Raw genomic sequence first — 108,330 nt, 5'->3', positions numbered from 1 at the left:
GTCTTAGACCTCTTGCAATAACCACACCACAACCTTGACACAACACAATTGCAAGCAAATACTGTCTTTGGGAAAATGCATGTTTTTTCTGAAAATTATAGCACTTCTCTGTTTCCCTCCTTTTGGGTGACCTGCAACTTCTCTCAAATTCTTCTCTCTCACATCTAGAAAACAAAGTGCATACTCTGTTAATCATGTTCATGTAATAGGGTCCACGTTGCGTTGCCTTGCCATCCACTCCATAGGCAAACATAGTGAGGCCCTGGCCTTGGTGAGGATCCTCAAACCCATGATGGCCTCCACCATGCAGGCCACCAGGGGAACAGGGATGTCTGACACCTCACCAGAGAGCAAGGTGGCCGCCCAGACCAGGGTCTTCAAGGCTTCCCTCTTCTGGGGGACCAGGACTGGGGAGAGTAAAATTTGAATGGGTAAGGCCAGGAGGAGGGCGTGGGCCTGGATCTCTGGGAGGTCCCTCCATCTCCTCCAGGAGGCCTGGGAAGTCAAGTTTCTTCAGACAGGAGGGCCTCACTGGGAACACCTTAAGCCGGATACGGCTAATCAGGAGGTTTTCCACAGCATCCTTGATGTCCGACAGTTTTTACCTAACACTTAGAATAAAAGTATTCTAAGTGTTAGGTAAACAAACACACAATCTTAGATCCAACTAACTGTCTGGTCTACAGTACTAATGCATACTTCCTCCTATGCCTTACGTTTGACCTGGATGAAAAACCTGAGGACAGACCTTAGTAGGGAAATACATCTTCATTATTAAGCAGATACTGTATATCCTCAATACACGTGAAGTATGCTGACTGTGTCTGTTAGATCTATATACAGGCTCTGTACTGTGAGTGGAAAATTCTAACATTTTTAATACAGTATGAGTCCATGATGCTCACACTGACAAGTGGCAGGTGATGTAATATGTAAATTAACAGTTTATTTTTATTTTAGTGCACACAATACCGTGCGACTGTGTAATAACCGTTGATCTTAGCGCCACCCATTGAATTGTATTGATGACTATGATGGTATCAATTCAAACATATAAAAACATGACTAGAGCTTTCATTGTCTGTGAGTACGTAGTACAACCATTGAACATTAGGAAAACACAAACTATTACAAAAACAAATTCCCTCTCTGGACATTAATATTTGACTCCTGAGCAAGGAGGATGTAAACGAGTAGGCAACATTATTGCCTCTAAAACAATCAGCAAAATTTGTAATTCCTTTCCCAGTAAGTTATATTTATGTATTTGAATTTCTGTTTGACTTCCATGATAATGCCTTCATTTACTCTATTGATACTTAGTCTGAGGTGAGTTTTCAAACAGGGCCTCATGCCCGATATCTGCAAAAGTATCACTTCTCTAAAACATGGGTTCTCAACTGGTTTTGCCTGGGACGCAAATGGAGTCACGACCCAACATTGTATACTGTTGACGACTCCATTTTGTAATGTTGTATTGCAGCTGCCTTCTTGGGCAGGCTTCACTTGCAAAATAGACTCTATCTCACGGTCTACTCTTATGGCATTAAATAAAGTCATTACACCGCCATATTAACTGAGAAAACATTTATTATAAATTCAAGAGAATAAGCCATTTCAATTAGGCGACCAGTTCAGGAGTGGGGTGTAATAAATTATCACACAGAACATGACATCATAAACAGTCTAATAATGTTAATGAACAGTAACACATAACCTCTTTTAAAATGTATTGAACTGGTTAAAAACTTACACCTTTAAAAAAAAAAAACTTTAAAGTTGTGAAACTATTCACATTGTAATTGGTGATGAAGCATTCCTAATGATTGCTGTTTTTTCAAATGTAATGTGAATATCAGTATTAATTAATAATAACAATTAACATAGTGAACAATAACTCATGAATCTGTTTATTTATTGTGTGTGTCTTTGCATACGCAAATAGTTTGATAAGTTTATTGAAGTCTGGTGTGCTGGTTGACAGGGCAACTCGGAGGTCATGCTGGCTGTCCAGTTTGTTTCTGCTTTTAGTTTTCAGCACGGCCATAGCAGAGAAGCTACTTTCACACAGATAGGTAGTGCTGAACGGCAGCATGATTCTGATTGCATGACAGGCGAGAGCAGGATATTCTCCCACTACGCTGCACCAGAACTGTGGCAGTGTCATTTCCAGGAAGCACATGCTCAGTCTGTGATCAACTGACAGCTCCACTTTGTTGCTTGGCAACGTGACGCCTCCCATCTCCACTCGAAAGGGGTCCCGTATCCAGTCGTCTTGTCCCCTGTTCTCCTCCGGGAAGTAGTCACAAAAATTTCCCTGCAGCTTGACAAGATGCTGTTTAATGTTGTTTTTTTTTCAGTTTGGCACCGTGTGCTTTGTTGATCAGATTATGAATCTCGAAATCAGCATTGGGAAACATGTCAATACTCCCGTTAGAAACATGATTTGCCCAAACGGTAAGCTTCATCTTGAAGGCATCCATTTTATCCCTCTGTACAAATCGATTGTGCCCCCTTCATTGCATTGCCACATTGAGAGAATTCAGATGATCAAAAATATCCACCAGGTAGGCAACCTGTGTGAGCCATTCCTCACAATCTAAATGTTTGGCCAGAGTTGACTTCTTTTCCGAAGGAAACGCAGCAATCTCCGCTCGAAGCTCATAAAAGCGACCCAACACTTTACCCCTGGAAAGCCAGCGGACCTCTGCATGATAAAGCACCTGCTGGTACTCGCTCCTCATATCCCCACAGAAGGCCTGGAAACACCTGCTGGTACTCGCTCCTCATATCCCCACAGAAGGCCTGGAAACACCTGCTGGTACTCGCTCCTCATATCCCCACAGAAGGCCTGGAAACACCTGCTGGTACTCGCTCCTCATGTCCCCACAGAAGGCCTGGAAACACCTGCTGGTACTCGCTCCTCATATCCCCACAGAAGGCCTGGAAACACCTGCTGGTACTCGCTCCTCATATCCCCACAGAAGGCCTGGAAACACCTGCTGGTACTCGCTCCTCATATCCCCACAGAAGGCCTGGAAACACCTGCTGGCACTCGCTCCTCATATCCCCACAGAATGTAGTTGACACACTTGATTACATCCTGAAGAGTGGCGTGGAGCTCAGGCACCATGTCCTTCGCTGCCAATGCCTCCCTGTGTAGGAAGCAGTGGTTCCACGTCGCACTTTGTGCTCTCTCCAGGATCCGCTTTACTGCCCTGGAGTGCTTTCCCATCATGGCTGCTGCCCCATCAGCAGCAGTGGTCACACCGACACACCCATCGCAGGCCAGTCCCACGGAGCCCATGTGCATGTCCATTGTGTTAAAGATAGCCCCTGCGGTGGAAGTGGTGGGCAAATCAGCACTAAAAAGGGACTGCTCCTCGAAGTTATTATCCCACACGTGTCTGACATAGACCATTAGAATTTATGGTGAGCCACATCTGTGGATTCATCAAGCTGCAGTGAGTAATGGCGATTTTCACTGGTGCGCTCTGATGAGCACGTTATGTCCTCAGACATGTCCTGGATTCTCCTCATGGTGTCATTGGATAGGGGTATAGTTTTAAGTTTGTTGGCGGCTGACTCTCCCAAGATTTCAGTGCACATATCAATTGCAGAAGGGAGTATGAGATCCTCTGCGCTGGCGTGGGCTTTTTGCATTTAGAAATGCGGTGGGCCACAAAAATGCCCAAAGTACCTTTTCTTGTACTGTGCATACGATCTTCAATTCATCTCGTGAGGCCTCTAGATATTGACACCTCAAGAACGTTATTGTATTGGTCAGTGAGTGTGTGCAGTGCGAAAACCCACCAAGTCCGAACGCAGCTTGTCATTTCACCACTGCGACTCGCTTTCACTTCTGGGACGCGCTCCAAGTCAGCAACAATAAGAGGCCGTATCCTTTCAAAATAAACGTTTTGGTGTGGAGGTTACCTTTCGAAATATGTTTTTATTTAAATGTGTATATTCTTGCACAAGTCCCACGACCCCTAAAATCCTCCCCTGGCGACCCCCAGTTGAGAATCCCTGCACTAAAACACAACAACTTCAAAAGAAACAACCACCACAAGAACACAACCAGACTTTCAGTGTGAAAGGGACTTGAATAGTGTCCGTTTCCTGCTCCTGTAACCCACACCACACACTTGGGTTTTATGTTCTGTGTCAAAACAAATCACATTTTATTGGTCACATACACATGGTTAGCAGATGTCATTGTGAGTGTAATGAAATGCTTGTGCTTCTAGTTCCAACAGTGCTGCAGTATCTAACAAGTAATATCTAACAATTCCACAACAGATACACAAAAATCTAAGTAAAGGAATGGAATAAGAATATATACATATAAATATATGGATGAGCAATAAGAGAGTGGCATAGGCTAAGATGCACCAGATAGTATAGAATACAGTATATACTGTAATGAAACAGGCAGGGAGCAGGTCTTGAACCCTTGACCTTCTAGCCCGAAGTTCAGCGCGCTATTGACTGTGCCCCAAAAGCATGCTCGAGTGGCAGAGTCGATATCCGCGCTTATAAACCCAGGGTCGTTACAATACATATGAGATGGGTAGTGCAAGATATGTAAACATTATTAAAGTGGCATTATTAAAGTGACTAGTGTTCCATTTGTGCTATGTTCCATAGCAGCTTGTCGGTGCTAGTGCTGGCTGTTTAACAGTCTGATGCCCTTGAGATAGAAACTGTTTTTCAGTCTCTCGGTTCCAGCTTTGATGCACCTGCCCTGACCTCACCTTCTGGATCATAGCGGGGTGAACAGGCAGTTGCTCGGTTGGTTGTTGTCCTTGATGATCATTTTGACCTTCCTGTGACAACAGGTGCTGTAGGTGTCCTGGGGGCAGGTAGTATGCCCCGGTGATGCGTTGTCAAAACCGCACCACCCTCTGGAGAGTCCTGCGGTTGTGGGCAGTGCAGTTGCTGTATCAAGCGGTTATACAGCCCGACAGGACGCTCTCAATTGTAAAAGTTTGTGAGGGTTTTAGGCCAAAATGTTCAGCGGAAACAAAGGAAACCATGCGAGAAACCTCTGCGGACATCTGAGAGTTTAGGGTTAATTGTAAACATCTGCGTTCCAATCAGAACCTGTTCTGTCTTCACTTACACCAGCAGATGGTTGAGATCACCTTAAATCAGTTTCCTTTTCTGATTAATGAGTATTATGATAAAAACTCAAACTGAGAAAGGGTTAAGAAGTATGAAGGCTTGTAAGTAATGTGGCTTTGCAGTTGTCATGTTTAATGGATTGTCTCCATCTAGTGGGGTTGTTGGTAGGATATGATCTCGAACCATAGAGATAGATGGAGGACTCTAGCGCCCAAAATCCGGTTTTAGCATGGGCAGAGCCGTTGAGGACTTTCACCATTTGAAAATGTCAACTGGGTGGGACTTCCTATGGGTTAAAGAAGGATCACATGATTCCATCTGGGTCATCAGGAGGGATCAGCCAATGAATTATACCTGTGAGCAAACATTCCCTACCTGTTACGTCTGTCGTTAGAAGAATGAGACCAAAGCTCAGCGTGGAAAGAGTTCATGATTTTTAATAATGAACTCCGACAAATAACAAAATACAAAAACAAACATAAAGTTCGGCAGGCTCCACAGCAACAATGCAAAATCATGATCCCACAAACTAGGGTGGAAAACAGGCTGCCTAAGTATGATTCCCAATCACAGACAACGATAGACAGCTGCCTCTGATTGTGAACCATACCCGGCAAACAAAGACATAGAAAACTAGAATGCCCACCCAAATCACACCCTGACCTAACCCTGACCTAACCAAATAGAGAAATAAAAAGGCTCTGTCTAAGGTCAGGGCGTGACAGTACTCCCCCCCTGCCGACCGTCGCTGGAGGCTCTGGACTGCCGACCGTCGCTGGAGGCTCTGGACTGCAGACCGTTGCTGGAGGCTCTGGACGACAGACCGTCGCTGGAGTCTCTGGACTGCGGACCGTCGCTGGAGACACTGGACTGCAGACCGGAGGCTTGGAGGCTGGAGGCTTCGTGCCATGGATCATCACTGGAGGCTTCGTGCCATGGATTATCACTGCTAGCTTCGTGCCATGGATCATCACTGGAGGCTTCGAGCCATGGATGATCACTGGAGGCTTCTTCTTCAGCAGGGAGTAGTTGATACTGGCGTAGTCCACATTATTTGGTTCTTCCCTTGTGTCAGATTTTCCCGTGGCTCCACTGGTCTGCGGCCCTCTGATTTCTGCTCCCTCCCTCAGCACCACCTGCAGAGGGGTCTATTCACACGCCACAGCCTGTCCTTCATCTGTCTATGGAGTACATTACAAAAATAACTGTGTTAGGAGTCTTTTGTTAGCTTGGTGGTCCCAGATCTGTTTATGCTGTCTTATCAATTCCTATTGGCATGTTAATGCTAACTAAATGTTTGCAGAGCTGAATAAAGAAAGAAACTGGTACCTCACCTGTTGGTCTTCAAATGCCACCATCTCCAGGTTCATGAAAGGGCTTTTGGAGTCTGAGTCCTTTGGGATCCTCTCTTTTTCTCTTAGGAAAATATTCTGAATTAAATTTCACAATAACTATATTTTGGAGGGGTTAGCTGGGACGTCCATTACAATATGGTGCAAGGCTTCGCGCTTTTGACATTATATCTGATTCTCATGATAGTTAATATGAATTTCTAAAGACAATCTGAAATAGATTTTAAAACAACACTCAGTTAACACTACAGTTAACACTGTATGTCAGTAAGAGAATGCATGTACCTGTAATGCCCGGGGTGTAGTGGAGGAAGGAGTCAGACGCAGGAGACAGAGAGTTCAAAGTAGGCTACTTCTTTATACACCGACCAGGTGAAAACAGACGGCACTCAAAATAAATGCCCCAAAACACAGGGGAACTAAACAGTCCCAAAAAACAGCTCACGTACACGAACAACCGTGACATACATGAGTGTACAAAGAGTACACATAAAACAATCCCGCACACCCAGCAGGCGGGGCGGCTGGCTAATAGAGAAGCCTAATTAACAACAGGTGTAACTAATAAACAGACAAGGAGGGGGAGGAAAAGATCAGTGGCAGCTAGTAGGCCGGTGACGACGAGCACCACCCGAACGGGAAGGGGAGCCACCTTCGGTAGGAGTCGTGACAGTACCCCCCCCCGATGCGCGGCTCCCGCAGCGCGTCAAACACCGGCCCCGAGGGCGACCCGGAGGGCGAGGCTCAGGGTGATCCGGATGGAGGCGATGGAAATCCCTCAACATTGACGGATCTAAAATGTCCCCCACCGGTACCCAGCTCCTCTCCTCTGGACCGTACCCCTCCCAGTCCACGAGGTACTGCAGGCCCCTCACCCCTCAGGAGTGGCGTAGTGAGTTCTGGGCCATTTCAGCCCAGGGGATGTATCTGGCAATACAACCGCAGAAACCTACCCACCTCCTGGTTCACTCTCTCCACCTGCCCATTACTCTCGGGGTGATAACCGGAGGTCTGGCTGACCGAGACCCCCAGACGCTCCATGAACGCCCTCCATGCTCAGGATGTGAACTGGGGACCCCGATCAGAGACGATGTCCTCCGGCACTGCGTAGTGCCGGGAGATGTGGGTGAATAATGCCTCCGCAGTCTGTAGGGCTGTAGGGAGACCGGGCAACGGGAGGAGACGGCAGGATTTAGAGAACCGATCCACAATCACCAAAACCATAGTGTTCCCTTGAGACGGGGGAGATCGGTCAGGAAATCTACGGATAGGTGAGACCATGGCCGTTGTGGAACGGGGAGGGGTTGTAACTTCCTTCTAGGAAGGTGCCTAGGAGCCTTACTCTGGGAGCACACCGAACAGGAAGAGACATAAACCCTAACGTCCCTAGCCAAGGTGGGCCACCAATACTTCTCCCGGAGGCCCCCCACTGTCCTCGCCACCCCAGGGTGACCCGAGGAGGGTAGGGTGTGAGCCCACCAAATCAGTTGGTCCCGGACACCAAGCGGCACGTACTTCCGCCCAGCCGGAGTCCACCTCCCATACCACTGGTGCCATCAGCCTCGAGGCGGGAAGGATGGGAGTAGGCTTAGTGGACCGATCCTCCGTGTCGTAAAGGCGGGACAGTGCGTCAGCCTTTACTTTCTCTGAGCCCGGTCTATATGACAGAGTAAACCAGAATCGGGTGAAGAACATGGTCCACCTTGCCTGACGTGGGTTCAGTCTCCTAGCTGCCCGAATATACTCCAGATTCTGGTGGTCGGTCCAGATGAGAAAGGGGTGCTTAGCCCCCTCAAGCCAGTGTCTCCACACTTTCAGAGCCCTGACCACCGCTAACAACTCCCGGTCCTCCACATCATAGTTACGCTCCGCTGGACTGAGCTTCCTCAAAGAAAGTGCATGGGCGGAGTTTTGGTGGTGTACCCGAGCGCTGTGATAGCACGGCACCCACCCCAGCCTCGGACGCGTCCACCTCCAATCTGAATGCTAGAGAGGGGTCCGGGTGCGCCAACACGGGTGCATCCATGAACAGTGTCTTCAACCTATTGAAGGCTATGTCCGCCTCTGCTGATCACCGCAAACGCACCAGGCACCCCTTCAGCAGTGAGGTAATGGGAGCCGCTACCTGACCAAAACCCCGGATAAACATCCGGTAGTAATTGGCAAAACCCAAAACCGTTGCACCTCCTTTACCGTGGTCGGAGTCGGCCAATTACGCACGGCCTTAATGCGGTCACACTCCATCCCCACCCCGAGGTGGAAACAACCCAGGAAGGAGACGGCTCGTTTGGAGAACACACACTTCTCAGCCTTGACGTATAGGTCATGCTCCAGCAGTCTACCAAAGCACCTTGTGTAACAGAGACACATGTGCGGCGTGGGTGGCAGAATAGATCAGAATGTCATCGAAATAAACAACCACGCCCTGCCCGTGCAGGTCCCTGAGAATCTCGTCTACAAAGGATTGAAAGACGGCTGGAGCATTCTTTAACCCATACGGCATGACGAGGTACTCAAAATGGCCCGATGTGGTACTAAACCTGGTTGTCCACTCATCTCCATCCCGAATACGCACCAGACTATACGAGCTCCTGAGATCCACTTTTGTGAAGAACTGTGCTCCGTGAAATGATTCCACCGCTGTAGCGATGAGAGGTAGTGGATAAACCCCACTGTGATGGCGTTTAGACCTCTATAATCAATACACGGACGCAAACCTCCCTCCTTTTTCTTCACAAAAAAGAAACTCGAGGAGACAGGTGAGAAGGAGGGCCGAATGTACCCCTGTCTCAGAGACTCCGTGACATATGTCTCCATAGCCAACGTCTCCTCCTGGGACAATGGGTACACGTGACTCTTGGGAAGCGCAGCGTTTACCTGGAGGTCTATCGCACAATCCCCTCCCGGTCGATGAGGTGGTGATTTATTCGCTTTCTTTTTACTGAAAGCGATTGCCAAATCGGTATATTCAGGGGGATGCGCACCGTGGAACCCTGGTCTGGACTCTCCACCGACGTGGCACCGATGGAAACTCCCAGACACCTTCCAGAACACTCCTCTGATCACCACATCTATACAACTATTAAATAATGATAATAATGATAATATCTACACATCCCAATGCCAGCTGTGTAAGGAGAATACATAGTCATTCATAACATCTGACATGAACGTTTCATGACACGTTTCTGATGGTTTCAACCTTCTTAGCACATTTTTTTCACTTTAATTTAATGCATGGAGATAAGATGTCAAAGTCCTAGTAATGCTTTTTTTTACCCTAGTTGTCTGGAATTGATTTAGAAACCACATGATAACAGAGTAGTTACATACTTTTTAATTAAGTCATGGAGATTCATTGTACCAAACAAGAAACTACCAATTGTTTATACCAAGGATCAAGGAGTTACTGGTTTTGTTATATAATTTCAAGTAATGTCCAGAGAGTTGCCAATTTTTCCATAGTACTTTAACAGTTTTTTGAGCCATGCAGAGAATTAGACTGAATCAGTACATTACCTCTCTTTCAGTGTTTTCTTTCTTGCTGTTGACTGTGAGCCCTGTGTGTCTCTCTGATGTGTGTGAACTGTCACTTCCTGTCCCCAGTCTGTTACTCCCCCTCTAATTTGGTATTGATGAATTTCAGTGTCATTTTGTGTAGTTAGTTGTAATGGAAATGCATACAGTCATAGATCAACATAACTTACCACTACTGTAAACACAGAGAACTAACTGAAATGTATCTAAAAAAATACAATATTACTGTAATAGCCATTATGCCTTCTTGGTCTTCAGCTCAGTTTCCCATGACGTGTTTAACCAGATCTAATAAACTCCTCAAAAAAGAAACATCATCTCACTGTCAACTGCATTTATTTTCAGCAAACTATATTTGTATGAATATGACAAGATTCAACAACTGAGAAATAAACTGAACAAGTTCCACAGACATGTGACTAACAGAAATTGAATAATGTGTCCCTGAACAAAAAGGGGGTCCAAATCAAAAGTAACAGTCAGCATCTGGTGTGGCCACCAGCTGCATTAAGTACTGCAGTGCATCTCCTCCTCATGGACTGCACCAGATTAGCCAGATCTTGCTGTGAGATGTTACCCCACTCTTCCCCCAAGGCACCTGCAAGTTCCCAAACATTTCTGGGGGAATGGCCCTATCCCTCACCCTCCGATCCAACAGGTCCCATACGTGCTCAATGGGATAGAGATCCGGGCTCTTTGCTGGCCATGGCAGATCACTGACATTCCTGTCTTGCAGGAAATCACGCACAGAACGAGCAGTATGGCTGGTGGCATTGTCATGCTGGAGGGTCATGTCAGGATGAGCCTGCAGGAAGGGTACCACATGAGGGAGGAGGATGTCTTCCCTGTAACGCACAGGGTTGAGATTGCCTGCAATGACAACCAGCTCAGTCTGATGACGCTGTGACGCACCACCCCAGACCATGACGGACCCTCCACCTCCAAATCGATCCCACTCCAGAGAACAGGCCTCGGTGTAACGCTCATTCCTTCGACAATAAATGCGAATCCAACCATCACCCCTGGTGAGATAAAACCGCGACTCGTCAGTGAAGAGCACTTTTTGCCAGTCTTGTCTGGCCCAGCGACGGTGGGTTTGTGCCCATAGGCGACTTTGTTGCCGGTGATGTCTGGTGAGGACCTGCTATACAACATGCCAACAAGCCCTCAGTCCAGCCTCTCTCAGCCTATTGCGGACAGTCTGAGCACTGCTGAAGGGATTGTGCGTTCCTGGTGTAATTCGGGCAGTTGTTGTTGCCATCTTGTACTTGTCCCGCAGGTGTGATGTTCGGATGTACCGATCCTGTGCAGGTGTTGTTACACGTGGTCTGCCACTACGAGGACAATCAGCTGTCCATCCTGTCTCCCTGTAGCGCTGTCTTAGGCGTCTCACAGTACGGACATCGCAATTTATTGCCCTGTCCACATCTGCAGTCCTCATGCCTCCTTGCAGCATGCCTATGGCACGTTCACGCAGATGAGCAGGGACCCTGGGCATCTTTCTTTTGGTGTTTTTCAGAGTCAGTAGAAAGGCCTCTTTAGTGTCCTAAGTTTTCATAACTGTGACCTTAATTGTCTACTGTCTGTAAGCTGTTAGTGTCTTAACGACCGGTCCACAGGTGCATGTTCTTTAATTGTTTATGGTTCATTGAACAAGCATGGGAAACAGTGTTTAAACCCTTTACAATGAAGATCTGTGAAGTTATTTGGATTTTTTCGAATTGTCATTGAAAGACAGGGTCCTGAAAAGGGGACTTTTCTTTTTTGCTGAGTTTAGCCTCACTGAGTTGACCACAGCTTTTACAATACTGTGGGCCACAGTTAAATTCCTCTTCACACTTTAAGACTGTGTTTAAGTGGCCCCATCCTTACTATATTTGTATAGGTGGGTTTTTATTTATCCTAAATACTTACATTTGAATGATAATCCCTAAAATATGTGTTGCTGCTGTTAGAAAAATAGTATTGTATGTTCTGATCAGAACAGGCCTCATACCTCAACGTGGACATTTATTGTGGTAAATGTGGCGAAGTTAACTGGATATTCCTTGTCATTGGATGTTCTAAATGTCTGATGGACTGGTGACTAAATCTTTAAATGTCTTCCAACCAGTGGCTGCAAACCCAAATTTATCCCATCTGAAGAAAATACAGCTTTCTTAGATTCCAAGCAAAAATAAATGAAGAGTACAACAGTAAATGTGGCAAGATTGTAATCTGTATTCTCAACACATCTCCAAAACAGTAATACTAATATTAGGGCAAAAAAGTATTTAGTCAGCCACCAATTGTGCAAGTTCTCCCACTTAAAAATATGAGAGAGGCCTGTAATTTTCATCATAGGTACACTTCAACTATGACAGACAAAATGAGAAAGAAAATCCAGAAAATCACATTGTAGGATTTTTAATGAATTTATTTGCAAATTATGGTGGAAAATAAGTATTTGGTCATCTACAAACAAGCAAGATTTCTGGCTCTCACAGACCTGTAACTTCTTCTTTAAGAGGCTCCTCTGTCATCCACTCGTTACCTGTATTAATGGCACCTGTTTGAACTTGTTATCAGTATAAAAGACACCTGTCCACAACCTCAAACAGTCACACTCAAAACTCCACTATGGCCAAGACCAAAGAGCTGTCAAAGGACACCAGAAACAAAATTGTAGACCTGCACCAGGCTGGGAAGACTGATTCTGCAATAGGTAAGAAGCTTGGTTTGAAGAAATCAACTGTGGGAGCAATTATTAGGAAATGGAAGACATACAAGACCACTGATAATCTCCTTCGATCTGGGGCTCCACGCAAGATCTCACCCCGTGGGGTCAAAATGATCACAAGAACAGTGAGCAAAAATCCCAGAACCACACGGGGAGACCTAGTGAATGACCTGCAGAGAGCTGGGACCAAAGTAACAAAGCCTACCATCAGTAACACACTATGCCGCCAGGGACTCAAATCCTGCAGTGCCAGACGTGTCCCCCTGCTTAAGCCAGTACATGTCCAGGCCCGTCTGAAGTTTGCTAGAGAGCATTTGGATGATCCAGAAGAAGATTGGGAGTTTGTCATATGGTCAGATGAAACCAAAATAGAACTTTTTGGTAAAAACTCAACTCGTCATGTTTGGAGGACAAAGAATGCTGAGTTGCATCCAAAGAACACCAAACCTACTGTGAAGCATGGGGGTGGAAACATCATCCTCAGACGGGGCCACAGTGTCTCCTGACCCCTCCTGTCTCAGCCTCCAGTATTTATGCTGCAGTAGTTTATGTGTCGGGGGGCTGGGGTCAGTTTGTTATATCTGGAGTACTTCTCCTGTCCTATTCGGTGTCCTGTGTGAATCTAAGTGTGCGTTCTCTAATTATCTCCTTCTCTCTTTCTTTCTCTCTCTCGGAGGACCTGAGCCCTAGGACCATGCCCCAGGACTACCTGACATGATGACTCCTTGCTGTCCCCAGTCCACCTGGCCATGCTGCTGCTCCAGTTTCAACTTCCACCTGACTGTGCTGCTGCTCCAGTTTCAACTGTTCTGCCTTATTATTATTCGACCATGCTGGTCATTTATGAACATTTGAACATCTTGGCCATGTTCTGTTATAATCTCCACCCGGCACAGCTAGAAGAGGACTGGCCACCCCACATAGCCTGGTTCCTCTCTAGGTTTCTTCCTAGGTTTTGGCCTTTCTAGGGAGTTTTTCCTAGCCACCGTGCTTCTACACCTGCATTGCTTGCTGTTTGGGGTTTTAGGCTGGGTTTCTGTACAGCACTTTGAGATATCAGCTGATGTACGAAGGGCTATATAAATAAATTTGATTTGATTTGATGCTCTGGGGCTGTTTTTCTGCAAAGGGACCAGGACGACTGATCCATGTAAAGGAAAGAATGAATGGGGCCATGTATCGTGAGATTTTGAGTGAAAACCTCCTTCCATTAGCAAGGGCATTGAAGATGAAACGTGGCTGGGTCTTTCAGCATGACAATGATCCCAAACACACCGCCCGGGCAACAAAGGAGTGGCTTCGTAAGAAGCATTTCAAGGTCCTGGAGTGGCCTAGCCAGTCTCCAGATCTCAACCCCATAGAAAATCTTTGGAGGGAGTTGAAAGTCCGTGTTGTCCAGCAACAGCCCCAAAACATCACTGCTCTAGAGGAGATATGCATGGAGGAATGGGCCAGAATACCAGCAACAGTGTGTGAAAACCTTGTGAAGACTTACAGAAAATGTTTGACCTCTGTCATTGCCAACAAAGGGTATACAACAAAGTATTGAGATAAACTTTTGTTATTGACCAAATACTTATTTTCCACCATAATTTGCAAATAAATTCCTTAAAAATCCTACAATGTGATTTTCTGGATTTTTTTCTCATTTTGTCTGTCATAGTTGAAGTGTAGCTATGATGAAAATTACAGGCCTCTCTCATATTTTTAAGTGGGAAAACTTGCACAATTGGTGGCTGACTAAATACTTTTTTGCCCCACTGTATATATATATATATATATATATAGTCATGCCCAAAAATATAGGCACCCTTGCTCTTCTTTCAAATAATGCCCCATTTCTTCCAGAAAAATGTTGAAATTAAAACATATTTTGGTATCCACATATGTATGTCTTCAGTGTGCAGTTGAACAAATCAAAAACATCTATATAATTTACTATGTCTTAGCTCATTCCACAAAGAAATCCTTAAATGGCCCGGACAATATTATTGGTACCTTTTTGAAGTAGTTAGAAATAATTAGATTTCAAGCAGGTGATTCTCATTTACTTTGGAATTGAACTCACCTGTGGTGAGTTGAAGGTGCCTGCAGTATAAAAATCACGTATTCAACCAGTTTGAATAGTGTTATTGTGTGTACCGCAATGAGCATGGACAAAAGAAAGACAACCAAATAATTATCTGAGGAGGTCAGACTCAAGATTATAGCCAACCATGGACAATCTCAAGGCTACAAGTCCATCTCCAGAGACTTTGATGTTCCTGCTTCCACCGTACGTAATGTTATCAAGAAGTTTAAAACTTCTCTAGTCTAGGTGGGACGGTAGCTTAACTTCTTGTTAATCCAGTCGTGGTGTCAGATTTCAAAAAGGCTTTAAGGCGAAAGCAAACCATGTGATTATCTGAGGACAGCGCCCAGCATACAAATGCATAACAATCATTTTCAAATAGGCAGGTGGCGACACAAAAGTCAGAAATAATTATATAACTCATGCCTTACCTTTGAAGATCTTCTTCTGTAGGCACTCCAATATGTCCCAGAAACATCACAAATGGTCATTTTGTTCTATAAACTCCTTTTTATATCCCCAAAATGTCAATTTATTTGGCGCGTTTGATTCAGAAAAACACCGGTTCCAACTCGCCCAATATGACTACAAATTATCTAATAAGTTACCTGTAAACTTTGTCCAAACATTTCATACAACTTTCCTAATCCATCCTTAGGTATCCTAAAACATAAATAATCTATATAATTTAAGTGGAGTGAGCTACAGGTCACTAGCGGATAAAATCAAAGTGGAGTGAGCTACAGCACCTAACAAAAAGAACTTGGCTTGACTCTCATTCTGAATAACCGTACTTCTTCATTTCTCAAAGGAAACACATCAACCAATTTCTAAAGACTGTTGACATCTAGTGGAAGCCATAGGAACTGAAACCAAGTGCCTCATAAATCTAGTTACCCATAGAAAACCAATTGATAACACAGTCTACTCAACAAATAAAAAAATCCTGGATGGTTTGTCCTCGGGGTTTCGCCTGCCAAATAAGTTCTGTTATACTCACAGACATCATTTTAACAGTTTTAGAAACTTTAGAGTGTTTTCTATCCAAATCTATATTTGCGTCTACTATATGCATATCCTAGCTTACTTTGGGCACATTTTTCATTCGGACGTCAAAATACCGCCCCTATCCCAAAGAAGTTTAAGGCCCATGCCACAGCAGCCAACCTCACTGGACGTGGCCACCAAAGAAAAATGGATGTAAGTTTTCAGCGAAGGATTGTGTAGTGTCTTAACACTTAGTACTTATTTATGTAATAAGAAAGACTCTGAATACAAGCAATTGAACTGGAGCTTCACATTTACTCAAACTAGTTAGTACCAGAATAACATAGAACAATACTGCGCATGACCAAGGGTGCTCCATCCTTAAAGGGGACATCAGTAATTAACAGAACATAACAGATTGTTCGATTGGTGGAGAAAGCACCTTGGTCAACTGCCACACACATTCAAACTGACCTTCAGACACAAGGTACGACAGTTTCAACTCGCACCATCCATAGCCAACTCAATGAAACAGGGTTATATGGTAGGAGACCCAGGAAGACCCCACTGCTGAGAGAAAGACATAAGAGAGCCCGACTGCAATTTGCCAAAACACACCTGAACATGCCAAAATCCTTCTGGGATAATGTCCTGTGAACAGATGAGACCAAATTAGAGCTTTTTGGTAAAGCACCCAGGAATGGTTCAAGACAAAACGCTGGACTGTTCTGAAGTGGCCAGCAATGAATCCAGATCTAAATCCCATTGAACACTTGTGGAGAGATCTGAAAACAACAGTGAGGAGAGGGCACCCTTCTAATCTGGGAGAACTGGAGCAGTTTGCACAAGAGGAGTGGGCTAAACTGCCAGTACAGAGGTGCAGTAAGCTCATTGATGGTTATAGGAAGCACTTGATTGCAGTTATTTTGACCAAAGGCTGTGCTACCAAATATCAAGTCGAGGGTGTCAATAATTTTGTTAATGCCATTTGTATATTTTCTGATTTAAATCAATATATTGTGTTCTGAATCAAAAACAAAGGTTCTGTAATATTAACAGTGAAATAAAGAACTGTGGAGACCAAATACTTTATTCAATTTCAACTTATTTTTAGGGAAAATTGTGAGTTACTTGAAAAAGTGAAAGGATGCCAATATTTTGGCCACGACAGTATATATTATTTCATACAGTTTCTCCATTACTTAATTAACAGTTAATCTCATGCCACCTCTTCATTGTTTACAGTAACTACATCACACGTCTTTTTTTTACCACAATATGGAATGGAAATATATATATATTGAAGAAAAGAATTGGCAGGTGAAGGAATCTACAGCAATGCACAAAGTGCAATGAGCAAATGTACAATTTCAGGATGATAGTGCAGAGTGCAAAGAATCATTATATCTCCATGTTTGATTCACATAGTCTATCTAAAGTAAAAATTGAAAAAAGTATGTGATTTTTTAAAAACTTATAATACTTGTGCTTTTCCATGAAATACATAATCATTTTTATTATAACAAATTGTGCTTAATAACTTTTTCATTTTATGCATACAAATCAGAAACTTTACTAAGACAATACGTGTGAATTATTTTACATGAAAATGATCTCAGTCTACTGAAAACTCTCCGCATAAGCTTGGGAGTGGGTGGGTGGGGGGTGGGGGTGCTCAATCATCTCGGACGCCTGGCAATGACCTCATACTCTTCCTGAGACGTGTATTTTTTATCTAACGAGATGTAGGTACTCTCCTCTTCTTTTGGTTTCACATTCTTACCTTGCATCCTTTAAGAACCACAAGAAAAAACCAAGTGGTAGAGTTAAGTTACTTCTAGCACTCAGAGAAAGTAAATCTAGGCCTATAGTAAGCATCTTATCAGACAGTGTCTGGGCTTATAACAGGTACTTAGAGAAATAAAGTTTCCTTTACACGATAAAAAAATACATCTATGAACCAGATGTGAAATACATTGGCAGAAAATAAGAAATATAACTATCCTCATTTTGTCTCTATTGTGCTATAAGTGAAAAGGATCCTACCGTATGTAAGCATTTGTAGACAGGTAGATAAGAAGGGCTACAGTCACACTGAGAGACATACCAGCTATGGTCCAGGGGAGAACTGCATTCCCACATCCTTCAGAAAGATCGACAATTTATGAAGAGAGAAAGAGTGTCATTAGAGCAGTCTTAGACCTATTGCAATAACCACACCATAGGCGGAAATCCCAGGGGGACGGGGAACACCCCCACCCTGGGAAATATTTTTCCCTCCCAATATTTCACTGTAAACATAACTATGTAATTTCAATAATATTAATAATATGCAATGAAAGCACGTGTGCTGATTATAGACAATTAATTGTGCGTTTTTAAGTTTTAAAAAATTGCGACCACCCAGCAGTGGCACATGATGCAGGTCTGTCATTGGTGGCTGACCTCCAGTAAGTAGGTCAAACAAAGGATATGTTAGACATTTCTTTACTACCACTCAATACAAGAAAACACATGCATAACCGTCACCAGTCTTCCTTTTCGCTGCATTAAAGTACAGGTCACTCTTTATGTTGAGCTAGCACCTATTGCATTTATGCATTTATTCCAAGATCAGCATGCAGCTGTAGTGCTTCAAGGCCCTGTGATAAGGTTAGCGATAAACTGAACTCCAAACTGAACAGAACTACACTCTCTTCTACCATTGTCTTAAATATCTTTAATGGTCTCGTTGTAAAAGCTAAAATGTCGTTGGGGACTACGAAGCACCTGTGTGCCAACCTTGGAGTAAACTGACGTGAGCAAAGATTATAGCAAACACCACATAAACGGAATTGGTGCTCGCTAGCTCTGCAAATTCAGCTATTGTGAGAAGCCAGCCAATATAAAACTAAAACATAAACTATGTTAAAATTACAAAAAGTTATGTTGTGTAAATGGTGAACTCATACAGCTGTCAACCCTTGTCACTGCAATCCGTTTTACATTTGCTAGCTGACTAGCAAGCTACCTGGTAGATTGAAGCTCCTTATAGAATGATAGAAGATAGATGATAGAAGCCCATCTCCTACTGTAAATAACCTGCACACTGTACGTGTGTGTGTGTGTAGCCAGCCAGCTATATAGTGACATCAGTAGGAGTCAGTAATAGATCATCAGGAATAGAATGTACCTTTCACATTTCCCTTTCAAACACAGGAAGATACAACAGATGGTGGCTGAGAGGGCTGCACCAACCACAAATGCAGTAATCAGTTTTAGGTCCGACAGCAAAGCTATAATGCCTTCCAATTCCTTCTCTAAAAGAGAACAACAACTCTGAATGAGAAGGGGCTCACATTCCTTCATATCCTCTGGAAAAAAATATATGAATTTCCCTAAGCCTAAATGTACAGAACATCCTCAATATTACAAACATTGGGTGGGATTGGGAAGCTGTGACTCTCTAGCCAAGTAACTTGACATACATATTTACCTCTTTGCTTTTCTTGGCTCTTATTTTGTGTGACCTGCAGCTTCTCTCTCACTACACCCACCACATTTCTGCTGACACACTCCACAGTGGTGTTGTTGTGGTTTCCAACAGGCAGGCTGATGGTGCTGTTCACTGAGGAACCCAACACTGATGTAGTGGGGCTGCACCTCTCTGTGTTGAGCTCCAGCAGTGGCCACACTATGAGGGGTGAGGGAACCCCCTGACTGACACACAGACAGGTCATGACCTCTGCCTGGTCCACACACCCAGAGCCAGGAAGAATCACAGGAAGGTCTGGAAAAAGACAGTGAAGAGAGAGATATCAGTGATAGATTGATGCTAAAAACATGACAGAGTAATTCCAGATCATAAAATATGACATGAGTTTGTATATTACAGTCAGGTTAGTACTTACACATCACAGTGACAACAGTGGAAGCAGTCATAGTCCTGTTGAGGTGTTGAACTGTACACACATAGTCCCCAGCATGTTGTCTTGTCACATTGGAGATGGTGAGAGTGGCATTTTCAGTGTAATTCTGAAGTGGGGTACTTGTCCCGTTCTTACTCCAAGTGATGTCAGATGGAGGGTAACTGTCAACACTGCAGGTCAGATCCAGGGTACCATCCTCCTTCACCATTTCATTTCCAGTTATTTGGGGGTCTTTCACATCTTTAAGTGCAAAGAGTTTCTAATTGTACAGATGTATTTTTAAACATACACTAAATTCAGACTATGTTGGTTGAGGGACTAATAACAATGGATCATGATTAAAAAGGGAGAAAGTCAAAGCCATGACATAACTGCAGGTGGAGTCTTCATACTGTATCATTTGCTTATTATCAAGGTTATTCTTAGGTTTCAAAGATTCTCTGGAACAAGGTGTTTAATGTCAAATGTAGGATAAGCGGTACTCACATGTCACATTCAAAGTTACTGTCTCTTCAATTTGATATTTTTTCTGGAAGGTTACTTGACACGTAACCATCATGTTGTGGTGTTCAGCTGAGGGGGTAAAGGTCAACGTTGAGAAGTGGGTTGTTGTCACAGTGGTCAGGTCCTCTCTCTCCTGTATGGTGATGTTGTCTCTGAGCTCAGTGATGTTGTCTCCTGTTCCTCTCCATGTCCATGTGATGTTAGGAGGAGTTCCAGAGCACATCCCCGGGCGGTGCAGGTCAGAGTAGCTGGTTCTCCCTCTGTCAGAGGAGGAGTCAACACTGAGGGCTTCTGGGTCAGAGCTGGAGGCAGGAAATACAAACACAGAAGTGAGTTTTACATCTGTGTACAAAACAGCAGTGACACATAATCAGCCGTAGGAGAGCAGCATGCATGTGATGACTCTGAATGGGAGTTTCCCCAGTAATGTCTTCTTATGATAGGACTTTATAATAAGGGAGACCTGAGGGGGAACTTGGCAAATGTGTACTGTATACAATTAACTACAATAATAGGTTGTCCCTGTAACTGGGACCGAGAGACTGAAAAACAGCTTCTATCTCAAGGCCATCAGACTGTTAAACAGCCACCACTAACATTGAGTGGCTACTGCCAACACACTGTCAATGACACCGACTCTACTCCAGCCACTTTAATCATGGGAATTGATGGGAAATGATGTAAATATATCACTAGCCACTTTAAACAATGCTACCTTATATAATGTTACTTACCCTACATTATTCATCTCATATGCATACGTTGATACTGTACTCTATATCATCGACTGCATCCTTATGTAATACATGTATCACTAGCCACTTTAACTATGCCACTTGGTTTACATACTCATCTCATATGTATATACTGTACTCGATATCATCTACTGTATCTTGCCTATGCTGCTCTGTACCATCACTCATTCATATATCCTTATGTACATATTCTTTATCCCCTTACACTGTGTATAAGACAGTAGTTTTTTTGGAATTGTTAGTTAGATTACTTGTTCATTATTACTGCATTGTCGGAACTAGAAGCACAACCATTTCGCTACACTCGCATTAACATCGGCTAACCATGTGTATGTGACAAATAAAATTTGATTTGATTTGATTTAATAGTCATAGTACCGCTCACTGTGATTTTCACTTTCTTCGGGTATGTATTTGAATTTGGAAGTCTGAATTGATACTCTCCAGCATCATTCTCTCTGATGTCGTTGATGATCACACTACAGTTCTTCTTTGTCAGATCAGTCTCCAGTAGAGACACTCTCTGTTCATAACCATCATGAGCTTTAGAGGGTTCTTTGAGGTGGAAAATTCTGATTTTATCCTCATCACATTTGCCCTTTGTTGGGCACTTGAACCATACTGCAGCGGTAGGCTTGATGTTATCAGGGTGAGTGAAAGTACATGAAATAACAGCACATAGTCCCTTCTCTGCTGTTATTTCTGCTGGACTGACGGTGATGGTCCAGGGTGATGCTGTTGGTGGTGCTGCCAGTTCTGATGGAGAGAAATGAATAAAGTCATGAGTAATACAGAAAGCACTTGGATACTACTTCACTTGTTCGTAAACATGTTTTATGAGATAGTGTCTACTGAGATATTTGCCATACCACTACTACTACCACATCTACTAATGACTATCACATTAACATTAGTTGTGATAAAAGGGACCTTACTATCGCATGTGGCTCTCTCTGTCGGAGAGAGAAGCAGAGCTGCCGAGATGAGGACCCACATCCTGGTTCCACTGCCTTGATGAATCAATCACAGTACCGGGGTCTCTTTCCTCTTTCTCTTCTTGTCACTGTCTCTGTCTGTGTCTTCTGGTCTGGAGCACAAGTGTGAAATGGAATATGAAATGGTGTTGTGATAATAACAACATATAGCAATACACCTCCGATATTAACGTTTCATTACATCTTTATGAGTGCTACAGTGTCATTCATAACAACCGTCTTAGCATGTTTATTCAACTAAGAGGTATTTTGCTATAATGCCTAGAGAGTATGTCAAAGAAAAATGTACGGTCACAGTTCCTATGAGCGCCTTCTTCATAATGCATTCCAAGCACCTTTATAACTCCTTATGAGTGACTCCCTATAAAACATTCAAATGCCCAACATAAGCTTTAATAACTGCTCAAAAATATCTTTAACTGCATCGATAAATCTTTATGAATAAGCTACAGTTGAAGTCGGAAGTTTACACACACTTAGGTTGGAGTCATTAAAACTCGTTTTTCAACCACTCCACAAATGTATTATTAACAAACTATAGTTTTGGCAAGTCGGTTAGGACATCTACTTTGTGCATGACACAAGTAGTCTTTCCAACAACTGTTTACAGACAGATTATTTCACTTACTTCACCGTATCACAATTCCACCGGGGCAGCGTTTACATACACTAAGTTGACTGGGCCTTTAAACAGCTTGGAAAATTCCAGAAAATGATGTCATGGCTTTAGAAGCTTCTGATAGGCTGATTGATATCATTTGAGTCAATTGGAGGTGTACCTGTGGATGTATTTTCAGGGCTACCTTCAAACTCAGTGCCTCTTTGCTTGACATCATGGGAAAATCAAAAGAAATCAGCCAAGACCTCCAAACGCCTGAAGATACCACCTTCATCTGTACAAACAATAGTACGCAAGTATAAACACCATGGGACCACGCAGCCGTCATACCGCTCAGGAAGGATATACATTTTGTCTCCAAGAGATGAATGTACTTTGATGCAAAAAGTGCAAATCAATCCCAGAACCACAGCAAATGAGCTTGTGAAGATGCTGGAGGAAACAGGTACAAAAGTATCTATATCCACAGTAAAACGAGTCCTATATCGACATAACCTGAAAGGCTGCCGCTGCTCCAAGGAAGAAGCCACTCCTCCAAAACTGCCATAAAAGTTTGCAGTTTGCAACTGCACATGGGGACAAAGATTGTACTTTTGGATAAATGTCTTCTAGTCTAATGAAACAAAAATAGAACTGTTTGGCCATAATGACCATCGTTATGTTTGGAGGGAAAGGTGGAGGCTTGCAAGCTGAAGAACATCATCCCAAGCGTGAAGCACGGGGGTGGCAGCATCATGTTGTGGAGGTGCTTTGCTGCAAGGGGACTGGTGCACTTCACAAAATAGATGGCATCATGAGGTAGGAAAATTATGTGGTTATATTGAAGCAACATCTCAAGACATCAGTCAGGAAGTTAAAGCTAGGTCGCAAATGAGGCTTCTAAACGGACAATGACCCCAAGCATACTTCCAACGTTGTGGCAAAATGGCTTAAGGACAACAAAGTCAAGGTATTGGAGTGGCCATCACAAAGCCCTGACCTCAACCCTATTGAAAACTTGTGGGCAGAACTGAGAAAGCATGTGCGAGCATGGAGGCCTTCAAACCTGACTCAGTTACATCAGCTCAGTCAGGAGAAATGGGCCAAAATTCACCCAACTTATTGTGGGAAGCTTGTGGAAGGCTACCCAAAATGTTTGACCCAAGTTAAACCATTTAAAGGCCATGCTACCAAATACTAATTCAGTGTATGTAAACTTCTTACCCACTGGGAATGTGATGAAAGAAATAAAAGACAAAATAAATCATTCTCTCTGCTATTATTGTGACATTTCAAATTCTTAAAATTAAGTGGTGAACCTAACTGACTTAAGACAGGGAATATTTACTATGATTAAATGTCAGAAATTGTGAAAACTGAGTTTAAATGTATTTTGCTAAGGTGTATGTAAACTTCCGACTCCAACTGTACATAAAAGCCTTATGAAGCAATGTGATGTAATGCCCTAAATGATTAATAGAAAATTACCATTACATTAAGTAGTCATAATCAAGTTTTAACAGTCATTCAATGTAACAAAACAAAAATATATAATGGTTGAATAGCTTGTCTTTCGATCCATGCAGAAAGTTAGACTGAATCAGCACATTACCTCTCTGTGTGCTCTCTCCTCCTGTTGATCAGGAGCCCTGTGTCTCTCTGATGGGTGTGAACTGTCACTTCATGTCCCCATTCTGTTACTCTCTCTAACTTGGTGCTGCAATCCAGGAAGTCCCTTGGTACTGTATACCGCCCAGCCATACTGTATATAGACCATAATCTATCAACCCATCAAACCAACTTGGTTGACATTTAAGTCATTAAGCAGACATTCTTATCCAGAGAAACTTACAGTAGTGAGTCAATGCATTTTTTTAAAACTTTTTCCTGTATTGGTCCCCGTGGGAATCAAACCCACAACCCAGGCTTTGCAAGCACCATACTCAAACAACTGAGTCACAGACTGCGATCCCAACACACACTGCAATACCCATGCCTTTTGTATTTACATGCAGTTTTATTTTACCATAAGAAAGATTTATACAAGAAAATGTGTACATATTTCAAGATTGGCTGTTTGTAACAAGTACATGTGAATAATATTTAAAATGCCTTGCATTGGATAGAGATAAACTTGCAATATGCTCTATCTTTTTTAAACCCCTCTGTGGTCTGATAGATGAAGTCATTTCCCTAATACGCAAGATCTGCTGAGAAAAGGGTACTTACCTTTATATGAGTTAAAAACCCATTCACTGACATATTCTTCATTAAGTCACAAGCATGCTGAATGCATTAATTATGAGTGACAGGTAGCCTACAGTTTAAAAGCGTTGAGACAGTAACTGAAAAGTTGCTGGTTTGATTAACCAAGCAGCCAAAGTGGAAAAATGCGAAATAGGGTTTAATGCAGAAGACAGATTTTGGTTGAATACATTCAGTTCCGCAACTGACTATGTATTCCGTTCATTATTAACATTAGAGGCTACTGGTTTGTACTCAATAGACACTGCATGACCGGTTTGGGCCGTCCCCAAACTGTTTCCACAAAGTTGGATGCACAGAATCATCTAGAATGTCATTGTATGCTGTAGCGTTAAGCTTTCACTTCACTGGAGCTAAGGGGCATGGACCGCACCATGAAAACAGCCCGAGGCCATTATTTGTCCTCCACCAAACTTTACAGTTGGCACAATGCATTGGGGCAGGTAGCATTCTACTGGCATCTGCCAAACCCAGATATGTCTGTCGGACTACCAGATGGTGAAGCATGATTCATCACTCCAAATAAAGCGTTTCCTCTGCTTCAGAGTCCAATGGTGGCGAGCTTTACGCCACTCCAGCCGACTCTTGGCATTGCGCTTGGGGATTTTAGGCTTGTGTGCGGCTGCTTGGCCATGGAAACCCATTTCATGAAGCTCCCGATGAACAGTTCTTGTGCTGACGCTGCATCCAGAGGCAGTTTGGAACTCGGTAGTTAGTGTTGCATCTGAGGACAGACAATTTTTAAGCGCTACACGCCTACCAATTTGCGGCTGAGCCATTGTTGCTCCTAGACATTTCCGCTTCACAATAACAGCACGTATAGTTGACAGGGCAGCTCAAGCAGGGCAGAAATTTGACGAACTGACTTGTTTGAAATATGACACCCTATGATGGTGTCACATTGAAAGTCACTCAGCTCTTCAGTAAGGCCATTCTGCTGCCAATGTTTGTCTATGGAGACAAACATAAACAAACATGACTGTGTGTTCGATTTTCCATTTGTCAGAAACAGGTGTGGCTGAAATAGCTGAATCCACTAATTTGAAGGAGTTTCGACATACTTTTGAAAAAATAGTGTATTTTGTGATGATTTTATAGCTTATTCAAAATCAGCAGCAAATTAGATTGTTTTTCTTCCACAATCATTCACTTATACATTTATATCAGAACCACATTTGAAGAGTGATGATTCCTCTTTCACAGTTGCATTATTTTTTAACCGTTAAAAAAACATTTGACCATTACTGCAATTCTTCTAAAAACAATATTACCGTAAAAGCCATTATGCCTTCTTGGTCTTCAACTCAGTTTCCCATGACATTTTTATTGTATTTTAACCAGACATGTTAGTGCATCTTCACAGAGTTTGACCAACCCTTACAACACTCTGTGGGCCCTAGTTTAGTTCCTCTTCACACTTTGAGACTGAGTTAAAGTGCTAAAGTTTTGCTATATTTGTTAGGTGGGGTTTAACTTCTCCTAAATACTTCCGTTTAAACTCTACACCATGTTCCCTGAAATATATCTGTTTCTGCTGTTGAAAAAGGGCGTAAAGTACAGGTCTCCTGAGCAGGCCTCACGCTGCAGCAGGGACATTATAGCAAACTGTCTTTACAATACCTGCTATTGTGACTTTTATAAGGGATTCTAGATATGGCTTCATTTGGGCTGAATTCTGGTGGCATGAGCCTCAACCTGTTGGCTACTCCTGCAAATGCCTTCCAAAGTCTCTCATCAGTATGCACCAAACTACAGATACTCACACAGTTGGTACCTAAACTAAAAGCCTTGTAGAGTTGTTCTAGCCATTGTAAGTCATAGTCAAACTGAATGGAATTGAAATGAAATTTAGGGTAAACCTAAAGTGGGTTAACAACTAAGTAAAACATACTCAACTGATACATTTGGTACAATCGTTGTGATAAAACGGGGGTTTTCTGCACAAATATAATTGCATAAGCGTTGGAAGCCTGCAGTGGTTGTTTGAACTCATTATTGTATCACAAAAATATCAGCTATCACAACCATGGTGTCAAATGCGTCGTACATCAGTTGTACAACCTAAGTGTGTATGGGGGCCAAAGATATCTGTTGAGTCAGATATTAGTGAACTATTAGTAAAGATCAACCAGCAGCATAAAATATTGAAGTTGTATATGCTCTACAAATTGCTTTTGGTTAGAATTTTGTTGTTTTGTAATACATTGAGATGCACTAAAAATGCATTCCCAGGATAAAACAACTGATCAATGTGAACCATATGCACAGTTATTTTAATCTGAAATATGAACTGCCCTCATGCATAGGTTCAAAGACTAAACAAACAAGTATACCAAGGGCCTGAATGTTAATGCAGTATTTTAGGTTACTATGCTGACTTTAGTATATTCTACAACTGTTCCTAATTGTACTGACATTAACACAGTGTTGTACTGTGCAACAGTTTATATTGTTTCAACACAAAATTAGGTTGTGAAAAGGGTGAACTAAAGATAGATACTGACTCTTGACTCTGGCCTCTACAGATATTTTTACATTTCCCGCAGCCAGAAATGACAGAAAATATTTAGATATCTCCACCGAACAGAGAGAGCTAAGTGAGACAGACAGAGGGCTGGTACACGGTAGGGAGTGGTAAGTTGATTTATAACAATATAAACAAGTCATTAAGTCAGCATATTATGAAGTGATGAATCATTTGTGCATTTGGTTAGCTGTTTAGGGAAATAAATTGTATACTCTCTATTACAGCATAGATTTGTATCTCATAAATCCTGATTTCTTATGTCTTGTGATAAAAGAAGATGCTGGTTGAGATCTGCACCGTGGCTATCTGCTGGGTCATAACAGCAAGCTGTAGTCAGTGCATAGGTACAGTATAATGCTCTACGACTCAACAAAAGAGTATAGTAACATGTTTTGGAATAAGATTACTCTCTTTGTAAGCTTTGGCGAGTCAACTGTTAAATGTATTACTATACTGGACATTTTTAGAGCCTCGTGAGACAGGTACAAACTTCTCCATCACAGTGACCCAAGACGTTACAGGAGAGGCTGGACGGTGCATTCCTATATCATGTAAATTCACATACCCAGGCAACGTTACTGAATACGTACGAAGAGTCTGGTTCAAAGGAGATCCACTTACACCTGTATTTGAAAAAGATGCAGAGGTGTGCGGTGTTGTTTGGCAGTTCCTGAGAGGTCCTGAAAGGTCTTGCAGCTTTTTCCTCGAAGACCAACAAGAAGGAGAACACGAGTATAGATTCAAGTTAACATGGGGAGATGATCAAATGTATGTTTTTCCTGAGAGGGTACAAGTCTCAGTGTCTGGTACGTAAGAAACTATGTCAACAATATACTACTTTCATTCTCTTAAATCGCACTACAGATTATAATGAGTATTACTGTATTGGTCTTTGCCTGATGAAAATATTACCTTTATGTGTCCAAGTGAGAATAAATGTAGCCTACACACTCTGATTTCTAATAATGTTAAATTGCAGCATATTTTGTCACTGATTCAGAACCTCCAAATGATAATAATCATGTTCTTCACATCACAGCATAATCTGAATTAAAATGCTTGAAAAATGAATTGGTCAAAGTGATCAAACTCAGCCAAATTCTGTTTAGCTCTAACCCAGAAGACGCCCACTGTGGAGACACCCCCTCTCACAGAGGGAGAGAGGGCCACACTGACCTGCAAAGTATATTCACTCAAACGAAATGACCTCTGCCCGCAAAGACTAGAAGAAGATTTTGTTGGAATAGTCTGGAGAGGGACAGAGAACTTAGGCATGTATTTTAGGATAATGGAGCCATCAACAGCAGAAAATACTTTCAGTGTGAATAAGTTGTATTTCACTCCTAAATCCGAACATCACAACATCAACCTCACATGTATGGGCATCTACAAGAAGGCCAACATTACTGTGGAGAAAACGGTGACTTTAACAGTAAAATGTACATTCACCTTTCAGAGCATTCCCTCATTATCAAAATACATTACAGTACTTACTCTTCAAGTCTCTGTTAGGTAAACAAGTATTTATTTGTCTTCCCTAGACCGTCCCAAGTTCCTGAATGGCTCGGTGTGTGTGGTCCAGGCAGAGGTCCTGACCTGTGTGTGTGTCAGTCAGGGGGTTCCCTTACCAGTGATTGCTTGGCCAATGTTAGGGGTCTATATTAGTTACAGTGTGATCGTCTCCAGGAGTGCCCAAACCGTGAACAGCAACATCACCATGTCTGCCTCAGAATAAAAGAACAGCAGCGTGGAGTGTGTCAGCAGAAATGTAATTGGCCAGACCGAGATGGAATTCCCCATACTACACCAAGCTGAAGGGAGCCTGACACGTAAGTTCTTCAGTTGAACATTCTATGTATGTATATGACTAGTGTTACATTTTACAATTTGAGTGAAGAAGAATCACCAATTCAAGTCTGCTCAAATTCAGCTCAAATCACAGACATCAGGAACAACATTGTCATAGAACAAAAGTTGTGTCAAGTGCAAAATTCACCATTAATCTCATTATAATCTGGCAATGTCTCAGCTCCTGCTTTTCCTAAATTTCTCTTTTTCTCACCCTCCTGGTATTGACCCTTGCCTGTCCTGACTGAGCCCGCCTGCCTGACCACTCTGCCTGCACCCCTATACCTTTGCCTCTACTCTGGATTTGCCTGCCCCTGTTGCTGTAATAAACATTGTTACTTCAACACAGTCTGCATGTGGGTCTTATCTGAAGCATGACAGTACGAACTGGCCATGACTGACCCAGCAGACTTGGACCAGCTCCGCAACGCCATCTCCTCCCAAGGAGCCCCCATTGGTAGGCACGAGGAGTTGCTTCTGATGGAAGTGTTCCAGGCCGTGGTCGAATGTCATGATCTAGCATTGGACGCATTGCAGGAGCAATTCCGTGGGTTGCCTACTAGGCAGCCTACCATGATGATAACCTCCCAGCCCCAGCTGGTAGCAGCGACGTCACTCCGGTTCCCTGGGACCCTGCTTACCTCCCCCGGAGCGCTACGATGGAGATTCCAGAACCTGCCGGGCCTTTCTCTCCCAGTTCTCCCTCGTTTTCGAGCTGCACCCTTCTTCGTTCTCCTCGGACCGCACGAGGATAGTGTATATCATTATGCTGATTTCCGGGAGGGCACTCGCCTGGGCCACGGTGGTGTGGGAGCAACAATCTGTCGTCTGCCTCAGTCTGAAGGGATTCGTGGCAGAGGTGAAACAAGTTTTTGAGCCCCTGACCCAGACTGCTGTCCTTGTACATTTGCCTCTACTCTGGATTACCGACCTCTGCCTGACCTGACCCTGAGCCTGCCTGCAGTCCTGTACCTTCGTCCCGCTACTCTGGATTACCAACCCCTGCCTGACCTGAGCCTGAGCCTGCCTCCAGACCTGTACCTTCGACCTGCTACTCTGGATTACCGACCTCTGACTGACCTGACCCTGAGCCTGCCTGCAGTCCTGTACCCTTGACCTGCTACTCTGGATTACCGACCTCTGCCTGACCTGACCCTGCCTGCAGTCCTGTACCTTCGTCCCGCTACTCTGGATTACCAACCCCTGCCTGACCTGAGCCTGAGCCTGCCTCCAGTCCTGTACCTTCGACCTGCTACTCTGGATTATCGACCCCTGCCTGCCTTGACCTGTCGTTTGCCTGCCCCTGTTGTAATAAACATTGTTACTTCAACACAGTCTGCATTTGGGTCTTACCTGAAGCGTGACAATTATGAAGTTCATCGTATTTTTTGTACTTATTTTCCACTTTGAAAATGTCACCTGAAGTGTGAAAAGACAATTGATCAAGAAAAAGTATATCAGTAAACACATTTCCATCCAACGTTTTTTACTAGTAAAGCCATAACGTATAAAAAAAATCATGACATCTGTGATGAAAACAGGAAGTTTCGGTACAATTTTATAAAAGGTAAAACTACAATCCCACAGTTTCACACATGGGGAAGTATGGCATAAGGTCGGGGCGGCAGCGTAGCCTAGTGGTTAGAGCTTTGGACTAGTAACCGAAAGGTTGCAAAATCGAATCCCTGAGCTGACAAGGTACATATCTGCTCCTGAACAAGGCAGTTAACCCACTGTTCCTAGGCCATCATTGAAAATAAGAATTTGTTCTTAACTGACTTGCCTAGTTAAATAAAGATCAAATTCTTATCATTGTTATATTTATATATATGTTTTATCTATAAATGATGCAATGTAGGACTGTCTGAGCAAGGTAAATGATACTCAAGGAAATCCTTTTAGCTCCGTTATGTTAAGTGAAATTTGCAACTAGAGACCATAGCCTACCAGTTAGAGAGACGAGCCAGCAACCGGAGGGTTACCAGTTCCAATTCCGGGTCCGATGGGAAAACAGGAGGGTTTCTGGTAGAAAATCCTACATGCCATTGCCAGCCGTTGTTCTCTTGAACAACCCTCCACAACAACAGCTCCCTTGGCACCAAGTCACAGGTTACTGTTTTTTGGCATGAATCTCATTCTGGAGGCAGCTCTGCAGAGTGGTCAATAGCTGACACAGCCCCAAGTCATAACATCTGATGTTAAACCTAATTAACCCTTGCCTTAACCACACAGCTAAACCTAATGCCTAACCTTAAATGAAATGTTCCATTGCTTTAGGTTTTTTGGTGTGTGTGGAAGCGCAGAAACCATTTTTATGTGAATGAATTCAAACTTTTTTCTGAGTTAATGTCTCTGGTTTTATGCAACAACAAAGAAAAAGCAAAATTTTAACCAAATTATGTTGTATTTTAAGTAAAAGCACATAAGGAAGCTACAAGTTTTTGTTATCTTCCTCATGTTCAACTATGTTAATAAAGATGTTATGTAGATAATCACAGTAACACATTTGCACATATTATCAAGTGAAATGGTTTAAAGAAAAGCTTTGTGTGATGTCGCTTCTGCAAACAATGAGGGCTGGTGTGGGAGGAATAACTGGTACATACTGTATTAATAAAGTCATACTAATACATGGAGATATAGAATGTATTTGGGGTGTATTTCCCTTACTGTTTTGAGTATGAGAGAACAGATAACGCACTATATAGATAAACTGAGCGGGTCACATTCTCTGTTGTTTACTTTATTTATTTGTTGTTTGGAACCAAAGAAAGATGGCTTTGCTTGAGGCGGGACAGACTTGTAAAATAAAGAGAGTGATCAAACATCATCATAGAGCTCATATTGTCATTAAGTGAAAAGTGTGGTAATTTGCAGAAGGATTGCAGAATTCTGATCGGAATTATTGTGTCAAAGATATATATAAAAAAATAATCACAATAACAATAATGAATACCACAAAGTAAAGAAAGTACAAATCTGCTTTCCAACACACTATGTGACAAACAAATTAGATAAGACATGAACAGCGCTTCTCCATTTTGTTTCCAGGTTTAGAAAGAACTTAACCCCCCATGAGGTGTTCAAGAGAACTGACGACAGTAAGTGTTACTAAACTGATGTCCATATTGGCATGTCTCAACGTTGGGTAACACATCTTGAGCCCTCTGACATTACTTCTAGTGACTAAACCATGTCAGAACAATTACATAAAATATGTTGTTAACAGTCATGACAGCTGACATAAGCTTGACCACTGACTTGACACTGTCATGGCACAAATCTTTGCTTCAGTCAGCTTATTGGCTTAGGATACAGCTAGCCAACTAATTTACATAAATATCCATTTGTGTCATGACAGTGTAAAGGGTTGTCAGTATTTTGACATCGGTTTTCACGACCGAAAATGACATGTGTTATGTTATGACAGCGTTATGTCACCCTTATGACAGAGAAGTCAGTTAAAGTGTTACCAAACCTGTATCCGACTTGCCTGTGTAAATCATTGTTGTAATACTGAGCATGTACTGTACATACCATAGTATTTTTACACATATGGCTGACAGCATAATAGTCATGCAGGGTATTTATTTACATAATGTATACTGGTATCTTTTTTACCCATCCATATGCAGCTTATTAATATTGTATTAACAGTCATTGTTATCAAGTGATGCCATTAGTGAGCTTGGGGATTACATTACATGAGTTGATCGCGTATATTTGAACAGCACAACCAACTGGTATATCAGCTTTAATGTTGTGCCACTCAAACGCCTCATCTGATACAACCTTATAGGATTAGGCTTCGATTTCACAATTCACAACCATTGAAGAAGACATTTTGGGAGAAGCGGTCTCCGGTAAAGTGATACTTTGAAACAGCCACAGTGATCCGTGTTCGCTGATCTTTCAGCACTGTTTGCACACACACACACACACACACACACACACACACACACACACACACACACACACACACACACACACACACACACACACACACACACACACACACACACACACACACACACACACACACACACACACACACACACACACACACACACACACACACACACACACACACACACACACACACACACACACACACACACACACACACACACACACACACACACACACACACACACACACACACACACACACACACACACACACACACACACACACACACACACACACACACACACACACACACACACACACACACACACCTCACACACACACACACATTGTCTCAGATACATTTTGGCCTGCTGTGCAAGTGCTACAGTGGAGTCATGTATGCCAGATTGATCCAAAAATGTATTCTAACCCATTGGTTCCCGTTTAAGGATAAGTTAACACTTATCCTTAGCAAAACAGAGAAATCGTCCAAAAATACTATAATTAAATCATGGGCAACGGCATAAACAGAACATTCTGTGTTAGCCCGGCACAGTTCCCGAAGAGCAAACCACAACTCAACCAGTGCTTATAATGCATCAGAACTAAAAAATCAGCCCACTTCTTGGACGAACAGAACCTTGTGTTCAAGGCTGGACAAACCTCTAAGAGTATCCATCTTCTGTCTTTATATAAAATCAAATAAATATTAATTTCTCATCATCATCAAAAGCCACTGAGTCACAGCACACATCACTATTGAACTATATGTGGGAACAGAATATGTGAGATGAAGATGACTGGCTTCAGTTGGATATATATCAGGCCTGACGTTTGTTGAACACTGGTCAGTGTTGACAACCACTGGATCAGGAAGAGAGAAGAGATCCTTCATTTCCTCCAGATCCAGGGTCAGAAATAGAGATAAGAAAATAAAAAGCACAAAATACACCCCTTTCCCGGACACTTCGACTGGCAGCGGACACAGTGGAGAAGGACTATAATGGACAGATCTAGATAGTTAGCCTGGTATCCAAGCTGATTGCGTTGCCTTTCACAGGAAAACTGGTGAGCGCAGCGTTCAATCTGGTTTAACCAGGCTAGCTATAAGTATGATATAGGGTGACATACTGAAGGGGAGACCCAGAAAATGTGTTACTGTGTCCCAAGCTTGATAGCAATGCCAACAATTAATGGTATAGAGATGGGAATAGCAACATTGAATCTAGATGATACAGTACAGTAACTAACACATTGTACCTGTTATGAGGACATTTTCTGACTATGACCAGTAGGGTAAGAGCTGGGAGACCGACAGCTGCTGATAATACAAAGATCTTTTTACATTGTCCACTGGGCCGTGTTCCGACCTTGCAAGTAGCTACCAGCAGTCCTGGGTGGCGAGATGTCACTGGGGCTCCCCCTGGAGGCTTGGGGGTCAACTAACGGGGACATCATTTGAGATGAGTCAGGGATGGGGGGAGACGATGGGGGATCTCGGTGTGATGGTGAAGGGTGGTGATGGTGTCCACGGGGGAGGGGGAAGACGTTTGAAGAGGGGGTGAATGACGTGAGGAAGGGGGCGACAACATGGCTGCCACTGTGTCCCGCGGTGACGATGGGTCAGGGAAGGATCGCGATTCATTTGGCCTTGATCTCGGTGTAGTCGCTGCCGTCATCCCCCCTCCCTGAGGCCCCCCATCCCTGGAGCGCCCCCCCAGAAACTCCAGGGCGGCATAGTTCAGCTCTTGCCTCTCCAGTTCTGCCATAGAGCCCACAGGTTGATAATCCCCGTCTTCTCCCTGTTGAAGGTATGGAAAGAGAGAAGGCCCATTCAGACTCACAGGTTATACATGCGCAGTGCCACCAAAGCCATTGACACCTCAGAACATAGAGTGTATAAAGGAATAACATGACAGACATTGAAAGAGGAGAAAGGAGGGTTAGTGGTTATTGGTGAGCAGAGGCGTAAGACAAGGAGATTGAGGCGGTTTAGCATTTCCTGTTAGTATCGAGGCAGCCATGCAACAACAGCCGTGGAAATGAAAGGAGATACAGCGCATTGAAGCGGATCTCAGACAGCAGACGAATATGGGCCAGATCTGGTTGTTTGGTGACACATATAGTATAGCTCAGTTTTGGCACCACAATGCGTCATATGGCCCAGATATGGTCCGAATGTAGGAGCTGCGAACTGGGGGAGGGTTGGCACTTTGCTTATGGGCCATCTCTGGCTTGATTTAAGTGGCCCTAACAACATCCCATAGTTATTGGGCTACTTTTGGTCAGAAGGTGGACCACATCCACCTTGCCGGGCAAGGTCTGGACATTTCATGCTACAGATCCACTTCAGGACCATAACACCAAGTGGTTAACTCGGCCAAACGGTAAATCATAATATTTTAGAAAATGGCCGAATTTGGGCCATCGTATAATTTTGCTGTCTGGGGTGTGTGAGGGATGCTGTCTACCACTGAGACTTGGAGTTGGGGTTGGGGCGGGGTTGTTCAGGAACCTTACCGTGCTCTCCTCTAGAATGGAGTTAAACTTTGAGCCCAGAAGCTCTGTCTTAAGCTGTGCAAGAGTTAGAAAAGAGAAAAAGAGACAGAAGAACGCAGAGAAGCGATGAAGCAGAAAACAGTGGTCTGGAAAGGCTTTGGTCGCAGCTACCCCAGTGGTACTGGGACTGATAGCTATAGTGGTACTGGGATTCTCCGGCTAGGCCAGTAGTTGGCTGGAGAAGTTTACATGTTCTCTTTAACATGAGAAGTTTTATGAGTATTTATGAGTATCTCCACGGAATTAACCTTACTGTACATCAAAAATGGGACATGATTTGAACGAGTATAGTATCAGTATCAGCAACGGGTAAGCTATCATGTTCCCGTCTAAGACAGATCTGAGAATGGTCATTATCTCCATTATTGTCATCATCATCAACATGTCTCACCACTTTCTTCCTCAAACATTGTTTGTCCTTCTTGACTGTGCTGTAGTACAATGCTGGGTTCTCCAGTTTAGAGACCAGGTCCTGCCCAGGGTTTCCATTCTCTCTGGGGGGTGGAGTCACAAGATCAGACTCGGTCTCATGGCCACTAACTAACTCAGGGTGACACTCCAAGCCTGGGCATCCATTTTAAAACAAGGGCCTGTTTCCCCACATAGTTAATGATCTACAGGCCTATGGTTCATGGTTGTGGTCGACGTTCATGGTTGTGGTTATTGTTTCATGGGTTTAGTTGCGGTTGAGCTGACACCCTCTCTTAGAGCGACTTCCTGTAAAAGCTTTTGTCTGAATGTGATGTATAGCTATAATGCTGAAGCACCTTAGTTAAGTAGGCTACCATGGCTGTATTTTTAGCATAGCAGGTCAAGGGTACAAAGCAGTATCAAAGCAGGGAATTGAGCCTGCAAACTATAGGCTACGGTTAGTCTGGCTTGCTAACCCGCTAACTCGCTCTGGCGTTAGCATAATTAATGACCATGATTCTCACGTGCGTCCATCGATCAATCATTCGCTCATGAATACACAGAGGTGTTTTAGAATGGATGGCTAGGCTGAAGTGTTTCCTTATCGTCAATTCAAACAGGAAATGACTACCTGTAACTCGCATCGACCCCTGTCACAGTTAGCGAAGGGTGGATACTCACTTCTTGTTGTTATGGCCCACATATCTCACTGCTGCGATGATGAAGGCGATGACAGCCACTCCACCGATGGTGCCAACGATCACTGCCATCATGTACTTCTCTAACGTCAGACAAGAACATCATATTGAAGACAGTGTAGAAACAGAAAATACTGTTTAACTAGGTCATGGTACTACAACTGATTTACTTCGAGATAATGCCATTTCAATATCAAGCCAATGGGGTAGCCAGTTGGTGGTCTTACTTATACAGTCAATCTACATATCATATAAAGGTGCTACACATCTCATTTCAATTCAATCTCTCATGTATGCTTGGCTATACAATTGTTTGCCTTTTAATGGTATGCAGTTCTGTGTTTAACCATGAACCTGAACTTGTGTACTCACTCTCCTGCTGTAGCTCCAGATGAAAGCTCTCCGACCCGTACATGTTGCTAATGCTGCAGTGCACATTGACAGCACTGTTGCCCAGGCGCTCGCCCTTCTCCCGTAGTTTGATCATGCCCGTGGACGTGTGGCCGTCCGTGTGCGTGTAGTAGTTGTAGCGGCCGTCCGTGTCGTTGACGGTGATGTTCTTGTCGGGGAGGTAGAACTCGATGATTGGCTCAGGATTACCCGTAGCCATGCAAACACACTGGACTCCCTCCCTCACCACTGTGCACTTGGACTCGTCCAGAAGGACTGGGGCGTCTGAAGAGAGGGTGGAGGTAGGGCTATGACTGACATGTAGAGTGGGATGGGATGGTGTAGCGTAGTGTAATGTAGTGTGGTACAATACGGTGTGATATGATACCATATGTTATGATACAACATGGCATGATGACCCACTCACATTCCACAGTGATGTTGAGGGAGCTGCTGGCTCGTCCGTGTTCGTTCTCTGCCAGGCAGCGGTACTGTCCGTCTCCCTGAGGGTTGAGCTTCAGAAGCTCCAGCACAGACACCTCCGCGGCCGTGATGGTGCCCACCAGCTCCCCGTCCTTCAGCCAGGTGAGGGTGGGCGTGGGATTGCCTTGTGTGCTACATTGCAGGGAGATGGAGGAACCTTCCAAAATGGTCAGGGAGCCATTTACCACTGGCTCACTGGGAGGGTCTGCAAGGAGTATAGAGAGGTGATGAAAAGTAGAGTTAAATGAGGAGAAAGAAAGGAGTTTAACAAAGGAGTCAGTTACAGAGGATGAAATGGTGTGCTGTGTATCAACAAGAGCAGGAAGCTATGGGCCAGGTTTATCACATAACTAATACATTGTTATATATATTGCGCGTTACTACTTCACAGAAGACACATTTGAACATTTTTTTATTTTTTTTTATTCATAAAAATAAGTTTTGGGGCAGAAATGCCTTCTGGATTATGTGCACTTTCATGTGCCTTAATATCAAACTTGTATGCCATCTGTAAATGTGAATATAATTGTTAAATTACGAGCCTAGTTGGTTTAGCCACGGAAAAAGAGGGAACCTTCCCACTAGCCATGATTGGCTGAGATAATGGATGGGCTGGACAGGCTGAGATAATGGATGGGCTGGACATGCCGAGAGATGAGTTCGGACTGGTCTGCCATGTATGCTTCTGTCTATAATGAGTTGCTCAGTATGTCTAGGTCATCCTTTCTAACACAGATTTTTCTGAAAGATAGTTCTCCACTTTCTGGAGGACCGAGTTTTGAAATCAGTGGAATTCCCTGTGGAAGCAGAGCATGATAGCTAAGGAGATGGAGAAAATGTAAGCGTTTTATAGCAAATGTGGAGGGAGTCAAAAAGAAAACACGGAAGTCTGCTGTATAAAACACCTGTCTCCGGATTACATCTTCATAATTAAGGGCAACCATGTAATCCGTGACAGAGGGAGAAGCGTTCATCCATGTACTGTAAGAGAGTATAGCTAGCTACATTTTCAGATACTATACATTTCTAATTTTGTCAGAAAGTCATTTTCATTGCAAGTTAAAGCGTACCGTTAGCTAGCTAGTTAACGTTAGCTGGCTGGCTCGCTAGCAAATATTACGTGTAGGATCTGTGTAGTAATATTATTCGTATCGCAGAGCCATTTGCTAGTAAAGCTACCTGTAGATTCATGCAGGGTACTAATGCTATGAGTTGGGATAATGGTTCATTGTTTAGCCAGATAGCTAGTTATCTACATGTCTAAACAAAAGACTCCACTATGCAATTAGCCATTTCACTGTACAGTTTACACCTTCTGTATCCTGTGCATGTGACAAATAAACTTTGATTTTATTTGTTATAGTGTGTGTTTACCAGAGACTGTAATGTGAAGAACAGCATGACCTGCCCCAAAATCAAATTAGGATATAACGTTAGGCCAACGAGACAGTGTCCAAGTTAAAAAATGAAACCATAAGCTATTTTCTGTAATTAGCGAACCATTAACATGTAAATAATAATCTTGTTGTGAGTTTATTTTCCTGTAATAATTAACTGTATACAGACATGTTGATAGAAGTAGTATAAACCAGCCTATAGTCTTAAAATCTTTGGTTGTTTAGTACATGACCATACTCACTGTTTAGCACATGGCCTCACATGTGAATCCTTACAGAGATGGGTGAGGCTATGTCTTAAGAGGGTGTGAACAATGCTGAATGGGTGTAGACAAAGAAGAGCTCTCCAGTAGGTCTACCAAAACATTCAAGTGCCATTTTCTTAAAAGTGGGGTTACAAGTTAATCAACTTTCAAAGCATAATTAGTTTGACATTGTTCCTCAACTTTAATGTTTGATATACCATTTTCTAGTCTCTACTTTTATCCAATGTAAAAAAAACACTGTTTCAAATTTGACTAAATAAGACCGACTCGAACCGGTCGGTCACATATGCAAGTGACAGAAACTAAAATGTCAGCTTGGTTGACATACTGTATAACTACAATGATTAAATGTAACTATTTTTGATTATTCCACAAACACCATGTTGCACAATGACACTCACACAAGACGGCCAGATACATGGACGTGTTCATGACGCCGTAGCCGTTATCCCCCACACAGGTGTAGATACCCTCCTGAGAGGGGGTTAAGTCCTCCAGGGAGAGCGAGGCATTGGAGGCTCTGTCCCACAGCAGCTGCTGGTCCCCAAATAGCCAGGAGATCCTGGGAGGAGGGTTACTGTCCACCTCGCAGTGCAGCGTTACCGAGCTGCCCTCCATCACCTCCGCGGACACGTTCACCCACACTGAGCGAGGGGCATCTGGGGTGAAAGGAAGGGGAAGGTGGGGTTAGACTTGTAAAAGTGACAAGTGTATAACCTGGTTAAACCAGACCCAACACTGCGCTCATCATTGTTTCAAAGAAAAACAAAGATGAAACGTAAAAAAACAGGTTCTGGATGCCAGGCTAACATACCCAATGCGTACCATGTCGCAATCATGCAATACATTGCTAAATCAAGTTGTTATCCTTCTGCTGTAGATGGAGAATAATGGGTGACTGTCGATATTGACAATGGTTCTGCAACGGTCAGTTGGTCACTTACACTTGACGTCCAGAGAGATGAGTCTCTCGTAGACCAGGGTGGTGTTGGGGTAGGAGACCCTGCAGCCCAGCAGCTGACCGTTGTGCATGGGCCTGGGGGTGAAGGTGAGCGTGCTGGACAGCACGGCTGTGTTGCTCTCTGCCACGTAGTCTGAGGTATACTCAGGTTCAGGCAGGTAGTCTGTGTACATCCATTGGATCTCTGGGCTATTCTCTGGACAGTTGTCTGGAGCATAGCAGGTCAACTCCAGATTCTCGTCAGCGACTATCTCCTCGGGGATGTCAATGTTCGGCTGGTCTGGGGGACAGAGAGGACATAAGTGAACAAGTGAAAATTCACCAATTCACAATATTTACCTATTCTCGTTAAAACTACAATAATTATAATCACAGATAGTGCAATCCTAGCCTGGTCCCAGATCTATTTTTGCTTGCCATCTCCTACTGTCAGTGTCCACAGTAGTTGACAAGACAGCACAACATATATGGTACCAGGCTAGGGCAAACCAGCCCATAAATGTGGCACATTCAATTATAAAAATGGCCTCTCAGGGTCTCTCAGCAGGCTTACCCAGCACCTTGAGCTCAGAGAAGTCTGGGTAGGTGTAGATGTTGGCACCGCCCAGGTCGGCACGGAAGTAGTACCTCCCTGAGTGCTCTGTACCAATATTACTGATGAGCAGAGTGCAGTTCCTCTGGTGCAGGTCCCCGATGAGCTTGGTACGCCCTTGGTAACTTTCATGTACGATTTCTGTGCGCGTCTTGAACACCACAGGTGGGAACAGCTGGGGGTAGGGCTGGCCAAAGTACCAGATTCCGTGGATGCCGTAGTGCAGACGGATACCGGACGGGTACATGAATGTGCAGGGGATGACCACGCAGGAGTTGGTCATGGCTGAGATGTCCCTGGGTATCCATACGTTCCACTGGCCACTGACATCTGAGGGAGGGAAGGAGGGATATGGGACTAAGATTGGAAATGGGAATATTGAGAGCGAAACTGTATACTATATTAATGAACAATAACTCTACAATACATCCAGAGTTTCAAATGGAATCACTGAGAAAAGATGAACAGAGAGACAAAGAGAGAGAACAGAGAATGATATCATGATGTTATCCCTGCTTGAGCCGGTAAGAGCAGAGACCCTATGTGGAGGAAGCATATGTCTCACTCTCACCACTGGCACCACTGTTTAAGTGAGAGGGACTAGGTTGAACCAAGATGGACGCCAGCCAGCCATCACAAAGCACTGGAACAGTAGGCTGATTCCCTGCTGCCATGTGTGCCAGTTGGACCCTGTGACAATGCTGTACCCTTTTGTTTTAGTGTTGTTTGCTGTAAGTTTGACACACTCTAAAAAGTCAACTGTCAATCAGTTTCACATTGCAATTGCATATCTAGATTACTGGATTTCTTAGCATTACATCTGTAGTCTTCAAGGGAATTTACAGTCTTAGTTATTGTGATGTAATCGAGTAGTTATTCACACTGACAAGAGGGAATGAGAAACATACAAGTTTTACCTTTGACGATTAGCAACAGCGGCAGAAGCAGCTCCAAACACCACATGGTGTCTATTTAACCCTGAACCAGAGGCCTCTGCAACAGACAACGGACCTCAATTACACATCTGCAACTTCACACTTTACCATTCTGTTCTGGACCAATGGAGCCCAATGCTATGTGATATATATTGAATATAATATTATAGTGACATATAAGTATGTGGTGACATATAGCTGCAATGGTTAAATGTCTTTTTTTGTTTGTTTACATATTCTTACGAGCCTATGTCGCTTTTATCTCAGGTAACAATGACATATGTCAACATAATTGTGTGTAAAAAGACAGTAGACATTACTGACTATTACCTTGAATTGCTTAATGGGCGAAAAGTAGCCAAGACAGAAAATATCTGATTCCTCAGCTTAGTGGTCGCAGTAGTAGTAGTAGTAATGTTCACTAGAGGGTGCCCAATCACACCCAGACACCTCAACAGCCCTCTCCCTTAACTTCTCTGTAAAAAAATTAATTAAAATTAAAACACACAAGTGACATCAGCATCAGGCGATGACATCAGCCCTGCTGCCTTAGATGGACAGCAGGCTCTTCACTGGCACTGGCACATAGACATGGTGACGCACACTCTCTCTCTCAGACGGCACCTGTTTGGCCGCGCCGTAGTGGGAGTGCTAGTAGAGTCACTAATTAGGCTATTCATACGTAAGTCCCAGGTCTTCGACGGACAGTCACTGTTGGGACCTGTTCAGAACCATGACTCACTACCCTAGTCCCTAGGCCCTTATCCGTTACATTACATCATGGCATCAACCATCATCATTTGGTCCGTTGGTTGTTTGGACCCTTTACTCTGTATCTACCAGTCTGTGTCTCCCCCTGCATGTCATCCATGATGCTATGGAGGCAATGACTTGTCTTTGGCCCCCCTCCGAGCAGCCGGTGGCTGCAGATGGTGGGCCTAAGAGTGGATTGTGTTGGAGAGCTTCATGATTAACACATCACTACGTCCCCAGACAGTCTATAGGCTGATAAGCTGTGTTCCTACGGAAAATAAGGGCAAATTCTGTTGGTTTTAGGCAGTTTGGCAACAACCGCGAGAGGTTATTCTGGGCTGAGGCACACGGACATCCCATTCTCAAACATGAGATTGTACGCACACAAACAGCATGCTCGTGCGCATTTCCAAACTGTGTCGTAACACTTATACACACAGACATACACATTTAAAATCCAAAGTAAAAAATACGGTCCACATACAGATCACTTATAAAGTTGACTTGGACCCCTTCAAACCAAACCATGAAGCTCTAGGTCAGGGCAATCATAGCCAATGCCAGTAATATTTCTTAAACATTGCGTCAAGCTGTACCGTCAAGCTGTACCATCTGCATTAGACAAAACCCCAAGAGAAGGGACTGTGTCTGAGCTGAGAGTCAAATGCATCAGCAATGGCGGGATGAACAGAATAGCCCGGAGAGCAGGGCACTGACACCACCAGCAACAACAACGAGAGCCATTGATTGACAGACAAACGGCCAGCACAGAGACCAGCCACAGACCACTTGCCTCATACCAGCTTCAGCACCAGGCTCCGGCTCCCTTTCGGTTCCTCCCCTCGGTTCTGTTGGTTCTACGTTCTCCCCGGGCGTGTAGTTCCCTTGTGTATCTCCGCAGGTTGTAAAATCCTGTCTGCCGGGTTCTATGGATTCTAGGACAGGGGATGGGGAGAGAAAGAGGGACAGAGGCAGAAAGAGAGAGAGAGGGAAAGAGGGAAAGAGAGCGACTGTGTGAGCTGCAGGCTGTGGTGAATGTGTGTGGTGGGTAGTTTGGAATATGAATTCAAACATTTCTCTGCCTTTTCCTAGACCCACTCCACACATTCCTGTCCTCTACCGCCCTCTCTGCTGTGGCCAGTCTGTCTCAGACCATGGACCAGGCCTTTGACTCTCACAACCAGGTCAAAGTAACCCTGCTAGCATTAGATAACTTCCCCGCTAGAACCTATTGTATCCACAACGAGCCAGTGACCTCAGGGTGAAGTTGAGTCATAATATCACTATGACTAGTGACTATGACGAGAGGAGCATGGCTGGGTGTATACCAATACAGATGAGAATATTCTCAATTTCCAAACAGTTCCATTGGAATCATACATCCCCCTCAGCTAGAGGCTTTAGTTATTGTACGGTGCCCTCGTTGACTACCGTTTGCAGCCAAAATGAGTAAAAAAACTTTTTTTAAAACTAAGCCAAAAGATGCTAACCATGGGATTTTGATCTAGAAATGAACAACGACGGTTCTTTTTTTATTACTAAAAAATAAGTATATTGGTGTTGTAAAATGTTTTGGGAATTCCCTTGGACACACGACACACACCAAATATTTTCCCACATAAGGTATGTTTGTGGATGTGGGATGACAACAGGGTCCAGCAAGCAACTAGGAGGACCCCCTACTTTACATATCAACGCAACAAAGAATACTTCTATTTCATAGTGGAGCGGTTGTTACAGTTTAAGTGGCGTGAGTCACTGTATCCAAGAGCCATTAAGCCATAGGCCAAATGATGACATCCACCAAGCCATGGATGTTTTCAAGGGAATCCCAACACAAACACAATTGAGGATGGGCTAAGTAGGCCTGGGTGGGGGAGGTTGGTAGAGTCAGAGTGAATACCTCATTCACAGACTGGAGCCTGTACAGACGAATGTGCAGCATGCCACAGACCCCTACACACACGCGCAGCACATGGCGTGCCAACACACTACGCACAGTGGCCCTTACGGCGCCACGAGAGCTATGTGACCTTCCTCCCTGCCCCCTCCTCTCTCCTCCCCCCATCCTCCTCCACTCTCTGTTGTTCCGTTGGGACAAAGCAGTGTTTCCCTGCGCCATGGTAATTTTTTGTTTGTGCCTGTGCCTGTGCGTGTGCCTGTGTGTGTATGTACGTGTGTGTGTCCACATGGGGAGGGTTCCTCCTAAGAGCTGAGAGTGTATGCATGCTCATCTGCTAATCTGACCACTATCGCACTGTCATTGTTAGCACTGTTGGCACAGCAACATTTCCAAACTACTATACTTTAGTTAATGGTATTGAGACAAAAATAACACGTTGATGAAATCATTTTATAAAGTTTTTTCTTATTCATGATTGTCGGGTTCTGTGTGTTATACAGTTATAACAACATTACACTGCTACAGGTCACAGTTCTATATTGTGATACACACTGTAGTTGAAATGTACAGCGTAAGCAATGACCTTAGTGTGGACTTTCACTCTAGAAACATTCACATTGTATAAATGACTGCAACACAAATTCCCCTTTAGGAGTCTATGGGAGAATCTCAATTGGCTTTGCTCGCCTCCTGCATCCTCTCCTCTGTCCAGGGAATCTGGAAACAAATGTCCTTGTATGAAATGAGACTCTCCTTCTCCACTCAAGCATCAGCAGGCAAATTACGTTTCTAGAGGTGGAATCCCAAAATAAATGTGTAAAGTGATAAAAAACAAACAAATGTAGCTAGTTGTGCAAGACGTTTCAATGGTAAAATAATAAGTAGTGTATCGTTTTTAAATGTGTGCATGATTTTCTCATTCAAGAAAACAACAGCTGATTCAAAGGGGGTGTGGCCTAACGGCGCTAGCCGCCGCTAGGATGCTCTTGTGGACACTCCTTCGTTCGCCAACTAACGAATTGACACTGTCCTCAACCTCTCGACCACTTATCGATTTCCGGGTCACAGAGGAGAGGAGGACGGGGGAGTCGAGGAGAGAACGTACTTTTGCTCAATTGAGAATCTCCCTAGGCGTACACTCGATCACTCCTCCTGTTCTTTATAACGTTTCACATAGCCTGTGGGGGCTGGATTATCCCAGCGCCAACACAGGGAGTTAATAGACAGAATAATCACAGGCATCCTTATACCTATAATTTCATTCTATCAATTATTATTCAAAGATAAAATCACAGTGTACACTGTGCATATGCCCTAGTGTAGGCTATTTCCATGACGAATAGTGCAACAATGAGACTATCGACACAGAATCAGTAAGGGCAGAAACAGGCCATGACACCTTGCCATATTACCATGACTCACATTCCAAATGATCAACCAACAACAAATGGCCCCACTGTCCTCAAGAGAATGAGCCAGCTTAGCCAAGATAATTTGTATTCTTAATATCATATACTTTATGTATGTGAAGCTCGCTGGTGGCTCATAGGAATAAAGGAAACACTGTACGCGGAACACTGCCCATTGTGAGGCAGAAACTGGAGGAATTCTCCGGAACAGGCCAGCTCACAGCTTGCATTGCTGTTTGCCTGTGACGAGCGCTGGTCCACAAGCTCTGGCCCCCACTAAAATACTCCAAGGAGTAGATGGTCTTAAAGCCCTTTCTCCCCTCCCACACACACAGCACTCGGAGCTGCCTGTGAGAAGCCCACCCCTCCACAATCACTCCATATGACACATTCTGTGTGAGGTAGAGTGCTGCTTATAAGGCCACAATTACAAACGGTAAATTGATGACAAAATGCAGGTGTGACATGTACAGTGCCTGTACAGTTCCTACGTGTGCATGTACAGTAACAGTCAAAAGTTTGGACACACCTGCTCATTCAAGGTTTTGCTATTTTCTACTTTGTAGAATAATAGTGAAGAAATCAAAACTATGAAATAACACATATGGAATCATGTAGTAACCAAAAAAGTGTTAAACAAATCTAAATATATTTTGTTTTGAGATTCTTCAAATAGCCACCCTTTGCCTTGATGACAGCTTTGCACACTCTTGGCATTCTCTCAACCAGCTTCATGAATGCATGTCAATTAACATGTGTGCCTTCTTAAAAGTTCATTTGTGGAATTTCTTTCCTTCTTAACGCGTTTGAGACAATCAGTTGTTTTGTGACAAGGTAGAGGTGGTATACAAAAGATATCCCTATTTGGTAAAATACCAAGTCCATATTATGGCAAGAACAGCTCAAATAAGCAAAGAGGTCAGTCATTCTGGAAAATTTCAAGAACTTAAAAAGTTTCTTCAAGTGCAGTCGCAAAAACCATCAAGTGCTATGATGAAACTGGCTCTCATGAGGACCACCACTCAGAAATTGCAGCCCAAATAAATGCTTCACAGAGTTCAAGTACCAGACACATCTCAACATCAACTGTTCAGAGGAGACTGAGTGAATCAGGCCTTCATGGTTGAATTTCTGCAAAGAAACCACTACTAAAGGACACCAACAAGAAGAAGAGACTTGCTTGGGACAAGAAACACTTGCAATGGACATTAGAAAATATGTCCTTTGTTCTGATGAGTCCAAAATTGAGATTTTTGGTTCCAACTTCCGTGCCTTTGTGAGACGCAGAGTAGGTGGGGGTGCTTTGCTGGTGACACTTTCTGTGATTTCTTTAGAATTCAAGGCACACTTAACCAGCATGGCTACCACAGTATTCTGCAGTGATATGCCATCCCATCTGGTTTGCGCTTAGTGGGGCTATCATTTGTTTTTCAACAGGACAATGACCCAAAACACACCTCCAGGCTGTGTAAGGGCTATTTGACCATGGAGAGTAATGGAGTGCTGCATCAGATGACCTGGCCTCCACAATTACCCGACCTCAACCCACTGGAGATGGTTTGGGATTAGTTGGACCGCAGAGTGAAGGAAAAGCAGCCAAGCTGGTTGAGAGAATGCCAAGAGTATGCAAGGCTGTCATCAAGGCAAACGGTGGCTAATTTGAAGAAGAATCTCACATTTGTTTGGTTACTACATGATTCCATATGTGTTATTTCATAGTGTTGATGTCTTCACTATTATTCTACAATGTAGAAAATAGTAAAAAATAGACAAAAACCCTTGAATGAGTAGGTGTGTCCAAACTTTGGACTGGTACTGTATGTGTGATTCCAGGCATTTATTTTCTGAGTACATTTGTGTGTGTGTATGCACTTGCATGCATTCAAGAGTGTATTTGTGTGGGTCTATCCTAATGTGTGTATCCTCTACCTGGCAGCCGTGTGTCTCTGGACCAGTATCCAGTACAGTGCCTCCCAATGCAGTCCCAGCACAGTGGACAGATGGTGAACCACAGGCCTCCTCTCTCTCTCTTCCACCCTGCCTAGTAGGGGGCGGCAAACAGAGCAGTCACCTGCATAGCCCTAAAGGCAGGAGGCCAAGACCTACAGCAGAAAGATTTGTATTGCGATTTTCAATCCTCCCACAAACCTCCTCAATGTCCGAATCCCTTGCCTTCGCATAACCTTCTATGCTGGCATTATTTCCTTTTGTACCACATATAGATTGAAGGTGTGTGTTGGTTTATTCCTCCCTATAAAGTACTTTCGCATCAGTGGTCACGCAGGAGAAGAGCCAGAGAAAGGAACCTATTTCTTAAGACTATTTAGCCACAAAGGTTCACATGAAGAAATACATCTCTTAATATAGTTTCTGTAAAAAGCTTTTGTATGTGTTCAGCACACAAGGACATTATGGCACAATAAGCTCAAAACAGTCCGTCCGAATTTGGATTTGGAATCTTCATTTACTGTAGTATCTGCTTTCAGAATTCTAAATAATTGTGGTGAGACACTGGCAAAAGCAGGAACTGTTCATTTCTCTGTAGTACTCGGAGGAAAATCTGTCCTGTGATTATTGCATGGCTTTCACTAGCCCCCACGCACGCACGCACGCACGCACGCACGCACACACACACACACACACACACACACACAATACTCAATCACAAGATCACTCACTTGCTCATTTGCCACTTCACTTACACACTCACATTAGAATCACGTTGAATGTATTTTATATTTTTGTTTACTGCAAATGAAAATCAAGAAGAGAAGCATTCTCGTTTTACCAATTTCGCGTCATGCCGCTGAGTATTAAATGAAAAACAACTGAAATCCAATACATTTGCTATATCACTGTATTATTGAGGACACATTGAACCCTTATACAGACACTGCTCCTCATACCTTCAATATCACTGTAGAAACAGCAAGAGTCGTTCAGGTGTAACAACTCATCCAAAGTCAACACCTAGACCAGTGGTTCCCAAACGTTTATGAACAGCGGCACACCTTGATGGGATAAACATTTCGGCAGAACACCTAACATTAACCTATTAACGTATAATGTATTAATGCATAGTTCCTTACTCATTATGATTCATTTGAGTGTAGGCTACCCCTTTAAGAGCATCCAGAATTCCACGCCCCCCCCCCAAAAAAAATAACAAATGTGCTCAGGTAGTTTTGAACGGTTTGAGCTAGAGAGGAGCGGTTTTCTGCATTGTAAAGGTTCATCCACGGACACAAAGCCATGATCGGTTTGTTTCTATGGCAGAGGCTGTGGTACAGCTTAGCCTAATCAGACTTGCCTGTGCTAATGGTTCTCGTAGGCAAAGTAAAATTATACAAATGACTTTGCTCTTGATGCCAGCCTGAGCGTATTGGACTTGAAAAACAACGGTACAGATAGAACCATGTGCCAATGTCAATATATTATTAATGTATTGTCAATGTTTTATCTGAGCGCACTGGTGCTCCCAAGTCAAAATTCCATGTGCATTCCACAGGTCAGGTCACCTTTATAAGTAAGGGATCAAAACAATTCAGCACACCGGTTGAAAACCACTGACCTAGACATCTCTAACAAAATGTACGACACACAGAGAGGCCAAAAAGCACTGAGCAACCAAGTCAATAGCCTCCATCAATTGAAGTAAATAATAAATCTTGGCCATAAAACCAACTAACTCCATGGATCAACTGACTCCGACTATCTCCATGGACCAATTAACTCCATGAAAAGGATATTGTCCAGAGCTTTTACTCACCTGTGCAGTCAGGTGAGTGTCGCAGGCGTTTCTCTCCCTCTCTTGGGCTTCTAGCCTCAGCGCCAACAAGCCTGTCCCCAACAACAAGCACACGTACTACTATAAGCTAACCGTCACGCCACCACTCGCGCTGCCATGAAGAGACCTCTCGCTCCTCTCTGTACCATGCCCCATCAAGAGGGGGGGGGGGGGTAAACTGCCCACCCTCCTCCTCTCCCATATGGAAATCAGTCTCCTCAGTGTACCAGCATTGTTCAGTGCCTTTGCCTCGAGGCCCAGCCATTCATAAATGCACACCCCGCACCGCCCTGGCCACAATGACCTCCACTGTTCCCACTCATCCCAACAGACGTGGGTGAGGCTTTGAGCTCCAAGACCCTTTCCATCCAACACGGCCATTCGTTTAACATTGGATGGGTCCGAGCATATTCGTTTGTTTTGGATTGATGGAGTGCCACATCCTTGTTTGAGGTCACTACTACGCCAAAGGGGAATGGGAGAGGGGACGGGGAGAAGGGGGACAAACAGGGTAAAGAGATGGGAATTAAAATAACAATGTCATTGTATGGAAATGTTAGTTGTTGTGTGGTAGAAGACCTCTCAGAGGCTAATACAGTATATGCCACTCATGTCCATATGTAATCTATAGACCGATTTCAACTATAGCTACAGTACCTGTAGCTGCCACCTAACCTGGCCAAAAGAGGGCTTGACCGATACATTTTCCACCACAATCTTCTAAACGGCTGGATATTGAGAATAATGAAAGTCACTAAACTTGACCATACTGAACTGGTGTTTGAGGGCACAATGAGGAGCATGTGACCTCAAATCAAATCACTTCCTGCATGACCAGCTCATAAACCATGGACGCATGGTCAAAAACTCCCTTACAGGTCTCAAGGGGCCCTATCCTTCCCTCCAGCCCAATTTTCTATGACCTTGTCCAAGATTGAAGGTTGACAACTCAAATGTACTATATAAGAAGGAAGGGCAATATATTTACCGAGCAAAAATATAAACGCAACATGTAAAGTGTTGGTCCCATGTTCCATGAGCTGAAATAAAAGATTTGCCAAGACATTCCATCCACCTGACAGGTGTAGCATATCAATAATCTGATTAAACAGCATGATCATTACACAGGTGCACCTTGTGCTGGTGACAATAAAAGGCCACTCTAAAATGTGCGGTTTTGTCAGACAACACAATGCTACAGATGTCTCAAGTTTTGGGGGAGAGTGCAATTGGCATGTTGAATTTAATGTTCATTTCTCTACCATAAGTCACCTCCAACAACGTTTTAGAGAATTTGGAAGTATGTCCAACCGGCCTCACAACCTCAGACCACGTGTAACCTCGCTGGATTGTCTGAGACCAGCCACCCGGACAACTGAAGAAACTCAGCATTTACAGTATGTCTGTAATAAAGCCCTTTTGTGGGGAAAAACACAGGTCCTGGCTCCCCAGTGGGTGTACCTATGCCCTCCCAGGCCCACCCAAGGCTGCGCCCCTGCTAGACCTGTGTATTGTAGTTATTTAAATTGACTGATTTTCTTATATGAACTGTAACTCAGTTTTTTTTAAATGAAATTGTTGTATGTTGCGTTCATATTTTTGTTCAGTATATTTACAAACATTTATTTCATGACACAAACAATTATAACAATAACAATATTATGGATGATATGACCACTTAAATTAAGATATTGAACAAATCTATTGGGGCAAGTTCAGGTGGCACAGCCTCGATCTGAAAATGTTTGCTTCCATTTGGAGCCTTCTGAACATGACCCATTGACTAGTGACTGTAATTGCAGTATGAGAACATTCACATGTGTTTTTAGGGCCAGAGGAAAGGTCTAAATATGGTTAAATGCTGAAAACCAATGATATGCACATGGCATATGTCCATATCCAGATAATAATACTGCAATATTATTATGATATTGCGATATACACTGAGTGTATACAACATTAGGCACACCTTCGTAATATTGAGTTGCACACAGTTTTGCCTTCAGAACAGCCTCAATTTGTCCGGGAATGGACTCTACAAGGTGTCGAAAGCGTTCCACAGGGATGCTGGCCCATGTTGACCCCAATACCTCCCACAGTTGTGTCAAGTTGGCTGATGTCCTTTGGGTGGTGGGACCATTTTTGATACACACAAACTGTTGAGTGTGAAAAACCCAGCAGCGTTTCAGTTCTTGACACAAACCGGTGCGCCCGGCACCCTACTACCATACTCCATTCAAAAACACTGACGTTTTTGTCTTGGCCATTCACACTCTAAATGGCACACATACACAACTCAGTTGTCTCAAGGCTTAAAAATCCTTCTTTAAGGTTAACCTGTCTCCTCCCCTTCATCTATACTGGTTAAAGTGGATCTAACAATTGACATCAATAAGGGATCATAGCTTTCTCCTTGATTCACCTGGTCAGTCTATGTCATGGAGAGAGCAGGTGTTCCTAATGTTTTTCAGACTCAGTACACACTCTGTCCTGCTCAGGCCTTTATTAGAAAATAGAGCATGAAAACACAATGTTGAGGGGAGCTGCTCCCTGTGCCTCTTGACTTAACCTCTCTCCACCCAAGACTCCTCCACCCCCCCTCCTCCTCCGGACACAGTAGCCATTGTCTCCCAGATCCTGCTGGGAGAAAAGAACAGCACAGCTCGAGCCTGACACCGCACAACACTGGGAAGTCGATGTGCACAGATAATTGTCTTTTAATCACAACAATCCCCTTTTCTCTCTGCTCTCACTCCTCTCTCTCTCTCTCTCGTTGGATTTTTCTCTCTTCTGGTGGCATTAGCTAATTCGACCCATTGCCCTTCTTGTTCTACGATTTCTCACATTAGTCTTCCATTGTTTGGTCATGGCAGCATTCAAGTGAATCATGTTTCTTCTTCTGCTTCTTCTAGTTCACTGTCATCACCACCACCATCATCATCCACTACCATCGCCAAATACACACTTACTCACTTACTCTCTCTCTCTCTCACACACTCACACACACACGCACGCACGCACGCACGCACGCACGCACGCACGCACGCACGCACGCACTTACTCTCTCTCTCTCACACTCACACACTCACACACACACACACACACACGCACGCACGCACGCACACACACACACGCACGCACGCACTTACTCTCTCTCTCTCTCACACACACACACACACACACGCACGCACGCACGCGCACGCACGCACGCACACACTTACTCTCTCTCTCTCACACACACACACACACACACACACGCACGCACGCACGCACGCACACACTTACTCTCTCTCTCACGCGCACACACACACACACACACTTACTCTCACATACATGCACACACCATCCCCTATTTTTAGTGTATGATGTAGGCGTGTTTAGGGGATTTTGGGCTCTTGTTGGACAGAGATGGTCAGGCCAGAGTGAGAGGGTGAGAGAGCAGAGCACACACTGAGAAAGGATCCACACCTACCCATCCACCTTTGGTGGACAGGAGAGATGCATGGTTGTCATTTGTGACCTCCCAAGTGGAGCAGCAGTCTAGCGGTGCTCAAGGCGTCACTAAAGACCCGGGTTCGATCCCGGGCTGTATCACAGACGGCCGTGATCGTAAGTCCCATAGGGTGGCACACAATTAGCCCAGCGTCGTCCGGGTTAGGGGAGGGTTTGGCCTTGGGGGGGAGGGGGGGGCTATACAATTAGGCTGTCATTGTAAATAAGAATTGCCTAGTTAAAAAAAGGTTAAATAAAAGAAAATGTGAGTTATTGGTATGCTTAGAAACAGGGTGTCAGTAGAGAGACATCAATCAATCAATCAAATGTATTTATAAAGCCCTTTTTACATCAGCCGATGTCACAAAGTGCTATACAGAAACCCAGCCTAAAACCCCAAACAGCAAGCAATGAAGCACAGTGGCTAGGAAAAACTTCCTAGAAAGGCAGGATCCTAGGAAGAAACGTAGAGAGGAACCAGGCTCTGAAGGGTGGCCAGTCCTCTTCTGGCTGTGCCCGGGTGGAGATTATAACAGTACAACAGTCAAATACCTAAGCTCTTAGGGTACTACTCTCACTGATATATATATATATATATATTTTTTTTTTAAAGAACCGTAAACTCATTATTTTCTCTCTCATTGATTAACATTCATCATCATCATCTGATGATACTAGCTTGCTATCTTGGTTCATTCCAGACCTGGGTTCAAATACTATTTGAAATCAAGTACTTTATCTGGTGCTTTATTGAAGTTGCCTGGCTTAATGGATCAATAGAATAATCAAAACAATATAAACCCCATCTGGCACTTTATGCAGGCTAGAGCAAACTCTCAAAGTATTTGAAAGATTTCAAATAGTATTTAAACCCAGGTCTGGAACCTTCTGCTACATTCTACCATCATTGAAGTCTCATGACATTATGCTGACATAGAATGATAATGTTGTCATTACATCCATCTGTTCCAGCCATTGTTGGGTCCAAAGAAATCGGGCCACTATATTATTGAATGTGTCTGTCACTACTGGCGTGTGTCCCTGTGGAACAGAGGATTTGCTCCCCAAACTGTGCTCCACTTGGCCTCATACCCAATTCTGGCTCTATCTTGGGAACTAAGTCAACTGTACTGAGATATAATGCCAAGATCAACTGAATTGGTTTAAACTGGTTGTCTCTATACTGAGATATAATACCAAGATCATCTGAATTGGTGTAAACTGGTTGTCCCTATACTGAGTTACAATGCCAAGATCAACTGAATTGAATTTGTTTAAACTGGTTGTCCCAATGGACCCTTCTCCCGAGGCACCTCATCTTATTTTCTAAAAGCTCAAACCCTCTCGAATAAGAAGAGAATAAGTGTACAAAACTTTGACGGGATATGAAACAGCACTCTACCCATCAAGCTATCCTAGTTATTCTGTTACAATGCTGCATATAGACCCAAGACAACATACTGTACACCCCTTGGCATTAATGAATTGGTGTGAGTCATGCTGTTGTTTTCAGCCTTAAAAAAAGACCACGGATGAGGAGAGAAACTCTGTTGCTATATCAAGGCTTCTAAAGCCGTACTGGTCCCAAACCTCCACAGCTTTCACATGAAAACAACTCTTCTGTTATAAAAGGTCACCAACTCACTCTCACAATGCCACACTCACCCTGTCACCAAAGCCTGAATGTGGCTGCCAACAACCAGGTGCTAACACATTTGAAAGACGCGAGGCTGAACTCACAAACCACACCTTGTGAACCTGGTTTGTGATAACCAATGAATTGTAATGGTACCCTGATACAGAGCATGCAATACAGTGTGAGGTATTAAAGGCAAACAATGGAATACAATGGAAGCATTTCAGCAGACTATCAAATAAAGTAGTATTACGCAACAAGACCAATCGTGCTCTCAATAGGTATTACAGCCCTGAACAGACTGATGCAATTAAAAATAGTGATCAAAATCAAAAGTCAAGTAACATAATTGCACTAAAATCAAGATCAGTAATCTAAAGCTAAAATGAGAACACATAAGAACACAAGTCCCATACATGTGGTATGGCTCTTACCTCATCAGTTGATATGCACCCAGTGAAGAGCTCTAATGCCCAGCAGATAGGAACCAGCAAGTCCTCCTCTCCTATGGCATCTGCCTTCTCTCCTACTCCCTCCCGCTCTCATTTTCTCCTTCTCTCTCTCTCCATTGTTGAATCAATCAAAGAAAACAAAGGAAAAACACAATTCTGTATCAGTTGTATTACTTTTAATATGTATTCATACCCTTAAGATAAATCTGTCAAACATAAACCACTGTCTTTATATAGGCAACATCATTTAATTGTAGTGTCAGGCAGGTTGTAGTGAATGAATAACATTGATTTAAAGATAGTTGGGCCCTCTTTGTGGAACATTTCAATATATAGCACGGCTTTCAGCCAATCAGCATAAAGGGATCGAACCACACGGTTTGTAATTATCTATATACCTCTTAGTTTGCATATTTGCTTTCATATCATTAGATCTATCCAAAAACAGGGTGACACAGCAAAATCTGGTGTGCTGGCAGAGATGATGTACCAAGCAGGTGGCAGCTGGGCTCTTACCTTATACAGTACCAATCCTCATGACTTGTCATAGCAAAATTTGTTAACAATTAAATTCCTGAACACATTTCAATAACAGGTATAAACAGAGGCCACCATTCAGTCAGACCCAGTGTTACAGCACATCCATCACGTCTACATATTGGCAGACATTGAACATGGAGATTGAACAAGCAACGTGAAAGGCCTTTAGAGTAAAATCTATGGAAATAGGAAAGAAAGTATGGTTATGATGTTCATGTGGTGGAAATAGTAGATACCCATAAAGACAAAAACAAATACTGAAATACTAGTGTGCATTCTGTATGTTATACAGCATTCCCTAAATGATACTCCCTCAGCGAACAGCTCTTCTTCATGCCACAGAAACAAGACAGTGACATCCGGTGGTACCTCCCTAGAACAGCATGTCAGAGCCTATTATAGAATTTTCACCCGGTTTCCAATTGACATCAACGCATGACTAAGTGAATATTTGACTTAAGTAGAAGTTTTCCCCATAGACTGTATTTTTATATAGAAACAAACCCTGAGCATTTTGAAAAAGCTTTATTGTAAATTTACGCGTGTTGTAAATCAGTCAACACAGTACGGACAGTGGGTATGACAAGTAGACTGTACAACAATGCAGTAAGTACATTTTTCATAGCAATAATAAAAAAAATGTTTAAAATGAACAAATATAATCTGCCTATGGCTGACATTATTCATGACAAATATCATTGCTGGACAGACAGTTAAAACTAATCCAAAACTCTAAATACGATGATAAACAATGTAAAAATAACATGGCTATTATTTGATTTTAGTCATTTAGTAGAGGCTCTTATCCAGAGCAATTAGGGTTAAGTGCCTTGCTCAAGGGCACATCGGCAGATTTTTTACTTAGTTGGCTCGGCGATTTGAACCAGCGACCTTTCGGTTAGTGGCCCAACGCTCTTAACCGCAAGGCTACCTCCCGCCCTAATAAAATCTATTCCATTTTAAAATGTACAGCATGATCTAATTTTCATTTTAAAAATCCATGACTTCTCACAGTAAATCATTAAAAGTTCAAATTAATACTTGCTTTACAATCTTAAAGCTCCGGGTTACTCACATTGACTGTAAGATGACTGTAAGGTGAAAATGAATGGTTAAAAAGAGTGAATGAAAACCATTTTTGGTTTACTTTGGCTATTGCAATTCCAGTGTAGGCTACTTTAATTAAGCCTTGGTATGTTCAACCACACACTACACTTAGTGCTTCAGTTAGAGCTATTCTGTACATTAAAAATAATTGAGAGGACATAAGGCTGACAATGTTTTCAGTAAATATGAAGCACACAATTACTAAATTACCCCCAATAAGGTCATTTGTACATAAATATCCAGCATCAAATTTTGATATCTGAGTTTAGATATTGAAAATAAAATCACGGTATCAAGTTTGCAACATTAGTACTATTGACATAGACGACTAGTAATTGTGCTACGGGACAGATCAGTTACGCTGGGGGATACTGAACGTCTCACACCACCAGGCTCTCCCGACTCACGGCTCCATTCTGAAAAGAAAAGAAAGAGAGTTGAAACAAACAGAATGAGTTGGCCTAGTACTGTACTATAAGCATTACTGTCAGTCTAGAGACAACAAGCATACATATGAGAAAAACCTGCTAAAACATGCCACCACAATTCTGGCAAAACTAGGATCTGGATATATATTTTCTTCTGCTAAATATGATTAGACTTTTTTTGGTAACTAGCAATAAAGGGATACTTCGGGATTTTGGAGCCCTTTCTACTTCCCAAGAGTCAGAGGAACTCGCTGTAGCCTCTACGAATCCGAGAGTGGAACTCTTCTCTCGTCTCTAAGATATAGGCTCCCTTTTTGTGAACAGTCCCTTCACAAGTTTTCACTAGCATTAGCGTAATGACTGGAATGCTATGGGGAACAGCATGCTAGCTTTTGCTTCAAGAGAGACGCAGAGACATAAAAACGGCATCCACGAGTTCATCGGACGCTGGGGAAGTAGATAAAGGGCTTCATTGCCAAAATCCTGAAGTATCCCTTTAACTATGTTGATGAAAGTAGTTCTATGAAAGAAACAATCAATAAGGCATTATGGCAATGCAGTAAATAACGCTGTGGCCTTGAGTGGCACCCTGAATGCTCAACGCCCATATGCAGAACCCTGTGATGACTGACTGACCTTGCGTAGGTTGCTCTTCTTGGAGGACGTCAAGCTCTCGTCATCGCTAATGTAGGGAGGCGGGTGAGGGGCTGGGTAGTTGTCGTCGTAGCGACGGTCGGGGTAGTTGGAAGGCGGGGACATGGGTAGTGGAGGGGGTCCGCGGGGGGCCCTGCCTCGGTCCGAGCGTTCGCTGTTGCTGTCCAGGCGCTCGCGGCTCCTCGCCCTCTGCTGCTCACCTAGACGCTTCTTCTCCATGGCTTCCCGCAGAAAGCTATCATCGTAGGCATCCCGCCCACCACCACGGCCGCCACCGCGCTCCCGATCACGTTCGATGTCCATCAGGTCGTCACGGCTACGGCTGCGTCTCCCCTGGAGACCACTGACCGGGCTGCCTCCGCGGCGACGGTCGTCAGGGGAGGGCTCACGCCGTCTGCGGTTGTCAAAGTCACGGCCGCGGTCATAGCCACCGCGGCTGCTAAAGTCATCATCCGAGCTGAGGGGAGAAAAAAACCACTGGGTAAACAACTGGGTCGAATCATTATCTTCTGCAGATTTGACCTTTGAGAAGTAAGGCTCATGCACTAGAAGGAGAAAGAGTGAGAGAGGCGCCAAATAAGAACCTCACCCTCTCCTTTCTCTGGCTCGTCCTCCGTCGTGGCGGTGGGGAGGGTAGTCGTCGCGGGGATCCCGGGGGTCTCTGGGGTAGCGGTCTCGGCGGGCGATGTCATCAAGGTTGTCCATGGAGCGGGCACGCCCGTGGGCCCCCAGGTGGGGGGAGGGCCCACCTCCTCGCCGCGGGTAGTCGTCACGCCCCCGCTGGCCGTGCATGGACACGCTGCTGATGGTGCTCATGGCCTCGTCCTGGTCGTACACGGTGGCGAGGGGCGGGGCCTGGGAGCGTCCACCGCCACGGCCCCGTGGGTCATCGTGTAAGGAGCTCACCTCCTCGCTCATCCCCCATCCACTGAGAGAGAGAGAGAGAGAGAGAGAGAGAGAGAGAGATGGGGGGGAGAAGGAAAAAGGAAGAGGATGGAGAAACGCACAAGAAAGACAGTGAGAGAGATAAAGTGCAAGTCAGAGTTAAAAAAGCCCTATCACATTAACATTACAACACATTAAAGTTGATGAAGCCAGTTGAAGGCTCCATGTGAAATGAACAAACACTTCCCCCTTTCACTTGAACAACACCCACAAAACACAACATTGAACTGATCCTAGAACAGCACTCCTACTCCTACTGAGGCTCTTTGTGATTACAGGCCCCGAACTCTGCAGTACAGTACAGTTGACATGGCTGTGTTTATGTGTAGGTGTAAGACTCACAGCGGTTGTAATTCCCAGCGGCGTCACCAGACCGGGTGGGGTCCAGGTTGGCTAGCTGTCTCTCCATGTAGTAGATGGCCCGCGTTGCATTCCCATCTGGGTCCACCTGGATACGGTAGCCACTCCGAGCTGAGAAGGGAGTAAATCATGAGAGATTGTGACAAGCAGGGTTGGTCTCAATTCCATTTCAAGTAAACAAAAAAAGGTTGTTTGCTTCGTAAACTAAAATTCATTTGAAAAGCAATGTGGAAAATTTGAATGGGAATATCAGTTTAATTTGTGAATTGACTGAACGGAAATGGTAATGAGCCCAACCCTGGTGACACGATGAAATATTCTGACATTTTTCAGCCCCCGAGATGATTCGGGAGCGGAGCTGTAGCTCTGGTTAGACTTTTGTATTATCACAAATAATCAAACAAACAGACTGAGAATTTGTACTAAGCATTTTAACCACTCACTTTGGTCTCCTGCGCCACTGTCCTGGTCATGCAGCAAAGGCACCTGGGAGCCATGTCCAACTACAAGCAGAAAACAAAAACAGAGATTATCAAAAGGTTCCTCACACCAGCATTGAAAACCACATTGCTGCGAAAATGTGCAATACTGGGATTAGCCCACAGAGGGAAAAAAAAGTTGCGCATCAAGTCCTTGCTTTTATCAAGCTAATTGTCATGTTAAAACTGGAGAGGGGCTGTAGTTACCCGAGCTGGCTCCGTCGTAGTCCCGTCCGTAGCCGTTGGGGTGTAGTGGGGGGCCGCCCATTCCCTGGGGTAAGGGCAGCATGGGTATGCCGGGCTGTTGCAGGACCCCTCCGTAGGGTGGCTGGGCGTACATGCTGGGAGCGTAGAGCGTGGGGGCGTAGTTGCTGGGGATGCCTGACTTCACCGCCTTGCCTGCTTCGTACACTGAATTGAGAGGAGTGAGTTCACAGTGTTACGACACATTGACGTTGTAGTTAGGTGGCATACTGTAAATACATATTCTGGAGAACTTACTTCATTTGCCAGTGTGTTGTGCGTGAGCAAAACCTTAAGTCTTTCTATGAATTGTATTTTATTTATTTTGATTTAACCTTTATTTAACTAGGCAAGTTAGTTAAGAACAAATTGTTATTTACAATGGTGGCCTACCCCGGCCAAACCCTAACCCGGACGACACTGGATCAATTGTGCGCCACTCTATGGGACTCCCAATCATGGCTGGTTGTGATACTGCCTGGAATCGAACCAGGGTCTGTAGTGACTCCTCTAGCACTGAGATGCAGTGCCTTAGACCACTGAGCCACTCGGGAGCCCCAAGAAGATAAGAGTAGCAGCACATAGTGTATAAACAATATGTACATGAGAATGGCAAATGAAAGGTAAACAGTGCCAGGGTCACAAATTCACAACGTGAAACTAAATGAGAAAAAGGAGTTTGGTTGAATGGAATGGGCATACTAAAATGAAAGTGGCATCGAAGCAGGATGCTCTGTGCCAAGTGGAAAAGGGACAAGTAGGTGTGGAGGGTGGTACTTACATGCCCGAGGGCAGCAGCATTTCTCTGGGCAGCAGGGGCAGCGGATGTAGCAGCAGCAGGTGTGGGGGCAGCACTGGCACCAACAGATTGCTATGAGGAGCAACAGCAGCAGGAAGCCAAACACTACCAGTACTACCAACAACCAGTCTGTATACAGAGAAAGAGTAGAGGGGGAAGAGAGAAAGAGTAGGGGGGGGGAGATTATAATTATGTATGTATAGGCAAGCTAATGTGTGTGCCATTCAGTCAAAATGAAACATCTCCTCTGCGTTCTCTGGGTAACTATCAGCGTGGTTGAATATTAACGTTTCTGTATTTACATAGCACTTGTTCATGCAGTTCTGGGTTTCCTGTGGCTCTGTTTAAACCAGAGAAGTAGAGGACTTCCATTGTTCAAAAAGCCAACTTGACAAAGCTAACTTCTTCAAAAATGTGGACAAGAAAGTGACAATTTACTAGTCTATCAAGAACACTGGAGAACAGAGCCCTAGTATCGAAAAATAAACATTTGTATTAGAACCTGTAGCTTGGCTAGTCCAATGGTCGGTCTAGTATGCAAGGCTACAGTATGAGTAGTGTGAAAAGTCACAAGGACAAGCAGTAAACAATGGAGCATCTACACGAGAGGTTCATTTCAGACATCAGAGAAACCAGATAACACAGGTTTCGGTTTTCATTTTTTTCAAACAATGGGTTCAGTGAGTCATTCTGTCAGATGAGGGAGCTAGCTGCACGGGAAAGAAAAACAATACATGCCACTATACTGAAAGATATATTCAACCACACATTTCCTATAAATGTCATAGGCTGCAGTCTGACTGAAGAGTTCTTTTGCGGTTTGAGTCAACACAAAACAGACCAGAGCTATGTGCTGAGTGGCCCCATATTACAACAATGTCACAGCTTTTAGGGCTATCATGATGTTCTGCTGAGAGTTTTGTGGTCTCGACCATGAAGGAGAGGAAAAATTTTACAGTTGAATATAACTTTTTAACCAATGCAACCAACTAATTTTATATTTCAAGGGTTAATTATCCATTGTTTGAGTTGTTGTGAGGGGACTTCCCTAAAAAAAAATATTTTAAAGAGGTGTTTTTTGGTAGCTTTTTAGCTGTCTGTCAGTGCACATTTTGAGATGTTAAGCAATGTGGTTCCTCATTCTAAAGTTAGACCTTGAAGGTGCTGTAATGTTTAAAAATAGACAACAAAGGCTTGATTCAGTACAGACAAAATCGTTGCACGAACTACCTTGATAAAAGCACCAACAAGCTTGTTAAAGTCAACCAGGCTTGATCAATCAAACCAGCAAGACCGTAGTTTTGTCGACCTTTCTCAAGGGAGGCTGCTTCTTTGACTCTATATTTTCTAACCACATTGACCACATGTCGTCTCATTCAAAGCTGTGAGGTATTTGCAAGAGGGTTCAGGCCAAATGTCATTCTCCTGAAACTGAACCTAAACAGTGACCTAGTTTACTAAAAAACAGGGCTCTTAGGCTAGGGTTGAGCTCTACTGGTTTTAATGGGCAAACTGGAAAGTACCTTCCATAACCAGTAAGTCAATCTCAGGCAGGAGATCAGTGGTATTTGACTTTCTGTCTGTGAAAGAAAGAAAGCCACAATTATTTTAAAAAGCCCCAACTATCTTTCTAATAAATGACTACACTTTTGCCCTCTTGAGTCTCCCTCACAACAACTTGTCCTTCTTGGAAGTCCCTGCTAAGTGGTTCATGATTCATGAATCACTTCAAAATAGAAGTCATGGATCCTTCCGGAGAAACTTCACTGAGCCTTGATGGGTGCCGTCTCATTTATACAGAATCCGGAGTCAAATAGCAAATTTGGAAATTGTGGAACTGCCTGAAAATTGGATTTGGCTTTTCAAGATCTTTTACATTTGATTGCTACTGCTATTAGATTTTGTGTTGCTCCACATGGTGTCCAGCTAACTCAACAAATAAACCCAAGAGAACTAAGGGGAAACTAGCACAGAGAAAACGAGTGATTGTTCCTCATAGGACAGCAGTTCTGTGAGGAGAGGTAGTATATGACTTGGTGGAAATGGAGGCGGGGTGGTGGTGGACAGGTGGAAGATGACAGCAGGTCAGGGGTGCTCTAAAAAGGGTCTGTGAGGATAGGAGCCACTCACCCAGCACTATGAGCTCAGTGTAGTCCTCGCTGTTCCCTGTCAGGTCCTGAGAAGACACCACAGAGCACACGTACACGCCGCTGTCTCCCCACGCCGTCTGGGCAAGGTTCAGGTCTGCGTCTAAAGAGATAAGTAGGGTGGGTTTGAGGAGGGGACACTGGCAACAGACAAGACTCACTCTGATATAGGAGCCTTGTAATGGAAGTAACACGCAGACAGAGAGAGACAGGCATACATACGCGCACACACCGGTGCGCTTGCCCCCCTCACACACATCACATTTGAAATCACAAAAAGTCAAACTCACTGTTCAAGATGCTGACTTTTCGCCCCTGGTACTCCTCGCCCAGAGTGACAGCACTGCCCTGCTTGGAGGCCACGATGCGCACTGTCCGCATGTTGTCGGCACACTCAATGTTGGCGTTGTAGTTAGGGTTGTTCTGGGACAGGATGTTGTCAGCGCTGCTGGGGTTCAGGGCTGCCTGGATGGGGTCCCTGCAGTAGGACTTGTACCTCCAAGTGATGACGGGCGGCTGCGTGGAAGATGTCTGGAAGTTGCAGGTGAGCGTGACCGGCTGGAACAGGATGACCACGTACCTCTTGACAGGACACTGGACAGAGATGGCCATGGTGGAGCCTGGAGAGAGAATTGGAGTGTTTAAAGAGGATAGTTTATCTCAATGCATGCAGGTAGAGATAGATATCTTCACCACCCATAACAGTGTGCAAGAAAGTGTTTGTTGTTAACTGAAGGCAGTGTACTTTTCTCGTGAGTACATTATTTGCTACATTTTCTAATTTGTAATTCAGCAGCTCTGTGAGAGTGAAGGTACTCTGGGTGTAGCAGGAAGCTGACCAGTCTGCAAGTGACAGTCACAACGATATGTCATAACTAAAGACTGGTATCATAGAGAATAGATGCAATGAGTCACCAAGACCTTAAGCTGTGCATGTTCCATCAACAAAACTCTACATTTAAGTAATAGCCTAGCCCTAAATGCTGTAATAGTTCAGCTTTGACTGAATTATACATTTCATAGGGGGTAAAATGGTATCAAATGTATAAGGCAGACATTGGCATTTGGCATGAACATATTAGGTGTTACTTGGCTCCATCAGAAACTTCAACTTGCTAAGATTGCTTCACTGCTCTTCAATTGTCAAAAAGGTAGCATCACTGTGGAATTCCTGCTAGATAGACTAATCTGTTGAACTACAGTTTCATATCATATTTGGAGTAGGGAGGTAGTCTGACTAGTATCGTTGATGTGATATTATCAAAATCACACCCCTTCACCTTATTCCAGGCCATGTGTGTGCACAAAACAATGTCAGGAGTCAAACATATTATGATATGATGAATACTTCATCTGAAAGTAAAAAAAGAAAAGAAAAGGCATTGACTATGATTCAGGCATTAAAATGAAAGTGTCTAGTAAACCTTAGTTTACTGTATTCTGACATGTAAATATAGATTGTTGCCCACCACTGGAGAGCTGGATATCTGTGATTTAACTAGTGAATCACAAAAATACATAGGACTATTATTAACGTTATACATTTTCTTTCTATAGGAAAAACACTCAATATTACTTATACGGTGGTGATTTTACAAAGCCTACACAAAACTGTAAAAAATACATAAACATAGTATTTCGGGCACGTGATGATGCCAACGGATATAGCATTTATACATGTTCAAATTAATACAGATGTAGCCATTTGGTGATCAACACCTGACAAAACAACGAACTCCAGAGATCCAGGTCACCTCTAACGATGAAAAATAAAAAATACAATTGAGCACAAAAGAAGACGTTTATTAAGAAATACACAAACCAGTAACTAACTTATTGATTAAATTGTGCCCTGACCCTCCCTTCTCGAAAAACATTGCATTTCCTCTCCCTACCTGTTGACATAAGGACGGTCACGACGAAAATCAGGAACATCTTTCGATCCGAAGTGAGTATATTTTAGAGAAGTCTCAATTTAAAAACCTTAATGTAAAAACCATGTATAGTAATTAATTCAAGGCCTGCATAAATGCCATTAGAAACCTTGTAGAACCCCAAGCATGTATTGTTTTTTTTTCTTAACTAGGTAGGCCTTCCGACATTTTGTCTCACGGCGTAGGTATGCGAGTAGGAGGCGGACCAGACAGGTGAGATTGCCAAGCCTCTGGCACAATTGGGGGGGGTGGGACTTTTGATGCGAATCCTAGGGCTAGCCATTGGAAACTAATATTCGTTTCCAATGGCTAGCCCTAGGATTTGAATGTGAAATATGTTGGAATAAAAAATAAAAAAAGGTTTTATTACAGTTTATTTAGTTTATCGCTCTCTGCATTGATAATCTACATTTGAACGTGACCTGGGATACACCCATTCCACCTCAAACTACCGGTAGCGATAGTTGGTATGGCCTAGCTCGAAACTAGTTTTTTTTGTTTCGCCTGTATGCTAAGCAGCAGCAATGTGGTGATCTCAAGCTCAGTGCCTAGTCAAACACTGTTTTATGAGGATGGTTTGTTTATAAGTATAACCCTATGCGTGAAATGCCAGTATTGCCAGGGCTTTCAATTGTGGGTTTCAATTTCTATTTGAGTTTGAGTTGTGGACTTCAACTGTTTCATTTTCTTTGAAGAAAATTCGTTTTACACAGTTTTCACTCTGAATATCCTTGGCGATGGTATCCTACACGGTTCACATTTGTTTTGATACCGAGGTAAAGATAGTTTCAGGTTGGATATTCAATAATCGCGCTTTCAAACCACTTGAGCCACACTCCAGATAAGTGTCATGATGTTGGAAAAATTGCACACACAACATTGCAGAGGTCTTATTTTCACAATTTGGACATTATTAATTTGCCTTGCAAAGCTAATAAACATGTGGAAATGTGAGCACCATTTTGTATTCCAAGTTGAATTGTGTTGGTCATGTGACTCAAACGAGGTTCAGAATGTACACTCAGTGGGCCTACACATTGTACACCCTTTAGTTTGTCTATTTTCATCTCATGTAGTTTTACATTCATTTTTTAAACTTTTATTATTTCAACAGCTCCTTGGTCATGTGACCTACTGGACTCAAACAAGGTGCAGAATGTCTACTGGCTACCCTTCTATGTTGCACACCCTTTAGTTTGTCCATTTTCATCTCAAGATTTTACATGAATTTAAACATTCACATTTCAATAGTCCTTGGTCATGTGACCTGACTTTAAACACAATTCAGAATGTACAGTCGTGGCCAAAAGTTTTGAATGACACAAATATAAATTTTTCAAGTTTGCTGCAGTCTTTACATATTTTTGTCAGATGTTACTATGGAGTGCTGAAGTATAATTACAAGCATTCCATAAGTGTCAAAGGCTTTTATTAACAATAACATGAAGTTGATGCCAAGAGTCAATATTTGCAGTGTTGACCCTTCTCCAATACCTCTGCAATCTGCCCTGGCATGATGTCAATTAACTTCTGGGCCACACTTCTGGGCCTGACTGATGGAACCCTGACCCGGAATCAGGTTGTCTACGAGTGATTTAGCACCAGGTTCCCCACAAACATGCGGTGTGCATCAGGAGAGGGGCAACAACTCATCCGTCCGCACCCCAACCCTGTCACGGACGGCTCTACTCGCCTGCCAAAAGAGGCAGGTTATTCCGGGCCAACCGAAGATCCGCTGTGCTATGGTATTGTTACATTTAAGGGGATTCTGACTTAGAGGCATTCAGTCATAATCCCACAGATGGTAGCTTCGCACCATAGGCTTCTCAGCCAAGCAAATACACCAAATGTCATTAGAGTCACGCCCTGTGGTATCATCAGAGACATTTTCTGTCTTACAAACTGGACATCAGTTGCCGCTACTAACCTTCAGCAGACTTTAACTGTGTTTTTACACCCAATTGACATCAAGTGCCAGTGCAATACTTATAGGCTTGAGAACCAAATACCCATTGCAGTATCTAGCGGCACTACCCACATCAGATGTAGGCCTCCCTCCCCAGACAAGCTGGAGATGCCTCTCCCCACTTCATAGGGCATGAGCCAGATCCATGAAATGCCCTATCACTGCGGGGCCAATGGGTTTAGTCTCTGCCTCAAGTCTAGTGAGCATAGAGGAGACCTCCCCACCTTCAATGTGTGGGGCCGGCGAGCACCGTAGAAGGGCCGCCAACTGCTGGACCCCCCCCAAAAAAAAAAGGTCCGCCTTTGGCCCTCCGACGAACCCCCGCATGCAGCCCCTTGCGAGACCACGCACGAGAGACTGCGAGATGGGCCGCACAACGAACTTCTAATAGTGATGAGAGGAGGGCGACAGAGCAACTGCTCCCCCAGCCCCGCTTCGCACCCCCGACTGACCCAGCCCTTAGAGCCAATTCTTATCCCGGATCTTTTTTGCCAACTTCCCTTACCTACATTGTTATAACATGCCAGAGGCTGTTTACCTTGGAGACCTGCTGCGAATATGGGTACGGCCCAGTGTGAGATTTACACCATCTCCCCTGGATTTTCAAGGGCCAGGGAGAGCCCACCGGACGCAGCCAAAACCACAAGGCTTTCCAGGGCTTGGACCCCTCTCTCTCAGGGCAAACCAATTCCAGGGCGTGATGCCCTTCACAAAGAAAAGAGTACTCTCCCCGGGGCTCCCGCAAGCCTCTCCGGGATCGGTCGCGTTACTGCATTGGATGTCTCGCTATTTAAATAATTTAAAATAGTACAAGATGTAAATCAACAACAACAAAAAGTGTGTGCAATGTGTGTCTATGCCATTCGGTTAGCTACAACCAGTTTTAGGAGTAATGGTTAAAGAGCTATTGAAATTTGATAAATTAGATTTGTCACTATGTTGACGGCCCCTAACTGCTGTTTGTGAACGTAAGGAAAACTACAGACAAATATCCGTTGAATATCCAACCTGAATCTGGCTTTACCTCGGTTGTTTTGATTGGGATTCCTCAATCCCCTTCATACAGATGCTTACCCATGAAGTACATTTTTAGTTTAGCTGGTTCGGCTTTTTCACATCACTATCAGATATGAAAGATAAGAGGTCCCTTTCAATGCAATGAACATAATAATAATAATAATAATAATGTAATCCAGATGCATAACATAGGAGACAATTATTCTGGTTTCACACTATGAAGTTTTCTCAGTAGGCCTGGCTACATAGATGGTGACAAAATATTGGCAGTCCAATAATTTAGTTTTACTTTTGTCAGATTTGATTCAATAGTAAATCAATTCACAACCTTCCACAGAAGGTGCATATGCCTACTGTAATATAGGACACATAGTTGGGGTTAGAAAGCAGACACCTCAACAAATGAATGTCGGTATACATGTATGTCTCAGGGTGTAAAGCAACAGGTTATTTTGGATCTGGGTTGAGCATGCAGTGTGAAGCAGAGACCGAACACAAAGGACAGCTTTGATAGATTTATTGTGAAAGACGGAATTCACCTGGGTGAAAATGGCTCCTGGCTGTTGTCATCAAACATTGGGAACGTTGTTGGTCAACTAAATAGACATGAGGACAATATTAGCATTACATGTAAGTCAGTTTTTACCATCTCCTCATTGGTCACTGTGAGAGTTCCACATGTTGTGTCTGAAAGTGGTGACATGCCAAATGGTGCTAACTGGAGAAATGTCATTGCTATTCCTGCTGTTTTCCTAATAGGTATAATCCAATCTTTGAGTATCCTGTCCTGAAATCTCAAAGTATAGAATCCATATGATTTTAAATGCAGAAAAGGTTTGACATTTTTACATGTTTAATATTTGTAGTTTATTACCTAAAATTGATCATGTCAAGATCTGGGCCTCACAGGCAGACCCTGATATTTATATTGTATCTGAGACCTGATTAACTAATAAAACCCTGGACTCTGATGTTGCTACGGATGGTTACAATGTGTTCAGGGCTGGTAGGAAAGGCAAAGGTGGTGGTGTTGCTATTTACACAAAGAATCTTCGACTTTGATCTCATATTTACAAATACTCCAGAGAAATATGCTGGGAGTGGGGTATTTCCTTTGGATATTAGTGACCACTGTCCCATTGCATGTGTCAGGGATATACGGATGCTTCGATCCAAACCTCGTTTTATCAACAAGATACATTTCAATGAGCAGGCCTTTTATTTTTGACCTTTTATTTTGGTGACTTTGATTGTATTGCATCTATACCTGACCCAGACTTGGCTCTGAACCACTTCTCAAATGTTTTCAATTTCAACATGCTCCCTTTAAAAAATGTGAATACAGAATCGATCTTGCCCTTGGTTCAGTCCAGAGCGATCTTAAGTTCTATAAAACAGAGATGCTGCCTAGGCCAAAGCTAGATTCACAGACTCGGGCCCAGACTTGCAGTCTTTTAGGCAGTTGAGAAATCTGTGTAAAATTAGTTTTTTTTAAATAAAAAATAAAAAGAAGCAAGTGTATTAACATAATAATCAGATATCTGAATGTACAGGGAACCAAGCTCCATTTTGGAAAGCTGTTAATTCACTGATGGGTTGTAATCTCCTCTTCTCTCCCCAATAAATGAATTTAGATTATGTCCCTATTACTGACGAAATTGATATCATTAATGCATTTAATCACAGTTTTATCTCTGCAGGCTTTATATTTGAATGTATTTTCAAGCCAGCTCTTGAAAAGAGTAGTTTGGATGTAGATGGTGAAAGTTTATTGAATGATACTGAAAATGCTAGTCAGGAGTTCTCGTTTCGGAAATTCACTGATAAATAAGTTCTAGATGCTTTGTTAACATTAGACCCCAAAATAATCCACAGGGGCTGATCATTTGGAGCCTTGTCTGCTTAAATGTGCAGCACCCCTTATTGCTGGCTCAGTAGACCACATTTTTAATTTAACATTGTTATCAGGAAGTATTCCAAAAGCTTGTCAATCTGCATATGTGCTGGCACTCCATAACGGTGGGGACACAAAAGATCTTGACAACTATTGCCCCACTTCAAGACTCATTGTTTAGCTAAAATTCTTGAATCCTTGGTTCATGTACAACTTTGTTCCTTTTGATCTGATAATTGTATTGGTTTATATTAATCTGGGTTTAGGCCTGGGCATAGTACTACCACAGCAACCACGCTAGTTGTTAATGATCTTGTCAATGTCTTCGATGCTAAAAAGAGCTGTGCTGCCTTGTTTATTGATCTGTCAAAGGCAGTTGACACTGTTGATCATTCTGTTTTGCTGAAGAAATTATCAAGAGTAGGCCTGGGATATAGAGACTGTTTGCGGTTTTAGAATTATCTTAGTGACAGAACTCAGGCCATCTTGATCGATGGGGTTAAATCAGAATTTCTTGATTCAAAAACGTGTTCCTCAGGGTTTGATTTTGGGTCCATTATTGTTAACTTTGTATATTAATTAATAGGAAACACTTAATTCTTTTAGCATTCATCTCTATGCAGATGACACAGTTTTGTATTCCTGTGCCACCTCAGTGCAGCAGGCCATTCGTGAACTTCAACATGACTTTGATTCAATTCAGAAATCACTTACAGACCTTACATTAGTGTTAAATACAAGTCAACCAAGCTCATGCTGGTCTCTAGGTCACGAAATGTTGACCCTAAGGACCTGCATATGCGCGCTATAAATGGAGCACAAATTGAGCTTGTTTCTCAATATAAGTATCTGGGTGTCTGGATTGATGACAAGTTATCCTTTGTAATGCATATAAAAAATCTGACTAAGAAGCTAAGATCCAAGATTGTTCTTTTTATATCGAAATAAATCATGCCTTAGTATTAAAAATAGGAGAAAGATTGTTCAAACAACACCTCTCCCTGTATTGGATTTAGGTGAAATTGTTTACATGCATGCGGCAACCTCTGTTTTAAAACCCTTCCGCAATACATTTTATCACAGGGGACAATTTTAGGACTCATCATTGTAGTCTGTATAAAATGTGTGATGGACCGCTCTGTCTGTAAGAAGAGCTCTGCATTCTCTTTTAGTTCTTTACCAAGTAATCTTAAAGAAACTCCCTCCGTATATAACTTCATTAATTAAGATAAGAATTATAAGTTATCAAACCCGTTCACAGGAATGGACAGCACTACAGATCCCTTCAGTCTCCACAGATCTGGGAAAATCGTGTTTGGTTTTTGCCCCTAATTTGTGGACCAATAGAAAGAGTTCACTGCAGCTAGATGTGATGGTGCCACTCAGGCAGTTTAAATTATTGATTGAGGACCTCTATGTAGTTAAATGTGATTGTTTTTATTAAATGTTTATTTTTGTTAATTGTGTGCTGAATTATATTGTTTTAATATTATGTTTTTATTGTAATGTGTACAGGGCTCTCTTGTAAAAGAGATTGTAATCTCAATGTGACTCCCTGTTAAATTTAAAAAAGACAAGCATGGTTTTATCCACAAAAACTGTTTGCAATCACAAGTTCCAGAATATTCTTTTGTGATTTCTTTACTATTCTTCTTATCAATCACTGTTTACTTTTAAAAACATAGTTAAAATTGGAAACACAAAGAAACGGAAAGCAGTGCAGCACAAAAGGCAGGTGACGGTCTTTAGAATTATTACCATTACAGCTCTCAAACTTTATTAGCCATGTGCTCCCATCAAACAGCAAACAGGATCCACCATGCCTCTAGACTGCATCTCTCCCTGTGGGCAGTTGTCTAGAACTACAAATGACAGGGTTTAAAATGCACCCAGCTCAATTTACATGATCACTTTATTCTTCATTCAGCATCATTCTTAAAATAGTGGTGATCCTAACTGACCTAAGGCAGGGAATTTTTACTAGGATTAAATGTCATGGAATTGTGAAAAACTGAGTTTAAATGTATTTGGATAAGGTGTAGGTCAACTTCCGACTTCAACTGTAGGTAAGCATATGGAAAACATATAGGAAAGAAAATGTTTCTAAAGGCATGCACTGTCATTGTAACCTTTTACCCCTTATAGAAGTGTCCAGCACAAACAATACAATTGTAGTTTCTACTAGTGTTAACAACTCATAAGACATGTTTGTTTGAAAATGTAGAATGCTTCACTGTTCCTCTCCCAAATGCTCCACTGCATGTTCCTCATACTTTTGTCATCTACAGAGCTTCAGGCCTATAGAAAGAAATTAAAATGGATCAAAACCCTTACTTAGGCCAATAAGAATAAACGTGTGTTTGTTAATAGCTGTCTTACCCATCACCTGAGGGGTGGGGGACAAATTTGACCAAACCTACCTCCTCTCTTGACAATCGCTGTAAAAACACAAAAGGGGAGAGAGAAAATAACATTAAGCCATAAGTTTAGCAATTTTATTGGTTGTTGCTGTTTTAATAAATACATTAGCATTTTATTGTATAGAATGTTGTGGTTGGATTATGATATAAAATAGAGAATAGCCTTCCTAATTATAACTTGATATCATTTCATCTGTTTTAAAGAGGTCATAAAATCTGGATAAGAGGACCCTTTAAACTTTTAATTTTAAATTGTGTACATACCGTTCAATCTTGCGATAATAGAAACAGATTGACACTGACACGATGCCAATCCCAGCACAGCAGACCACTATGGATAAACAAACTCAGCTTGTTTTAGGTTGTTTCTTTTTTTGCTGTCTTTCAAAGAATTTGTAAAAATCCAAATAACTTCACAGATCTTCATTGTAAGGGGTTTAAACACAGTTTCCCATGCTTGTTCAATAAACCATACACAATTAATGAACCTGTGGAACGGTCATTAAGACAGCTTACAGACGGTAGGCAATTAGGACACTGAAGAGGCATTTCTACTGACTGAAAAACACCAAAAGAATGATGCCCAGGGTCCCTGCTCATCTGCGTGAATGTGCCTTAGGCATGCTGCAAGGAGGCATGAGGACCGCAGATGTGGCCAGGGCAATAAATTGCAATGTCTGTACTGTGAGATGGAAAAGACAGCACTTCAGGGAGACCGGATGGACAGCTGATCATCCTCGCAGTGGCAGACCACGTGTAACAACACCTGCACAGGATCGGTACATCTGAACATCACACCTACGGGACAGGTACAGGGTGGCGGCAACAACTGCCCGAGTTACACCAGGAACGCACAATCCCTCCATCAGTGCTCAGACTGTCCACAATAGGCTGAGAGAAGCTGGACTGAGGGCTTGTAGGCCTGTTTGTAAGGCAGGTCCTCACCAGACATCACCGTGTTCTGTCATGGCCAGCGAAGAGCCCGGATCTCAATCCCATTGAGCACGTCTGGGACCCGTTAGATCGGAGGGTGAGGGCTAGGGCCATTCCCCCCAGAAATGTCTGGGAACTTGCAGGTGCCTTGGTGGAAGAGTGGGGTAACATCTCACAGTAAGAACTGGCAAATCTGGTGCAGTCTATCGGAGGAGATGCACTGCAGTACTTAATGCAGAGGGTGGCCACACCAGATACTGACTGTTACTTTTGATTTTGACCCCCCTTTGTTCAGGGACACATTATTCCATGTCTGTTAGTCACATGTCTGTGGAACTTGATCAGTTTGTCTCAGTTGTTGAATCTTATGTTCAGACAAATATTTAGACATAAATAAACGCAGTTGACAGTGAGAGGACGTTTCTTTTTTTGCTGACTTTTTATTTTCATACTTTAAAAAAAACTACAAAATATATTTTGGTCTTGACATTCCCAACTCTAGTATCAAAAAACAACAACAGGTAATTGGTGTTTATTCAAGTTACACAAAACACCAAAAGTATATTTTTAAAAAAAAACACTACTGGTACATGGATACATACCAATAACGGCAATTCCACCAGGGTTGAGGGTACCAGAAATATCACCAGGGATAAGGTCTTAGGGGATACAAAATCATATTTGATTTAGAAATATGGTATTGATCTTTAGGTGAATATAATTTTCTATTTTCTAACACCAATGTTTTAAGATGTTTACCTGTTACACGATCAGTCTTCATGGCTGGGCAGTCTGTCATTTAAAACAGTTCATGATTATAAACATCAATCGAGGGAAGGGTATTTAAATTACTCATTTCTAGAATAACAAATCACATTTTAAAAAACAAAAGCCAATATGCAACTGTGAAGATACATTTCCCATCCTGACAGTTGAATAGTGATGTTATATCAAAACCTGTTTTGTCACATTTGCTTTAATTCACTATTGAGTCCGATTTTAGCCATATGTTATACTTACCAACCATAAAGATGTTTTTCAATCGGATGCCATCAACCTCCCAGTCGAGCGGCCCAGCTGCTTCCCAGCTGTCTGAGCAAAAGAGGGTTATATCTCTGATATCAGCAAGACACAAAACACAACTCTGACTCTGAGGAGGTGGTGCAGAGGTGGTGGAACAACTTGTGAGGTTTTCGATGGGGTTACTTCTCTGATACACTATGGTGTCATTCGATCCATATATTGTCTGCACTTTTGCACATCCGTCGTCATTGCAGGCTGAACAGCTTCCTGAGGTAACACGAAAAGGAAGCATGGATGAACACAAAGGCAGCAAGTAGGAACATTAAAATGAACACTTGGAATATTACGTTTTCCTCAGAAGTTTGACCATATAGATGGATTTAACTTTAAAATCTCCATGACATTTTTATTGATGGATTTGAAAATAATAGTAAAATGCCACACAACAAAAAATCTGTGGTTGTTTAAAGCAGTACATATCTCATACAGGGTGGGAAAGAGACATAGGGAGAGGGTGAAACAGAGGGAGTGAGAGAATGACACTACTAGTTTCAACTGATCACACAGCCTCACTTACAGGAGTGTTCCTGAGAGCGAGTGTTCCACTTCCTGCATGTGTGTCAGTCAAGTTGAGCTCATTACATGACTGGCTGCTCTATCAATCTAAACACACATCAGAATGTATAGAGCTTTTCATTGCAAAAAATAATCTCAAAACATTTAAAGAGCAAACGGATAAAAAGGCAGAGCTCACCATTAGAGTCTTGAATTCGTGCAGTGATGATTAAGAACTGAAGAAACACTGGAAACACAGGACATTATGATTATTTTGTTTGTTTTCATTGTAACAATAACCAAAAAGCACCTATTTTGTTCAGTGTTATTGATTCCAACACAAGCTGGAATAGAACATGTATGGATTGAAAAAGTATCGTAAGTACTGCAAACACAGTGTACTGTTTGACAGAGTGATAGACTGTTACATCAACGTGAAAGAGAGGATGATTTCATTGGTGTTTCTCTACAAGTAGGGTGAGTCAACATGTCTTTTTCTACTTGCACGAGCACACAGAAATCCGAACCATGGACAGCCACATGATATTTAGCTTACGTTAATTGGACTAAGTTGTTTTTTGATACATTTTAGTTGTCACTGTATTAGACTAAGCATAGGTGATTTGATGAGGTTGAAGTTGAAATGGTGCTGGAATAGTGGATGCAGCTCCTGTTTTCTTTGCGACTTGTAACTCTCCGTGGTTCTAAATCAATAGTTTAGTGGTTAGACAATTTCTGAAACATTAACTTGCTTGACCATGCTCTAGATCATGTAACTGTTTGTTATTTGCAAAATGCTTGCTTTGTGGACTTCCCCGGACAGAGGTTGCTCTCTGGTCTTGTGATGAAACAAAGGTGTTTGAATTTTTTTCTGCCACGGTCTTCTTATTGTCTCGGCCTTAGGCCTATATATCACGGTCGCAAGGCATATGAACTAACAGGTTATAGAGTAAACAGCGCAAGTATCACAACACATGGCTTGGCTTCCCCAGTGATTTTTACTCTCGCACCGCTACTGCAAACACGTAACAATGCAAGTGAAAGGAAAAATACATACCAGTATATGTCACATGCTCCATCCCAGCCCCTCTTCTTCTGTAAAAGGTCATTTTAATTTGTTGACGAGCTGCAAGTTCACTCACACACTGGGTAACAGGAAGTCGCTGGGTAACGGGAAGTGGGAGGCCTTTCAACTCCTGACTTTGAGCCACGGTTAATTTAAGATTTGGGGCCTCTTCATCTCTTCTGTAGGTAGCAATGTTCCATTTTGCACCTCTCTTGTACCCAGTTACCCCATCCATTGTTGCTGGGCCTTTCTTTGGAACCAGAGCTCGATCGAGAGTATGATGGTCGGGGATGGACTGCCTCAGCATCTTTTCCAGAGTTGGTCTCTGGTTCAAAGGCAGATATGGATTTGCTGGGTGCTGCTATCACCCCCATTTCAGATTGGTGATCCCCTTGAGGACTCATACATTTTCTTCACCACTGTAGAGACACAACCTGGGCAGGTAGATCTCTGGTCAGTCCCATGAGTGTAGAAATCATCCACTTGAGCATTTTTCTTAACATGACCAGAGATAACTCGATGATCCTCAGGGCTTTCAGACACTTCGCACGGGTAGATTAGCACAAGTAACAGGCACTCCTGGTGTCCTGTAGCTGTTGAGTCCTTTTATTCTCTCTGTTTTGCTAGGGATAGGCCTTACAAAACTGTCACACTCAGCTTGATGTGATGTTTTCTCAGGGTAATGATCAGTCCAGATACTGTGCTGCATATCTGCTGAGGAGCCATAATATAAAGACATTTAATCTATTTATCATCTGGGTTAACCTGCCATGGTCAATGCCAATCCATGATCTAAGCAAACATGTGCACACACAGACGAGTTATTTGTAGATTAACCCACTTTCCTGAGCATGCTGCAATGATCCACCTGTGGGGTAAATAAAAACAGTAATTATGAATCATTATCGTGACGTTGGGAAAACGTAAATAGGGGCCTGGGGAATATGATGTTGGCATAGTTAAATTCATCAGCCGTTAAATGCTTACACATTAATAATCTACTGCCAAATAACGCCAAGAAAAATAAAACGCTACGTTTTTGTAGAGTATGAGTTGCGTTATGGACCTTGTGATGTCTGAGGACAGGTCTTTTTTCTTTACTAGGCTACTAACTATTGGAATTGTAAATGGCATGTCACGCGTTATTGGAGTTACACGCGCCTTATCTAAACATAAAAAAAACAGGTCAAGAGAAATAGCACAGGCTAATAGAAATACAAAAGTCCTATAATAGCTTATATTTGTCCAATTACACACACTAAATAGGATAACGATTAAGCTGAATTAACCATTAATCTTCAAAAATGTGATAATCATAAATGATGTCGATGATTCACCTGGCAAAATTGAAGTCGTGTTAAAACTACGAGTTTAAGGCAGGCAAACATTTTATTTAGTACTACCCCACGAAATACAGGCTATTCTGCACGGACTACATACATTTTTTTAATGTTCCGTTTAGGCTATGCTTTATCAAACTATTCATCATTTATTCAATATTTAGCTTAGCTAACAAAAGGTTTCGGCATGGAATATCTCTCCAATATTGGATTCCGTAATTGATTTATCTAGCAGGCTATTTACTTTTTTTCAGGCTTTCTGGGAGCCCCAGGCTATACCATTTATTGATACAGCATAATTAGCATAACACCATTCATTGCAATTCTGACTGCCACCCAAGTTCATAGACATTGTTTTAAGAAAGACACCTTTTAAACGTGTTATTTTATGACCTCGGCTTACACAAGCTGGAATTGAACATGAATTAATTGAAAAAGTATCATAAGTACTGCAAACAGTGTACTGTTTGACAGAGTGATAGACTGTTTCATCAACGTGAAAGAGAGGATGATGGCATTGGTGTTTATCTACAAGTAGGGTGAGTCAACATGTCGTTTTCTACTTGCACGAGCACACAGAAATCCGAACCATTGACAGCCACATGATATTTTACACACGTTAATTGGACTAAATTGTTTTGATATCTTTTAGTTGTCACTGTATTAGACTAAGCATAGGTGATTTGATGAGGCTGGAATAGTGGAGGCAGCTCCTGTTTTCTTCGCGACTTGTGGTAACTCCGTGGTTCTAGCCAAAAAACAAATAAATAGGCCTGTTTAGGCTATTCGATGCAGACTGAGACCCCCGCTGTGAAAATGTATAAACTTCGATTCAATGATTCAATTTTAATATGCTAAAATGGGCTACTCTAGACAGCATTATCAAAGACTATGATAACTAACCCCATACAGTTTTCACCTTTCCTCCGTGACCGTATTATCGGTGAACAATTATCGGGCTTCTGCGCGCAACATGTCTACAAAGTTCAGAAATAGCTTGGCAGGCCTTACTCAGCATAACCGGTACCGTTAAAAAAAACTCCGGCACCGTATAGGCTATTCCGAGCACAATAATGAACATTCAAATCATACAAGTTAAGTTAGATGATATATTTGAATGTAGACTTACTCAACTTTGTGATAATAATAAGCATTGTCGCGAAGTTTGAGTGAGCCCAGTACGTGTCCGGTGTAGCCTACAGTATGCTTTAACCTACTTTCAAGGAAATACACATGCTGGACTGGATAGTACCAGTATGATCCTTATATAAAGAGTCATTGAAATTTGAGAAACATCTCCGCCTGGTGTTTCAAATGGGCATAATAGGCCTATTCATATTAGCCTAAAAATAAAGCTGTATTACATATAGAAAACCGGTTCTAAAGGGCTCTTCTACAGGGGCAAGGGTTCCTTCTCTTTGGAATAAAGGCTTCTAAACTTTGTTGAGTGAAAAGGTTCTACTTGGAACCATAAAGGGTTCTTCACCTTGGACAAGCTGAAGGACCCTTTATTGTTCTAGGTCAGGTGTTCCCAAACTGGGGTACTCGCAGTACCGTCGGGGGATCGCCAAATACAAATGTGATTCACATTTATACATGTATATATTTCACATCACATTTTCAAACAGTCCATTTCTATTTTCCAACGGGGCTATACATTTGGGTGTTTTTTTCTTGCCTGAGTAGTCTCGTTTCATTACCCAAAAATAAAATTAAACCATCTAGTGTTCAGCGAAATAATAACAACACAATGTGAAATACAGGTAGCCTAGTCAAATAATTAACATTCAATCACATTAACCGTAACTCTCTCGTGGGAACTCCACTAAACGTCCGAATGTAGGCAAACGTAACTGCTGCTCATTCCATTTGTTTGAAAATTAATAATAAAATTAAAAAGCAAGGCCCGCGTCCATAGATGCACATACCAGCTCTACTGGTAGTACTGCTACTACCAGCAGTACTACATCTGCACCTGTCGATGACACAAGTTGTTCTGCTTCCACAAGCACATCCACTGCTAGCATCAGTAATTCTACATTTGTTGTTAGCCCAGCTAGCATGGACACTGACAGTTGTGAATCTGATGCAGCTGAGGAGCTTACTGCCCCCTTACCTGGGAAAGCACCCAACAACAGACCGGGACGTTGGACAATGGAAGAGCCACAAATATGATGAAATCTACATTTATTTGGGGTTCACTTATATTGGGAGTAGTGCCTTTCCTCAGCCACAGTGTGTTATATTTACAAAAGTATTATCTCATAACTCGATGAAACCTTCACTCTTGCGCAGACATTTAGAAACAAAACATGCAAATTTGAAAAATAAGCCACAGTTATTTGAGCGAGAATTAAGAAGACTTTTGAGTAGTAAGACATGTATAAAAGCAACAGATACCATTAATGAGAAGGGGCTAGAAGCGTCTTATATGGTGAGCTACCAAGTGACTAGGACAGGCAAGCCCTATACTATTATGGAGGACTTAATTGCTCCTGCTGCCGCAGATATGGCTGGGACAATGCTGGGGGAAAAGGCCAAAAAAACTATACAGATAATGTCTTCATCAAACAGCACTGTTTCATGACGCATCAGTGACATGGCAGGAGATGTTTTGAAAAAAATTCTGTTTTGCATACAAGCCAGTGAATTCTATGCATTAACAGCTGGATGAGTCAACAGACTTGGCGGGCCTGGCACAGCTCCTGGTATATGTCCTTTACATTTATGGGGGGTCAATTAAGGAAGACATCCTCTTCTGCAAACCACTGGAAACCAGGACAACAGGAGAGGATACTTTTAAAGTACTGGACAGCTTTGTTACATCAAATGGACTTTGGTGGTCAAGATGTGTTGGCATCTGTACTGTTGGCACAAAAGCCATTGTAACGGATGTGAAATGGCTAGCTAGTTAGCGGTGCGCGCTAGTGGTGTTTCAATCGGTGACGTCACTTGTTCTGAGACCTTGACGTAGTTGTTCCCCTTGCTCTGCAAGGGCCGCGGCTTTTGTGGAGCGATGGGTAACAATGCTTCGTGGGTGACTGTTGTTGATGTGTGCAGAGGGTCCCTGGTTCGCGCCCGGGTATGGGCGAGGGGACGGTCTAAAGTTATACTATTACATTGATGCTGTTGACCCAGATCACTGGTTGCTGCGGAAAAGGAGGTCAAAAGTGGGGTGCTTTGTGGGATGCTTTGTGGGTAAGTGTTGTTGATTGTGTGGTTTGCGCCCTGGTATGGGCGAGGGGACGGTCTAAAGCTATACTGTTACACCATGACAGGGAGACCTAGTAGAGTAGTAACTCACGTGCAAGCAGTTGCTCCCGACGTCACTTGGAAACACTGCAGCATCCACCCAGAGGCTCTTGCTGCCAAGAGAATGCCTGACAGCTTGAAAGACGTTTTGAACACTACAGTGAAAATGGTTAACTTTGTTAAAGCAAGGCCCCTGAACGCTTTTACAACAGAAGTGTGCTGGTTATCAACGGGAAAAGTATTGACACGTTTTTTTTTAAATTGAGAGATGAGCTTATAGCTTCCTTTACTGACCATAATTTTCACTTGTCTGACCGCTTGCATGATGACAAGTTTCTCACACAACTGGCCTATCTGGGTGTTTTCTCTCACCTGAATGATCTGAATCTAGGATTACAGGGACTCTCCGCAACTATATTAAATGTGCGGGACAAAATTGAGGCTATGATTAAGAAGTTGGAGCTCTTCTCTGTCTGCATTAACAAGGACAGACACAGGTCTTTCCATCATTGTATGTTTTTTTGTGTGCAAATGAACTCAAGCTTACGGACAATGTCAAATGTGACATAGTGAAGCACCTGAATGAGTTGGGTGCGCAATTACGCAGGTACTTTCCTGAAACGGATGACCCCAACAACTGGATTCGTTATCCCTTTCATGCCCTGCCTCCAGTCCACTTACCGATATCTGAACAAGAGAGCCTCATCGAAATTGCAACAAGCGGTTCTGTGAAAATTTAATTTAATCAGAAGCCACTGCCAGATTTCTGGATTGGGCTGCACTCAGTATCCTGCCTTGGCAAATCACGCTGTTAAGACACTGATGCCCTTTGCAACCACTTACCTACACTACCGTTCAAAAGTTTGGAGTCACTTAGAAATGTCCTTGTTCTTGAAAGAAAAGCAACTTTTTTGTCCCTTTTTAAAATAACATAAAATTGATCAGAAATACAGTGTAGACATTGTTAATGTTGTAAATGACTATTGTAGCTGGAAACAGCTGATTAAAACATTTTTTTAATGGAATATCTACATAGGTGTACAGAACCCCATTTATCAGCAACCATCACTCCTGTGTTCCAATGGCACATTGTGTTAGCTAATCCAGGTTTATCATTTTAAAAGGCTAATAAATCATTAGAAAACCCTTTTGCAATTATGTTAGCACAGCTGAAAACTCTTGTGCTAATATTAAAGAAGGAATAAAACTGGCCTTTAGACTAGTTGAGTGTCTGGAGCATCAGCATTTGTGGGTACGATTACAGGCTCAAAATGGCCAGAAACAAAGACCTTTCTTCCAAAACTCGTCAGTCTATTCTTGTTCTGAGAAATGAAGGCTATTCCATGCGATAAATTGCCAAGAAACTGAAAATCTCGTACAACGCTGTGTACTTCTCCCTTTACAGAACAGCACAAACTGGCACTAACCAGAATAGAAAGAGGAGTGGGAGGCCCCGGTGTACAACTGAACAAGAGGACAAGTACATAAGAGTGTCTACTTTGAGAAACAGATGCCTCATAAGTCCTCAACTGGCAGCTTTATTAAATAGTAACCGCAAAACACCAGTCTCAATGTCAACAGTGAAGAGGCGACTCTGGGATTCTGGCCTTGTTGAGACCTGTGTTTTGCGGGTACTATTTAATGAAGCTGCCAGTTGAGGACTGCCAGTCAAAACTAACTCAGCCACTCAGGAGCATTCGCTGACTTCTTGGTAAGCAACTCCAGTGTAGATTTGGTCTTGTGTTTTAGGTTATTCAAATAAAATGTTATTTGTCACGTGCCGAATACAATAGGTTAAATGCTTACAGTGAAAGGCTTACTTAAAAGCGCTTAACCAACAATGCAGTTTTAAGAAAAATAACTGTTAAGTAAAAAAGAGAAGTTAAAAATAACAAATAATTAAAAAGCAGCAGTAAAATAACAGAGCGGCTATATACAGGGGGTACCGGTACAGAGTCAATGTGCAGGGGCACAGGTTAGTCGAGTTAATTGAGGTAATATGTAGGTATAGTTAAAGTGACTATGCATAGATAATAAACAGAGTAGCAGCAGCGTAAAAGAGAGGGGGGGAAATGCAAATAGTATGGGAAGCCATTTGATTAGATGTTCATGTGTCTTATGGCTTGGTGGTAGAAGCTGTTAAGAAGCCTTTTGGACCTAGACTTGGCGCTCCGGTACCGCTTACCATGCGGTAGCAGAGAGCACAGTCCATGACTAGGGTGGTTGAACTATTTGACCATTTTTTTGGGGGCCTTCCTTCGACACCACCTGGTATAGAGGTCTTGGATGGCAGGAAGCTTGGCCCCAGTGATGTACTGGGCCGTACACATTACCCTCTGTAGTCACAGCCGTTTACACACTACCCTCTAGTCACAGCCGTGTATATCACCCCAAGCAGATACCTCGACGGCTGTTACTGTAATTTCATTATTTCCAATATGTTTTCATTAATTGAATTCACTTAGTCTATTTTATGAAAATTTGTAAGATTCTTATTTGCATAAAATAGACAGAGAACAGTCTTATCAGAAATGGATAATAGTATTTATTCTTGGAGCGCGCTGCCACGTAACCACGAACAACAGTTTATATACAAAACATGACATAATTTCATTGCTTCTAGAATGAATCTCCTCATCCCAACCAAGAATAAAGCAAGTTCAAAAGTTCATTCCAACTCACTAACACACACACAGGACACAACATAACTGAATTAACTCTTGACCCCTCACCATTATCACCACTTAGCTGACAGTTCTAGTTAACAGGGTAGCCTAGTGGTTAGAGCGTTGGGCTAGTAACCAGAAGGTTGCAAGTTCAAATCCCCGAGCTGACAAGGTACAAATCTGTTCTTCTGCCCCTGAACAGGCAGTTAACCCACTGTTCCTAGGCCGTCATTGAAAATAAGAATTTGTTCTTAACTCACTTGCCTAGTTAAATAAAAGTTAATAAAGAAAACCTAAAACACCCCAGAGCTAAGTTTTGTAGGTTCAGCCATAGGTTAACGACCCTATCTGCTTATTTAACCCACAACCCATTCCTCCATGGACTAGTTGGAATGGTGTTCATTATGTTTAATTACTCCTTGTCCGTGCCACATAATCCCTTCTTATGAACTCATATTGTTAATCGGATATTATAAAACAGAGTATAAGTTTACTTAGTTACAGTTCTATTTAAAATGAGGATATTTTTAGTCATTTATTCATAAAATTCCTAACAACGGCCCTGAAAGAACTTCACTGGATTCTATGTAAACTTTAAACTTTATATCCTGAGTCTGCATGTATTGTAGCTGGGGATTTAAACAAAGCTCATTTGAGAACAATGTTACCTAAATTCTACCTTTCTACCACATTGATTGTTGCACCCGCTCAAGCAAAACATTGGACCACTGCTACTCTAACTTCCGCGATGCATACAAGGCCCTCCCCCGCCCTCCCTTCGGCAAATCTGACCATGACTCCATCTTGTTGCTCCCTTCCTATAGGCAGAAACTAAAAAGGGTTCGTGCCCGTGCTTAGGTCTGTCCAACACTGGTCTGACCATTCGGATTCCACGCTTCAAGATTGCTTCGAACATGTGGACTGGGATATGTTCCAGGTAGCCTCAGACAATGACATCGACGTATACGCTGTCTCGGTGAGTGAGTTTATTAGGAAGTGCATTGGAGATGTTGTACCCACTGTGACTATTAAAACATTCCCTAACCAGAAACCGTGGATTGATGGCATTATTCTAGCAAAACTGAAAGCGCGAATCACTACATTTAATCATGGCAAGGCAACTGGAAACACGACCGAAAACGAACAGTGTAGCTATTCCCTCCGCAAGGCAATCAAACAAGCAAAGCGTCAGTATAGAGACAAAGTAGAGTCTCAATTCAACAGCTCAAACACAAAACGTATGTGGCAGGGTCTACAGACAATCAAATATTACAAAAGAAAACCGTCTCCGTTGCGGACATCGACGTCTTGCTCCCAGACAAATTAAACAGCTTCTCTGAGCGTTTTGAGGACAATGCAGTGCAACCGACACAGCCCGCTACCAAAGATTGTGGGCTCTCCTTCAATGTGGCCGAAGTGAGGAAAACATTTTAAACGTGTTAACCCTCGCAAGGCTGCCGTCCCAGATGGCATCCCTAGCTGTGTCCTCAGAGCATGCGCAGACCAGCTGGCTGATGTGTTTACGGACATATTCAATCAATCCCTATCCCAGTCTGCTGTCCCCACATGCTTCAAGATGGCCCCATTGTTCCTGTTCCCAAGAAAGCTAAGGTAACTGAACTAAATGACTATCGCCCCGTAGCACTCACTTCTGTCATCATGAAGTGCTTAGAGAGACTTGTCAAGGATCATATCACCTCCACCCTACCCTACATCCACTCCAATTTGCTGTGCAACTGGGTTCTGGACTACATGACGAGCCACCCCCAGGTGATGAAGGTAGGAAACATCTCCACCCCACTGATCCTCAACACTGGGGCCCCACAAGGGTGCATTCTCAGCCCTCCTGTAGTCCCTGTTCACCCATGACTGCGTGGCCATGCACACCTCCAACTCAATCATCAAGTTTGCAGACGACACTACAGTGGTAGGCTTGATTACCAACAACAACGAGACAGCCTACAGGGAGGAGGTGAAGGCCCTCGGAGTGTGGTGTCAGGAAAATAACCTCTCACTCAATGTCAACAAAACAAAGGAGATGATCGTGGACTTCACCCGATGTCACAGGAAGGCCAAAAAGATCATCAAGGACAACAACCACTCGAGCCACTGCCTGTTCACCCCGCTATCATCCAGAAGGCGAGGTCAGAACAGGTGCATCAAAGCTGGGACCGAGAGACTGAAAAACAGCTTCCATCTCAAGCCCATCAGACTGTTTATACAACCATCACTAACATAAGAGGCTGCTGCCAACATACAGACTCAAATCACTGGCCACTTTAATGAATGGATTTAATAATGGCATCACTAGTCACTTTAAATAATGCCACTTTAATAATGTTTACATATCCTACATTACTCATCTCATATGTGTATATACTGTATTTTACACTAGAGGTCGACCGATTTAATCGGAATAGCCGATTTAATTAGGGCCGATTTCAAGTTTTCATAACAATCGGAAATCGGTATTTTTGGGCGCCGTTTTCCGATTATTTAACTAGGCAAGTCAATTAAGAACACATTCTTATTTTCAATGACTGCCTAGAAACTGTGGGTTAACTGCCTTGTTCAGGGGCAGAACGACAGATCTTCACCTTGTCAGCTCAGGGGTTTCAATCTTGCAACGGGGCGGCAGGGTAGCCTAGTGGTTAGAGCATTGGACTAGTAACCGAAAGGTAACTGAAAGGTTGCAAGTTCAAATCCCCGAGCTGACAAGGTACAAAATCTGTCGTTCTGCCCCTGAACAGGCAGTTAACCCACTGTTCCTAGGCCGTCATTGAAAATAAGAATTTGTTCTTAACTGACTTGCCTAGTAAAATAAAGGTAAAATAAAATAAAAAACCGCAGTTAACTAGTCCAATGCTCTAACCATTGCACTCCACGAGTAGCCTGCCTGTTACGTGAATGCAATAGAAGCCAAGGTAAATTGCTAGCTAGCATTAAACTTATTTTATAAAAAACAATCAATCATAATCACTAGTTATAACTACTAATCCAGTTTAGCAGGCAATATTAACCAGGTGAAATTGTGTAATTTCTCTTGCGTTCATCGCACGCAGAGTCAGGGTATATGCAACATTTTGGGCTGCCTGGCTCATTGTGAACTAATTTTCCAGAATTTTACGTAATTATGACATACATTGAAGGTTGTGCAATGTAACAAGAATATTTAGACTTAGGGATGCCACCTGTTAGATAAAATACCGAACGGTTCTGTATTTCACTGAAATAATAAACGTTTTGTTTTCGAAATGATAGTTTCCGGATTCGATCATATTAATGACCAAAGGCTCATATTTCTGTGTGTTATTATGTTATAATTAAGTCTGATTTGATAGAGCAGTCTGACTGAGCAGCAGCAGGCCCATAATCATTCATTCAAACAGCACTTTCGTGCAACAACAGCCACACTCGAAGCATCGTTACCCATCGCTCCACAAAAGCCGCGGCCATTGCAGCGCAAGGGGAATAACTACTCCAAATCTAAAAGCGAGTGACGTTTGAAACAGTATTAGCGCACACCCAGCGAACTAGCTAGCCATTTCACATTGGTTACACCAGCCATTAGCTGGGTGTGCGCTAATACTGTTTCAAACGTCACTCGCTTTTAGATTTGGAGTAGTTATTCCCCTTGCGCTGCACATGTTGTTGATGTGTTCCTGGTTTGAGCTCAGGTAGGGGCGAGGAGGGGGACGGAAGCTATACTGTTACACTGGCAATACTATAGTGCCTATAAGAACATCCAATAGTCAAAGGTATATGAAATACAAATGGTATAGAGAGAAATAGTCCTATAAATACTATATTAACTACAACCTAAAACCTCTTACCTTGAAATATTGAAGTCTCATGTTAAAAGGAACCACCAACTTTCATATGTTCTCGTTCTGGGCAAGGAACTTAAACGTTAGCTTTTTTACATGGCACATATTTTACATGGCACATATTTTACATGGCACACATTTTTACATGGCACATATTACTTTCTTCTCCAACCACTTTGTTTTTGCATTATTTAAACCAAATTGAACATGTTTCATTATTTATTTGAGGCTAAATTGATTTTATTGATGTTTTATATTAAGTTAAAATAAGTGTTAATTCAGTATTGTTGTAATTGTCATTATTACAAATAAAAAGTAGACCGATTTAATCCGTATCGGCTTTTTTGATCCTCCAATAATCTGTATCGGCGTTGAAAAATCAGAATCGGTCGACCTCTACTTTATACCATCTATTGCATCTTGCCTATGCCGCATGGCCATCGCGCATCCTCATATTTATACGTACATATTCTTATTCCATCCCCTTACATTGTGTGTATAATGTAGTTGGTGTGAATTTGTTATATTACTGCACTGTCGGACTAGAAGCACAAGCATTTCGCTACACTCGCATCAACATCTGCTAACCAAGCAGTTGCCATACGGTCGGAGGCCAAGCAGTTGCCATACCAGGCAGTGATGTAACAATTTTGAATTATGAGTAGGACAATTATTGATTACCAAAGACTATCTCTAAAGGGCGGCAGGTAGCCTAGCAGTTAGAGCGTACAGCCAGCACTGAAAGGGCACTGGTTTGAATACCAGAGCAGACAAGGTGAAAAATAAAAGCTGTCAATGTGCCCTTGAGCAAGGCACTTAACCCCGTAAAACATTTCACTGCACCCATCTGGTGTATGTGACAATATAAATATATGCTCTCGATGGTGCAACTGTATAACTTTTTGAGGATCTGAGGTCCCATGCCAATAGGCTTTGTTGTGCCCTCTTAATGACTGTCTTGGTGTGTTTGGACCATGATAGTTTGTTGGTGATGTGGACACCAAGGAACTTGAAGCTCAAAACCTGCGCCATTACAGCCCTGTCGATGAGAATGGGGGCGTACTCTGTCCTCCTTTTCCTGTAGCCCTTAATCATCTCCTTTGTCTTGATCACGTTGAGGTTGTCATCCTTGCACCACCACACGGCTAGGTCTCTGACCTCCTCCCTATAGGCGGAGTCATCGTTGTCGGTGATCAGGCCTACCAATGTTATGTCATCGGCAAACTTAATGATAGTATTGGAGTCGTGCCTGGTCTGCTGAAAGGTTAATTAATCTTCCAGTGTCTGGTGGAAAGCAAACTGAACCATGTTTTCCTCTAAGGTTTTACATGTGCTTAGCTCTATTCCGTTTCTTTTTATCTTGAAAAACTCCTCATTCCTTAACGATTACAAGCATACCCAAATGACTAAGCCACCAATATGCTTGAACATATTGAGAGTTTCGATTTGCCCCAAACATAACATGTATTCAGGACAAAAAGTTAAATGCTTTGCAATTTGTTTTTGCAGTATTACTTTAGTGTCTTGTTGCAAACAGGATGCATGTTTTGGAATGTTTGTATTGTACAGGCTGCTTTCACTCTGTCAATTAGGATATTGTGGAGTAACTACAATGTTGATGATCCAGCCTCAGTTTTCTCCTATCACAGCCATTAAACCCGGTAACTGTTTTAAAATCACCATTTTCCTCATTGTGAAATCCCTGTGCGGTTTCCTTCCTATCTGGCAAGTTAGGAAGGACACCAGTATCTGTGTAGTGACTGGGTGTATTGATACACCATCCAAAGTGTAATTAATACCTTCATGCTTAAAGGTATATTCAATGTCTGCTTTTTTACATTTTTACCCATCGGTGCCCTTCTTTGCAAAGCATTGGAAACCGTCCCTGGTCTTTGTGGTTGAATCTGTGTTTGAAATTCACTGCCCGAATGAGAGACCATACAGATAATTGTATGTGTGGGGTACAGAGATGAGTTAGTCATTAAAAAATCATGTAAAACACTGTTATTACGCACAGAGTGCAACTTATTATGTGACTTGTTAAGCACATTTTTAATCCTGAACTTATTTAGGTTTGCCATAACAAAGGGGTTGAATACTTATTGACAATTCAGCTTTTCTTTTTTTAATCGATTTGAAGAAAGAAAAATCTAAAACATAGTTCCACTTTGACATGATGGGTTTTTGTGTATAGGCCAGTGACAAGCAAATCTAAATTGAGGTATTTTACAATTCAGCCTGTAACTCAACAACATTTGGAAAAAGTCAAGGAGTCTGTATACTTTCTGAAGGCACTAAATATTATTCGCTACCAAAGTTAGGCTGCCTGTTAGGCTGCAAAAAAACAAAGGCTCATTGCAGTCATAAAGTGTTGTCATGTACATTGTTATGGAAGGATACCAAAAGATAGCCCTAATTTGGTGAAGAACAGAACCCAGCAGTGTATGTATTATAGAGCAGTAGCATTAGATGGTCTCTAACTGAATCATGTGACATTTTTGTCCCCTAAAAAAATTCAGCTTATGTCGCATTTGAATCCATGTCCTTTCCATACCATGGCTCAACTCCTGGCACACTTTCTCTATGTGTTGTAAACAATCTTGCGGACCACTCGAGAGGTGGGACAAGTACTGGATTGAGCAGAGTAGCTCAGGTGTCTGAGGCTTGGACACTCAACACAGTTATAACAAACAATGATCTTTATTAGAAAATACCAATTCATAGGACAGCGTGGACCAAAGATGTATTTACAATGACGGCCTAGGAACAGTGGGGTAACTGCCTTGTTCAGGGGCAGAAAGACAGATTTCTACCTTGTCAGCTCAGGATTCAATCTAACCTTTTGGTTACTGGCCCAATGCTCTAAAAACTTTCTAGGGAGTATTTCCTAGCACCGTGCTTCTACATCTGCATTGCTTGCTCTTTTTCGGTCTTAGGCTGGGTTTCTGTATGAGCACTTTGAGACAACTGCTGAAGTAAAAAAGGCCTTTACAAATCAATTTGATTGATTAAACGTAAATCTAGGACACTCCAATTAGTATGATATGTAACGTTTCGTATGGTATGTATTCATTTGTGAATGTCCATCATCCATTTCGTATGACATGTTACGAATTGGAATTTGTACAATGTTACAAATTTGAAAAATATATGATGTTACAAATTTCTAATTTGTTGTTTCTAACATTAGTTAGGTGGCTAATGCTAACATTAGCTAGGTGGCTAACATTAGCCAGGCTTGGGGTTAAGCTTAGGTAAAGGGCTAGGGTTAGGGGAATGGTTAGCTAACATAGTTGCAAAGTAGCTAAAAAGTAGTAAGTAGTTGCTAAAATGCTAACGGGCAACCTTTTAGGTTTCTTTGCATTATACGCCCACCCATCTTGCGTTAAAGTGATATGTTATGGGTGTAAGATGGCATAGTGATGCCATCTGTTGGTAAATGTTCATTACTGCAACTCTTGTGTTTTACCGGGGTGCTTGAGATGTACAGAACAAGACTGGTTACTCGCATCAATGCCTCTGTCTCGTCATTTAACATTCAAACAGGATACTATGGGATTTTGACAATGAAGGCCTTTATCTACTTCCCCAGAGTCTGATGAACTCAAGGATACCATTCCTGTGGCGGGCCGGGCACAGTGCGCGCTAACCAAGGTGGCCAGGTACACGGTGTTTCCTCCGACGCATTGGTGCGGCTTGCTTCCGGGTTCGCTGCGCGCTGTGTTATGAAGCAGTGCGGCTTGGTTGGGTTGTGTATCAGAGGACGCATGACTTTCAACCTTCGTCTCTACCGAGCCCGTACGGGAGTTGTAGCGATGAGACAAGATAGTAGCTACTACAACAATTGGATACCACGAAATTGGGGAGAAAAAAGGGGTACAATTTAAAAAATATATATTAAAAAAAAGAGAAATCAGAAACGGAGATTATGGACTGCTTTGCTAGCGCCGATTGGAATATGTTCTGAGACTCCGCCGATAACATCGACAAGCTAACCACCTCTGTCACCGGCTTCATAAGTGAATGCATCGGCGAAGGTTCACTGCTCCTCCAATCAAAACTAAAGGACAGGGCTACCACAGACAACCCTGAGGCTACGGCTGAGGATAGGAACAAGTACAAGAAGTCCCGCTACGACCTCCGCAGAGTCATTAAACAAGCAAAAGGTCAATATAGGAATAAGGTGGAACCATACTACACAGGCACCGACGCCCGCCGAATGTTGCAGGAGTTATAGTCCATTACGGATTAAAAAGGAAGACGCAGCTATGGTCTACCCAACAATGCCTCTCTTCCAGAAAAACTCTATGCATTTTATGCATGCTTAGACATTAACACTGTATGAGGGCCCCCACTGACCCCAGAGGACTGATCTCGCGCTTCGAGGTCAACGTGATTTAAGTTCTTTAATGAGGGCCGGAGAGTATTCCAGGGCGAGTTCTCAGCGCATTCACAGATCAGCTGGAAGGCATATTCATGGTCATTTTCAACCTCTCCGTGTCCCAGTCTGTAATCCCAACATTTTAAAATGACTGCCATCATTCCTGTTCCCAAGAACTCTAAGGCTTCTTGCCACAATGATTACCACTCTGTGGCCCTCGCATCTAATCATAAAGTGCTTTGAAAGGCTGGATATGGAACACACCAGCAGACACCCTAAACTTGAACTGCGGATACTTGCAAGGGTTACAAAACACAATATACATCAAAGCACCAGCTCCTCCGCCAAGACCTGCCTGCGCTCTCAGCCCTGCCTTATATCAGTTTCTCTGCCTTATATCAGAGTCCCTGGCAGAGTTTAGCAAGCAGGAGCAGGTATGAGCAATTAGTTAATTATTTGGACATGTCTTTTCTTACAAGCTGTCCCACAGTTTCATCACAGTATGACACCAGATAAAGGGGCGTTAATACTTTAGGGGTGGGGCAGAGGAGAGGTCAAAAACACAGACAACTGTGTTCTCTCATGTTTAAACCTGACACAGCAAGACAGCAGCCATTCCTGAACTAAACTGACTGAGGTAGAGGTAAGATTATTTTATTTTTTAAGATATAAACTGTATTTGATTAACTTCCCATTTATAACAAGCATTAAGTTAATCAACTTTCCTTTTTAAAGTAGAACAAAGGAAATTGTGATTTTATATGAATATGTTGTATCAATATCCAATTAAATGTAAGTAGCTACTTGAGAGGATTGCAAATGTTATTGCCTATCATGAGGCATTAAAAAAACATGTATATCTGGTTTCTAGAGGTGTCAGCGTAATTTGCCCAATGTGGCCAATAGTGTAAAGGCAATGTCAGGAGAACTGCACATTGCTGGGGGGAAAAAGTAATTTTCATTCCTGTATACTTACAGTGCCTTCAGAAAGTATTCACCCAGCTTGACTTTTTCTACATTTTGTTGTGTTACACCCTGAATTTAAATTGGATACAATTTCGATTTTTATTCACTGGCCTAAAGACAATACCTCATAATATCAATGTTTTTTGCAATAAAAAATGAAAATCTGAAATGTCTTGTCAACTATTCAACCCCTTTGTTATGGCAAGCCTAAATTTAAGTTCAGGAGTAAATATATGTTTAACAAGTCACATAATAGGTTGCATGGACTGACTTTAAAACAATTACAGAGTTTAATGGCTATGATGGGAGAAAACTAAGGATGGATCAACAACATTGTAATTACTCCACGATACTAACCTAATTGACAGAGTTAAAAGAAGGAAGTCTGTACAGAGTAAAACATATTCCAAAACGTGAATCCTGTTTCAAGAAGGCACTAAAGTAATACTGCAAAAGATGTGGCAAAGCAATTAACCTTTTTTGGGGGGCCAAATCCAATACAACACATTACTGAGTACCACTCTCCATATGTTCAAGCATAGTGGTGGCTGCATCATGTTATGGGTATGCTTGTAATTGCAGCAGGACAATAACCTAAAACACAAGACCAGATCTACACTGGAGTTGCTTACCAAGAAGACAGTGAATGTTCCTGAGTGGCCAAGTTACAGTTTTGACTTAATTAAATCTACTTGCAAATCTATGGCAAGACCTGAAAATGGTTGTCTAGCAATGATCAACAACCAATTTGGCAGCGCTTAAAGAATTTTGAAAAGAATAATGGGCAAATGTTGCACAATACATGTGTGGAAAGCTCTTAGACTTACCCAGAAAGACTCACACTAGTGACGCCTCAAGGCACGGCATCTCAGTGCTTGAGGTGTCACTACAGACACCCTGGTTCGTATCTAGGCTGTATCACATCCGGCTGTGATGGGGAGTCCCATAGTGCATAGCCCGCAATTGGCCCAGCGCCCTCCAGGTTTGGCCAGGGTAGGCTGTCATTGTAAATAAGAATTTGTTCTCAACTGACTTGCCTAGTTAAATAAGGTTAAATGTTTTTGATTTTTTACAAAAAATTATAATCGCTGCCAAATGCTTTCTACAAAGTATTGACTAAGGGGTGTGAATACTCTTGTTAATGAGATATGTATTTCTGTATTTCATTTTCAATACATTTGCTAAATTAAAAATGTTTTAACTTTGTAATTATGGGCTATTGTGTGTGTGTAGATGGGTAAGAATTTTGTACAATTTTATTCATTTTGATTTCAGGCTGTAACAACAACATGTGGAATAAGTCAAAGGGTATCAATATTTTCTGAAGACACTGTACATGCTCATAGTTTAGCAATTCGCTCTTTTGCTTAAATAGCATGAGCTATGAATTCATTATTGTAATGCATTGTCACTCCCAACATCAAATCTTTTCAAATAATTGAAGTGTTGGGAACAGAAGTAGGGGTCACATTATATTTGATGGCAGGCCACAAATGGTCGCTGAAAGGTATTTACCTATCTTGATGGCTGTCCCTCAGACAGCTTTCCTCCTATACATAATTTATGTCTTGCTATGTCTCTGTCTAATCTCCACTGAGTGTACAAAACATTAGGAACACCTTCCTACTATTAAGTTGCACCCCCTTTTGCCCTCAGAACAGCCTCAATTCGTTGGGGCGTGGACTCTACAATGTGTAGGGATGCTGGCCCATGTTAACTCCAATACTTTCCACAGTTGTGTCAAATTGGCTGGATGTATTTTGGGTGGTGGACCATTCTTAATTCACATGGGAAACTGTTGAGTGTTAAAAACCCAAGTAGTGTTGCCGTTCTTGACACACTCAAACCAGTGCGCCTGGCACCTACTAACATACCCCTTTCAAAGGCACTTTAATATTTTGTCTTGCCCATCCACCCTCCATTCATTCATTCATTCATTCATTCATTCATTCATTCATGTCTCATAAAAATCCTTCTTTAACCTGTCTCCTGCCCTTTATCTACACTGATTTGAAGTGGATTAACAGGTGACCTCAAGGGATCATAGATTTCACCTGGTCAGTTTTGTACACTCAGTGTATATTGTTACTATGCAAATGGATGACGCAACACAGGATGTGACTTTTTGTTTCTGTGCAGAGTATGAAATAACCTGTTTGACATCATTTTACCCCGCTGGCATAAATAGGGTACTGCGCTATCAGGAATCTGGGAGTGCCTCAATTATTGTTGGTTGGTATTGAATGGATTAGAATTAATAGAATTTCCACCTTAATATATGAGAAATTGGTAGTGTCCGAATACCCATACTACATACTTAAACTGCATACTATGTACTCATCGTTGCATAATATTTAGCACGTACCATTTAGTAAAAAGTATGTCACGGCTGCAACGCAGGAGCAGCTCCTGACTGGCTGAGTAGGTGGGGCGGGACCGAGTGCAGCCTGATGGTAGCTAATTTCCAATTTGATTAATTTCTGTAAACTCGGAATAGAATAGAATAGGAATGGAGTTATAGGCCTACTCAGTCTGCCTAATCACATTCGACCCCATAGCCCATACAGCATCTCTTCTATTTAAAAAGGACTGAAGACAGAAAAGTCTCATTTGGTTCCATTTCAACATATTTATTAGTGAAACCAAATAGCCTAGTACACATAGCAAAACACTTCAAATGTTCAAATCGAAAGGCGATTGCCCAGGAAAAACGTGGACAGTCGGGTCCATCGCAAATTCAGAACCGCGTGACAGCAACATAATAAACTAAAGCACAGATCATTGAGAACGAGATCAGAATGACTGCTAAGGCTTGATCCATAAAGTAAATAAATAGGTAGCCTAGCCTAAACTTAAACAAGCCATATGTTCAAATCAAAAGGCCTGGTTCAAAAATGACATCAATAACACAGCCACATCCCGAATGTGCAGGCACATTCAGAAATCAAACGATGCTTTAGTAGGCCTATTTAGTTTAAAAAGCTCAGAGGAAGGCCAAGCGAACAATAACTTTTCAATGAGAAAACATAAATCCACTTTGGATTAAAAAATAAATAAAACTTCTGTTTTCAAATAAGTAGCCTACGATGCAATACTCGTGATTATTTTAAGGAAAACAAAAACTACTTAGCCTACATTTGAACACTACCACAGAACCTTCGCTATTTGGCATCTTCACAATTAAGTAGCCTAATTTTGTTTGGCTATTTGAAGAGACCTGGGGCCTTTCACTCGCAGCCCACCTCTTCCAATTCATTGTGGAATAGTGTGCATCGAATTTAAACCATATTAGATTTTCAAAAATTCTCATATGAGAAAATCGAATGTTTTAATACTGACAATGCGTCATGCGCGTTGTTTCCCGCTATTCGTTGATTCCGCTAGGGCATCCCCACCCATATCCTGTGGTGTAAAGTAACCTACTTTCAAGAACTACTTAAGTAGTTATGCTGTATTTTTACTTTACTTTTCTATTTCTGACAACTTTTACTTCACTATATATCCTAAAGAAAATTATTAACTTTTTACCCCATGCATTTTCATTGCATTTTGAATGCTTGGCAGGATAGGAACAGAACATCCTGGTCATCCTTACTGGCTCTGATCTGGCAGACTCACTAAACACAAATGCTTTGTTTGTAAATTACGTTGGAGTGTGCCCCTGGCTATCTGTAAATTTAAAAAAATAAATGTAGTCTGGTTTGCTTAATATAAAGAATTTGAAATTATTTATAATTTTACTTTTGATACTTAAGTATATTTTAGTAGTTTTAAATTCGATACTTTCAAATAAAATAAAAATGCATTTGTCACATGCGCCGAATACAAGTGTAGACCTTACCATGAAATGCTTGCTTACTTAAGCCCTTAACCAACAACGCAGCTCAAGAAAGTTCAAATATTTACTAAATAAACTAAAGTAAAATATTTTAATAAAAAGTAACACAATAACGAGGCTATATACATACCGATATCGTGTCAGTGTGCGGGGGTAAAGGTTAGTCAAGGTTATTTGTACATGTGGGTAGGGCTAAAGTGACTATGCATAGATAACAAACAGCGAGTGGCAGCAGTGTAAAACAAAGAGGGGGGTGTCAATGTAAATAGTCCGGGTTGCCATTTGATTAATTGTTCAGCCGTCTTGTGGTTTGGGGGTAGAAGCTGTTAAGGAGCCTTTTGGACCCAGACTTGGTGCTCCGGTACCGCTTGCTTTGCAGTAGCAGAGAGAACAGGCTATGACTTGGATGAATGGAGTCTTTGACAATTTTTTGTGCCTTCCTCTGACACTACCTAGTATATAACTCCTGGATGGCAGGAAGCTTGGTCCCAGTGATATACTGGGCCATACGCACTACCTTCTGTAGCACCTTACAGTCGGATCCCGAGCAGTTGCCATACCAAGCAGTGATGGAACCGGTCAGGATGCTCTCGATGGTGCAGTTGTACAACTTTTTAAGGATCTGGGGACGCATGCCAAATCTTTTCAGTCTCCCGAGGGGGAAAGGTGTTGTCGTGCCCTCTTCACGACTGTCTTGGTTTGCTTGGACCATGATAGTTTGTTGGTGATATGGACGCCAAGGAACTTGAAACTCTCGACCCGCTCCACTACAGCCCGTCAATGTTAATGGGGGCCTGTTCGGCCCTCCTTTGCCAGTAGTCCACGATCAGCTCCTTTTGTCTTGCCCACATTGAGGGAGAGGTTGTCCTGGCACCAGACTGCCAGGTCTCTGACCTCCCTATAGGCTTTCTCGTTGTTGTTGATCAGGCTGTTGTGTCGTCAGCAAACTTAATGGTGTTGGAGTCGTGCTTGGCCACGCAGTCGTGGGTGAACAGGGAGTAGAGAAGGGGACTAAGCATGCACCCCTGAGAGGCCCCAGTGTTGAAGATCAGCGTGGCGGATGTGTTGTTGCTTACCCTTACTACCTGGGGGTGGCCCTTCAGGAAGTCCAGGATCCAGTTGCAGAGGTAGTGTTTAGTCCCATGGTCCTTAGCTTAGTGATGAGCTTTGGACGCTAACGCTGAGAACACTGAATGCTGGGGCGGTATGCGAATTGGAGTGGGTCTAGGGTTTGAGGTTTTGATGGTGTTTATGTGAGTCATGACCAGCCTTTCAAAGCACTTCATGGCTACCGATGTGAGTGCTACGGGGCGGTAGTCATTTCGGCACGTTCCCTTCGCTTTCTTGGGCACAGGGACTATGGTGGTCTGCTTGAAACATGTAGGTATTACAGACTGGGTCAGGGAGTTTTAAAATGTCAGTGAAGACACTTGCCAGTTGGTCTGTGCATTCTCTGAGTACACGTCCTGGTAATCCGCCTGGCCCCGCGGCCTTGTGAATGTTGACCTTTTTAAAGATCTTGCTCACATCGGCTACGGAGAGCGTGATCACACAGTTGTCCGGAACAGCTGGTGCTCTCATGCATGCTTCAGTGTTGCTTGCCTCGAAGCGAACATAAAAGGCATTTAGCTTGTCTGGTATGATCGAGTCACTGGGCAGCTCGCGTCTGGGTTTCCCTTTGTAATCGTTTGCAAGCCCTGCAACATCCGACGAGCGTCAGAGCCGGAGTATTAGGATTCAATCTTAGTCCTGTACTGACGCTTTGCCTGTTTAATGGTTCGTCTGAGGGCATAGCGGGATTTCTTATAAGCGTCCGGATTAGTGTCCCACTCCTTGAAAGCGGGCAGATCTAGCCTTTTAGCTCGGTGCAGATGTTGCCTGTAATCCATGGCTTCTGGTTGGGATATGTACACACGGTCACTGTGGGGACAATGTCGTCTATGCACTTATTGATGAAGCCGGTGATTAAGGTGGTATACTCCTCAATGTCATTGGATAAACAACGGAACATATTCCAGTCTGTACTAGCAAAACAGTCCTGTAGCGTAGCATCGACTTCATCTGACCACTTCCGTATTGAGCTAGTCACTGGTACTTCCTACTTTAGTTTTTGCTTATAAGCAGGAATCAAGAGGATAGAATTATATTCATGTTAACCAAATGGACGGCAAGGGAGAGCTTTGTATGCGTCTCTGTGTGTGGAGTAAAGGTGGCTAAGAGTATTCTTTCCTCAGGTTGCACATGTGACATGCTGGTAGAAATGAGGTAAAACGGATTTAAGTTTGTCTGCATTAAAGTCCCTGGCCACTAGGAGTGCTGCTTCTGGATGAGCATTTTCTTATTTGCTTATGGCCTTTTACAGCTCGTTGAGAGCGGTCTTAGTGCCAGCATCAGTTTGTGGTGGTAAATAGACGGCTACGAATAATATAGATGAAAACACTCTTTGTAGATAGTGTGGTCTACAGCTTATCATGAGGTACTCAGGCGAGCAATAACTTGAGATTTCTTTAATATTAGACATTGCGCACCAGCTGTTATTGACAGATTGACCAACCCCCAACCCTCACAAGTTCATTTAAAACCAGGTACATTCATACTTTTACTCAAGTAGTATTTTGCTGGACTTTTACTTGAGTCATTTTCTATTAAGTTATCTTTACTTTTGCTCAATTATGACCATTGGGTACTTTTTCCACCATGCGTATATCTAATTGTTCAGCAGTTGTCAAAGCCAAACTGAGAATGACATCCGGGCATTTAAAACATACTTGATTTTTTAAATGTTGCATACTATAAACTTTATTTTTTCACATACTCAAACAACCTACTATTTAGGACTGAAGTATGGGTAGGCTATTCGGACACGGCCACTGTCTGTAGAATTTCTCTGTTCTACAGTTGCAACATTGTTTGCTTTAGTTTGTAGTCAACAGACACACCCTTCTCATCCACTCCATGATTTAATTCGGAATTCTCTCTTTGTCTTTGTAACTTTGAGAGAATTGACTTTGTAGGGTGTACTTTAACTTTACAATAGTACTATAACAATTGTTATGCAGAGGTCAATGCTTTAGTAGTTTTTGGTCACATTTCTATCGGATCTTGACCCCACTGCCCACTCCCCACCAAACCCCCTAGATGGAGTATTCCACCAAAACTCTTGCTGCTGGCTGCTTTGGGAAGATCTACAGGGAGAAGTACAATGACACCTGGGCTGCAATCAAGAAGGTACCACAACACTTAATCAATAGGAGAGACCTGGAGAGAGAGTGTCAAGTATACAAGTGAGTATGACAGACAATGTGCTATCATGGTAGGTTGCTAAATGGTGATATCAGCCCAGAGGGAAAGGATTTTGATCAGTGGTCTTTTTTTCATCTCTGTAGAAATATGGGAGATCTCAATTTTGTATCATTTATCTGAACTGTTTCTCCTAAGAGAATGAATTCTTGAAACTTTCTTGAGACAAATGAGCTCGGATTGAGACTTCCATTTGAGAAGCATGAGAAATAGAGGAGATCTTATCATTGTATCCTCATGAGCTAATTTATTGCACCAGAAATGCCTTTTTGAGCAATAAGGAGATGCATTATAAAAATGTGCATGCATTAAACACATTCAAGTATCACAACAACAGATTCCTTAAATGTTAACAACTTTTAATGTTTAATGGGGTTGTTTTATACAACATTGTCAAACATACAAAGATAATGACTGGGAAGAGTTTAGATTGCTTTTAATACAAAATAGTATTGCTGTTACGGTTTTCTTCCGTTGAAGGAGAGTCGGACCAAAATTTAGCGTGGTTAATTCGATACATGTTTAATGTAGACAAACCACGATCAATACAAAACAACAAACGGAATGTGAAAACCTAAACAGCCTATCTGGTGAAATACAAAACACTGAGACAGGAACAATCACCCACGAAACACTCAAAAATATGGCTGCCTAAATATGTTTCCCAATCAAAGACAACGAGAATCACCTGCCTCTGATTGAGAACCGCCTCAGGCAACCATAGACTTTGCTAGAACACCCCACTAAGCCACAATCCCAAAACCTACGAAAAACCCCCATACATAAACACAACACAAAATAAACCCATGTCACACCCTGGCCTGACCAAATAAATATAGAGAACACAAAATACTAAGACCAGGGCGTGACAATTGCTTGTAAAATATCAAAATAGTCCAAATATGGCCTTCTCTAAAATAGGTGTGAAATTGAAAGTGCTGTCATTAACCCCATATAAAAAAAAGGGCTGGCGCACACAATAAAAAAAGTTGGTAGAGGTGCTGACTGACGGCAAGTAAAACTGTATGCTATTTAAAAATAGTCAAACACTATATACAGGCTCCCAGTAATTTATTGGGTAAACCACAAACGTTTCGCCACCCTATTTAGACAGAGCCAAAGTGGAAAACTCCCTGCAAAATGCCTGGGGGAGCTGTCTAAAAAGTTGTCAGTCAGCACCTACCATCTCATAACTGGTACAAACTGTACCAACTTCACACTTAGCGAAACTCTGTATAAATACTGAAGTCTGAAATTGAATGTGTCATCACTAACCCGTGAACACTTGAACAGATGATTGTAAACATCTTACATGTGTCAAAATGGACCTGGGGTTCACCTGAAATGCAGATGAACCCACATTAAATTACATCATTTATAGGGATTAGGGCTGGGAATTGCCAGGGACCTCATGATACAATATTATCGTGATACGATATGTTTTTGCGATTCTCACTATTCTATATGTATTGTAATTCCACACTGAGATATTATTTTGATTCGATATTCCAAACATATTGCTCACCGACCATATGTCTGCTGCAGAGAGATGAGAGAGCCATGCGAAAACAAGTTTTGATCGGTCACGGAAATAAGTGTTGAGTAAAAATTGGCTCCCTTTTTAAAAAGAAGAGGGAGAACAAGCAATGAAGGAAGAATACTGTAGTTTTGGTGCAGGTACAGCCAACTAGCGCACAAAATTATATTGCGACATTGTCAAAACGATACAATATAGCGTCAAAGATTATATCCCGATATTTAACTGTATTGATGCTTAGCTTTATTACTATTAGGGTTGTCCTGATGCCAAAATATTACCCACAAAACAATGCCTGTGTAATGAGTATGATGGGAGACGGAGTGCTGGTTTCAAACGCAGGGTAGGTGTTTTATTTGGTAAAGGAAAACACAGGAGGTGGCAGGGTCCAGGGACAGGCAGAAGGTCAACAGGCCAAAAACCTTGTCAGTGACCTTGTCAAACTACGACACACAGGAGGACTAATATGGAATTAAACAGCGCTCTGACTAGAATGTGTACAAAAACAATACCTCACAATGATGGGGTGTAATGAACTGAACTAAATAATGTGTGTAAATGACATACAGGTGTGTGTGAACAGGTGATCAGAATTCAGGTGATTGGGATCTGGAGAGTGAGCTGCGTTCAGGGGATCTGTGTGTTTGAGAGTGTGAGTTGGAAGCAAAGTATCACGATACTACTGCAGAACTTTTTTATCACTGATATCCACATCTTGTATCAATATAACACTGAATTTTACCTCACGCTATTCACAAACTGTATATGACTGTGGTAGCTGCTGTTGTTGTGTGAGTGGTGGTTACGGTGTCTGCCGTGGTCTCTGGAGCCCAGGCTGTCTCATCTGTAGACCCTCTCTCTCGCTCTGAGTGGTGCGAGTGGTGGGAATACAAATGCTCTGTCACGTGCTCCCTCTCCGGCCTCTAGGTCACCAGGCTGCTCGTTATGGCACACATGTGTCACCATCATTACGCGCACCTGTTTATCATCAGACTCACTTGGACTCCATCCCTTCCCTGATTACCTTCCCTTTGTATGTCACTCCCTTTGGTTCCTTCCCCAGGCGTTATTGTTTATGTGTCATGTCTGCATTTATGGTTCTTATTTTGTATTATGGTGTGCTTATTTATTAAAACACACACTCCCTGAACATGCTTCCCGACTCTCAGCACACATCGTCACAGAATAACGCCACACCTAAGGGAAGCATCAGGGAGTGTGTTTTTTGTGTCAGGTGGAATGATGTCGGGTCCGGGAGCCGCTACAATCTTTGATCCCTCCGCCGGCTCGCCAGGCTCCCCTGCCTCCGCCAGGCTCCCCTGCCTCCGCCAGGCTTGCCCTGCCTCCGCCAGGCTCCCCTGCCTCCGCCAGACTCGCCTGCTTCCGCCGGCTCTTGTGCCTCAGTTGGTTTGTCAGGTTACCGTGCATCAGCAGGGGTGACGGTCCGCTCCTGATCCCCGGGGTCGTCCCTTTGGTTGGCCACCTGCGGCTGGAGCCGAACGCGCCGGGGAGGGGGTACCGTCACGTATGCTTTCTCTCCGGCACTCTAGGTCGCCATTCTCCCTGCTCAGCCAGATTGATAGGTTTCCAGCACCTCAGCAGAGGTAACCGGTCCGCTCCGGATCCCCTGGATCGTCATTTTGGTCGGCGTTCTGCGGCTAGAGCAGCGCGTCGGGAGGGTGTACTTTCACATGTACTCCCTCTCCGGCCTCTAGGTCACCAGGCTGCTCGTTATGGCGCACACCTGTCACCATCGTTACGCGCACCTGTGCATCAGACTCACCTGGAATCCACCACTTCTCTGATTACCTTCCTTTATATGTCACTCCCTTTAGTTCCTTCCCCAGGCGTTATTGTTCCTGTGTCATGTCTGTGCGTTGTTCGTGTTTATTATTTTGTCTTACGTTGTGTTTATTTATTAGAACACTCACTCCCTGAACTTGCTTCCTGACTCTCAGCGCACATCGTTCCATGCTCTAACTTAACAGCGTCTGTATGTAATAGAACATACGTTTGGCATAGAGGAACTAGGTCACTATATCTGCTTGGATAAAATAGTAGCTAGCAAGATGGAGATCAGAGGTTCTTTTTAATGAATGCATTTCACAAGTGGCTAGTTTTCATCAACTATCTTCAGTAAAACCACAGCAAAGGTTTTGCCTGCAAACTTTTTTTTATTGTATTATTTTTATTTCACCTTTTATTTAACCAGGTAGGCTAGTTGAGAACAAGTTCTCATTTACAACTGCGACCTGGCCAAGATAAAGCAAATCAGTGCGACACAAACGACAACGGTGTTAAACATGGAATAAACAAACATACAGTCAATAACACAATAGAAATGGTGTGTTTATATACAGTGTGTGCAAATGACATAGGGCAATAAATAGGTCATAGTGGTGAAATAATTACAGTTTAGCAAATAAACACTGGAGTGATAGATGTGCAAGTAGAGATACTGGGGTGCAAAGGAACAAAAATAAATAACAGTATGGGGATGGGGTAGTTGGATGGGCTATTTACAGATGGGCTATGTGCAGTAATCTGTGAGCTGCTCTGACAGCTGGTGCTTAAAGTTAGTGAGGGAGAGTCTCTAGCTTCAGTGATTTTTGCAATTCGATCCAGTCATTGGCAGCAGAGAACTGGAAGGAAAGGCAGCCAAACGAGGAATTGGCTTTGGGGGTGACCAGTGAAATATACCTGCTGGAGAACGTGCTGCTATGATGACCAGTGAGCTGAGATTAGGCAGGGCTTTACCTAGCAAAGACTTATAGATGACCTGGAGCCAGGGGGTTTGGTGACGAATATGAAGCGAGGGCCAGCCAACAAGAGCATACGAGAGCATACAGGTCACAGTGGTGGGTAGTATAGTCACTTTGGTGACTAAACGGATGGCACTGTGATAGACTGCATCCAATTTGCTGAGTAGAGTGTTGGAGGCTATTTTGTAAATGCCATCGCCGAAGTCAAGGATCGGCAGGATAGTCAGTTTTACGAGGGTATGTTTGGCAGCATGAGTGAAGGATGCTTTGTTGCCAAATAGGAAGCCGATTCTAGATTTAATTTTGGATTGGAGATGCTTAATGTGAGTCTGGAAGGAGAGACTTTGGTTTGGCTGGTGATTTGTTGGGAGAGTTGTCTGTCTGAAGAGGACCCACCCGGAAAAAAATATCCCTTATCAAAGATGCCAAAATAGTCCGACATTGAAATCAGACCCTAGTCACTTGCCCAGGGTCGGATTTTCTAGACTACTGTTATGCATGTTTATAGCCTAATGTTATACTTGTATTATTATCTTCCATAGACTCAATGTCACCCCAACAGGGTGTAGGGTGTTTCAATACAAATAACTTTTATTTCCTGAGGGAACTTCATGTGTGGTGACATGACGGACTGACCTGGCAACAGAGTAGCCCGAGTCCTGTGAGAACGGAGTCCAGGAGTGAGGTGTGTAGTGCCTTCCTTTTCCCAGGGAGGAAGCAGAGGAGCCTGGGGTGTAGGGTTCCCCCATGGAGGAGGGGGGCGTGTCTAGATGCTGTTAACTGAAGCTCGTGTCCACAGAGCAGGGGCTGGTGCATCTGGGGTTAAGTGCTAGCATCCCTGCTGCCAAGCCAGCTATCTCAGAGGACAGCTTCCGCCTGATATCTGAAGACTGCACAGAAACAATGAGAAGAGCGGATTAGGTAGATACATTACACAAAAGCAGGCAATGAGTCTCAAGCATGAGGGACCATAAAGGTAAATCATAAATATTACATGAAAATGATGGTTGTGATAAGCCTCAGGTCAGGGCCCCCTGTAGGCACAGTCTGGGCCGTGTATGAGCCATTCATCAGGTCATAATACTTCTTCCTCTACTGGCCTGCAGATACACACACTCGCACACAGACAAACATGTCTATAAAAAAATATATATATATATATAACTTTATTTGTCACATACACATGGTTGGCAGATGTTAATGAGAGTGTAGCTAAATGCTTGTGCTTCTAGTTCCGACCATGCAGTAATATCTAACAAGTAATCTAACCTAACAATTTCACAACAACTACCTTATACACACAAGTGTAAAGGAATGAATAAAAATATGTACATAAAAATATATGAATGAGCGATGGCCGAACGGCATAGGCAATATGCAGTAGATGGCATAAAGTACAATATATACATATGAGATGAGTAATGTAGGGTATGTAAACATTATTAAAGTGGCATTGTTTTAAAGTGGCTAGTGATACATTTATTACATCAATTATTCATTATTAAAGTGGCTAGAAATGAGTCAGTATGTTGGCAGCAGCCACTGTTTTTCAGTCTCGGTCCCAGCTTTGATGCACCTGTACTGACCTTGCCTTATGGATGATAGCGGGGTGAACAGGCAGTGACTCGGGTCGTTGTTGTCCTTGATGATCTTTTTGGCCTTCCTGTGACATTGGGTGGTGTAGGTGCACTGGAGGGCAGGTAGTTTGCCCCCGGTGATGCGTTGTGCAGACCTCACTACCCTCTGGAGAGCCTCACGGTTGTGGGCAGAGCAGTTGCCGTACCAGGCGGTGATACAGCCCGACAGGATGCTCTCGATTGTGCATCTGTAAAAGTTTGAGTGCTTTTGTTGACAACAAATTTCTTCAGCCTCCTGAGGCGCTGCTGCACCTCCTTCACCACGCTGTCTGTGTGGGTGGACCATTTCAGTTTGTCCGTGATGTGTACGCCGAGGAACTTAACTTTCCACCTTCTCCACTACTGTCCCGTCGATGTGGATAGGGGGCTGCTCCCTCTGCTGTTTCCTGAAGTCCACAATCATCTCCTTTGTTTTGTTGACATTGAGTGTGAGGTTATTTTCCTGACAACACACCTCCTCCCTGTAGGCCGTCTCGTCATTGTTGGTAATCAAGCCTACCACTGTAGTGTCGTCTGTGGACCTATTGGAGTGGGTCTAGGGTGTCAGGTAGGGTGGAGGTGATATGGTCCTTGACTAGTCTCTCAGAGCACTTCATGATGACGGAAGTGAGTGCTACGGGGCGATAGTCATTTAGGTCAGTTACCTTCGCTTTCTTAGCATGTGGGAACAGCAGACTGGGATAAGGATGACTGAATATGTCCGTAAACACACCAGCCAGATGGTCTGTGCATGCTCTGAGGACGCGGCTGGGGATGCCGTCTGGGCCGGCAGCCTTGCGAGGGTTATCACGTTTAAATGTTTTACTCACGTTGTCTGCAGTGAAGGAGAGCCTGCAGGTTTTGGTAGGGGGCCGTGTCAGTAGCACTGTGTTGTCCTCAAAGCGAGCAAAGAAGCTGTTTAGTTTGTCTGGGAGCAAGACATCGTGGTCCGCGACGGGGCTGATTTTCCTTTTGTAGTCCGTGATTGACTGTAGACCCTACCACATACCTCTCGTGTCTGAGCCGTTGAATTGCGATTCTACTTTGTCTCTATACTGACGCTTAGCTTGTTTGATTGCCTTGCGGAGGAAATAGCTACACGGTTTGTATTCGGTCATGTTTCCAGTTTTGCGCGAATGCTGCCATCAATCCACGGTTTCTGGTTGGGGAATGTTTTAATAGACGCTGTGGGTACAACATCTGTGATGCACTTGCTAATAAACTCGCTCACCAAATCAGCGTATTCATCATTGTTATTGTCCGACGCTATGCGGAACATATCCCAGTCTACGTGATCAAAGCAATCTTGAAGCGTGGAATCTGATTGATCGGACCAGCGTTGAACAGATCTGAACACAGACGCTTCCTGTTTTAGTTTCTGTCTATAGACTGGGAGCAACAAAATGGAGTCGTGGTCAGATTTTCCGAAAGGAGGGCGGGGGAGTTCTTTATATGCATCACGGAAGTTAGAATAACAATGATCCAGGGTTTTGCCAGCCCGGGTCGCGCATTCGATATGCTGATAAAATTTAGGGAGCCTTGTTTTCAGATTAGCCTTATTAAAATCCCCAGCTACAATAAATGCAGCCTCAGGATATGTGGATTCTAGTTTACATAGTCAAATTATGTTCTTTCAGGGCCGTCGATGTGTCTGATTGGGGCGGGATATACATGACTGTGATTATGAGCGAAGAGAATTCTCTTGGTAGATAATGCGGTCGGCATTTGATTGTAAGGAATTATAGGTCAGGTGAACAAAAGGACTTGAGTTCCTGTATGTTGTGATGATCACACCACGTCTCGTTAATCATAAGGCATACATCCCCGCTCTTCTTACCAGAGAGATTGTTTCTGTCGGCACGATGCGTGAAGAAGCAAGGTGGCTGTACCGACTCTGATGACGTATCCCGAGTGAGCCATGTTTCCGTGAAACAAAGAACGTTACAGTCTCTGATGTCTCTCTGGAAGGCAACCCTTGCTCGGATTTCGTCTACCTTGTTGTCAAGAGACTGGTCATTGGCGAGTAGTATGCTCTGGAGCGGTGCGCCCGTCTAAGGAGCCTGACCAGAAGACCGCTTCGTCTGCCCCTTCTGCTGCGCCGTTGTTTTGGGTCGCCGGCTGGGATCTGATCCATTGTCCTGGGTGGTGGACCAAACAGAGGATCCGCTTCGGGAAAGTCATATTCCTGGTCGTAATGTTGGTGAGTTGACGTTGCTCTTATATCCAATAGTTCCTCCCGACTGTATGTAATAAAACCTAATATTTCCTGGGGTAACAATGTAAGAAATAACACATTTAAAAAAAACTAAATACTGCATAGTTTCCTAAGAACGCGAAGTGAGGCGGCCATCACTGTCTCTATATGACAAGGTTGTCATATAAAGAAATGTAAAATCTTTCCAGTGCAAAGATATTGAGTACAAAAATTTCTCATGTCTCTATGACACAACTCTATGCATCGTGTAAAAAAGGCCATTCTGTTCCTCCTCTCTAGTCTCTAGCTACCCAGCTTTCCCGCAGTCCCCTGTTAGTTTGGCAGCTGATGCATTGTAAATGTTTATCATAAGAACTAGCCTAAACACATATTGGCACTGACAGTTAAAATTATCAACACTAAATAGACACTTGTTAACTAGCTAGCTATACATTTCACGATTCCAGAGGTAAGAATACACAGTCTATCAGCCTGGTCTCATAGACTAGACGTAACATAGTAAATGTAAATCCAGGACACTCAAATTAGAATATGTTACATTTGGTATGGTTACATAAAACAGAAGGTTACTTGGTTAGTCGGGGTCGATGGGTAGGGGTATAACGCGAACCTCTAACAACCTGAAGGTTGCGTGTTTGAATCTCATCACGGAAGACATTAGCATTTTAGCAAATTGTCAACTTTGCAACTACTTAGCATTTTAGCTAACCCTTCCCCTAACCCCTAGCCTAGCTAACATTAGGTGGCTAACACTAGCTAATGTTATCCATATCATACAAATTCATAACATATGTATTTTCAAATTTGTAACATTGTATGAATTGCAAATTGCTAACGTTAGCTGTGTTTAGCTAGCTGGCTAATGTTAGTATAACAATATTTTCAACCCACTAG

At 42.8% G+C, this 108,330-nt stretch overlaps 5 protein-coding genes across 7 annotated transcripts in view; 2 read left to right on the top strand and 3 right to left on the bottom strand.

Annotated features, from left to right (window-relative positions):
• Positions 1–16,858: 16,858 nt before the first annotated feature.
• On the bottom strand, positions 16,859–20,429 carry LOC121842162 (sialic acid-binding Ig-like lectin 10). 2 transcript variants are annotated; one of them, XM_042312244.1, is made up of 5 exons: positions 20,188–20,429; positions 19,684–19,941; positions 19,269–19,562; positions 17,840–17,936; positions 16,859–17,584 (listed from the first exon to the last, which is right to left on the bottom strand). In XM_042312244.1, the coding sequence occupies exons 1-5, from the start codon at positions 20,426–20,428 to the stop codon at positions 17,473–17,475; spliced, it is 1,002 nt and encodes a 333-aa protein (XP_042168178.1). In that variant the 5' UTR covers position 20,429; the 3' UTR covers positions 16,859–17,472. The 2 variants fall into 2 exon arrangements, with proteins under 2 accessions (XP_042168178.1, XP_042168179.1); XM_042312245.1 differs by lacking the exons at positions 16,859–17,584; positions 17,840–17,936 and adding an exon at positions 17,969–19,092.
• A 6,935-nt stretch (positions 20,430–27,364) lies between these two features.
• LOC112231166 (sialic acid-binding Ig-like lectin 9) lies at positions 27,365–32,023 on the top strand. Its single transcript, XM_042312252.1, has 5 exons — positions 27,365–27,452; positions 27,620–27,689; positions 27,813–28,151; positions 28,455–28,784; positions 28,887–32,023. The coding sequence occupies exons 2-5, from the start codon at positions 27,623–27,625 to the stop codon at positions 29,078–29,080; spliced, it is 930 nt and encodes a 309-aa protein (XP_042168186.1). The 5' UTR covers positions 27,365–27,452; positions 27,620–27,622; the 3' UTR covers positions 29,081–32,023.
• A 2,593-nt stretch (positions 32,024–34,616) lies between these two features.
• Positions 34,617–49,781, bottom strand: LOC112231132 (myelin-associated glycoprotein). Its single transcript, XM_024397709.2, is given in 14 exon segments — positions 34,617–34,800; positions 34,803–34,904; positions 35,623–35,676; positions 36,053–36,155; positions 36,754–36,853; positions 37,143–37,445; positions 37,588–37,848; positions 39,708–39,965; positions 40,251–40,547; positions 40,821–41,189; positions 41,777–41,852; positions 42,125–42,270; positions 43,348–43,482; positions 49,629–49,781. Coding segments are annotated over 11 exon segments (1,950 nt in total). The 5' UTR covers positions 41,823–41,852; positions 42,125–42,270; positions 43,348–43,482; positions 49,629–49,781; the 3' UTR covers positions 34,617–34,743.
• Positions 49,782–56,276: 6,495 nt separating this feature from the next.
• On the bottom strand, positions 56,277–78,317 carry LOC112231108 (lipolysis-stimulated lipoprotein receptor-like). Its single transcript, XM_042312266.1, has 14 exons — positions 78,206–78,317; positions 75,728–76,604; positions 74,870–74,917; positions 74,113–74,382; positions 73,852–73,884; positions 63,219–63,548; positions 62,912–63,031; positions 60,764–60,910; positions 59,947–60,150; positions 59,704–59,763; positions 59,239–59,371; positions 58,545–58,883; positions 57,938–58,412; positions 56,277–57,289 (listed from the first exon to the last, which is right to left on the bottom strand). Exons 2-14 carry the CDS (start codon positions 76,041–76,043, stop codon positions 57,254–57,256), a joined length of 2,511 nt encoding a protein of 836 aa, XP_042168200.1. The 5' UTR covers positions 76,044–76,604; positions 78,206–78,317; the 3' UTR covers positions 56,277–57,253.
• Positions 78,318–90,647: 12,330 nt separating this feature from the next.
• The window catches only part of LOC112231099 (spindle assembly checkpoint kinase), a 22,640-nt gene continuing 4,957 nt past the window's right edge, over positions 90,648–108,330 (top strand). Inside the window, exons 1-2 of one of the 2 annotated variants that reach the window (XM_024397656.2) lie at positions 90,648–91,839; positions 99,145–99,290. In XM_024397656.2, coding sequence (XP_024253424.2) covers positions 99,145–99,290 — 146 coding nt within the window. In that variant the 5' untranslated portion in view covers positions 90,648–91,839. Of the gene's footprint in view, positions 91,846–99,144; positions 99,291–108,330 lie in introns of both variants that reach the window. The other variant, XM_024397646.2, reaches the window with a different exon arrangement.

This window comes from Oncorhynchus tshawytscha, linkage group LG03, assembly GCF_018296145.1.
Source record: "Oncorhynchus tshawytscha isolate Ot180627B linkage group LG03, Otsh_v2.0, whole genome shotgun sequence".
In the NCBI taxonomy this organism is placed as follows: domain Eukaryota; kingdom Metazoa; phylum Chordata; class Actinopteri; order Salmoniformes; family Salmonidae; genus Oncorhynchus; species Oncorhynchus tshawytscha.
The sequence above is the reverse complement of the archived record's forward strand: the minus strand, read 5'-3'. Positions and strand labels throughout refer to the sequence as shown.

Excerpts from the sequence above, each read along its gene's own strand:
- LOC121842162 (XM_042312244.1), bottom strand. The coding sequence starts at position 20,428 with ATGTGCTCTGGAACTCCTCCTAACATCACATGGACATGGAGAGGAACA. Across the intron at positions 19,942-20,187 it reads AGTAACTTTGAATGTGACAT|ATGTGAAAGACCCCCAAATA; the intron begins GTGAGTACCGCT and ends TTGCACTTAAAG. Across the intron at positions 17,937-19,268 it reads GAGCCAAGAAAAGCAAAGAG|GATGTGGGAATGCAGTTCTC; the intron begins GTAAATATGTAT and ends ATCTTTCTGAAG.
- LOC112231166 (XM_042312252.1), top strand. The coding sequence starts at position 27,623 with ATGCTGGTTGAGATCTGCACCGTGGCTATCTGCTGGGTCATAACAGCA. Across the intron at positions 27,690-27,812 it reads AAGCTGTAGTCAGTGCATAG|AGCCTCGTGAGACAGGTACA; the intron begins GTACAGTATAAT and ends GGACATTTTTAG. Across the intron at positions 28,152-28,454 it reads GGTACAAGTCTCAGTGTCTG|CTCTAACCCAGAAGACGCCC; the intron begins GTACGTAAGAAA and ends AATTCTGTTTAG.
- LOC112231108 (XM_042312266.1), bottom strand. The coding sequence starts at position 76,043 with ATGCTGAGGCAGTCCATCCCCGACCATCATACTCTCGATCGAGCTCTG. Across the intron at positions 63,549-73,851 it reads GAAGACTGATCGTGTAACAG|GCTCCACCATGGCCATCTCT; the intron begins GTAAACATCTTA and ends TTCTCTCTCCAG. Across the intron at positions 60,911-62,911 it reads CACTGAGCTCATAGTGCTGG|ACTGGTTGTTGGTAGTACTG; the intron begins GTGAGTGGCTCC and ends CTCTGTATACAG.